Here is a 144,179-nt window from a genome sequence, read left to right as displayed (position 1 = left end):
CTCATCTCTTGCAAGTTTCAATTTATTAGATGTCATTTTGATAAAATGTGGAAAGTTTCCACATGGTTACACAATAGTGTCTCTGTCCAGAGAATGAAGTAAATAAAACCAGGGATCCCCTAGAGGAATGGCGGATCAATGGATCAATACCTGTTCCACCAGGTGGCAAATTCAGAGGGCCCTCTGTGGCCATGTGTAGACTAGGGGAGAGAGAAGTCGTACTCTATCATAATTCAAAAGAAATTTTGTTCAGTTTTGACATCCACAGGGTCTAGACCTCCTGCAGCGGGTTTTGATAAACTAGGCAAAGTGCTCAGCCTAACCTGTTCTGTCCTGAAAAGGTCAGCAACATTCGGTACATAGGCATGCATGAGTGCAGCTGCCTCCTCTGGAGATGGAACTGGGGTGCTGTTGATAAATCCGTCAGACTTACTAATGGCTAAATTCCTGTTTTTCACTTGTTTGGGTGATTCTCTTAATTTTGTCTGAGGGCACTGGATTGCTTGATGAAGTCCACTGGTTTCCTTGCACAGCACAACTTGTGACTCAGGAATTATTATTATTGTTTTGTCCTCTTTTTAGTGAAAAAGTTGCACTTCTCAATATTTTCCTCCTCGCCACTTTCAGAACGCTCATGGTATTCTGAACTGTGTTATGGTCCCAGAAAGGAGTACACTTACGATGGGTACTCCAATCTACTGCTCCCCCACCCAACCAGTCTTTCCTCTTTGAGGGTTGAGACCTATGCCTATTTGGCTTCCTTTTTCTTCCCCAAGAAGTGCTTTGAGCCAGCGGGACTGTAAGCTAGATGAAAAGCTATCAAAGCACTAAGGGAAGGAATCGATAGTAATATATGTAAGTGCATACATATATCACAAATGACAGGCTTATTTCTATGCAAGTTAAGATGTTCTCAGTGCCTCTAATTGGCACCCTGCCTCGCTGTGTGCATGCATGCTCTGAGGGGATATACATTGCTGGACTCACCCCATAAAGGCAGAATGGACAGCTACCCATGGGCTGTGATTTGATTTTCCTTCAGGGACCTCTCCATGGCTACTCCAGCTGTCCAGAGTCTGCTGGGGATTCCCACATCACTTACTTCTTTGCATTCAGGCACTAAAAGTTGTTTAAATGCAAATTATTTTCCAGGAGGTAGAGACATTATTATTCATTAATATCTGGGCTTTAATGAGTTTATCAGCTTAGAAGAGAATGTGCCAGGGTCTTTGGGTAATAGAAACCAGGGAGATATGTTTTAATAATGACAGGTGGAAGAGGGAAGGATAAGTTTTGAAATACTATAGAAACTATAGCTACAGACTCAAGGCGTGGCGTGAGCCACTGGTTACAAGGTAAGAAGTAAGACGATAAAAGGGAAGAGGAGAGATGGAAAATAAAATACCTTTACAAGTCCGCAGGTAGTGAGTTCCTTTTGACTCTCTGAGAGACCTGTTTGCAGGAACCGCTGTAAGACCTGGATGTGTTCCACCTGTGCTGTGGCACCACTGCTTCCTGAAACTTGTTCATTTAGGAAACATCTAGGAAATGCCCAGGCACTGCAAGTGTATCAGGAAAATAAACCTGGCAAAAACCTCTGCTTTTGTGGAGCTTGTACTTTAGTGGTGAGATGGAAAGATGCAAAAGACACAAAAAGATGGGAATGTGGTATGTTCAATGGTGATAGTTTCTATAGAGAAAAATAAAGCAACCAGAGGCTGCCATTTGAAATAAAGTGATCAGAATCTGGGTACAGTGGTGCAGGCCTATAATCCTAGCAACTTGGGAGGCAGAGGCAGAGGCAGGAGGCTCACAAATTGAGGCCAGCCTAGGTGATTTAGGGAGACTTTGTCTCAAAATAAAAAGTAAAAAAAGGGGCTGGGGATGTAGCTTAGTGGTAAAACACCCCTGGGTTCAATACCTAGTGCCAAATGAATAAATAAGTAAATCATGGTCAGCAAAGGCTCCCTAGAAGGTGGCAGTAATCAGTGAGTGAAGAGTGAGCAAGGCAGACAGATGTCAATGCAGAGGTCCTTTCAGGCACAGAGAACAGAAAACAAGCAAGGGCCTGCATCAGGGGCAGGCCTGGTTTACTTGAGAAGATCAGGGGTTGGGGTGTGGTCCATGTGACTGGATCAGAGTGAACAAGGGAGAGAAGAGCAGATGGTGAAATCAGAGCATCCATGGGGACTTTAGTTCATACAGGGACCTTGAAGACTTTAACTTTCACCCTGAGGGAGAGGGTTTTGAGCAGGGTGATGATGTCATCCAGCTTACAATAGGCTCTTTTACAGGTTGACAAATTGTTTTTTTCTGTAAAGAGCCGGAGTTGGTAAATGTTTTGTTCAGGCTCGGACTGCTCTGCTGCAACATCCTGACTATTCTCCTGTAGTACCAAAGCAGCCACAGGCAAGGTCAACCCATGAGCATGGCTGTGTTCCAATAAAATTTCATTTACCCAAACAGGTGGCCAGTCAGGCTTGGCCCACGTTGGCTCTCAAACCACTGCAATGATCCAGAGGAGAGACAAAGTTGGCTTGGATGAGATTTAACAATGAAGGTGACAAGAATGAAGGTGACTGGCTGTGTTTTGAAGGAAGTGTGGGTAAGATTTACTGTCAGACCAAATGTGGGGTATGAGAAACCACAGAGTCAAGTATAACTCCACTTTGACCCTGAGTGACTAGAGAAATGCACTAACTGCTATGAAATGAGGACAAGCAAGAAGGAAGATGGGCAGGGGGAAGGGGATCAGGCTGGAATGGGAGAATTTAAGATGCCTTTAGGATAAAGAAAATTGGATTAGAGGTCCCCTAACTTCCCTACCAGCTCTAATAATCTATGATCCCACAACTGAGAGCCAATAACATCTACCCCAGCAGCTTCTGCTGTGACCACATTCTTTAGGGAGACCTTCCACACCACATTACTCCATCTTTCCCAATGCAGTTGGTGACTCCTCTGGCTAGAGATCAGTTGCTAGAAGGAAGAAACACTGCGAGGGAAGAAGCAACTGCCAGCTGAAAGCAGCAGGGGCACTTGGAAGAGTGGCGTAAATGGTATATGTGCCCGAGGAGGCTTCGAGGGCTAGAGGCAAATTCCTGTGGATCTTAGTTTCCTGGAGGTTATTCATAATGGAGGGTTGTCAGTCGACCAGGCTAAGAATGTTCAACTCGTTTTTCAAAGAAAAGCAAAGCTACTTAAGCTTTACTTCTGCTCCTTGCTTCAGACATGTCACCCTCTTCAGAGATTCCCTGAGCCTGTGTGCATCCAGAGAGCTTCCATATACCTGTAGGAAACAGCCAGAGTCTTTGCCTACAGTCGCTTCTCCAGGCATTTTCCTCCCTCTTCTCTCTCATCTGTCCTCACTGGGAACTAAGTCTTCTCTCTGCCCAAACTCTTTCCATCCAAGCAGTGGCTCTGTGCCAGGGGGGTTGTTTGTTGGATAGGGCCGGCAAGTCACATTGGGAGTGTGCTTATCGTAATATATTTAAAATATGAGCATTTATCAGAAGCAGCAGATGGAGGCAGCAGAGTGGAGCTCCCAGAACTGAGGGCAGGGAGTGTTTCATTCAAGTGCAAAGCGTGCACCATCTATACTCAGCTGGCACTAGCTCATAAAACCAGTGAAGAGAAGGAAAAAAGAGAAATAGAAGAAAAGGCCACCTTTGTGCTAGGTTTGGGAGGTCACAGTGTTCCCTGACCTTGAGTCCTCGGTGTCTCAAAGACAGCATTCACTCTAGGATGGGAAGAGCAAACCTCTCTTTAATATTTTCTGCTTTCTTAACGCTTACTCGCTTTAATAAAAATCTGAAGCTCAAAACAAAGGGAAACAGATCATTTCATTTATGTATATGTGCATGAATTCCTTCAACAAATGTTCATGACATGACTCAGTCATGCCAGAAGCCATGGAATACTCTGGGACAGAGAAGGGAGAGACAGATATGTTGCCATTATTTTTAAAAAATATTTTTTAGATATTGATGGACCTTTAATTAATTAATTAATTATTAATTAATTTATGGTGCTGAGAATTGAACCCAGGGCCTCACATATTCTAGGCAAGTGCTCAACTACTGAGCCACAACTCCAGCCCATGTTGTCATTCTTAAGTATTGGACATGTCAAACGTATTTAGGTTCTGAGATTTTTACCACCATCTTCACAGCCCACCCTTAAAGAACAGATATATTTAAAATCTAGTTTATGTACTATTTGAATTGAGGTTTTACTGGTAAATTTTGTCAGGGCACAAGTGCCAAACAATGATATTAATTTCAAATCACCTATTTGAGAAGAGAACTAAGATAGTGCTATCTCATTTACAAGGTCAATTTTAGCAGTTGATCTCAGGTCTGCAGGAAATGTCCTGAGTCACTCCACTGTCTACAGAAATTACACCTGTAACGGTAAACATTTGAGGAAATGCTTGCCTTCGGTTATTTTGAAAGACTTATCACATATTTCTTTACTATTGCCTTTTTATGAGAGCCTGAAAACAGGAACCTCTGCATCATAATATGTGGAAGGTATGGATCCCATCTTCTGAAAATACCTTAGTCAGAATTAATTGCTCCTTCCCTTGGTACCACCAGGGAGGCATAATGTCACATTTAAATACACCAAGTTTTGTACTTTGCTGTTTCTCATGATACATTGTGAATTTGTCAAAGAAAAGTATAGCTTAGAGCCTGGCACACAATTGGTATTGAACAATTGAATAAAAGACTAGAGTCTGTGCAGAAACACATGAAGTTATAAAGAGGAAAAAGGAGATTACCCAAAGTCCATTTTCTCATATTATCTTCAGGGTGAAATAGATATTTCAGAAAAGATCCCATTTTTATGGATGAAAATATCTTCAATCTACATGCTCTCAGAGTTGTTCTTTTTATTTTATTTTATTTTTTAAAGTCATGGATTTCACAGCCTTGGTGAACATTTACTCAGTTTCCAATTGCATGATTCCTGAGGGGTACTAAGGTGATCCAGAGACATTCCTGCTCTGTAAACAGGCTCTTCTTTCCAAGGGCCTGGGCTGAACAAAATTCAGGTCCCTACTGGAGCACCAGGAGGGAAAGAGCCTGGGAAGCACCTGTGGAGGGAAAGGGGACTGTACAAATGGAGACGGGAAGGGAGGAGTAGAGTGGGTCAGGCAGACCAGTGGCTCTCAGCAGGAAAGGTACTGCACCCCTGGGGAAGTTTGGAAATGCTGGGGGCATTATGCTTGGTCACTGTTGGGAGGACAGCTCTGACATGGGGTGGATGAGACCAAAGATGCTAGATGTCCTGCTATTCCTGGTTGAACCCACTAACAAAGAATGATTCTGCCTCCAGCATGAGGTTTGAATGCACCGCCAGACTTTCATGTAGGTGCTAACCTGGTTATAATTGTCTGAGCCCAACACCTAACTCATGTCGCATAGGAACACAAAGCATGCATTGCACAGTTTTAATAAAAACTGCATTCTCCCAGAACTTAAGTCCCTGGTGAGTCAAAGGAGCACTGTGCTGTACTCTTTTTGGAACTTTGCCAAGTGTCATTCACCATGTTGAAAAGTCACATCACATGCTGTCTCGTTGCTCATGGTACTTTTTTTTTTTCCCCTAACATAATACATCTGAATCAGTCTTAATTTGTACCCGTCAATCCCCAATGATTCTGGGCAAACAATTTATTATGTTGTTATGTTTTTGAGTACAGTGAGATTTGAAATCAAGGTGCCTGTCGTATCAAAAACCAGGAAGATATTCAACTGGACTAGCATAAGGACTTTTATTAAGAGCATTTGTATTTCACTACAGCAGAAACCACTCATATAGGAAGGTTCATTTGCCAAACTACAGTGGATTTCCAAGGAGTGGAGGAAAAACACAAGCAGTTACAAATCTAGGTCTAGGTCTCTTTCTCTCTCCTACTCACTCACATAATGCACAACCGCTCTCAGACTTCTCTTTGCTGTGCTCCTAGTTTATAGACATTTCTATGGTAGTGGGTTTGAGGAGTCCTGTAAGATCACAGGCCTGTGATCCCCCTTCCTTACTTAACCGGGCCAAGCTCCACGAACACCTGGTCTATATTGAGTGCTGGGGGCCAGGTCCTTGCCCATAATCTTCAACTATTTTATCTCATTCCATTTTTATAATAACTTTAGAAAGAAACTTCATAGATGAGGAGATTCAAGACTTCTTGAGGTCAGATCATTCAGCTAAGGTCATGTGGAGAGAAGAGAAGATGAATTTAATCCTGATCCCATTTCTTTTCTTGCTCTACAATTCACTTCCCGCCACCTCTCCCAGTCATCCTGAAGTGATAGGTCTACCTCCAACATACCATGCTGCTTTTCTCCTCTGCACACACTGAGTGCTTCTGCCTGGAGTCCTCCTGGGTCACTGTGTCTGTGAGAATCTTCCAAGCCTCCTGACTCATGCCTTGTACACATTTCCCCCTTGGTGTATGGTGCTGCCTTCAGACGGGTGTTTCCAGTCCCTGACTCTCTTCCTGCTGTGGAATCCTGAAGGGCAGGGTGTGTCTTGGTCTTCTTTCATCATTGTGCCTGGGGCAGATGACTGGCCAGAAAAGGCTTTTGAATAAACTGATGTGCATAGTCATTAATGGTCCTCTATAACTTTCGCTTGTTGTAATGGCCTCCGGGAAGCACAAACCAGTTTCTAAGGAAAGTAGATGTTAGCCGTGGTCTAAAACGGTGACCTGGAAAATCATAGTCTTTTAAAATATTTATTATACATATGTACAGCTTTTTATAAAAAGTAGGTTTCACAGTGGACTTCTGCCTCTCCTGAAATTCCTAACCATTAATATTAGACTTAATTATTTAAATTTAATTTATTGGATGTCGATACTTAATTTAACATCGAATTCCTATTAGGGTTTTAATAAATAATTGCTTTTAATAACCAGCAATGATACTTCAGTATATAAAACACTTAATTCTTGTCATAATTAATTTTTAAATAAAACTGAATGGAAACAATTCCTCCACACAGAACTCTTGACCAAGTTTCAGTTCAATCCTCATCCTTGATTCTCTTTGTATTGCCCTTGTTCTTTGCTTTCTGTCTCTCTTTTTTTCCCTATTGTTTCTTTAGTGAGGTTTATGTGAAAGAAGTTCCGTCAGGCTTACAATAAACTATGGGGGGCATTTGGTACTAATGTAAGAAAATAAAAGTATAATTACTTTTAAAATGCAGGAAGATAGGAAATGTATGTATAAACATATTTGGATTTGAACATTAAATTCGATTGTTCTATAGCAAGTATTTAATTTTATCATGAACTAACAAATGCTTGACATATCTAGAATGATGTCTTCTGACTTTTAATTCAGATGATATATTGGAACCTGATATATTCTCTCTCTCTCCTGGAAAACCATTGCCATTGTTTAAATCTTCAGGGAACAGTCACTCAGATACATCTGATGAATACAAGCATATTGTAAGACCATGTCTCACTAACTATGGAGCCACATCTCAAGGCATTACCTGGCAGTTGGCCAGAAGTTATGAAAAGCAACTGAAACAAACGATGTCATTTATCCCCTTAAATTGTTCATTTTAATCAATAGATTAAGCATTATTTTTGCATAAAAACTAGTACAGATCTTTTAAGGAGGAGAATACAAATTTCTCACGAAATTTAAGGATCAAAACTACGTGAGATTGCAAAGAAATATTGAGCTTATAATAAGCTGCCTGGGCTATGTCCCAGACTGCTGGTAGTAAACATTCTTTTTGCTTCCTCAACTAAGTGGAAAAGTAGGATGAATATTGTATAGGATCCACATAGAAATAAGGACAATCTCGAGATCTGCACAGCAGGTAATGTGAGAGACTAAAATACTGTTCAAAGAACAGAGTTAGCTTAAACATCCAAGGTGGCTCTAGCAAGGAGTTATTTTGACATCCCCCTAGCAGCAGAGAACTTTATCTCTGCCCTCAGGCAACTCTGACAAGGGTCTGTACATCTGCTCCCACAGTTTTTATGCCCACCAGCCAAGTATCTTTTCCACCCTCTAAATTTCCTTTGGTTTTGCTTTCTTATAGCTTTTGCCCACTAATTTCAGTATATCTAATGCCCTCTCATAACTTCTATGGCCAACTGAGTATCTTTTGCTTCTCATCCAGCTTCTAAATGCCCAAACCAATTTGTGAATTAAATGTAAACCGCCCCAATAGAGGGGAACTGATTACTACAGTTAATCACCGTTATCCTTACTTCGATAAAGACTTTTTGCCAAGCTGTTCCAGAGAGCGCCCGCCAGCCTACATGCTGCTTACGCTTCAGTCCACTGTCCATTTCTGGTAAGGTAGGCTGTTCTGTAGATGGAATAGCAGACTTCAAAGATTAAGGCCATGTCAGCTTGTGGATTCACTGTGGCCAGTTTCCCCTGAACATTGGAAGTAGGCCTTGGGAATTCTGATTCTTGTCTTCTTTAAAACACACTGCGGTCTGATTCTTCCAGAAGGATGAGTAACTGATAAAACCAGATGAAGATCTGAAGGCTTTGCATTGAAATCAAAATTCTAAATAATGCTTTATAGAATTTTAAATGATGGAATCTCTATTTGAGGGCATATCCTATGTAATGCAGGTGTCCTTTCATTTGTTTTTTCCCCCCTTTAAAAAATGTTTTGTATTTCAGATACAAATGATTGAATTAAACAGACTCATTCCTAGCCTACCACCCCTATTGGCTCATAGAAAACCTCTCATCTTAGTCCTCTCATCTTAGTGTTACTATAATAAAATACCTGAGACTATGTTACTTATAAAGAACAGAAATTTATTTCTCACAGTTCTGGAGGCTGGAAGTTCAAGATAAAGGCACTGGTAGGTTTGGAATCTGCTAAGGATCTAATCTTTGCTTTTGAGATGGTACCTTGTTTCTGCATCCTCTCAAGTGAAGCAAGGCTCTGCCCTCAACAGACCTTGCCATGCTTCTTTTCCCAGTGTATTAGTAATCATGTCTATGGAATGAAGTTGCCTTGAAACCCCTAAAATACAGGGTTTGGAGAACTTATTGTTGGCTGAACATGTGGAGGTTGCTGGAGTGTGCTGTGTGTGGAGAGGACATGGAAGCCCAGCGTTATCTGCACATCTTTATCTGTTTCCTTGTAATATCCCTTATAATAAACCTGTGAAGGTAAGACAGTGCTTCCCTGGATTCTTTGGGCCCCCACAAGCAAATTAAATCTGAAGAGGGAGGGGTGGGCGACCTGAGTTTTAGCCACTTGGTCAGAAGTGCAGATAAAACAATCAAGGGCTTATGACTGGCATCCAAAAGGAGGGGATGGTGTTGGGGATTTAGCCCCCAATTTGTGAGATATGATGCTATTTCCAAGTAGATAATGACAGAATTAAATTGGATTAGAGGATGACCTGCTAGTGTCCACTGCTGCAGAACTGATTGCTTGCTTGCTGCTAGGGAGAAACTCCTACACCTTTTGAGGTCATAGAAATCCTCTGTGCTGATTGTGAAGTGAGAGTAGAGGGGAAAACAGTCCAGTGTTTTTCTTCACACACAGCCATTAAGTTTCAATGTGAAGTTTGGAAGGGATGAAAATATTCCAACCATAACATCTCTCTTGACTGGCTGATGAATTGATTGATTGGAATCCTCTCTGCAATTTCTCTAACCTACTGCTGGAACTCAGGGAAACAGTGTACTTCTACAGAGAGCTCTCCAATTTTTAGATAATTATTTTTTACATTAAACCCAAAATAGTGTTCCTATAGCTGCTCCAATGTTCTCAGGTATTTCCTGTGGGGCCATATAGAAAAAAAAAGTCAATTTCTTTCCTAATACAATAACCATAAAGTAGTTATCATTACTCATGAGTCTTCACTTTGCTAGGAAAGACAGTCTATATTCCTCATTAGGTGGCTATAAGATACTACACTACCTAGTCACTTTTTTTTTTAAGACACATTCTAGTTTGACAATGTCTTTAAAGAATAAATTATGTTTGTCATCTCTTTGTCATTATAGCAAAATACTTGGGGTAATTAATTTGTAAAAATAAGAGGTTTATTTTGCTGCATGGTTTTGAATTTTCTGGTCCAAGACTGTTGTCATTGATTTGGGTCTTTGGCAAGGGTGGCACATCACGGCAAGAGTGTATGGTGGAACAGAACTCTCACCTCATGAGCCAGGAAGTAAAAAGAGAAAGGCAGAAACTGGATTCCCACAATCCCCTTTGAGGTGATGCCTCCAATGACCTAGGGATATTCCACTAGGCCCCACCTCCCATTTCCCAGTAGCTCTTCCCTGGAGACCAAGCCATGACCACATGGACCACATCAGAGAATAGGTGTTTAAATATTTAAAAATAGAAGTGCTTTGCCAATGCAGAAAGTGGCGGGTACAACCTTGCCCCCCCTTCCCTAATTTCAATTTCTATTAATGCATCCTTAAATTTGAATATTTTTAAAAAAAAATAATATCCCATTTTTTTTACTCTCATTGAACTTTAAATCTTTTTCAAGTGAACTGCTGTCAATCTAGGACTTTATTACCTTGTATTTAAGTAGTTGATTCTTTGAACTTAGATGCGAAATTTAACATTTAACCTTATTAAGTTGTATATTGTTAATTTCATTCCATCATTCTCCTTTCCAAGGTCTTTTAATTCAAGTTTGATTTTTTAATATGGCTTATCAGTTTTATCTCCAACTTTCCTTCATTTATAAGTTTGATAGGCCAAGTTTATATTGGAATTTCCCTAATTCATGATTAAGATGTTTATAATTTTAGGAGAAGAGAGAATTACAGACATCTTAAAACTTGAGTGTGCCAAAGAATTACCTAGAACATTTGTTCAGATCCCAAGTCCCATTTCCTGAAATTTTGATTCAGTAAGTTTGGGATGTGATTCCAGAAATGTGCATTTTTAACAAGTACCATATGTGATTCTGCAGCTTTTGGTCCTAGGCCACACTTTAGAAATGTCTTTATAAATTTTCTATAGGTCTAAGTTGACATTACTGTTTTCCTTAATTTTAATGGGGTTTTGTAGTTTCCTAGCACAGTGCTAGATGTAGGATTGATACTCACTGAATGGATGAATGAACAAAGGAACAAAAGAAGGAGTAGAGCAGAAGAGGTTCTCAGTTAATAACAGCTATATTTTTTCATTCTAATCATAAAGCCAACAGAATCATATTTTCCAAACACTGTGTAATTAGATTGCATTATGTCTTTGATGTTCCCAACTAGGAGGAATAAAGAGGTGTATTTTGCATGACCTATTCTTAATGAACATATGTTGTCTCTTAGTGATCATTGCTTTTCTGTCCAAGGGCTCACAGTCATATTTTTAACTCTCTGTCTAGAATTCATTGGAAATGAATAATATATCAAACCCCAGAGATCTCCCTCTGCTGCTTTCTGCTTTACTTTTAAGAAATTGGAGCTCAGGTTTAGTGCCTGACTTATGGGCTCCCCTTCAGGTCCTGTTGGTTGTCTCTATGTTTTAATATGTTTGCAGATAGATAAGAATCAAAGACCTGGACACTTCATAAGGAACCATTTCTTACTTTCCCCTAAATCTATATTTTGAAAACTTTCGAAACTCACATAACAATTCAAAAAGTAATACAATAGTCTTGACCTAGATCAACAATTAATTGTTAGTGTTTTGCCATATTGGCTAGATTTACTTTTCTTCCTGAACCAGTGGGTTTCCAGGTTTCTTTAGTCTCCTTTCCTCTACAACAATATCTTTACCCTGTTTTTTTGCCTTCCTGGATGGGCACTTGAAATCTGAGTATCCTTATTTTTGTTTGTTTATTCTTTTTCAGTTTTGGTTTTGGAAGCACAGAAAGCTTAATCAAATAATAAAATTAAAGGGGATTAAACAAAAAAGCAAACTTTCACATTTGTTCCTAAATAGGAATGGGAGTGGCACATCATGGTGTTCATCACCAATATCCAGGAAACCAGAGAAGGCTTGTCATGAGTAAAGAAGAAAGGAAGAGAAGCCTGGGAGGAAACATTCTACACCACTGAGAAGTCTAAGGAAGGTTCAGCAAGGCCATCAGGATTTCTCCAGACAAAATCTGCTATCAGATTAGTCTAAGGAAGGTTCAGCAAGGCCATTAGGATTTCTCCAGACAAAATCTGCTATCAGATTAGTCTCCCATCTCCCAAGAAAGGATGTGTCTGTGTATCTGTTTCAGCTCTGCTGTGGACTGGGAGAAGTCTGTGGGAAGAGTAGCCTGGGCACAAATGCAAAGTTGGCTTTTAGATCCCAATCCTGGGTCTGCAGGAAGAGAACTCGTAGTGATTCTCATGGCTGCCTCACTGCAGGGTCCCTCTGAATTCTCCAGGTGACCCTCTTACACATTATTGCAGGAGTATGGAGGCCCACCTCTTAGCCTAACTCTGGACATTTTGGAGCATCCCAAAGAGGCTTTGTCAAGACTTGACCACAGCTCAGCCTCTTATTCTGCTCAGTTCTGCTTCCCTCTCTTCACTGCTCGTGTGACTGAACTTGGAAGCACTCCCTGATCAAACTCTTATGCACCCACTTACAAGTGCTGCTCCCAGCTCTCACTACCTCCTAAGAGATGGAATCCTCACAAGGCTATGAGGTAGGTGCTATCACACCCCCATTCTATCCATGAGGAAATGGAGGCACAGAGAGTGGCTCAGTGACTGTCCCAAGGTACTCAAACAGCTGGGAAGTGAAAAATGCTTGCCTCCCAGGTCGGCATTCTGACTCCCTGACACCCCCTCATCTGCCACTTACTGCGTTTCTCTGTGACACAGAGATTCCTGTTATCATACCCAGTATCCTAGTCCTAAAATAATTTCAGATTGCTTTCCTAAACAAAGATGTAGAGGAACTTCCTCGAGATTTAGCATTGGAGAGGATTTGTCATTATTGTGTAAGAAAGGTATTGTAGGTAAAGGCAGTTCTCACCTGAATCTTTATTCTTTCCTATAGCTTTAGCCCTAACCTACCCAGTTTTTCTCCAGGAACATGATACACCTGCCACTCCCAGTCTGCAAAAGGAAAGAATATATGTAGCACAAAGGACGAAATGAGAGATAAATAAGCTCCTCTTTCCTGAGACATGAGCGAGTTCTTATTCCCTGACCTATTTGAGTGCATGCAACATTCAAAGCTTGTATAATGTAGCTAAATCAGCCTATTTAGTATTTATGCAATCTGCTCTGTTTTCAACAAGCTCTTAAGATGTGACTTTTCCAGAAATCTTCCAAAATCTGCAAGGTTGCAGCAGACATCTCTCCAGGGAGACTGAAGGAATTATCAAGATCATGGCTGCAATTTAAAGAAAATCTTTGCACTCTGATGAGACTCTCATGTCAATCATAGGATGACCAACTGACCTGGTTTTCCCAGGGTGGAAAACTTTGACTGGATATGAGACTTTCTTTGTTGAAACTGGGAGAATTCTGGGCAAACTGGAACAGTTGGACACCGTAGAATGGACCCTTTATGACTCAGCCATGTTACATACAGGAAACATCTGCCTCTCTATTGTAGATACTTTCTATTATTTCAAAAAATATTCATATGTTTTGATTAATGATAAAATTGCCTATAGAAACTATGGAAAGGGATAAAGAAGAAACTAAAAGCTACATATGAGCTCATAATATAGTGGCTACTATTTAAACTTTTCAACAACTTCTGTGATATTTTTTCTGTGTGGGTATATACATATATTTTATAGATCAAAAACTGCATTACAAACATTTCCATATCCTGATTTTTATCTAGCATGCCCACATTTTCCCATGTCAATGAATAGCTTTTGAAAACATCACTGCTATGGTTGCATAATTTCCACTGAGGATGTACTTTATTTAACTATTCTCCTATTGTTTAGCATTTAATTTTTGCTATTAAAGATAATGCAGTTGTGAATATCTTTTGGTTTCTAATGATTATTTTTGAAGAAGTTTCCAGGACCTTATTGGCTAAGAAGTAGGGGCTTAGTTACAGCTACTGAATTCTCCCTCTAAAATGCTTCAGAAGGGCTGTCCTTAGCAATGTTGATGCCCACTCCACTAACTCCTGCTAGCATTGAGAATTCTTTCAATCTCTACCAATATTATAGCTAAAAAGGAAAGTTGTCCTAAATACTCTTTCTTTGTTTACTATTGAAGTTCAAGTCTCTTTCATATCTTTCTAAGTCGATTTTTCCTGAAATTATTTCATACATTTTTTTTCAGGATTTCTATTGAGTTGAAATGCCTTTCTTCTCATTTGTATAGACTCTTGACAAACTATGATAACTCTTTTTTGTGTCATACTTGTTTCAAATACTTTTCTTGACTTACAGTTTGAAAGTATTCTAAAAATAATGAGTCAAAAAATTTATATGTTTCTAGTGTTTAAGCAACACCTTAAACCCTATACACATGTGCACACACACTCCTGGTGAGTGTCTGTGCTTTCTTGTAAAGGCGTCTTATTTCTTCCATTCTGAGATCATCTGCACTGACTTTTTTGAAATTCTTGAAAAAATATGTGTCACATATGTATAATTCTAAAGAGGGATGGTATCACATGAATCCATCACCCAACACGTAGGAGCTAGAATATACCACTATTTTGAGTCCCTCCCCCTGTCAGAGAGCACCAACTTTCCCAAGATGGAACCACCATCCTGCTTTTGCTTTTATTATTTCTTTGCTTGTAAAAAAAACCCAAGTTTTATCACGTATATGTTTGTGCCTCTTAGCATATGTTTAGTTTTTATACTTTTGAACTGTACAGAAATAGCTTTGCAAAAATTCATCTTATCTCTTCTTCTGTCTTGCTTTTTTCATTAAGTACTATGTATACATTTTATTCATATTTTATGGGGAGATACAATTCATTCATTTTCACCACTGGCTATTCCATTTCATGAATGTATGCACATATTCTTGGTGCCTATGTGTGAGAATTTATCTCTAGAGTTTTCATGTGGGAGTGGAACTGCTGTGTTGGAATGTCTGTGCCTGATCAATTTTACAAGCCAGTGCTAAATTGTTTTCCCCAGTGGTTGTACTAATTGCATTCCCAACTGCAGAGTATGAGATTCCTGTTGCTGGGGTTCCTTGTCAATACTTTGATATTTTCAAGTACTGAAGTCTGGTAGCCATTTTTCACCCAGTAGATTTGCACCAGCTTTTTAGGCTTGTCTGTCCAATTTTTAAGGATAGAAAATGACTTCTCAGAAACAAATCAAACTTCTTTTTGGTTGCCTTTCAAGTTTCTCCTTGGGGTCAGTCACTTCACTAGGTATTCATAATATGTCATGTTGGGCCTAATGTTCATCCCTGAAAAGAGGCCACGTCACCTGGGACAAGTGACAAGCAGACTGAGTTAGGAATTAGGAAGCTCCTCTGTCCCAGAAGCTCTGCAGAGCCTGCGTCTGAGTCACGTCACCTCTCGGCATTCACCCTACAGATAGACTTGCTGGGGACAACAGAGCTGACCTTCCTCCTAGCCCTGCTGTAGGGCACTTTGAAATCTTTGGATAAAAAGCATGACAGAAGCACCAAGTACGATTGTTACTTGTGCCAGCAACACCAGAAGACGGCATAAAAATAGGAAGCAAAGAAAATTTCATTTTACAAAAGCTGCAGTGAGAAAATTGGCTGGTCAGAATGTCATTCCCTGATTTTGGGTCTCATGGATGTAGACTTTTATAAAATTAAAAGGAAAAAAATATAAATGTCCACATTTTGTCTTGGTTGCCCCACAGAAGCCCTTTGATCATCACTGTTCCTGTGACACCAGGTGAGACTTTGAAGTGGAGGAAGATTGATACCTGAGGAGACGGTGTCAAGTCAGTTCTCTGTAGTTGCCCTCACTATTTTGACTTTCATTGCCAGGCATTGAAGCCACACAGTCTGAGGGGATGTTACGCAGTGAAAACTGGGAAGGGTCTCAGCCACGGCACCACCATTACACATAGGAGCTAAGACTCCTCCAGCAGAAACAGAGCATCCTTCAAACCTGGCCCACCATCCTTCGAACCTGTCTCCACTCTGAAGTTCTCAGATCCCCCATTTTGTCCTTAATATTTAAGAACATGAGAGATGCAAAGAGGAGATCTTTTTAGCCACCTTGGACACATGAGGAACCCCCAGATAAGAAGAGTCATGCCCATTGATGTGGGGGCTCACTTTAAACAATGACTTAATCATGATCGTAGTGGCTTATGCTCATCCTGGTTTAATGCTCTCCGTGAGTTGTGCTGAGCTGTAATCACCTTTACTTATAAATTGGATGGGCTGTGGAGACAGATCCAACTCATAGAAAAGACATTTCGTGCTCTGAGCTTATTGCCTGGTATGACACTCAGATAATTTACGATAGGAGCTTTTGATTCTTATGCTCTGTCTTTACAGTCAATTTTTTTTTTTATCCTATTGGAGTTTTAAAAATTCAAAACTGCACAGGGTGATTTGGTTGCTGCACCCCACTGAGAAGTTGAGGAAGTAAAAGGTAAGAGGGTGTAGCCTTGGGCCTGTAAGGGGGATGTGAATGACGTGTGTCCACCCACAGCAACTGTTCCATGATGTTATGAATCATATTGTACTCGACTCCTAATTTCCACCCAGAAAGGGAAAGCTAAAGAGCACTATTGAAATGTTTTGTTCAGAAGTTTCTCCGAGAGAGAGGGTCCTCATAGTGCTTCGTGAAATAATTTGCATTCTAATTGGCATAGTTAAATTATTGCCATAGAATTTACATGGTGTGACTCCAGGAAGAATTCTTTCCATTAGGAAATACTCCTTAGGAAAAAAAAATGTCCACTCCAGTATCCAGCCTGATGAAAATCTCTATTTATTCTCTTCAGTGACCCCATGAGAAGGGTCATTCTCACTGGATTTTCAATTGCTTAACTGAAGAAATTAGTTGAAAAGTGGAAATCCAACCTGCTGATAGTTTCTTTATCTGCCCACACCTAATAATTGGTTTGACAGATCTTTTTTCCCTTTAAATCGACAGATTATTTACACCTCTGTGAATTACAATGTTGCTGGGCCTTTCTTTTTTAAAAAGTTCTTTTTGGAGATGAGAACTGTCCACAGTCAGGCTAAAATTTAGTTCCCAGTTACATAATTCTTGTTTGTATAATATGGATTCCTAACCATGGCGGGATATTGGAGTATCATGAAGCCTTGAAATGTCATGCTGATGAAGACAACGGAGCCCAGAGGAAAATGACAGAATGTTATGTACAAAAGAGAATGAAAAGGGTATGGAATCCCATTCCTATTATGTGCAACAGTTGGACTGTCTCCTCCAACACTCTTGGTGAAATTTGATTTCCATTGTAACAATTAAGAGGTGGGACCTTTAAGAGGTGATTGGGTCAGAGAACTCCACCCTCAAGAAAGGATTAATATTATTATCATCCAAATAGAATAGTTATCCTGGGAGTGGGCTCCTGGCCAAAGGAAGAGTCCGGCTCTTTTTGCCCTCTTGCTCAACTTTCGTGCTCTCTCTGTCTTGAACTTGCTCTCTTGCCCTGGGACATGTTGTGACATAGTATAAACACCCCTCCAATGCTGGTGCCCAGCCCTTGAACTTCCTAGCCTCCAGAACCACAATTCCCACCGTTCATAAAGTACCCAGCCTATGGTATTTAGCAGCAGAAAACAGACTAAGACACCATGTGAATAACAAATATGCAAAAAAGATACAGATGGCAGGATTTTGAGAGTTCCCATCCCATCGTTTTCTCCTAATACTCTTACAATATTGCTTGTGTAATAAACATGATTGTAAAAGTATTCAGTTAGGTGTAAGAGAAGACATGTCATGACATTAATAAGGTGTAAGTTACAGGTCCCTTCAGATGAGGGGCCTACAAGTGACTGGGTTGCTAAGAGTTACAGAGCTCCAGGTGGAGCGAGTGAGCCTGCATACAATCAGCAAACATTCCTATGTCAGCATTTCTGGTAAATCACTTGTAGAGATTGCAGAAGAAAGGGACCTAATTCTCTAGCACTCCTGCAATTTGTCATTATATCATTTCTCATTACAAGTAAATATTCACTTTCAGATCTAATTTTACATTTGTAATTTTACATTTTTTTTTCTTTAAGAGGACTCCCATGAGCATCATGTCTCATGAAATCTGAAGGTGCCTTTGATTGGGTGGGGCATCCGAACACCAGCTGAGCTTTATGAAGTGTAAGATCCAACACTGGTTTCCATCCTTGACTTTTCCTAAGAATCATTGTTAGAGCGTTGGACAACCTGCGGCTGTGCTTGGGGTTCCTCCGGCACCACAGTCCCTCATTCCATGGCTGTGTCCTCCCAGCTGTTCTCAGTTCTCAGAGAAAAGCAGCTTGAAATACCAGTTCAAGATCTCGGGGTAGGAAGGACAGTGAAGGTCATGTTGGGTCACCACTTGCCTGATGCTTGACTCTTGTTTTCAAGCGATCACTGGGCCTGAGCTAGACTCCCTGACCTGAGGCAACTGTTAGAAAGCTCTTCCTCGCCTGGAGTCAAAATCGGTCCATTGTTATTGACATTACTCTTTGCTTAAGAGCTCATTAGAGCAAGTTAACCTTTTAGATAAAAATGGCAGAGGAAAGTGAGAAGAAAGGAACTTTAGTTGTCTCTCTCCTTCCCTATTTCCCTGCTACGCATTCTGTTGTAGGTTTTAATGTGTTTTTGATATAATCTCCATCATCACCATCATCATATCATCATCTTCATCATCACCTCGGGTTGCCAGATTTAGCAAATAAAAATGGAAGATGCTTAGATTAAGTTTGAATTTCATAAAAATATATTTTTTAATATGAGTATGCCCCCTCCATGGGAAATTAGTTTATCCTTGGACAAGAGCTATTGGATCTTATTAATATTCCTATTTTGGAGCTGAGGAAACTAAATGCCGGAAAATAGCAAATAGCAGAGCTGGAATTCAGGCCCAGGTTTTTGACTGTAAAGCGCTATATTTTTTTTTCCTATCACCATATTGTGTAATTATATACTATCTACTTCCCACCTATCTCAAGAAAACCAGAAAATTAATTTTTTCTTAGAGAAGAGCAACGGAAGCTATAAAAAAACGAAACTAATGCATGTATTCTCAGCAAAGAGACGACAGTCCCCAGGAAACTACTGGTTCATTTAGTATTAAAGATAGAATAAATTCTTGTGAGAAACTACAAAGATTGTTAGTCTGGTGTGAACACAGGAAATGCAAAGCCTCCCTGAGAAAGTCAGAACAGGGGACCGAATGCCCCTTTCACCAAAGCATCTGTTTTCCAGGCCTCTGGAAAGCCTCCTCTCTCATCATAGCAGCAGAGGGGAAGGGAGGCTGGGCCTTTTCACCTGGTATCCCTGGAACCTGAGTCCTACTCAGATTTCCCTGTCACCTTTCAGTGCTGATTTACTTTCTCCTCCCATTCTACAGGCTACAGAACTAATTGCCAGCCTAATTGCCAAAACTAATTGCTGTGACATTCATTGCTCATCTGCTCCCTTGTCTGGCTTAAGTTTGGACAGGTGGCTCCTATGAAGGCAAAGATGGGGAAAAAATCCTGTTTTGGAGACAGGGTGCTTCAGAGTCATGGCCCATGGAGGTGGACCAAGGAACCAGCTTCCTCCTTGCATAGAAGACGATAATTCTTGGCAGGGGTTCACTTTTTCTGGCTTGAGATGAGGTTGCTTTGACTGTGAGTCCATTAAGTTGTACTTCTCAGGGATTTTCTCTCTTCCATTCAGAGTTTAGAATTTGTTTAGAGTTGCTGATGAAGAAATTGAAACCCAGAGAAGGGTAATCTCCCAGCTGTGTGGTACGGTTCTCCCATACCACACAGCTCCCTCATGGCAGAGCTATATGGGGGCTCAGATTTCCCAACTCACTGCTCTATCCAGCGATTGTTGAAATTACACTAATTACTCTTTTACATTTCCTTATAAATGTTTACAATCCACTGTTGAATAGGTTTTCCTTATCGGTAGTAAGAATAATAACCATTAATATTTATTGAGTTATTATGAACTCTTTTCATGCCTTATCTCATGTAATCCTCAAAAAAAAAAAAAGAGAAATAAAAAGAAAATCCTTATTTTAAATATGGAAAAACTGAGGGGCAAAAATGTTCATGCCAGAAATGTTCATTGCTTGTGCCAATGCCAGAGTCCCATCCTCTTAAGCCCACAAGGTCACATTGTGTGCAGGATCCTGCTCACAGCTTTTGGATTATGATACATGGAAGAATTTGTGAGGACTGTTTGAAGGCTGGAGCTGGAGCAACTTTAATCAACCAGATCATTCAAATGGTTATGTCGCACCAGGTCAGGACATTCCCTTTCCTCAATACTGCTGAGCTAATTACTAACGGATTACAGGCCATTTTGTGATGAACTTGGAGAGTTCAGGGAGAATTCCAGGGATTTGCTGGGCAGTGGAACAGACATTAGGTTGGAGGCAGAGACCTGAAGCTTAGTTCTGGATCTGACCCTAGCAAGCTGCATGGCCCTGGGAGAACCTATGTTCTTTAGACCCTTCAGCTCTGAAATGAGGAGCTTAGACTCCACAGTCTCTAAGACAGGCACCATACCACGCCTCTCCTGTGGCCTGTCCAAGATGGAAGCGCACAATGGCAAAGGCTTGTAAGAACCTTCAGGATGGCTCTCCAGTGGCTGCACATAAGAGTCTTATTGTTTGGTTCTTGTTCTATTCCCCTCTCTGTGACAGGAAGAATAATAAAAGCAATGGCACTATTGTGTGAAATAAATATTTTCTCATCCAGAAGAAAACTATGGCATACACAACAGCAAATCATTTGGAAGCTCAAAAAGTAATTAATTGTATAATTCATTGAACTTGATGGGAGAAGTGAATTATGATAAGGGAAAAAGGCTAAGGGTTAAAAGTAAAGATTTAAAAAGTTTTAAATTTCATTGGCAAAGGTAATTAGCTTAGAGAAAGAAAAACCTATTTTAAATGGATTTAAACAGGAAAGTCTAGGTGCAATAAAAAGGAGTTTTGTGCCCCCCAGCAGGGGGGCGGGAAAGGTGTCTTCATGAAAAACAAGGATTTTGAAATAAAAAGTTTTCTCATCAGTTGTCTTGTCAATTCTTTTGGGTAATTTCATGAGGCTTCTGTGAACTTTGAGCTTCCAAACCTTTACATGAGGGAAGAACGATGTAATGTAGATTAAAAAAGATTAATTTTTTAGTAGAAACCTCTTTTATAGGATGTACCATGGCAGCCTGGGAGTGCCGGAGACTTTTGAAAGAGAGGCCAGAAGAAGTGGATTTGATACCCTGTTCTACTACTTTCTTCTAAGTGACCTTGGGCAAGTCCTGTTCTCTCTCAGGGCCTCAGTATCCTCCTATCTGCCTGAAGCTCTGGAATTGGACATATCTGAAGTCTTACTCAACATTTGCATTTCTAACCGTAGAGCATAATAAAAAAAAAAATCTAATAGTCAGTGGTTTATTGGCAATGAGTCATTAGGGTAAAATCCAGGAAATCTATTTTAAAAATGATATGTGCTGGGTATAATTAAAATGCTCATAGTTTAGGTCAAATAATTCTGCTAACGGAATCAATTTTAGAGTAGCCTGATATGCTCTTACCACTAAGAGGAAGTAAATACATATCTCCTTCCTCTTCTCTTTCCTGCTTTGCTCATGGGAGTGTGCAAATTTTTTTGGCAACACAGAATGTTGAACACAAAAACCTGAGTCCCTTGAAGCAGTAGTCCTTTAGCATTTGGGGGTGTTCAACCCTTTCTCTGTCATTCAAAACTTCAGGTGGCTGGTGGCCACATGGAGGGGAAAAACATTCCGCTCCCCATTTCATTCTCGGAAGCAAATGACACAGGCACAGTTGTTGATTTTATTGTCTCACAATCTGGAGGCTAAATGTCTGAATCAACATGGCTGGTTTGTTCTAAGTCCTCTATCCTTGGTTTGTAGAGGATTGTCTTCTTCCTATCTCTCTTCCCCCATTGTCAATCCTCTATACCTGTCTCTTTGCCCAAGTCTCACATTTTTATAAGATAACAGTCTTATTGGATTAGACATCCTAGTAACCTCAATTTATAAGATAATTTGATTCCCTCTGTTAAAACCCTTTCTCAAAATCAAGTCACCTTCTTAGACACTGGGGATTCGGACTTCAACAAATCTTTTTTTTGGGGGGATGCAAGTCAAACTAAACCAATAATATAGCTCACAAAAGGGGGTTTCCTATCACTGTCTGTTGCCTGGAGTCAATTCAGACAGTCATCATCTTCCTACATGCAAAGGAGAAAAGAATTTGCTCTGGGCATTTTGCTATGGCAGCAGGAAATTGCAGTAGCAAAGCATCTGAGAAAGCACCTGCATAATTCAGTTGAGGCAGTAACTACATTTTCTCCCAGCACCCCTGGCTAAGCTGTTCCATGTTGGGGATACAGCATGATCAGCACAGCTACTGGGAGCCAAGTTAGAGCTCCAGCTGCAGACTGGGTGTGACACCTGAAGTGAGTAGCAGAAGCGCCTATCAAAAGGAAACACCTGCCACAGACAGTTTATTGAAGCTTGAGAAAATAAAGGTCGAGGGCTCTGGGCCGTGCCACCACCGTTCTCCACCATTATTCTGGGGCAAAATATACATATTGGTTCACAATGCCATGAAAGAGACAGAGAAATCCAGGATGGTGAGCACTGTCTTACAGAGATAATAAGCCTCTGAAACACTTTGATGGAACCAGGGGAGCTGGGATGGAGGGACAGTGAGTAAGCAGGACTAGGGACGTAGGAGGGGCTGGATCCAATGGTCTACTGCCTTGTCTCAGTCTAGATATGTGACCTAAGACCTGCACACGTATGCATGTGCACGTGTGAGCATTTTACATGTGTGCACTGGTAGGTTCGTGCCTATGTGTGTATGTGCACTGGTGACTGCATTGGAGAAGCACCAGGAAAGGGAGGGAAAAGAGAGTGTTAAAACCATGACAGGTTAATAAGCATCTGAAATATTTAATTACCACAGAATGTTCCAAGGCTTTGTCTACAGTCATCTTTTCCAAACTGCAGGTTATAGCTCAGGAATCAGTGGTGAAATCAATTTAGTCATGCAGGGGTTTCTCACTTAAGGACGCTGGATGCTGCTCCCCCAAGAAGCTCAGGGGCAGGACTGTTTTCAATATAATTGTCTTCCTTCGTAATCCTATGGGTTTTGTTTTATGCATTTTAAAAAGTACTCCAAGAAGATATCCATAGCCTTCACCACACTGGGTAGAAATGGCATAAACAAAAAGAGAATAAAAATTCCTAGGTCAAAACTAGCATTATAAAAAGTTATTAAGGAAGAATAGGATTAAAATGAAATAAAAAAATTTAGTCCTACATATAATGAGAGTAAATATTGTTTGTGAAACTTTTGTTTCAGGTACACAAATACTTATGTGTATATAAATAAACATATATATGTGTATAGAGAAAGTCTTCTGCACAAACATTTCTCTCTCTCTCTCTCTCTCTCTCTCTCTCTCTCTCTCTCTCTTTAACATACATTCATTTCTAATTGTAGAACATGTTCAAAAATATTTACTAGCCACTGATCTGCTACTAGATACTAGGGCAAAGACTAATCATTTTTAAAAATTATGAGTGAGGGACATGGTAAGCCATTCAAGTTGGGGAATGAAGGGTTCTGGGTTTATGCAGGCGTTTGCCTTTGTACACTCCGAATAGACTCGTTTTGCCAGCCTCCAGGTGGATGGTGACCAGCTGGCTCTAACCACAGCCCATAACGGATGGCTATATCTTACTCTGCCTGGTTGGGGCCTGAGTTAATTGGAGTGTCTCAGAGACACATGTTAATTTCTGTGGCAACCAGGCTCCAGGAAGTGTAAGAGGCAGTGATCTTGCTTCCTGGGTGGTGCGGTCTCCTTGTTATTGCGGGCAGGAAGTTTGTTCTTCCATGCAAAGACGATAATGCCAACTGAAGAAACAGAGAATGTCTCCCACTGAGGGTGATGGCAAAGAAAGAAAAGCAAAAGTGAAGAAAAAAGGAGAGGGCAGAGAGGCGCGATGGAGCAGGAAAAGACGAGTGGGGTCAGAAGGAGAGAAAAACAGCAAGTGCGTAAGGCAAGAAGCTGGGCCAGCTAACTGTGGGTGTGGGGAGAAGCCATGCACTAGTCTGTTAGACCCCTGCAGGAGTCACAGCATCAGGGATGGTGAAAACTAAAAGGACGGCGAGGTAGTTCAGCAGGAAAGAACAACAAAGATGAATCTTGGAAGGAGGCCATACTGCTATTAGAGTTGAATTGATCCAGGGAATGACTGCCCCTGTTAATGAACTGTTGCTAACTTACTAGTACATTTTAAATGAAACTCATATTTAATTTAGAAAATGTAAGCTTCACTTACAGCAGAAATTTTGCCCTCCTCATTTCCTAAATTAGCACTAATGCCATGGTAAGGGCATAGTAAGTATTTATAAAGGCATGTGAATTGATCAGTTGGTAACAGGTATTCTAAATTACTTAAAATAATAATAATAATAAGGACAATGATAACTACATTAAAAATATAATGCTTAATAACTTAGAAATCAATTTCATGGATACTATCTCACTTAATCCTTCCACTGTTCCATCCAGAGTTACTATTATTCTTATTTCAAAGATGAGGACATTAGCTCAGTGTCACTCAATAATAAGTATCTGGGATTTTAATCAATATTCTCTGATGCCAAAGCCAACATAGTACTTTTTCTCCTTAGGCATGTTGTACGTTTACTATAAATGATTTGTAAATTTAGGCGGGGTGTATCCATAGTAGGTATGTCAGTTAGCTTTCTGGTACTATAACAAAATACCTGAGATAACCACCTTATAAAAGGAGAAGGTTTATTTTGGCTCATAATTTTGAATGTTTTAGTTCATGATTGGTTGATCCTGTTGCTTTTGGGCCTGTGGCGAGGCAGCACCTCATGGTGGGGAATGTGGAGCAAAGCTGTTCACCTCAAGGTGCCTGAGAAGCAAAGGAGAAAGAGACAAGTTTCCCACAATTCCCTTCAAAGGCATGCCCCTAATGATCTAAAACCTTCCAATAGACCCCACCTCTAAAATTTTCCACTGCCTTCCAATTGTGCCATGGGCTGGAGATCAAGCCTCTCTTTAGCACATGGGCCTTTGGGGAATCCTCCAGGTCTAAACTATAGGCATGTGTAACGGTTTAGATTCTCCAGGAAGCAGACACTCTGATGGAGTTTGGGGTACTTGAGGAAGAGAGGATCACACCCATGAAAGATGAGGGGAGGGAAGACATGGGGCAGAGATGCTGATCTGGCACTTGTGTGAGGAGGTGGAAGGCAGCAGAATCAAGCTAAGAATGCCTCAGACAGAAATGCAGAACTAATGGAATCTTAGCCATTATAATGGGAGTCTCAGAGCAAAGACTGCCTATAGATAAGCCCTGCATTGGGTAGAAATGGCCAGGCCCTGGGGCCCCCAGCATGCTCAACGTTTGGGTCTGCCTGTGAAGTTGAGCTGGATACTGCAGGAGCCGCTGCTGGGGGCTGACTGCATTTCTTCGCTCTGAATGGCAAGGTCTTTCTTGAAGGGAGGGGCAGGTGGTGCCCACCATGGCTGACGCACCATCTATTAAATTTTCCTCAAGCCGTGACATTTTCTCTATAATTCCATCTTCAATACTCTAGTGGGATATTGTTTTACTTAGCATATTCTGATTTTCTAGTTAGTAAACGGAAGCCTGCATAGGGACTAAATGTCCCAGTGTAAAAATACAAAATTCCTACCTGCAGGGTTAAGAGAAGAGGAAGGATTACACTAGGCTGAGAAATTAAAATGTGATACGCTGGATCAGGTCAACTGCTGCAGAAACACAGGTGCTGCTCCTCCATTTTTCACAGCATAGTAGACTTGACCGATTGATCACAACACTTTTCCTTATGAGTCATGTTGTCTGCCTCAAAATTATTCTCAACATAGTGATCCAGACAGCTACTACCCATCTATCAATGTTGGCGCCCAAGATGAAACCAATTCATCATCCCAGCACGAGGTAATAGGGGCAGATATAGGCCTTCGAGTAAGTTTGTGAGTGTTTGTATGTGTGCTCTCACACATGTGTGTCTGAAGGATAGTAAGAGCATGAGTTTGGGGGAGATAAAATGGAAAAGAACACTTGAACTTTTTCTTTTTTTTTTAAATCAATTAAGGAGTTATGTTCCCATTAAAAAAAAAAAAAGCAAGAAGTCTGTTTGAACTCAGAACATCTTTTCCCTAGAAACAATATCATAAATGAGAATTGTGTACCAAAGTCAGCACCTAGATACTTCCTTATGCACACGTAAGTATCAGTGAAGATGCTTTAGGATCCTAACAAAAAAACTCAGTATTCATTGACTTAATAAATAAGAGTATATTTTTTCTTCCATAAAAAGGAATTTGTAAGTGGGCAACTGTCCACATAGATTCAGGATTTTAACAACACATCCCTGTGATTCTGTTGCTGCTTTCTTCACAGCTGCAGAGTGACTTGTTTTAGGCATTGACTTGGCTGCTAGAAGAATTAGGAGGTGGGGTGACCCAATTCAGGAGGAAACAAAAATCTAAGAAGCCTCCCCCAGAAGACTTCTATGTACACCTCATGGGCCAAAGTAGGATCCTATGACTGCCCAGTTCAAAAAGAATATTAGGAAATCACATACTTTATTTTAAAAATACAAATTCTCTATGGTGGGTGGCAACAACAAGAAAAGGGTTGGGCATGGCTTTTGGATAGATAACTGGTGGTAAATGGCATCAGACCAAAAATATAGAGCATTATATTTTAAAGGTTAAAATGATTCTCAGATGTTTTCAAGCATGGGTGGAAAATACCCTATGTTCACTCTTCAACTCATCCCAACTTCCCAATTTAAAAAGAACTTGATAAAAAATAATGAGTGTTTTATGCATATTTGTTGGATGAGGGGGGATTCTATGTATGTGTGTTTTAGCAACATAAATTTCTATTTTGAATTCAATGGACCTGTGACTTAAAATCTAATCATTGGTTAATTATAAGTCAAAATACTATAAATACATTATTATTCACCATAGGATTAACTTAACCACTCACCACAAACTAAATGAGAATTTTAAAATTAATGAATAATGAGTTATATTTAAAGGTAAGAATGGCATCAATTGCAATCTCCATCCCACTCATGATAGCAACACTCAAAATATATAGCATATTTACTAAAAATTATAGAAGTTCCAAGCTATTTCCTTTTCTCTGAGTGAGTCACATTACCCAAATTAATAGTCTTTTTGTGCTATGCAATCTTAGTAAAATACAGAATTAAGTCCTTGTTAAGCTCTAATAATGTGTTAATTTTAGATCATGATATAATATTTCAGTAATCTTTAGTAAATGCTGAGTAGGCTACTAGAAACTAGCTCTTCATCATATGCAAAAAAATAAAAATCTAGGACACTGCCTGCCCTTTGCTTCCAAGAACTGAAAAGAGGAAGTTTGGGGATCAGTTTCTGGTCCATCCAAATTGTGAAGAATCATTATGAATTAGAAGAGAGCAATGATCTGAAGTCAGTGACCATGACTGAATTTTCATTCCACCTCTGACTGCTTAGGGATAAATCTCCTAAGCTCCTCATAGCTCAGCTTCTTCACCAGAGGAGAGGAGGGACTAGAATAGAAACTCCCCAACTTACAATCAGGGTGTGAGTCTATGTGTGGGAAATTCCAAAGTCACTAAGCCGGTGCTGCTCTTGAACTCATTGAACCTGATGTGGTTAATAATTCTTGGGAAAACTCCTTCTCAAATGCATTTCCAGAAATGGGAGTATGAATCAGTTTCTCAAGACTTTTGCTTACAGGTGGCGTCCTTGTTAATACATGTTCTGTACAATGTGTATCTAAGTGGTAGAATAATGCTTGGCATATAACAAAGCACAGAAACTCTGTTTTGCAAGTAAGTGTATAACATTTCCTCCCCAAACATTCTCAGTTGTGTCTCCTGGAAGTTAGTGGAGGCAGGTAAGTGCCCTCCTTAAGGATATCCCAAGACACTTCTCTGGCACTTGGCCTTCCATGGAATTAACATGAAGCTCTTGCCCATGCATAGTTGTACACCCATAAAAGCCTCCCATTGTGTCCCTCTTTCAATATCCTTTCATTTTCTTGCTCATACTGTCCATCAGGGCAGGCACAGCACTTTTATGTTATGTGATTTACTCTTTGCTCTTCAGAATCATTTTCACTCTTAAATAATTCATTCTACATTCATAGGAAACATTCCTCCTTTTTTTTTCATCACTTTTAATTTGAAAAAAAAAGTATCTTTGATTCCCTTGGTAATTACTCAACAAAGACTTTTAACACTTGAACTTACTGAACCTGATGTGGTTAATAATTCTTGGAAAAACTCCTTCTTCAAATAAATCCTCACAGCCCCATTGAAATGCATCGATGTTGAACAGTGTAGTTTTTAGAGTCCAAAATGCAGACAACCCAATACCATCACTGGTAGTGCATTCTTATAGAGCGTTGGTCTATCTGTGACCATTCAGAGGTTGGAGATTGGTAAGCAGAGAGCATCTAACTTATTTTCTGCACAATTTGTTGTTGGGATAAAGTCAAGGTCCTCTCTAAATTGCAAAATGTTGTCAGGGTTTTGTTATTATTTCCATAAAACATGCTCCATTTCTACTATTCCAAGTTGGGGCACAAGGAAGAGATCTGTGTCTCACAGCAAAAGTGGCATCTCTAAGTTGAATCTCCCCTTCACTGCAAATATGAGCACGTGTCCATGCACACACATACGTGTGTGAGCACACACATACCTACTACAGGAGAGAGAGAGGGATCCTGGCTCACAGATTTGGCATCTCTCACAGTAGGAAGGGAAGTGGAGGCAGGATCCCTGGTTACTGGTAACTTCTGATCACTCATCATTTCTGCAGGAAGACACCTCCTGATATTTGCTTTATAGAGGGCACCTTTCTAGTCAATCACTTGACAAGAGCTCTGAATTGGATTCAAAAAGGGCACAGGTTGGAATTAGGGTTAGAGGTTTTATTACATCTGTGTAATTACACGGTGGTGAATTTTAGTTGAAAGCTTTCTAGATAATAAATGGGAAATTCATTTTCTGGTGTTGCTGAAATGCTAGAGGGAATGAAGGAGTGTAGGGGCTGGCACATGTTCATGTCCGACAATGGGGTGGCCAACTTTTAGGGCTGTTTCCTGAATGACACGCTTATAACCAATGTTCACACAAGGAGGGGGTCATAGATATGACCTACAGGATGGTAGAGAGTGAATGTTCCAGTCAAACTTGTCTTGACACGCAACTACCTTAGCCAGAGCATCAGATTTTATCAAGATATTTTCCTCCTATACTTCACTTTCACTATGGAGAAGCCACGTTGAGGCACTTTCCCTGATGAGTTTGAGTTGGAAGGACTAGCTCCAGAGTTGAGGATGCTTTAGGCTTTTAAACCATCATGTAGGTGAAGTCATTGCCTGGTTTCATTGTCTATCTTTACTCCCAGGAACCCCAAATCTCTGCAGACATAAAATCCCTCATAGATGTGGCTCCTCCTTCCTCTTAAAAAAAAAAAAAAGCCTTGGGTTTAATCTCTGTCTTGCTGACATCTAAAATTTAACAATTCTAATATGGATCTCAGCTTGTGGACATTAATCTATGCTAATACACCCAGAGTTCTTATGATCTAAAAGGGTTAGTCTTCTGGGTGAGTGGTAAGTGTTTTGCATTTTAACAATGATCAATAAATGCCTTGCTTCAAAAGAATGACCTGATAGGACTGTTAAAAATACCACTTCCTCCAGGAAGTTTCTCCTGCCTCCCTTCACCCTCACAAGACAGAGTTTTCTGGTAAGACTCCTCAGTGTTCTTTTCCTGTCATAGCATCTGGCACCCATCATTGTGATCCCTTGTTTAGTTGTCTGCTGTTCTGACTCAACTGTACTCTCTGCGTGGGTGGCAACCAGGTCTCTCACAGAACACTTGGAGGACCTCAATAAATATTGCTCATTGAAGGATTCAAGAACAATCCTGAAGATTTCAGGAACTAAGGGAAAAGCTATGGGGTGAGGGAAAAGAAGGCATTGCTGAAGGCCAGATGGCTTTTGCTGATACCTCCTACTTATTTTCTAAGCCTAGAATGTCCTGCTGAGAAAACTCCAAAAATACCCCTTGAAGATAACAGATGTCAATACCCCTTGAAGTGCTTCAGAAGCCCACTCAGCACTGGATGTTAATGGTTCAGGAGAATAGCCTTGGTCTGCTATAGTCACAGGTACCTTCATAGGCAGCAATTGTATAGGAAGTATCATGACGTCCGTGCTTTAATGAGTGGAGATTCATTGTTCAAGTTGAAGCCTATATAGAAATATCTACTTTCACCAAAAGGAGCAGAACATTAAATAAAACAAAATTACAATCTCCTCATTTCCACAGTGATGGCAAAATGTTCAGATAGAAAGAGAAAGGCTTCAGGGAAACTGAAATAAGAAAGACAAGTATTTCAATTGTATCCCAAGTAAATAGCGGCTAGATTTTTAGCTCAGTGTACTAGAGGGCATGAAAACTTCCTTAGCAACACAGTGATAAGGACTCTTAAAATAAAGTGAAATTGGAGGAAATGAATGAGAAAACACTGTGAACAGGAGTGGTGAAGAAGAACTTAGCCTCTCAGCGTTTGCAGGGACCCCTGAGCTGAATTAACATGAGAACGGAAGGAAGGTTTATCCTTGATCTTAGGTTGTTCTATTAACCTCCCCATGTGAGTCTCCTTGAGTTCTTGGTGAGTTTACAGCAGAGCTGCACTGTATATAGAATACTGCTCAGCAACAGGCCAAGGCAACTCTGTAGCTACTCTATGTGCTTCTCCATGATATGGTTCAGTTGATTTTAATTCCTATTTTCCCCTCTTTCTTTTCAGTTTTTTTTAAAATTTTTCTTCTCTCTCTCTTTATGATACTTCATAAAGAACCACTCTAGATGCTGCTTAGATAAACACAAAGGACAAGTTAGATATTAAGTGGCCACAGTCCAGTAAAAGCATTTAACTTCTGCAGCTCTATTTCAATCTCTATTCTGTGCATCTTACATAACACACACATACACATGATATCATTTGATTTCCTCAACAGCTCTACTCTATAATAATTTTATTCCTAGTTTTTGGATTAGTAAACAAATTCAGGTTAGCTAAGTCGTTTAACCAATGACAAATGAATAAAATATGGAAGACTACATTTGAATTTAAATAGTCTGGCTCCAAAGTCTGTATTCTTTTCCATGAATATCTTGGGTGAAAATAATTTAAAAATAGGTAAAAAAAATCAATGTGATTATTGTTTGGTTTAGATAATGATGTGACAATTTCATTCATTATGGAGTGCATTTTTTCACTTTGAATGAGAACATTGCTTTTAAAACTACAAGATACAATTGAGGACCCAGAAGCTAGCTATTCATGCACAGCTTTTATGATCCAACAGTTTTGTGGTTTTCTTTCATTCCATTGATCTGGATCAGTGGACACAAATACTGTGTTCCTGGCATAGAGATCTCAGCCATGGTAGATGCTCCGGAATTGAGGTCTAAGTCTTCAAGGCTGTGGTGGATTCCTCCAGCACCCTACACACTATTATGTCCTTTCATAGTCTACCTGTCTAGGTGAGTGGAATGCTCAGATGCCAATTGAGACTTTTTCCACTCCTACTTCTCCATCTTTGATTTACATTAGGACCCGAGGCAGAAGCAGAATGCTGATATATTTTAATTGGCTTCTATGCCAAATTGCAATGTTTCTATTTGCAACTCTGAGAATTGATGGGGACAATAAGTAGATGTGGAATTTATATATGTGAACACCATGTAGTACTTTAGGCTTCACTCAAAGGGAAGATATACAAGATATTACGTTTAGAAATTGTTTAGGAGCAGCAAATGGAGAGAAGCAACATTTTGCTTTAAAAAAAACCCATCTCAATCCCTTCATTACATGCAACACACAATTTAACAGGTGTGTGATTTATTCATTTATTCACAGCCTCGTGGACCAACCATTCCATCACAGTACTATTGTCTGTGAAGCAAAACACATTTACAACAAACTGTACCAGCTTCTTAGAGACTGAATTAGCCAATCTCCAGAAATCCCTTGCTTCCAGTGGAGAAAAAGGTTAATCATTGCCAAAATGGTGAACATAAAAAATTAAATGTTACCTCAGTGCAGTATTTTCCATCCTTGAATTTCCAGGGCAATGATAAGTCATCTATAAGTGCTTGATATCAAAGGAGAATAAATGAGTCTGTGTATTATTTCCATTGTCAAAATACAATAATGTCTTCATATGTGACTAGAATAAGTGGCCCTCTTGGGAAAAGTGCTGTGGCCCTTCCTTTTCCTGCTTAATCATCTCTGTTGTTGGGAGGAAGACAGTTTTTCTGACTAGTGAGAATGGGACACATCAGTTTATTAGACAAAGTTAAGCGTTGACAAGTCATTGATTTTTTTTTTCCTCTTGGTATCTCAGACCCAATTGCTCCAAGGAGCTAAACATGCCTGTCTGAAGTCTTCATGTGGTCAGCTTGTCACCGACAGATCCAACTGAGTCTCTTGTTCTCATTTCTCTATTTGTAGGTGGTCAACAAGTCATGGTCCAGTGGGTCCCAAGGTGTAGACAGAGCAGAGAGGAAGGAAATTCAGCTGTATTTCCTGTACGGTTTAGCAAAGAGCTCTAAGCTCTCTGGCCCATTACATAAAGCTGATATTGGGCTTGGAATGCGCAGTGTTATCCAATCCAGCTTGATCACTGGTAAAGCTGATACTGTGTTTTGATCCTCTGCTTTCTGGCTTTGCCAAGTTCTTAGCTGTGTGGAATTGTAAGGTGAGCATGGGATGAGTGATTTTTTTTTATCCTGCCCTCAAACTCCAACAGAAACCAAGGGATCCTGAAGAGAGGCAGGGCAGCAAGGAGATGGAACTGGGGGACAGAATACTGCAGATGCAGATATGTATCTATGGGTGTGTGTGGAAAGATACCTACTTTTCAGTTTCTGCCTCCTTTAATACATTACATTGTCCTAATTAAGGAAATAAAAAAGCTACATCTGAAAATGACCCTTAGGGCTCCAATGCTGTTGGCACTGTGGGAAAAAATGCAATCAATAAATAAACAGACAATGCCAGCCTGAAGACATTTCAGAACAACATTTCTACTCAAGGGAAGGGGAAAAAAAAAGCTACAGGCAGATTTAATCTTTTAAAAAAATATTTCTCAAGATCCTCGTTAAGTTTAAGGTAATATTATTTCTTCATTTAAACAAACATTGCACAATTGCCTTTGACTGACAATAGCCTAGGCTGGAGATCACTCGATATTCAACCTGTGACTGTTTTAGCACTGGGGCTGAACCAAAAAAAAAAAAAAAATCATGAGCAATGAAATGATTTTCACTTACCAAGACAAATTCACTTTTTTGCTTCCTTCAGCAATTCATCAATCTAATGGGGAAAATAAAAGCTATCATAATAATGAGAATAGACTTCTAGGAGCGTGAGCCAATATCAATACTTTATTTAATAATGTAAATTCTATTGCTATATATATTTGGTCTCAATCCGTGAGCCAATATCAATACTTTATTTAATAATGTAAATTCTATTGCTATATATATTTGGTCTCAATCCAAACTTGGTTTTAATTAAGTTTTCTTGCCATTGCACATTGCACACACACTCTCCTTTCCTCTATCTCCACATACACCCATACCCACACCCCCACACACCCACACACCCACACCCACACCCACACACTACTCATAACAAAGACAGCATATTTGACCAGCTCCTATTGTCACTGGACAACACTGAGGATGACAGCACTATTACCAGCATGATCATCTACATATCAATAAACATTTTTAGAACATTCTGAATGTGGCTTTCAGTTGGATTTTGAATCATCTAAATACTTGCCTGATTCATTTCATCCTAAAATAATAAAAGTAATTGAGAACAGCAGACACCATATGCTTTTAAAGATAACATAATAATACAATGTAAAATATCAAATTTTCATACTGCCACTTTTTAAAATGTATTTCTAAACGAATACATAAAAACATAAAAATTTTCATATTAATGAGGTGCCATGTAATGTTTACATGCATGTATATATTATATAATGTTTAAATTAGTTTAAACATATTTATCAGTTTAAATATTTACCATTTATGAAAAATTTCAAAATCCTTTCTTTTAGCTTTTTGAAATGTATAAATATGCTATTGTTACCTATACAGTCACCCTACGGTGCAAATAGCACATCAAAACTTCTTGTTCTTATGTAACCTAACTTAGTATCCATTGATCAAACATTTCCTCTCTCCTTGTTCCCACTCTCCCTGACCTCAAGTAACCACCATTCTAACCTCAATTTTTATGGATCAACTTTTTTAGATTCTAGATGTGAGTGAGCTTATATGAATCTTATCTTTCTGTGCCTGGTTTATTTCACTGAATATAATCATCTTCAATTCCATCCTTGTTGTCACAAATGACAGGATTTCATTCTTTTTTTTGGCTGAATAGTATTCCACTGTAAAAATAATAAAATTGAGAATGCTTTTTTTATTATGTAGCACATTTTCTTTGTTCATTCATCAGTTGATGGTTACTTAGGTTGTTTTCATTTCTTGGTTATTTTGTGAAAAGTATTGAAATGAATTTAGGAGTGCAGATATCCCCTTGACAAACTTATTCCATTTCCTTTGGATATATACTCAGTAGTGGGATTGCTAGATCATATAGTAGTTCTATTTTTATATTCATTTTTTGAGGTAGGCCACTTCTACACGTTTGAACTGGTAGAAGAGCAAAAAATTTTCATATATATGTACATATATATGAAATTATATATATTATATATATAAAATTTTTAGCTATTTCTAGGGTAGATAATTCTGAATAACAGGCATATGTAGATTTAAGAGTATTATAAAATCCTCTGTTTTCTCTAATCCTATCCACCTACCTTTAGTAGGAAGCTCTGGGCACTCAATCTGTTAGTGATAATTTTCCAGTCTCTATAATTTCTGATCTGCTAATAACCTATTTCCAATTTGTTCCTTTTCTGTTTTAGTCTCTATATCCTCTATATCTTGGACCAGGTCATTGACATGGGCTTCTTCAAGAACTCTTGGCATCTCTCTTTCTGGCTGCCTTAGGAGGGACAGCCAATCTCGCAGGCTCTGGATGTGCCTGCTGACCTAGTTTCTCTGGTGGGTAGATTTGGAAAGTACAGATTAAGGCATCACTTGATTGTTCTTCATCCTTTTTTATCTAGCCATGAAGTATTAGGTTTGCTCAGGCCTAAGCCCCTGAGTCCTAATTACTCTGTTATGTTCTAAAAGAAGGGACGTCCAAACTTATTGAGTAAGTAGGGTGGTGATTATTAGATATTGAGAACCATGCTGAAAGTTTTTAATGAATCATGCCAGTTAATCACCCTGCTAGCATTGTAAGGTAAGAAATATTATTGTTTCTGTTTTTTAGAGAGGAAAAATTTGGTCTAGAATATTTGAGCAATGTCTTCATGGTTGCACTGCTAGGAAGAGACAGAACTGGGCTTTCAACTTGGGTGGCTTCACTTGGGGACCCCTGCTCTGAACCAGTGCCCTGTACTGCCATTGATTCGTGTGGTGATCTCGAGGTAATCTCATGCACACTTACTAGTTCAGCTGCCACCAAAGCACTGATGTCATAAATTTCAGTTTTCTACCCAAAAGTCTGGATTTAAATGTCTCAGAAACACTTCAAACTAAACACATCCAAAAGTGTACTCAAGTATTCCTCCCTCCAAACATAGTTCTCTTAAGTGTTCCCTCCCTTAGTGAAGAAAACCATCTTCCATTTGATGATATGAGCCAGACCAATAGGCATCATTGCTGGATCATCCCTCTCCTTCAATTTTGTGTTCAGTCCATATTCAGTTGTGTCACTGATGCCTCTGAAACGTGTTTCAAGTAGTCCTTTTTTCTCTGTCTCCCCAGCCCATCCTTGTCCAAGTCACCATTATCTCTTATTCAGGTGAATGCCATAGATCCCTGGGATAGTCAGGGTTCTCTAGAAAAATAGAACTGATAGATTAGGTTAAGATTTAGGGAGTTATTCATAGGGATTATCTCATGAAATAATGGAGGCTAAGTCCCATGATCTGCTATCTGCAACTGGAGGCCCAGGATAGTCAGTGGCACAAAGACCCAAGAACTGGGGGAGCCGATGATATAAATCTCTGAAGGCATTAGAACCAAGATCACTGGGTTTGAGGGCAGGAAAAGATGGATCTCCCAGCTCAAGAGAATTTACTTTTCCTTTGCTTTTTTTTTTTTTTCTTTCTTCTTTTGGGCCCCTTCATGGATTGAACTGTATCATGTCCACTTTCATTGGTCAGGATGGTTTTCTTCACTCACTCTACCAATCCAAATGTTAATCTTCTGAAAACATCCTCACAGACACACTCAGAAATTATGTTTTATACCAGGAATCTGGTATAAATTTAAAAGTATTATGAAATTAACCATCAAACCCCACCGATCTCACCTCCAGCCTTAGTCCTTTCCATTTGCTTTTTATACTGCAATCTCAGAGATAATCTGAACATACAAAGTCCTGCTTCAGTCCTTTAAAGATTCTCATTGTTTTTTGAGAACAATGTACTTAGCATAAAGACCTGCAAAGTCTAGCCTCTGTCTGGAGCTCCAGACCCATGTCTTTTGTTTGAAGGTCTTTACCCCAGGGTAGGTCCTTTGTACACGTCATTTCTGCTGTTATCTGAAATGGCTCCAACCCTGGAGTTTGGTTAACTTTTACTCATTCTTCTGTTCTTAGATCACATTGCAATTTTACCTAGACACCTTCCCTGCCCCCCCCCCCGCCCCCCTCAGTCTAGGTCAAGTTCTTTTATCATATACCATTACAATACCAGGAGCCTTTCTGTTATACGACAGTGCAGTTTGCAATTAGGCTGCTGTGTATGTGATTATTCACTTAATTACTTTCTTTCCCAGTGAATTATGAACACCGGAAAGGCAGGGACCAGGTCTGTTTTTGCTGAACATGGTATTTCCTTCAGGACTTTGATAAAATTTCAAATAACAGATTAAATGGCAAAAACTAAATCTCTTTTGGGTGATAGGCCATGCTAAATTTTAAGGAGGTTAATTTTTTTCTGTTTTAAAGTCTCACTCTTCTACCGTGAACTTTTAAACCCGCCCTAAATAGCTCATCATAGAATAACACTGAATATCTCCTTGTAAAAATCCTTAATTTTCTCAGTGGGATATGACAAAAGGGTATGATCTGGCCTTTGTCATTTCTGAGTCTTGAATGCTGGTGCCAGGCAGTGTGTGGTGGGGAAAACCAGCCGCTCTGGGATGCTGGCTGCTGATACCTTTCCACCATGTTTTCTGTGCTGCCCTGCGTCTCTGTCTTCTCAGTTAACCTGCCTCCAAGGACTAACTTGGTCTGGGCAAACCTCAGACTGTCTTTTTTCTTCACGGTTGGATTTTGTATCTCTCCAGCTTTGGCTGAAGTGGGAAGTCAGAGGTCTGTGCAGACGAAAGGGTGGTGGTGGTGACACTGATGGTTGGCTAATTTCTGAACCCCGATGGAGAGGTATTTGCAAAGATCTGACCTGAAATCCAAACTGCCTAGAAAAAAGAACAGGAAGTAATAAATTGTGCATAGAAAGACAAGATGCTAGTAAAAACCACTATTTTCAGTGTGTATTGGGGAAATTATTAAATGCCAGACCTCCCAGTTTTCATTCTCTGATACTGGCCTAGAAGTCTGCATTTTAATGTAGTCCCACAACTTTGATGCTTGTGGTACCTGTATTATAGATTGGCATAGAGATTGCTTTAGGCAAAACAGTTTTAACCTTCATTCTCAAAACAAAGAGAAACAAAAAATAAAATCCAAAATGCCTTCCTCTATTCTCATCTCTACTGACTTACTTGACTCAACACACACACGTGCCATTGTATGTGTAGGTTGATTTCCCGATTCCTTCCATTAAGGTGTATTAATGGGTATCATTATGTTTTTTTTGTTAAGATGCATAGAGGAGCAGTTAACTCTTTTTCCTTGTGAATCTCAGGAACATCTGTTCACTAACACCTGGTGTTCTCTGTAACAGGTGTAGGCTAGATTTAGCAATGGCAAAAAAAATCATATGATGTCAGTCCAGATCACAATTTGCAGCCTGTCACTCCTGCCAAATGGGTCAGTGGAGATGGAAACCACAATTTGAGCAGATGCATGCTAATAATTTCGGGAAGTGTCACAATTTAAGAGTCAAAAATATGAAAGGGGTGAGGCAGTTGTGAATTGTCCAGGAACTTCAGTTTTTCCCCTTCTTTTATAAGTTCTTGTCCCTCCCTTACTCACCCCCAAAGAATTAGCTATTTCAAAAGATTTTATAAAGATGAAAATTAGAAAGTTGTTTAAACACAGTTGTTTAAATGGAGGAGACACCCAGAGTTGGAAGGACTTAGATTGCCTGGATCAAACTCTTCATTAAGTAGATGAGGAAATGGAGGTCCAGGGACATGCTGAGAGAGGAGATAGACTTCACTATCTTTTATTAAGTCTGAATCCCAGAGCAGAACTGGAGTCCAAGTCTCAGTAGTCATTACTCTTCTCACACTGCCACAACACAGTCGCTTAAAGAGTTCTTGGCAAGAGAAACGACCAATGATGCTGTCTCTATTGCAGTGGAAGTTTTTTGACATGGGACACCTTATCTGTATTGCTCTCCACTGTAACCTCAGCATGTAAAATAGTGCTAGGTATATGTTGAACACTTGATAAGTCTTAAGAAGACCTGGCTGCTGCTTCTTTGGTGCTTCTGAGAACCTTGAATTGTCTGTGAATTCTCTCTCTCTCTCTGATGGGATATCCTTGCCAAGAGTCCACAAGGAGAGATGCACTGGGTTGAACAGTGTGTCCCTCCAAGATTTCTGTCTACCCAGAATTTATGAATGTGATCTTATTTGGAATTAGCTTCTTTGATGGATAAAGTAATCAAGTTAAAATGAGGCCAGACTGGAATGGATGGACCCAGTATCCAATGATGGTATCTTTACAAGGAGGCTAGATGAAGGCACAGACATATGGAGGTGGCCCTCTGAGTCAGAGGCAGAGGTTGGATGAGTGCAGCTGCAAGCCAGGGAATGTGGAGGACTGCTGCAAACTACCAGAGCCTAAGTTGAGTCAAGAAAAGATTCTTCCCTAGAGCTTCCAAAGGAGCATGGTCCTCTTGATGAACTTGATTTTGAACTCTACCTTCTAGAACTATGAGGGAAGAAATGCATCTATTATTTTAAGAAACACAGATTCTGGTGCTTTGTTATAGGCAGCTGTAGGACACCAATGCAAGGGGGGAGGCCTTAAAACTTCATGGAGGGGAGATAGAGAGTTTTCGCATTCCTAGGTAGCCCTTAACTAACTAATGGGTAAGGGAGTTTATGTCTATTTCAGCCTATGGTTAGTCCTTTAGATGACTCTAGTCCCAACTGCTGTCTGACCACAACCACATGAGAGACCCCAAGTAAGACAAACAGAGCTTCAGATATGTGAGTGTCCTGGCATGAGATGTCTTAGACATTAGAGCCTAGTTGAGCCCCCGTGAGTGCAGTCCCAGCTATCATCATGTGGAATAGAAGAACCACCCAGCTGAGCCCACTCAGCCTCCTGAATTGGGAGAAATACTAAATGATTGTTTTAACCATTACATGTACCAGTTCTTTGCACTGTAATAGAGCACCAAAATATTTGGGTTCTCCAAAATCATACTCTGAGATGAGAAAAAGTGACATATTAGGACACATTCTCAGGAAAAACTAGAAGTAGCATAGTGAGGTGGGACAATGAAATGATGAAAACCAAATGAAGATGTGGTATCAAGCCCAAGGCCCACGAAGAGTGAGTTGGACTGAATCCTGCAGGGAGCTTTACGGACAGTACAAGTTGTGACTCAGCCTTGTCCCAAAAGGTCAAGGCATTGGAGTACGTCAAATCCCTTATCCATTAGTTATGATTCAGGGCTACCCTAGGAATGTTAAAACTCTTAGTCGCCTCTGATTCTTTGGGGAATAAGCACAGGGGGTTTGGGCAGCCAGAGGAAGTCCTATGACAAGGAGATGTAGGTGCCAGCCTGGGAGTGGAGGCACACCAGAGGCAGTGTGTGTGGAAATAGTAAGGTTGGGTGACCCATTTGTCTTTGAGATGGTCATATTTAAAACAGAAAGTTCTACATCACACTGTTCTGAGAAAAATGAACTGTTGGTCACTCTAGGAAGGAATCCCAGGGGACATGGGCAGAGCCTGATAGCGTCTGCTACAGTGAAGACTGAATATCTCCAAACAGAAGTGGATATGTAGGAGATCAGGGGTGCTGGAGGGCAACAAGTAGCCAAGCACCCTTTTAATAAGAGCCTGTGAGCTGTAGCAGGTATAAGTGATTTCACAGTGTTTCAAGTACTGCAGAAGGGCTGAGGATGATCAGATGGGGAAACGTCTTCAAGATTGTTAAATAGAGGTGAGGGTGAGCGAAGAGGGGCAGAGAGCACACTGATGTGACCAGATCTGGGCTGTAAGTACAAAACTGAACATGAGCACATAGACACAGCCCTGTCTCCAGGGGAGGACATCAAGGGAGCTAGATGGAAAACTGGGAGTTAGAGGAAGAATGGGGGTCAGCAAATGATGAGTTTATTGTTAGGATCTTTTAAAAAAAAGAATTTCTGGGTTTTAGAATGATCACTTTTAAATATTTTCTGAAAGAAAGGAGACCATGGATGAACATGGATGTAAAATGTAGTCCTGGAGGCTGGTGGTTTTAGGAGGAGGAAATCGAGTCCTAGCCACTCTAATTTTAAGTAGACAAGCTTTCACTTAAACTAAGGTTTATGTAACAGGATGGAAATAGGAGTTGTTATCAGGAGTCAGAACTCTTCAGTGAGAGTGGGTAAAGGCAAAGGGTGAGTTTCATTAAGGGATCTAGATTAATGTATGGTTTGAGGACGGCAAACATGAATTTATTCATTTAACCTCAGAATATTAGATGAAAGGGGGTTTTGAAATCAGGAAATAAATTCCTATAGGATAAACAAAATGAATGCTGCTTTATTTAAATTCCACATGTAAATATATGGAAAAGGCTCTGCTAACAGGTAATACTTAATCTAAATAGATAAAGAGGATCAAGACAAATTTGGATAAATTAGTGAAAATACATATTGGATTAATAAAGAAAGGTGTTTAATATTTACCCATTCCACCCCCTTCATTTGTATTTTATTTGGCTTAAACATTTTAAAATATAAAAGTTCATATAGTGCAAACCAACTATTATGGGTGCATCTTTCCAAATATCTTAAAAATGCATATACAATAAATTAGGAATAAGTTCCTGGAAGGCTGGGAACTTGGTCTGTTTCTTTTTCTTTGCTGTTATAATCCCCAGTAGGGTTATAGTTCCTGGGATGTAGAAGGGGTCCAATAAGAATATGGGAAATGACTAAAAATATTCACCCTCAGTTCTTAAATCCAATTGTAGCATTCTACATACACTCCAGTGTGCGCATATTGTTTTATTGACTTACCAATATATCTTTATTGATGTACAAATATCTTGCTTATCCTTTTTAAGAGCTAAATTATATTCCATTATAGGGTGTACATAATCTGTTTAACCAATTTCATATTAATGAACACTTAGTTTGTACCTAAGTTTTTGTGATTATAAAAATCATTACAATGAATAATCTTGTGTGGTTGTTGCATTTGTGAGATGATGTTTCCAGAAGCCCAGAGTCAGTGTTAAGAAGCCCTCTCACAAATATTTCAGGTAATGGTGACAGGACTCTGGATCAGATGAATCACTGATCTACTCAGCATGATGCTTCTCATGGTGGTTTCAGTGGTACTATTGTTGCTAAAGTCAGGTGTTTCTCGCCTGCCTTTTAAAATGCTCAGAGACATTTTGAAGAATAAGAAACAGCAAAGTGTTGGAAGCAGTGAAACCAATGCTCAAGATCCTGCTGAATGATCACAGCAGAATCAAAAGTGAAACCCCTGCTCTTGGGTGGCCACTGCTTGGATCCCGTGGGCTGGCTGTTTGCACGTGAAGCTTAGGCTTTGATGCCATTGTATAATAATACACTTCTGTGTTTTTAATATTTTTCAAAGGATTTTGAATATCCAGGCCAGGACATAAGAGCTTCTTTGCTAATCTTGCTTCATCATGGCCTTTCATTTTTGTCATAGTCCTAGGCCTTTGATCTTATGATTTTGGTCAGACTCTGACATTGGGGACATCAGCTGAAATGACAGCATCCCACTTGGTTTATCTCGGCATTACTTCTTACCAGCGAGGATAAAGCTGAATTGGATGTGGCTGATGGTGCTAAAAAGGAACAGTCTCAGAACCTTAACCCAGGCCCACATGTTCTGCGTCTTTTTATGCTGTATTTCCATCTGAAACATGAAGATAATGACATATGCCCTACACACTTGGAGGGTGTGGTGGTGAATATTAATGATATATGCTTCAAAATGCAGTTTGAGCTCTTCAAGCCTGAAGTCCTTGATAAAACTGGGTTATAGAGTTAGTGAGATAAAGGGGCACATTCAAACCGTGACCATTTTTCATTATAGCTACCTTGACAACTGCATCAAGCCACTCACTCCTACACCACTCCTAGGAACTTTCACTAGAGTGCATATGTATTTTTAATATTCTGCTTTATCTGCTTATGCTTGAACTGCCAGGAACTTTGGGGAGGTTGTTTATACAGTAGGTGTGTTTTGAATGTCCACTCAATTCTGAGGGAGCCATCAGACTCAGGGAGAGGCTTGGGCTTCCAGTGAGGAGGTCTGCTGTCCTCAGATCCAACCTCAACCACCTGCATGGTCTTGAGCAGGTCACTTCACCTGAGCCTCATATCCTTTTCATTAAGTCAGGACAATAACTTTGGTCCCAGGCATCTGTGTGGCTGAATGGGAAATATCAGTGAGAAAGGATGAACAAGAATGTTTAGTAGAATAAGGTCCAATAAAGATTTATATTATTGGTGTTTATGCAAGGTACTTCCTCAAATTGTAAGGAAAGCAAAGTGTTATGTTTTCTTTTTTTTTTATGAGAGAGAGAGAGAGAATTTTTTTTTAATATTTATTTTTTAGTTTTCGGCGGGCACAACATCTTTGTTGGTATGTGGTGCTGAGGATCGAACCAGGGCCGCACGCATGCCAGGCGAGCGCGTTACCGCTTGAGCCACATCCCCAGCCCTGTGTTGTTTTCAATATTCAGTGTTCCCCAAAAGCTCATGAGTGGGAGAATTCAAGAGGGTTCAGAAGTGAAATGATTGGGTTGTGAGTATCTTAACACAATCAATGAATTAAGCCCCTGATAGGGATTAACTGAGGAGTAACTGTAGGCTGGTGGGGTATGGGCTGAAGGAGGGATCATTGGGGGTTATGCATTTGGGGTATATATAGTTGATGATTTGAACTCTATTTGCTTCCTAGTGCAATGATGTGAGCCAGTTTCTCCCACCACACTCTTCCACCGCCCCCCCCCCCAGCTTCTTACCTGGAGTTCAGTCTGTACACCAGGGTGGAGATAGAAGGGGCATAATGTAAAAAATCTATCAACTTCCTAGAAACCAAAATTTGAGAAACAGTGCTTTAGAGCTGTTTTAGATGACCCATTTAATTTGTTAAATATCAAGGGTCCTCCTGGCCATAAGGGAGTTAATATGTATAATGGAACTGTACTTTGAAGGCCAGGTGAGTTTCTAAGATAAACTATATAAGCCATATGATAGGAAAGGTGGGTCTAAGAAGTGAAACAAATGGGTAATCATTAACACCAGCTACTTCTAATAAGGAAGGAAAGGTAACAGCCAACAGTGACCGTCTTTGTACTTGTAAAATAGCAAAGATGAAATGTAATAGGTGAGCAGCAGACCTTATAAGATGATCCTGTGGAACTGGTTTGCTCCAGAATTGGAAGGATAAGCAGTATCAAATGATTCATTGTCTTGTTTCTTTGACTCCCTGAAATTCCCCAAATGCTAAGCAACAGCAGAAAGTGCTGGCTAGGGCACAAAACAGGGCTATGAATTTGGAGAGGGCACTTCTCTTTGAATTACCACAATTTTCTCACCCATAAAAGGGCGTCACCAAATAACACCTTTTCAATATCCTGTAAAAGCTGTTTTCTTTCTCTGTATGTAGAAATCACTTGCACTCTGTTTAATTGAACCTGTTTCTGTTTTGATAAGATCAAAGGACTAATAAACCCAGGTGATAACCCTAGGAAAGGAAAAGGGTGGGCAGAAGCCCTGGATGGGGTGAGGGTGAATCCCAACATCCTGTAGGTTTGGCTACTTGCATCACCCCATTTAATCCTCCTGATCTCCCCATAAGGGAGAGGGCATCAAGACCTTCATTTTACAGTAAAGGGAGTTTTATTTTTGAAGGTTTGTTCCAATTGCAAATCAAAACTAAAAAAATAAATGTGACACACAAGAAACAGGGGAGTGGGGAGGTGAGGGGGAAGGGGATGTTGGAAAGCTGCATTCACTCGGCTTTACCTTATCTGAGGACTACTTGTTGGTTTCCTTCCTCTGACCCATCCATCCTTAAGAGTGTCTTTTTTTCAGTCTTTATTTCTGAAGGATCTTACTCACCCCAGGCTTGGGTCCAGCCTCCAGATAAACAATGCCTACGTTGCAGAACTGTGTCAGCCCTTCCTGCTCTCAGCTAGCCACCTGCACTCATGAGTGAGTAGAGCTCATTGCTCATGGCCAGCTGCTGCTGGTGAGGTCAGTCACTCCAGTCCCTTCCAGAATCCCAGTGAGATTAGGACTGAACAGCATCAGATCAAACCAAAAGATTGGGAATGCGATTCAAGGTGGCACATCTGGATTGACAGCATTGACTGTAAAATTCATGGGCTGCTAAATGTTTTCTGAGGACCATACAGAATTTTCTGGCATCAAGAACTTTTTGGATCCCTTCAAAATTGGGGAACATCCACCCAGTATTCCCCACTAGTTCTTATTTCCATACTGGTCTCAGGCTCTGGGAAGACCATATCTTAGTTTCATTCATCATTATCCAAAGTCTAACTGTTGATATTATATCAACTCTGCTCTGATACCTAGTTTGCTGCCCTTGGGCTCACACTCTAGGAGCATCTCTTCCTTATTCTGAACTGAATCAAGTTCCTTGAAAAATAGCCACTTAATAAAGAGTAATAATTTTTAAAAAGTTTTTATGTTAAAATCAAGAAGACTTAGTATTGCTCTTATATATTTTGTATCATACATGATGGGTTCACATCCTAGAAACACTATAGAATGCCTTCAGGTTTGTTATTTAGGTTCTCTAGACCTCAGTTCACATTGTAAATGAAAATACTATCTCCCTCAGTTACAAAAAAAAAAAAGTGTTACTATAGACAAAGGGCTTAGCACTATGCCTGGCACACATGGGTGACGACAATTTCCATCGTTATTACCATTATGTCTTTTCCCATGTTAGTTCCTTTTCTGCTGCTTCTCCTCTTTCCCATTTAAAAAATTCTAGAAGACCTGACTCCACATATTTCTTCCACTATGTTCCACTGCATGTAGCTCTGTTATCATATTTTATTATCCTATGCTCATTTTATTCACCTACTTTTCCTGCTTGGTTCCTTAGCCTGGCATTCAAAACTCTCCCTTTTAACCCTCCCTTTTATCTTCTTTTTCTTCTAGTGTTCCCCTAATACTCTACCACATGACCTTGTCATGTCTTTAACACATCCCAGGACTGGGTGTCATGCCCTCTGTCCAGAATGGAAATGGATTTTTTTTTTGTTTTTGCTACTGGAATCTTACTCATCTTTTAAGCACCAACTCTATGAATTCTTCTTTGTTTCCTTAAAGTTAGAATTATTTCCTCCTCCCAGCTTCAATAACACTGCTTATCTGTAATGAAGCTTATCATTACAACATTTTAATAATGTACATACATTCTTCCTGTTGGACTGTGAGTACCTAGAAGGAAAGTTATGCCTTATTTATAGTTCCCTCAGCACCTGGTACTGTGTTCAAAATAGAGTGATTATTCATCCAACATTTGTTGCATCTGTACTATGTAGTGTACTAAATAGCTTCTGCTGAGACCAAGAGGCCAGTGACATGACTGCTGCAGCACTTTGGGATCAGCGGCACCCTCTGTAACTCTTGTGGGCTGCTGGATGGCTCCCAAGGGCAGAGTGAATAGATGGTTTAAATTTATCACAATCTCTATCTGAACTAGAATTACCAGTCATGAGCATAAGTAGATGCTAACATTTAATGACTAATGAAGTCTGCAAAGTGTAAAAGAATCAGGTCATATGCAAGGCAAATAGGTCAGTAAAACCAAGAAAAATCTAATAAACTCAGCTATGATTTTTAGTTCCTTTATCATGTAGAATCCTTATTGAAATTTATGGTTGTGGAAAACTGGCCAGATTCAATTTCAGCATAGCCGGGTCAGGGATGTTTCCTGTTATCAATAGGAAGTTGCTATACAATTAAATGGATCAATGATGCAGTGTGCTAAATTAGGTTTTTTTATGGTCAAATAATTGGACTAGTTGTGCATTCTATATTATTTCAGTTATACAAGCATAATCTCTGAATCTATCATGAAGGAAGATTCATGGGTTGCTTTAGCCTATTGATTTGAGGAGCAGTAAAAGGAGCTGGTGATAGTTGGGAAGGTAGTGAAGTAATATCAATAAAATGGTGCAGGGGATGCACATTTGACACACTGAGTAGCTTTATGTAGGCTTAATGATTTTTTAGAACAATTTATAAATCTGAACTGATTCAATTAGTACTATAGTACTCTACCTTAAAATATGGTGGAACATTCTGTTATGTTTATTGTGTTTAGTTCTGGTCCATGGGACATTATAATACTTGTTATCAGTGGCATGCTGTTTTTGTTTTTCTCCTGTTTTGTTTTTGTTTTTTAAAGCTCTGATTTGTAGTGCTTTCCTACTTTGTTGGTGTAAACACTCTTGTGGGCTTTTTAAAGCCATCACAATTTAACCGGCTCTGAAAATTTCTGAATATCTGACAATCAGCTCTTCAGAGATGTTAAGAATTTGGTTCTAGCACAGCATTGTAAGTTATTGTAAACAGGGGAGAGAGCCTGCAAAAATTCAAAATCATGCATTTTGTATAAGACTAGAAGTATTTAGAATATTATAGTCCTGTCTTTAAATTTACAGAAACTTTTCTTTGCAAATGATTTTTCCTTTCACTAGCAGATTTGGTTTGGAATCAAGGTGTCTGGACTCTTCATGCACTATTATACACAGAAGTCTTTATTCAGGGCATGGGAAGAAAATACCATCCATTGAACATGAATGGAAACATGACCATATAAACTTGTAGAAGAAAAGATTAAACTTATGATGAGTGATGTCTTGAAAGTCATATGGAATGTTACTAGCTATTGTCATAAAAAGAAAGATATATATAACCTTTGTCCTTATTTCCTGGCATGGTGTTTCAAACCCCTTGCAATATCAAGAAATTTTGAGGCTATCATGCCTACACATTGGAAACTGTAAAAAATCTGAATGATGGGTTCAGAGAGCTTCCAAATTGAAGAACACAAGAGAGTGCTTCACCATGGTGTGCTCGATGAGGGCATAGAACTTCTGTACCACTTCTGATGCTTTATCCTAGGTACCTCCTTGTCTGTTTTTTGCTGCTAGAATGACACTACTGACTGGGAAATTTACAAAAAACTACAAGTTTATTTGGCTGCTGGTTCAAAGGGCTGAGAAGGTCAAGACTATAGTGCTGGCATCTGGTTAGCATCTTCATGCTGTGCCATAACATAATGAAAGGGCAGGTGAGTACACAGAAGACAAGAGAGGAAGTTGGGCTGAATTCATCCTTTAAGCAGGAACCCACTTCTGAGATCATAAACACACTGCTGTGGTAATGGCATTTCTTCATTTATAAGGACAGAGCCTGGGCTGGGGTTGTGGCTCAGAGGTAGAGCATTTGCCTAGCATGCTTGAGGCACTGGGTTTGATCCTCAGCACCACATAAAGTAAAAAAAGTATTGTGTCCACCTATAAGTAAGAAGTAAATATATTTTTTTTAAAAGGATAGAGCCCTCATAACCAAATAATTTCTTAAAGGTCCTACTTCTACAATACTGTTAAATGGCAACTAACTTTCCACATGAGTTTTTGAGGGGACATTAAAACCAGAGAGAATGGAGGAGACCAAGGTAAGCCTGAAATAAGGCACTGGTGAGGAGTCAGTGAATCAGGTTTGGACTTTGTATGATTCATATATATTATAAAAACACAATTATGGAAGTCTAATGCTTGAGATATTATTTAGACATGTTAACATGAGCATGACAGTTATTTTTTTCTCTCTTGTGTTTTAAATTCCAAAGAAAGAATTGTTGAAAAAAGGTGAATTCATCTGGGTACATTGGTACACTGTATAATACCAGTGGCTCAGGAGGCTGAAGCAGGAGGATTGCAAGTTCAAAGCCAGCCTCAGCAACTTAGTGAGGTCCTAAGCAATTTAATGAGACCGTGTCTCAAAATGAAAAATAAAGGCTGGGGATATGACTCAGTGGTTAAGCGCCCCTAAGTTTGATCTCTAGTACCAAAAAAAAAAAAAAAAAAAAAAAAAAAGGAGTGGGGTTGGGGATATAGCTTAGTGTAGAAAAAATATTGCTATAATTATATTGTCATAATAAAGACTACTGCTTTTAATTATATATATTTTTTGGTGTGCTGGGGTGTTAATCCAGGACCTCCTGCATGCTAGGTTTGCTCATACTCTACCACTGAGTTACATTCTCCACCCCCACCCAAAACATTTTTCATGTGTATAAAAAGTTTTAAGAAGAGCCTTTGGTCTTATAATTCTAGGTTCTCTACAGAATGTCCTAAATCTTCAAAGTCTATTGTTTTCCAAGAGCATGACACGCTTGTTAATCATCCTCATGGGAGAGTTATCCATCAGAGGGGCATGTGTCTCCTTGTTTTCTCTGTAAGGGTTAGAAAATGATTGCATATTTGCATATGATTTTCACAATCATTTACCTAAAGATGCATTCTTGATATGTTCTTGTGAGAAGAGGGTCTGAGATTAAATATTTGTAAAGAATAATGGAAGTACATTTACTGCTTGCAGATTCATGATATAAACAGGAAATCATGAAGGACATAAAGCTTAACATTTGTCAAATTTCCCTGATTAAAGAAACATTTGTTTTTGTGTAAAATTCAGGAAAATGCTGACCTAGATTAAACTGGAGGTCAATAGAAGAAGACTTCCTTAGTGTCATCAAAAAATTGCTCTACTTAGTGAATAACATAATTTTTTTTTAGTGGGTCACAGAATTTTAATGGAGAAATCATACTATTTCAACAAATTGATTAGCTTTTTGATTCAGGAAGAGGCTCACTTCTACACAGAACATCTCATCTTTAAGAACCATCATTTAAAAAAATATTTTGAAGTAGCTTCATATTTATAAAAACTTGAAAAAAGTAAGATAGACTTTTATATAAACTTCCCCCAGATTCCCAAATGTTAACAATTTACTACATTTCCTTCGCTTTTTTCTTTTTTAATTTCTTTCTAGTGGATGATTTTTAATAATTAATCAACAATATTATATCACACTAATTTTATATTCAGCACAATATAACTTTGCTGTTAAGATAACTGAGAAATAGCATAGAAAAATCATTCAGAAAAAAGATGTTTTTGTCATCTTTTTATGAACATGTATTAATTGTGCCTATTAATTGAATCATTGTGCTATCTCAACACACATTGTGCTATCTCAACATGCAGCATATAGCATGCTCTAATCAAATCAGGATAATTAGCATTTAACTCTTACACCACGTTATCATTATCCTTCTCTTTCTCTGTACATATTTGAACATACAAATGCACACATATATCTTGTTCCCTGAACCATTAAGTTGCTGTCAGGATGCCCCACGACATCCAAATACTTGCAGTATTGTTAAACACAAGAATACTCTAGTATATAACCATAGTAGAAATATCAAGAAGTTAAAACACTATTATTCAATCTATGTACCTTATTGGCATTTTCCCCATTGTGTCAAAATGTCTTTATAACAACAATATTTATGTATATATGTATATATATATTATGTAAATACCCTGTTTCTCATCAAACTTTTACATCTAGTTTTAGCATTCATTGATGATTCTCACCCAAGACAATTCACTATGTTTTTTGCCAGGTGGTGATTTTCTAAATCTGTCTATCTCCATCTCTCTCTCTCTCTCTCTCTCTCTCTCTCTCTCTCTCTCTCTCTCTGTGTGTGTGTGTGTATATATATATATATAAATAAAATACATAATGGCTCAGAATATGATTTGGAATCATTTGATGCATTTAGTGGTCATGTCTCTTTAGTCTCCTTTACTCTGGAATAGTTCCTTGGTCTTTATTTTTCTTAACCTTATATGTTTTTGAATATAGGCCATTTTGTATAGTCTTCCAATTTGGATTTGTTTGTTCCATGATTAGATTAAAGTTATCCATTTTTAGCAGGAACTAAATACATGTGTGCCCTTTTCAGAAGGCATCTGATGTCTATTTGCTCTCATTGTAATGTTAAGTTTGATCACTGATTTAAAGTGGTGTCTGCCAGGTTTCTCTATTGTAGAGTTATACAATATTTTTTTCTTTGGGGAGTATCTTACATACATTGAGACTATGTAAATACCCCATTTCTTATCAAATGTTCACTTACTAAGTGTTTTAGCATTAATTGATGAGTCCCACCCAAGACAATTCACTATGGTCATTGTCAGGTGGTGATTTTCTAAACAAAGAGTAGACATCAATGACATCTGACATAATGCCAAATGGTATTAGCTGTTATTTTTATGACATTTGACATAATGTCAAATGAATTAGCTTTTATTCATTCTCTTACTTATAATTGTATGGACTCATGATTATTCTATGGGTTATAATTCTTCATAATGATTCACTTTGGTGCTCAAGTTGTCCCAGAATCTGGCTGTGGGCTTTAGACATTTCCCCATCATTCTTTAAGTACTTCCTTACTTTCTGGCAGAGCAAGAAAGTTTTGGCTAATTTGTGCTTTCCCTATTCCAGCCCATTCCAGCCCATAAATCAGACCTTTTCCTTAAAAAGTCCTTATTATTATTATTTTTTAACTGGGAATTGAACACAGGGGCACTTAACAACTGAGCCACATCTCCAGCCCTTTTAAAATATTTTCTTTAGAGACAGGGTGTCACTATTTGCTTAAGACCTGGCTAAGCTGCTGAGGTTGGCTTTGAATTCACAATCCCCCTGCCTCAGCCTCTCAAGCTTCTGGGATTTTTAAATAGAGCATTTAGACTCCAAGATCTGAGTACTAGGTATTGCATATAAGTTATTGTTGGGCAGTAACTGTTTTTAGACCCTCTCAAAGAACAGAACTAGAAAATACATGATGAGTATATGTTTATTTATACATTTATAAATATTTCTGTTTATAAACTATGTAGGCTTATTGTATTTGCCTATTGTATAAAAAACAGTTCATAGGCATTCTTCCATTTTCAATATAATATCACAGGAAACAGTTTTAAATTACAGTCTTGAAACTACATAAGGCACATAGGCTTTAAAGTCATTTAATTCTTCAAGCTATAGAACAGGAGCTAGAAGTTTCTACCGGAATTGTATAATGCCAGTCACCTGCCTATCTGCTTACTAACTCAAGTTATTGGGCACTTTCTATATGTGGATACTTGTTTAGGAATATGAAATGAAAGTGATTTTGTCTCTCTTCTCAAGCAGCTTAATCTATTAGGGGGACAGAAGAACATATCAATCACAATGTAGTAAAGTTCAAGGTATGAACAGTTTTCTATGGGAAAAGACAACCTGAGTGAAATCGAATTCCAAAAAAGGAAATAAAAATAGGCTGCTCCTACACTGCAAGAGTTTGTAGTTTTTTTGCACAAAATAGTGTACTTTGCTTCTGAGCAAAAACATTTTATTTTATTTTAATTTTTATTTTTTAAAGAGAGAGTGAGAGAGAGAGGGGGACAGAGAGAGAGAGAGAGAATTTTAATATTTATTTTTTCTTAGTTCTCGGCGGACACATCTTCGTTTGTATGTGGTGCTGAGGATCGAACCTGGGCCGCACGCACGCTAGGCGAGCGCGCTACCGCTTGAGCCACATCCCCAGCCTGCAAAAACATTTTAATGAGAGCTCTGATTTATCTAGAAGGGTTGAGATCATCAAAACACTGCTCAGCCATGACAATATCTATGCAAGTAAGTTTCCAGGACAACAGGTTTATATATATATATATATATATATATATATATATATATATATATATATATATATATATATATATATATTACTATAACTGGCTTCTCTCAATGACCACAGAGGAAGAAGACAATTTCAGACTTTCATACTGCCTGTTATCCTACTATGGATCCTTCCCTTCTTTACAAATTAAATAAACTAACTTATTTGTCACTGTTATCGATTGTCATCCTCTCGGGTAATAGTTTATACACACCAATTTTCTCTTATCTAAACTTACAGTACAGAGAGTTTGATGAAAAGGAATAGTGTGTGTGTGTTTGTTTGTTGGGGTATATATGTGTTTAGAATGAAAATACTAAGAAAACAATAAGATTTAAGGAAGAAAACTATTAAGATTAAAAATAATGAGATTTAATTATTTCTGCTGTCCTGAACACAAAGCATTTTTATCAAAATTTACCACTGGTGCCTTTTATTTAAAGAAAATAATGGCCGCCTTTTATTTAAAGAAAATAATGTGGGCCATTTCCTGCTTTGTGATCCCCTAACTATTTTTTTTTCCAGTTCTAAGGCTGACACTATAATCTGCTTATTTCACCAATTTAGTTCAAAAAGTTCTCAGAAAGATACATAAGTAAAGATCACTAGTACCAGATGCTGATCTTCACGTGAGCTGCCAGGGCTCCTTCTATTGAATGGCTCCTGAGCACAGCTAGTCCCAGAGACAAGATGAGGCTGAGATCTGCACATACTTACCCTTTCCTCATTCTAGTTAGTTCATCAGCAGCCTTACTCATGAGAAGCAATAAACTTCAAATGCTAATAGGAATACTGAATTTTTTTCTATACTTAAAAAATAGTAATTTTAGGTAACTATAAACAAAGCAAGGGTAATTGAGGTTCACCACCTATTCTTAGCTGCCTCTGGGCACTTGTGGTCACTGCAGAGTTGGATCAAAGTAAAGGGGCCAGCCTTATGTCAATAGTCAAGGTAGTGACAGCAGCAGTGTTTACAGAAAGCTTGGGTCATACACATTGGCTTACACAAAGAATGCTCAGAAAAATGAGTTGCAGTTTTGACATAGGTAATGACTAGTGAAAGCTTCTCTGAATGTGAGAATTTTCAATTACTTTATTACACATTATATTTAATATAAAGGCTTTAATCATCATAATCACCATGATACAATATGTGTGTGTATATATATATGCAAAAAATATCCACTGAACATGCTTAAGAGGTATAATTGTGTTTTAGAAACCTATGCAGCATGAAATATAATTTGACATAAACTAATCAGAAGGATGAAAAATGGTATGTTTTAATAAGAGCCTATTGCTGCTTCTGGAATAACTGTTGCATGCATGTCCCTGGTCATGTTGGACTTCTCCTTCAGTTTTGATTGGAGTAATGTGTGCTCCACAACACCAATCCTAATGTCCATCTGAACAGTTTCTTGCTTTAGTTTTGTTAAGCTCTGTTTAATCTTCACCAAAGGAGCTGTAGAGTAAAAATAGCATGGAATAAAAACGTTCATTTAGAGTATCCGTTTATTATAGTTGCATGACATTTTCCTCACTTTGTTTCAAGCCAAAAATAGGGTTAAAAACACAGCTAATAACTCACTGACATTCACATGGTTTTGCTGTGGAATTTTAAACACCTGAGGTTTTCAGAATGGGGAGGAATGCAATATATAACATACGGTGGGTGAACTTTTTAACTTGGTTGGTGAAAAGGTGCTAAGCAGATATTTAAGAACTTGTTGAACATAATTTTATGGGTCAGAATGTTTGTCTGTAGGAAAGGGGATCTTCAGGTAAAAAGGGAAGAGAATTGCCTCTGAAGTATATATAATGAGCCCATTTAATAATTCTTTTTTTCTTTACACAAGGTATTACTATGTTAGCTCAGGTTGGACTTGAACTCCTACCTGAGCCTCCTGAGTAGCTAGATATGTGCCCCTATGCCCAGTTAATAAGCCTATTTAAACACTGCAACAAACTCCCTACATATCCCCTCATGAAAGATCACTGAGTATATATCATTAGAACTCTAGAAAGTCTTTCTAGGGCATAGAAAAGCTTTAAGTAATCATCATCAGCTCAGAATGAAGGATGATTTTTTGAAGATTATTAAAATTCTTCTCTATTTGACCCTGCCCAGTCAGGGGGAAGAAAAGAAAAAAAAAAAAAAAAAAGGTTACCACCCTCATTGCCTTAGAGTCATTTGGGCATATACAAGTACTTTTTTTTCTATGTCTCATGGAAAAATAAAACTCATTTGATGAAAATAGAATAAAACATTATTTTTTTAAATTGGCAGAAAAAGTACATACTTAAATATTTCCCACTCTATTTTTGAATCAATACAATTTTAATTAAAAAGGACCCCAAATCATAGTAAAAAAATTACCACTCTTCCCAGCTATTTTGTAAAAAACATAATATACTGATTATCAGACATCATTTTTGTACCATGTACTAGTTTTGAAACAAGTAAGACAGTTCATTTAAAAAAACAGAAACTTCTATTTATTATTACCACTTTATTAAACAGTCTTCGTGAAGAACTAGCTTTCTTTTGCTTCCTTTTCTCCCTAAAATGAACATGTACTTACCACCATCAGTCATGCTGCTGCCTTTTTCTTCCATCTCTTGTTTTACCTTTTCTAATTCTTCTGTAACCTTTCATTGAAAAAAAGAATTTTCATGAACACTGAATTTTAATTAACTTTCAAAATTTTAAGTGATATATTGAGAAAAATTAAATTTAGATATTAGACATAAAGAGATAACATTATTAGAAATATTTTGTTCATAATTCAAATAATAAGATCAAGTATGCAGATATATGAAGGTTTTCATTTTCCAATAATGACCATAATGTTAAACTTCACCAAATTACTTTCACCTTAACTTTGTCATGTTGTGACAATATAGAACAAAAACCAAGTTATTTTATACATTAAGCCCTCAAATCATGTAATTAATTCATAGCATCTACCATACTACTCTCTTATAATTATTACTTACAATGGCATAAGCATTCTAAATAGGTTTTAGATTCTGAAAGTTTTCTAGGCATCTTTCATGATATTGTAGTTCTATAAGAGATGGTGTCTTTTCTAGGACACTAAAAGAATGTTTATATCATATGTTTATATAAAAAATGTCTTCTATTACTCTAACTAAACCATGAACTCAAAACACCAAAAGACATGCTGTGCTGTCATATTGGTTCTTACATGCACTCTACATAAAGACTATACTATTATAGCCAATATTAGCAAAATTCCAAACTAGTATTATAATATAAGTAGACAATATAATCTTTAAAACATTTTCAATTTTTCATATAATCTAGACCTAAGTCATAAATATTGTCACTTAGTAGGCTTTATTTTTATCATCCTGGTGAGTAAGAACCTTTCCTGGGAATAAAGTGCTCATCCAAGTAAAGCAAATTAATTTCTTTCAGACACCTGAAACATTACAACTGGGGATAACTACCTATTCCAAAAGAACTAAATGGTTCCCTGGACTCCCTTCAAGTGTTAATTTACCTAACATAAGTGAGCACTTTACTTCTACGTAATGTTTTATTTGCCTAGAAGCATCACAGGATTACAGTCTAAATATTTCAATGCTATATTTTGAGTATTTTAAAATAACTATTCCTAAATAATATATACAAAGAAAGCTTAATTCTTTACTGTCAAAACAGTAAAGTTTATGAAATTATACTGAATTATAAATAAATATAGCCTTGGATTTTAGTCCTAAACTGGCTTCTGATCTTGTTAGTTCCCTCACCCCCCATAGGTTCTTCAGTGAAAAAAGAGAATATATACATTAATTAACTTGGAAGATCATGAAAATAAATGCAGTGATATTTGCAGATATTCTAGAAGTTCTCAAAATAAAGAGGTTGTAAACCACTTTCAATTGTAGACAGAGATATACCCAGGATCACACACGTTATTGACATCACTAAAAATAAAGCTTAAATCTTGCAGATTAACATTAAAATTTGCTATAGACTCCTCAGTCAGTACTTTACCTACTTTTCTATATATTATTTATAATTATTATATAAAAATGAAGATTAAGAAAAGTTATCAGTGTGCTAGTATGAGCAAATTTTATGTTGAATTTAACTTCAGGCATCTTATAAAAATGAGAGAAAGAATAAATAATTGATTCATTGATAAGAAAATTAGGGCTTTTCTCTGAAACAAGATAATTTGAAGAGGAAGAAACAATTAAAATAAGGGGAATTCAATCATCCAATGGCTTTGAGCCACTGGGGCTCAGCTGACAGGTGAGAAGCACAGTAAGAGCACTGTGTTTACCTCAGACAGGAGCCTGGTCCTTTCAGTTACTCCACCATTTCCTTGCTGGTACCGCTCCCTTGCCTGAGGGGGAAAGAATTTTGTTTAATGACAAATCCAAAACAGAAGCAGATTACTTAAACATGACCTCTTTGTGTTTGCAATTTCTGCATATCATTTTATGACAACCCCCTCTTTGTTTATGAATACATTTGTGAAAGTGACATTTAACTGTAGTTATTTTATGTCCTTAATAGGCACCATGTATTTAACTCAAGCACTATAAAATGATGAACTACCTTAACCTTCACATACTGACTGTGTAACTCGCATGGGCATGGTTCACAATAAAAACTATCCTTGGCCATCCCTAAACAGTTTAGGAGAGTGGTTCCTGGTCAATCAAATTTGCATGTTATGCAGAGAAATTTTGTTTTAGAAAAGAAAATCAAAGTAGAGCAAGCTCCGAAATTAATAAGGATTAACAAAGAGTAGGACAGTACAATCAATGGGAATACACTTTCAGAAATTAATCTAACAAATAATTATTTAATATTAAGGTTGGACAGATGCATGGTGGCTATAATCAAAGAATTTCACACCAGTTCAACAAAAATATTCAAAAATATAAGTGTATATGAGGGAATGACAAATTAAACAGATAATACCATAAAAAGTAAAAGCTATTTTCTATCTGGTCTTTGAGTATAGAAGTATATCAAGTTTACTTCCACTTTTTCTCCTCCTAATTTGTCTGCTAAAAGAAAAAAAAATATGCCTTCTACTGACATGAGCAAGTATTCTGACTAGTTTGCCTTCACATTAGGAAATAGGGTGTATAAATCCCTCAAAGAAAGTCATTATACCCCTACTTCTGGTATAAAGAACTACTGCTTTCAAAAGATAGTGTTTTTATTTTTTTTGGTTGAAATCTAATACTTTGAAAGAATGAAAAATTTGTCTCATTTCATTAATTAACCTGCTTGTCTCTGAACATGTCTTGCTTTCATAGTCTACACTATATTACTGCAAGCCATGATGGCAAGAATTGCCTTTTCCCACTGACACATGTAAATGAATATTATTCTTCCTCCTACTCCTATAGTAAATTAACAACAGAGTTAGAAACAAAACAAGGTGTCCTGACACTGTTCCTGTTTTAGCTTTTGTTCCCCAACAACATATGTCCTCATTAATTTAAATCAAATGAAAAAATATGTTTAAAGACTTCTAAGAGATAACAATTTCTAATACAGGTAAAATGGAGATAAGTTCTATTGCTTCTTTTGGTTTTCTAAAATGGGCAGAAAAATCAAATTGTTGCTATTTATGAAAAACATTTCATAATTTTCAAATGAAAACTATCATGTCAAGCTTAGAGATTAGGGTCATGAATTGGGATAAATCCTCGGAAATAATTTTTAAATTACCTCACTCAGCTGGGCTTGAGCTGCACGATATTCTTGAACCAGATGCTCAAGTTGATTGTTGATGTACTTTTCTCGGCTGCCAATTTTTTCCAGTGTCCTACTAATTTCATTATGGAGTTTGTCCAAAAATCCCTAAAATTCCAAGGGATTTTTAGTAGATTAAAGAACTCAGAAATATTTTTAAAAACTAGTTAAAAATGAGTTAAATATCTCTCAGTCCATATGAAAAAGAAGATAGTATGAAATTTTAATGGCAAAAAAAAAGTTTATGATGAGAAATATTTTTGCCACACTGCAGAATGCTACAATAAAAAAGAGCCTTCCAGGAGTGATTAAATTCATTTCTCCTTATATATGTCTACAATTTATATTATATTTGTAATTAGCTTTATATAAAGTTTAAAATCAAGGTCAGGGAAGAACATGACTTCTCTATCACACAATTCAAAGATAATTAGAATATTCTAGTTGTAAGAGTTCTCTAAACAGAGTGCTCTGGTCTAGAACCTATAACTTTTCACTTAAGCTTCACTTCTTTATGACCGTCTCCAAAAGATTATTTCTAGCATGGCAGCAAGCCCAGGAAAGCTGTAGGTTCTAGGCATTGTGGGTATGATGTTCTCTCATCCCTTGGTATTCAGAACAAAGTGATGCAATGTTTCTAAAATATCTATTACATAGATATGTGTAATATATAGAATATATGCAATATATATAGTGTATTTAAAATATAAAAGGTTTTCGTTGTTAGCTTTCTTTAGCTGGTTTAAGTATTAGAACTGCGGAAATGTAATATGATTTATTTAATTAATGAGCTCTGAAAGACAAGAATTGTGTTATTTTTCTTTCATGTTTTCCCATAACAGGTATCCCACAGCTGAGTAAATGGATATTCATTCAATTTAAGTAATCTACATACCTTGGTCTCCTTTAGAGCAGATTCAATTCCACTTTTGTGCTGGTGCATTTGGTCAACATGGATTCTCCAATCCTATTGACATAGAGCATATAGAAACAAAGTATAAAAAACTACTTTTCATTCTTTATTTATTATGATGTTGTGTCCTTTATCTTTATTACTTTGACTACTGCCCTATTTCAGGTGGGAAAGTCTTATATATAGATTGCAATTAGGCTATAAAGAAATATGTGTAGAGAGTACTTCAGGAATAAAGGTTCTAAATAAATGTAAATTGTTTTATGTGTTCACAGAGTGATGGCTGATAATTTGAATATAAATTATTTCTGCACTGCTGGTGGTTAATATTTATGACTACCCATTAAAATAAAAAAAATTCTAATTACTAGAAAAGAAATACTTGTTTAAGCAGTAACAATTATGTTTGCCAGAAGCAATTCTCAACTCTCAACTCAAATATCATATATCAAGGATTAGTTTGTCTCTTGGAAACTACAATGGGGCTCTTTTCTTCAGTCAGAGTTTTGAGTCTCTTTCTTAATAAAGTAAGTCCGTATGATTACTAGAGTTCATGAGTTCATATATTTTGAAATATTGTCTACTGCTACTACTCTGATTTGAAATCTATATCAACATTTTAATTCTCTACAAGGTATCTTCATGGTATTCAGTTTATATTACTACAGATAAAAATTTTAAGAGACTTGAGAAATATCCAAGATAAGAGAAAAACATTATGGTAAATTGACTTAAGTGATGGAAACAGGATATTTATTAATCCCACATATCTATTTGCATACTTTGATGTTCAACCTTATTATTTGCATTATTTTGTGAAGAGAAAAATATTTTGTAAATTAATTCCATTCTATTTCTGAATTTTGAAACAGGCTAGTGACTACAGGACAAAAAATTCTTGGGTATTTCAAACTGAATTATAAATTATTAATTTCGTACAACATATTAAAGTTGCAAAAAATCTCAAAAGACATCCTTGTCATAAAAGTAAACCACACCCTGGTGACAGGAGGGTGTATATATAAGTCCACATGGGTAGTAGTGTCCTAATTGTCACATAAAACATACTATCAGTTTAGTTAAGAAAAGGGAAAATGGTATTTGACACTAGTGAGGGAGTTATAGAAGAAATCAGCATTTTCTTTAACCTTAAGCCATTTTACTGTCTTGTAAGCAAAAAGTATCTCAGAACATGAGAGCTGAGAGGAACTTAGAGATTATAGGCTTGTCCATTTAGCATCATCTACAAATGCACTGGTTTCATGTTACAGCTGAAGGGACCATTCACCACCTGTGACAATGAGTAGACATAGCTGGTAAAGGAACAAGACCCTTCCAACTCAGTCAACACTGGAAAACAGAGAATAAGAAACTGGTTGCCCTTCTACGTATGAACAAAATATGGCTAAGTCTCAAAATGGAAACATATTTAAGCCCAAGTGAGCATCTTTATGAAAGAAAATGAAACTAAAACTATTAATAAAATTATTATTATCAATTTTTTGAAAAAAGTACTTCTCCTTCCTGGGTACCAGGAATTGAAATCAGGGACACTCAATTAGAGCCACATCCTCAGCCCTATTTTTGTATTTTATTTAGTGAAAGGGTCTCACTGAGTTGCTCAGTGCTTCACTTTTGCTGAGCCTGGCTTTGAACTCATTATCCTCCTATCAGGCTCCTGAGCTGCTGGAATTACAGGTGTGCGCTACTGTGTCTGGTTCAGTCTCTGTTTTTGCTCATTTCTCTCTGGAATTACAGGTGTGCGCTACTGTGCCTGGTTCAGTCTATGTTTTTGCTCATTTCTCTCTAAGTATATATATGTGAAACCTAACATATACATACACACATATATATCTATATGACACATGTGTATGTATCTCCCCATATGTGTGTGTGTGTGCGTGCATGTATCTATCTATCTATCTATCTATCTATCTATCTATCTATCTATCTATATATATATATATATCTTTATTTATTGTAATGGATATGTTTAAAATAGTTTGTGGTCTCCTTTTTCTACCTAGTATTACAAACAAATATATTTTTGTATTTATTGATATCTGACATTCAAAAGAAGCAAACATATCCAACTCTTCTATGTATAATTAGATAACTTACATTGATGTTAAACTCCATGGAGGAGCTGGGATTTCTGTGAGATCTTGAAGCATGAGTAGCATTTCAACGGGATAGAAAAGAGGAGGAGAGAAAAGGTATTTTAGGCTGAAGAAGTAATATGAACAAGGAAAATACATAGGGAATATGAAGCCTAGACTGGCTAGGGTATCAAATACCAAGTTCTTGGGGTGAGGTGGAAAGGATGGAGAATGAAGAATAAAGCTGAAGAGGTAGACTGAAATAGATCAAGGGCTTTGCCTATAGCAACTAAGGAATGTGGATCTTATCATGTGGCTAATGGAATATTATCAAATATTTTTGGTTTGAGTTTTAAAGTCAAATCTATGTTTTGAGGAATTAATAGTGTGAAGGACTTATTAGACTAAAGACATGTTGAAGACTAGTTAGGAGACTGTGCAATGGTCCCTGTCATAGCAGGGTTTGAATTGGAGTATTTATAAGAAGTATTTATAAGAAGGGAAGGAAAGAGAAAGGAGGCTTTCAAAGGATATTGTAGAGGGATAACAAGCAGGACTTGAAGACTAAGGGGAAGGGTGAGTGTGGGGTGGCTGAAGTAGAGTAGGGGAGCAGACAGAATAAGGTTTCCAGCCCAGTGAACTGAGGGGACAGTGATATCAGTGTGATAAGAACAGGGCAGGGTTTAAGGAAGTAAAATATACTGAGGACTTTAGTTCAGGACTTGTTAAATTTGATAAACCACGGGGATATTTGTATATTCTTAGAGCTCATCAAAGTGGAAAGCTAGTAGTAATTTATAATTATCTTCTAAGCCAATCTGAAGATTTGTTTTATTAAAATCTAGTTGACACATTTCCTGATGTACAGTTGCAGAAGAAATCTTAAAAATGTTCTTACTCTTTAATCCAGCAAATTTCACCTCTAGGAATTATTCCCCCCCAAATATGAAAACACAAATATTAATGTACAAGTTCCTTGTAAAAGAGCAGAAAGCAAGTATGTAATAGTAGAGGGCAGTTTAAGCTAATTTTGTAATATGCATCCCACTATTAAAAGCAATGCAGTATGAAACCAGTTTATAAAGCTCAAAACCAAGCAAAATTCAATGATACACTGGAGCCATACACATATGTAAAAACACTCAAAAGGAAAGAAACTAATGATAGCATACAAACTTAAGGGTGGTTACTGTTGATGAGAAGGCACAGCAGCAGAGGAGTATGCAAGTAACTTTGAAGGTGTTGAAGTTTAATTTTTAATTCAGATAGTGGGCCTGGTTCCTTACTGAGTTTTAAAACTATGTATTGTATATTATATATTAGTGTTACCTATTAAACTGCTAAACTCATGTCCTTAAAATACTTAAATGATCAGCAAAAATGTACATTTAATAGTGTACAGGAAAATTGTCTCTATTAGAGTATTCATTAGATGCTCAATTTAGTAAAAATTAATATTTGAATGTATATTTGAATGTGAAAATGTTATGGATGTGCATTTGTGTGTTTGTATATTAATGCAGGGATTTGAAAAAGGGGGTCTTTTTAAACTTTTTTATCCTGCCAAAATTTTCTAAATTTCTTACAAGGGAATTTTATTACTTTAATTGTTAAAAAAAATAAAGAAGAAAGGAAAGAAAGAAGGGAGGGAGGGAGGAAGGGAAGGAAGGAAGGAAGGAAAGAAGGAAGAAAGGAAAGAAAAAACTGGACCTTTTAGGGGGGTACTGGGGATTAAACCCAGGGATGATTTACTACTGAGTTACATCACCATCCCTTTTGCTTTTTATTTTAAGACAAGGTCTCATTAAGTTGCTTAGGACCTTGCTAAGTTGCTGAGGCTGGCCTTGAACTTGCAATCCTCCTGCCTCAGCTTCCTGAGCCAGTGCAATAAAAAATTCTTGAAATGGTTTTATACAGTTATAGTGGAAAATAAATATATTAAATTATAATTGTGGCATTTTTAAAACATGAATGCAAAAAAGGCAAAACACAGCTTTTGAAAAACCAAGATGGTTAAAAGCTTTTCAAATGTTTACGGTAAAAATAGAGAAGTGAGAAGTTTTAATGATATGTAAGGACTTGAAATCTACGTGGATCCCTGAAATAAATAACATTAAACTATAACAATAGCAATTCTAACATCAGTAGAAAATACATTGTTACAATGCACTTTTATATAACTTTTCTTACTTGAGACTCAAATGTTTGCAGAGATGAGTAGATATTATTATCATTTTCTATTCACTTCTCTCTTCCCTCTGAGTATATTATGGGATTTGCTCACTGGGTGTGGGAGGAATAAACTTCTGTACTCCACGGATGCTGGCCTTGGCTAGTATTCTCTTTAACTAGTGGAATGATGACATTGTGCAGAAGCTCTAAAAGGCAGCTCTCTTATACTTTCTTTCAGCCATAATAAGGAGCCAGCCCTACACAGGGGTCTTTTAGTCTGGGCCCCGGAGTGAGTAACATGGGACCTTGCTGGGATAATGTTGAAACACATCAGCAGACTTGTATCTTGAGTGAGGATAATGTGTTACTATTACTGTAACCACTGTGATGGGAGGGGAGTGTGTTATGTAGAAAAATGAACTATATATAAATATTTTATAGTGAGAAAAACTAGGAATCAGGCTATATAACCCTTCCAAAGTCTCATGTCTGAAAAATGGAAAGCACTTCCAAACTAGTGCATTTTTCACATATATAATTTTCCTGTGTACTGGGATTTCCCCCCCTAGGCTCAGGAAAAATATACACCAGGACATAGATGATCTTGCAGCTCACAGAGTCTATTGGTACCTTTTACTTCTCCCATGAAAGAGCAGGAACAGGTCCCCATGGCTCTGGTGTATCTCAAATCATATTCTATCAAAAAAAAAAAAAAACAAAAAAACAAAAAAACTTCTGTTCTGCAGTGTGGCCTACCTTTTCCCTCTATTCTCACTGCCTTTTCCCAAATCTGTTATAAATAATTATCAATGAAATCTTAATTAAATGTTCTGTTTTACAGTTTTACTTTAGTGAATATAAAAATATTTATATAAGGGTTTTTATAGTCACTATTCAAGAGAGTTAGCTCCAAATCATTAGGTCTTTGTTTCAACTCAAATTTCACTTTCTTCAGGAATTTTAAAGATCATTCTAATATATAGGGAAGGAATCCTGTATGCTCACTTCAAAAATTGGGTAACAAATGGAGATTATTTGATGTTTACACTGGTAATTATTAAGTGAATAGGAAACCAAATGTCCTTTCTCTCACAGATTTTCCATTATATCAAGCAGTCTCTTTCATTTTCTTATTATGTCATCCAATTATAATAAGAAGCACAAAAAATTCTGATAACTCCCACATTGCACATTAAATAAAATGTTTATTATCTTTATTGTTTTGCTAAAGTAAGGCATTACAGTTTGGATGTAAGGTGTCCCTCAAGCTCCTGTTAATGCAGGAAGTAAAATGGTTAGATTGGAAGAGAGGAACTTAACCAGTCCATCCTAGTTTGAATGAATAGGTGGTAAGTGAAATCAGGCGGGGCATGGCTGGAAGAGGTGGGTAACTAGTAGCATGTACTGGAAGGACACATCCACCTTGTGGCTGCTTCTCTTTCTGCTTCCTGATCTCTCCATGAACTAAGCAGCTTTTCTCTGCTGGGCCCTTTGCCTATGATATGCTTGCCTCACTTTGGGCCCAGAGTGATGGAGTTGACCATCTACAGATAGAGATCTCTGAAACTGTGAGCCCCAAATAAACTTTCCCTCCTCCAAGTTGTCCTTGTGAGATATTTTGGTCACAGTGACAACAAAACAAAACAAACAAATAAACAACAACAACAAAAAAAACTGACTAAAACTTGTAGATACTAGGAGAACTTACTGTTTCTAATCTGCTACAGATGAATAATCTAGATAACCTTGCTAGAACTCTCTCTAAAACAAGGATAAGTTCCAATGGATTAATGGCACTGTCCTACAAATAAAATGCCTGAGCTTTAGGCTTTAGTTTCTGTGAGAGATTTTTATTTTGGCTAGTCAGAGATTTTCTCTTTCTTTTGACATAGATTAGTACAACATAACATCCATCCTGAGATCTTTATAAATCTACTAATGATAATTCCTATGTTAACATTCATGGAATGTTTAGTATGTAGTAGGCACTATGCTCATTAATACAGATACATAATCACATAAAATTCTTTAAAAATCTTTTCTAAAATGAATAAGTTGAGATTTAGCTATTTTTTTTGTTTGATGAGTAATATTCATTGATGAAAGTAGAGTGCTGAAATTCCCATCTACTATTGTATTACAGCCTATCTCTTCCTTAAGTCAATGATGTTTGCTGTCTATAACTGGGTGGTCCATCATTAAGTGCATATATGTTTTTCTTTTTGTTGAACTAATCACTTTATTCTAGATAACTTTCTTTGTGTGTATGTATGTGGTGTGTGTGTGTGTATGGTTTTCCAGTTTTTTGTCTATTTATGTAAGTGTAGCTGCTCCTATACTTACTGTTCATCCATTCATTCACATGGAATAATTTTTTCTGTCCCTTCACTTTTAAAGTCTGTATGTATCTTTAACTATAAAGTGAATTTCTTATAGACAATTAAAAAAAAGAAAAAAGGAAAAGGAAACATTGAAGTTAACTTATATCATAAACCAAATAGGCCTCCTAGAGACTTAAAAAACATTTAATGCAACAGCTGCATACATATTTGTCTCATTAGCACATAGAACATTCTCCAGAATAGGACATATTTTAGTGGTCACAAAACAATTCTTAACAAATTCAAAAAAGGAAAAATTGTATCAGGTATCTTCTCTAACCACAATGGAATAAAACTGGAAACAATACAAAAAACTTTAGAAATTGTACAAATACATGAAAACAATGCTCTTGAATGACTAATGGGTCAACAAATAAATCAAAAGAAAAATTTTAAAAATTCTTGAGACCAATGAAAATGGAAACACAACATGCCAGCAAAAAAGCAGTACAAGAAGGAAGTTTATCGCATATGTTCACGTTTTAGAAAGATACAAAGATCTCAAATAACATAGTCTAACAATTCAGTACAAGGAACTAGGAAAACAGAACCAGCTAAGTCTAAAATTAACAGAAGAAAAGAAATAACAAAGATCAGAGGATAAATAAATGAAAGACAAACTAAAAAATTACAGAAGGGCTGGGGTTGTGGCTCAGTGATAGCATGCTCACCTAGCATGCATGGGGGCACTGGGTTCAATCCTCAGCACCACACAAATGTAAAATAAAGATATTGTGTCCACCTAAAAAATTAAAAACAATTACAGAAGACCAATAAAATAGAGTTGTTTTTTTGAAAATATAAACAAATTCAACAAATGTTTAGCTAGACTAACAAAGAGAAAAGACCCAAAGAGAAAAATGAGAAATTCCAATTGATACCTCAGAAATAAAAAGAATCAGTACAGATTATTATGAACAACTACACACCAACAAATTGGAAAACCCAGAAAAAAATGGACTAATTTTAGACACATATAACCTGTCAAAATTGAATCATGAAGACATAAAAAATCTGAATAGACACATAATAATAAACACAGGATTGAATCAGTTATTAAAAGGTTTGAAGTAAAGAAAAATCCAGTACTGTAAGGTTTAACTGTTAAATTTTACCAAACTTCTAAAGAAGAACTAACATATGTATTTTTCAAATTATTCATCCCCAAAAATGAGAAGGAGGGGACTCTTATGAACTCATCCTATGAGGTTCTGGGAGCAAGATGGCAGATTAGCATCAGGCAGCGTTTCTTTTAACTCAAAGCTGCCCAGAACTCAAAGAGCAGGATTACCATGTCTCCCTAAGGCTTAGAGTGAAAAATCCTGAGAATGGAGGAACAGCCTGCCCTAGCCAAACCAGAGACTGTTTGACTCATTAATCTGATATTAAAAAAAACCTCTCCACCCAAAGTCATCCTATGAGGCCAGCATTATCCTGATACCAAAACTAGTTAAGGACACACACACAAAAATGAGAACTATAGACCAACGTCCCTGATGAACACATGCAAAAATTCTTGACCAAATATTAGTAAATTGAACCCCGCAAAGCACATAAAAAGAAGTATACACCATGATCAAATAGAATATGACCTAGTGATGAAAAGGTGGGTGAACACATGCAAATCAATAAAAGTCATACATCACATTGACACAATAAAAGACAAAAACCATATTATCATGTCAATAGATGCAGAAAAAGCCATAAAATTCAACTTCCTTTCATGATAAAAAGGCTATCTTCAACAAACCCAAAGCCCACATCATACTAAATGGAAAAAATTACAAGCATTTCCTCTAAGAGGAAGTCTACTTTCATGACTCTTATTCGGCACAGTACTAGAAGTATTAGGTAAGAGAAAGAAATAAAGGATATCCAATAAAAATGGAAGAACTCAATATATCCCTGATGAAGCTGATACAATTTTATGTACAGAAAAGTCTTTTGATTTCACTAAAAAAAAACTATTAGAATTGATCAATGAATTCGTATTTTCAGTCTGCAAAATCAACATACAAAAATAATTAACTTGTTGAATAAGAAATCAAGCAACCCCATTTTCAATATGTACAAAAAATCTAATAAGAAATTTAACCAAGGAAATGAATGATCTTTATAATTAAAATCACAAAACACTATTAAAAGAAATTGATGAGGATACACACACACACTCACACACGAAAATGGAAAGATATCCTATGTTCATGGACTGCAGAAATTGATATTATTTAACAGTGTGCACTACCCACAGTGGTACCAACTCGATGTAATCCCCATTAAAATACCAAAGGTATTCTTCATAGAAATACAAAAAGCATTTTGAAATTCACATGGAAGCCTAGAAGACATCAAAAAATCAAAGCAATTTTGAACCAAAAGAACAAATCTGGAGGCATCATAATACTTAATATACTAGAAAGCTATAATAACCGAAACAATATGGTACTGGCATAAAAACCAGTACATAGACCAATGGGATAGAACATAGAATCCAGAAATAAACCCACAGATCTACAGTCAAATGATCTGACAAAAGTGCCAAAAACCTAAATTAGGAGAAAAGGAAATCTCTTCAATAAATGGTGCTTAGAGATAACTGGATATCCATATGCAGAATGATGAAAGTGGACCTCAATCTCTCACCCTATACAAAAATAAACTAGAAATGGACCAAAGACCTACATGTAAGACCTTAAACTATAAAATTTTAAGCAATCATAGGGAAAAGACTTTGTGGCATTAGTATAGGCAATGATCTTTTGAATAAGATCCAAGAAGCACAGGCAACAAAAGTCAAAATAGATAAATGGAATTGTATTAAAATGAGATGTTTCTGCAAACAAAATAAGAGTAAAGAGATAACAGAATGGGAGAAAATATTTACAAAGTATTCATCTCACAAGGGATTAATATTCACATTACATGAGGTACTAAAAAACCTCAAATATTAACTACCAAATAATTTGATTAAAGATTGGCAAATGATCTGAACACATATTTTTCAAAAAAAAAAGATATATACATGGCCAAAAATGCTCAATGTTACTAATCACCAGGGAAATTAAAATCAAAATCACAGTAATACACTGTGGTAGTTAGCTTTCTGATACTAAAGATAACTTGAGTTAAATCAAACTATAAGGAAGAAAGGTTTATTTTAGCTCATAATTTCAGAGATTTCAGTCCATGGTCAATTGGTCCTGTTGCTTTTGGCCTGTGGCAACACATTCACCATGTTAGGAGTACATGTGGCAGAGGAGATTTTCACCTCATGGCATTCAGAAACAAAGACAGGAAGTTGCTAAGATTCCAATATTCCCTTCAATGGCATGCCCACAGTGATCTAACTTCCTCCCGCTAGGCATCACCATTTAAAAGTTTCTTCATTTCCCAATAGCATCACAGGCTTGTGGCCATGCCTTTACTACATGGGCTTTTGGGGGAGGTTTAACATTCAAACAACAGCAGATATCACTTCACCCCAGTTAGAATGGCTATTATATATATTAAAAAGTTCTTTATGCAGAGAAATAATAAAAAAATTTTCCTTATGCAGAAAAAGAGAAATTCTTACACACTATTGGTATGAATGTAAATTAGTACAGCATTATGGTAAATAGTATGAGAAGTATTCTCAAAAAGCTAGAAATAGAAGTACCTTATGATCCAGCAATCTCACTACTGGGTATATATCAAAAGGAAATCAGTGTGTTAAAAAGACATCTGCTCTTGCATGTTTATTACAGGAATGTTCACAATCACTAAGATATGGAATGAACCTAGGTATTCACAGATGAATGAATATTCAGAAAATTTGGTACACACACACATACACACACTCTCACACACACACACACACACAAATGCTGTTGAGCTTTTAAAAAGAATGAAATTTGGCATTTGCAGTAACATTGATGGAGTGAAGGGCATTATGTTAAGTGAAATAAGCCAGGTGAGAAAAACAAATATCACATGTTCTCATTCATATGTGGAATATAAAAAAGTTTATTTCACAGAGGTAGACAGTAGAGTCATGGCCACTTGATGTAGGAACAGTAGAGGGTAAGTGGATTAGTGGGAAGTCAGAAACTGAGTACCAAAAAATAGTTATACAGGAGGAAGAAGTTCTAGTGTCCTATGTGGGAGTAGGGTGACTATAATTCACAGATATTTATTATATATTTCATATAAAATTAGAAGAATAATATGAAGGTTCCTAAAAGAAATGATATATGTTAAAGTAGATGAAAATGCTAATTGCCTTAATTTGACATTACAAATAATATACATGTATTGAATTTTCATGCTATTGCCCACAAATATGTATAATTATTATATATAAATTAAAAATAAAATATCAATCAATATAATTCACAAGGGAAAAATATTTACTGTATGATCATTTCAACAAATGAAAAACACTCATTTGATAAAACATCAACATCCTTTCATGATAAAAATTCAGCAAACTTGAAACAAAAGATATTTATAAGTCTACTAAAAGATAGTTACAAAAGTCATAAAGCTGATATACCTAATGGTGACATCAAAATATTGAAGGCTTTCTCCCAGATAATATCGCATACAGCCAATATAAGCATAGAGTTCTTAGGTAGTACAGCAGGCAAGATAAAATCAAAAGGCATAAGGATTGTAAAGAAGAGTTAAGATTGATATTATCTGCAGATGACAAAATTCTAAATGTAGGCCTACCATCTATCCAAGTTTGCTGGATAGATGTAAAGATAAAAAAGAATTGTATTTGTATATACTACCAACAGATAAACAGAAAATAAAATCTAAAGGATACCATTTTCATTATTATCAAATAACAACAAGTAGAATGATAAAATAGAGTCTAGATACAGACCCACAGATGCATGCTTACTTGACTTATAACAGCGATACACTGGTGAAAGAATCACCTTTTCAATAAGTGGTTGGGTCATTTGCATATACATATAAAAACAAATCTTAAGTTCTATCTCACACCATAAATAAGAATTAAAACTTAGATAATGTTATAGTTTATATTTGAAATGTCCCCCTAAAGCTCACATGTTGAAGGCTTGGACTACAATGGAACAATATTAAGAGGTATGGCTTTTGGGAAGTGACTGGATCATGAGGCCTCTAATATCACCATTGGATTAATTTATAGATGGATTCATAGCTGAATAAAGTATAGTGAGGTGCTGGAAACAAGGAGGTGGGATCTAGTTGAAGGCAATGGGGGTCCTTGGGGACTATATCTTGTGCCTGACACTGTCCCCCACTTCCTTTCTGGCTGCCATGAGCTGAGCAGCTTTCCTCTGCCACACCCTTCTGACATGTTGTTCTTCCTCACCTCAGGCCCAAAGCAATGAAGGAGGCTGTCAACCATGGGCTAATACCTCTGAATCTATAAGCCAAAATACATTTTTGCTTCTTTAAGTTGTTTTTCTCAGGTATTTTGTCATAGCCACAAAAGCTAACTAACACAAATGAATTGCAGATCTCAACGTGAAAGGCAAAAACAATAAAGCAAGAACAAAACAGGGTAATATCTTCATAATATTGGGATAAGTGAAGATTTCTTAAACAAGTTATTAACTGTATTCACCCTTGCAATAGACCACTTTGAGCATATTAAAACTAAGCCAATGTTTTTCATGATACACAAATAAGGGAATTTAATAAGAAGCTAAATAGTTGATATTTGGAATATATATATATATATGTACATATATACATGTATATGTATGTATACATGTATATATATTGATATTTGGAATATATATATATATGTATATATATTGCAAATATCTATCTATCTATCAAAGAATTTAGATCCAGAATATTTAAAGAACTTCTATGAATCAAAAGAAAGACTGCAAAAATTAGAATTGGCTATCCAAATGTCAAATAAACATATGAAAAGTATTTCAACCTCATTATTCAACAGAGAAATGCAAACTAAAATGACAATGAGAGGACTAGGGTTGTGGCTCAGTGGTAGAGTGCTTGCCTTCCATGTGTGAGGCCCTGGGTTTGATTCTCAATACCACATATAAACAAACAAATAAAATAAAGGTATTGTGTCCATCTATAATTTAAAAATATTTTTTAAAATGACAATGAGATATCACCAAACACCTACCTTGATGACTGAAATAAAGACTACTGAATATTGATAAAGATCTGAAGCAATTGGAATTTTCATGCACTATTGAGTATAAATTTTTATAATCACTCTCAAAAACTATTTGACAAGGTCTATTTGAGCTGAACATATATGTATATACATCATAAATAATTCTACTCCTAATAAAACTTTCAGTAGAAACGTGTACATGTTTACTAAAAGACAAAAAAAATTCATAGCTGTGTTCTTTATAATAGTCTCAAATTGGTAACAGTTCACATATGCCCAGATGCAACCTGTCCTAGGAAGGAGGAGACCTTGAGTTAGGTAGCTCTCTGCCAATGGAAGGAGAAGATAGCTGGAGGCTGACCACACTTTCTGCAGCTGGGCAGTATGGCCTTGCTTGTAAAGGGATTTGAACAACATATCTCTGTTTCAACTGCAGTGAAAGAGATTTAGTTATTAAAATTATAATTATCTGCAGTGGGAGAGAGGTAGGGGAAATGTGAGCTGCAGTCCAAGAGTAATCAGTCTCAATATTTTAATGTGGAATATCAATGTTCCTGTGGCATGTTTAAAAAACCATTCATGGTCAATAATAGAATTTTTAAAAAATCTGATGGCAGGAAATTGGATTAAGTGAAATGATGAAGATGGTTTGATAGAAGGATCTGCATATGTCTAAGTTCACCATAGCAAATATTTCTGGAACAAGTCTATCATACTCTCTGTAAGGACATGGGCAGAGTAAGTCTTTCTCTCTCCTCCACAAAGAACAATCCCTTTGCCAATGAAAAAACAAAAACCAAAAACCAACCAAACAAACAAACAAAAAACATTATCTGTATTCTATTTTCACCACTTTGCACAAGAAGGTTTAGAATCTCTTCAATGTATTGTCAGAATTTCTAGTGTAAACAACTGTCTATTATGTATATAATTGTGTGTGAGCATGTGTATGAGAGAAGAAAAATAAAGAGCATGAGATTGTTCACTAACACTTTTACGATATTGACTTACTTTCTTAATGAAAAATTCCCATCATATTGAAGAATAATTACAGAATGTAGCCTTTCTAAATTTTTAAATGTGACATTTTTCTTCCATAGCCAACAGCTTAGTCTTTTGTGGTACACCCTTGTGTTTGAAAACATGATTGTGGTATGAAAACATGATTTTTCTTTTTACGTGTTCAAAGAAATAAACACATACTTAGGAAGAGTTAAGAACATCAGCCCCCAACTCCATCTGCAGTTTTACTTTCTGCAGTTTTAATTACCTATGACCAAATAAGATCTGAAAATATTAAATGGAAAATTCCAGAAATAAACAATTTATAAGTTGTAAATTATGCGCCATTCTGAATAGCAAGATGAAATTTCATGTTGTTTGGCTCCATCTCACCTGGTTATGAGTCATCCTTTTGTTCAGTGTAATCACACTGCATATGGTACCCACCCACTGGTCACTGAGTAGCCTGCTAGTAGTTACTTGGTATCCCTTTTGGTTATCAGATCAACTAAGTATAGCAGTGCTTGTGTTCAAGTAACCTTAGTAGCCTAATGGTACATCATAATGCCTACATAATTCACCTCACTTAATCACATATTGTATCATCTCACATCATCACAAGTGTGAGAACAGTACAGTACAACAAGATATTTTAAGAGAACACATTCATCTTTTATTACCGTGTATGGTTATAATTTATTATAGTTATTTTTATTAACTTTATCATACATATTCATATATAGGTAAAACATAGGATTCAGTACAATCTGCAGTTTCAGGCACCTACTAGGGGTCTGGGGTACATATACTCTGTGGATAAGGGGTGACCACTGTATATACGTGTGGTGTAATGTTGTAGTGTCTTTATTGTAGAGGGTATGGGAATAATGGTTGTTAGAAATATGTGTTTTCTCAGGGAAGTTCCTGCTTTCTAGATATTTCTCTCATTGCAGAGAAAAATTAAACAGTGGCACAGTGGATAAGCAAGGCTATCATAACATTCACTGGGATTCTCACACCTGCCTATAACTGAACCGAAACTGGAGAGCCACAATTTCTAAATGTAATTCTTTGTTAGTTAAATAATTACATTTCTAATGTGTGCTGAGAGTATCTTTACCATCTGTTTCTAAAGAGTTTTCATATGTTGACTCAGACTTATAACTGATACTTACTCCACTTACACTAGTTTTATTTGGCCATACAGATATTCCCAGTAAGGGTTTCCAGGCTTTATAAGGAGTTATAGGCCTAGAGGAGAGATTTGGCAAGGCAGATGCTCATACGTCAAATCAGAAATCAAAATTTAATTATTTCGTGAGATGCTGAGTAACCATTGTGGTGATCTGGATCGATGACTTTGACAGTCCCTTCCAACATCAGGTATCTACTAATCACAACTTGGATCTCACACTGATACTCAATATCCCTCCACCAAGAAAAATGCACAAACAAAAACAATTAACAATCATCTCCTGCATATTTAAAAAAAAATAAATTATTATTTTGGTAAAAGTAAACAGAATCAAATCTAATGGCATAAAAACCATGGGTACAAAATTTGTTCAAATCTTAAGGAATTTTAAATAAACTCAGTGATAGAACTACTCTAATATGATTGATTGGAAAAATGAGTCAAGCCAATAAAAAGGACATTTTTGTAGAAAGGCCCATATGACAAATGGTTTCTGCTTCAATTCACATTCTATATTAAGTAATTTAAAGGAAACATTAAATCATACTTTGCAATAATGAAATATTTAGGTAGTCTAGACATTTTAATTATAATCAATAAGTATTAATTCACTGCTCTCAATCACAATGTCTATTTGCAGTGTATCAGCAGTGAGGCATTAGTCACTTCCCTCTGCAGTAGTTACAAAACATGCAGTCTTTATTGGTTATTTCCTTAAAATATGCCACCACTGTTGATGCTCTTTAGTTACAGCTGATGAGAATCTCTAAAGCAAAAATACTTGTTCTCCTTTTTTAACTTGTGATAAATGGAACCTTTTCCCCATCTAGTTGAAACATTTATCACACTCAGGGTAAATAGAAAGGAAGGCATCATCAACCATCTTTAAACAAAGAATATCCTGAATGTTCAATAAGACTCTTGACAGAAGCGACTAAAAATCTTTCCCAGTTACTTAAGGACAGCTGGATTTTTCTCCAGCCCTTTGTTGCATTTTTACAGTATAATTTTAACCACAGTATTCCTTCCCCAAAGCCTGCTATCCTGACCCACATGCAACAAAGTGAAAACAGTTGACCTTGCAAATACTATGTAAGTTCATCAAAGAACACACCTTGTTTACAATAATTCAAAAGAATATTGTTTTCTGTAGACGCTTTTAAAGAAAGGTTGCTGAAAAGTCCATCAGTGAGTACTTTCCCTCATTCTGAGATGACGTGGAAATTGAGTAATCATGCAGGCTGCTCTAAAAATGTATGTGTCTAGTTAATTTAAGCAGTTTATTTTGATAGCAATTCACCTCTCTTTGATTATAGCAGGTGTTTCAAGGATAAATTTGCTGAAAATTGCATTCTGTTTAAACAACAGCAGCATGTACATTTATGGCCTTGCTATATTAAAAAGCATTTATTGTCTGGCAGCAATAGATACAATTACAAACATTTGTGACAGTAATTGGAGCTATTACTCCTGCATGGAGCCTCATGGAGACCAACTTATTGCCACCTGTATTTACATTTGTTACTGGTAATTGCAAAAGCTGTTTTTTTTTTAATTTGGTGCCTTTTTTTTCTTTAATAATTTAAAGACTATTTCTTAACAGAAGGTCTGACTACCAGAAAATCTGTAAGAATTATAGAGGTAGTTTCTTCATTATTCAAATAAGAGGCAGAATTCCATTTTTAATAACTATTATATACATAAAATGTATTCCTGTATCCCAGCCCACAGAATATATTATACCTTTTGAATCATAGATACAATGATCCCATTGATGCATCCTATCTAACAACCAGAGTATAGTCTTAAGACATGCTCTTTAGTCCCAAACAATAACAATTTATACATCCCTGCAGGTCAGAAATATTTAGAGAAACTAAATTTTATTAACACCTTCTTATACTGCATCCAAATACAGTGATGCTATAGATCAAAACAAGCTACTCTCTCTACTGCTTTGGAATGAGAAAAATACCCTATCTTGCTTCCAGATATAGATTTGTCTACAATAATGAAAGGAAAAAAAGGCCCACTATTATAACTTTCTTCAGGATTTGACTTCCAATTCAAAGAGACTGAGATCTAATATAGCAATTTTGTAGTCCCTCCAGGTTCATTTAAATGGAATTCTACCTGCTGATTAACGGAAGGCCTCTCTCCTCCCTCTTAGATTTTAGCTTTCACAGTGACTACAGAGCCCAAGGGCTCAAGACTATTGCAAAGATTTCATCCTTAACACAATGACTCTTCCCAAAAGGTTTCCTGCTGTGAATTACCCAAGGCAACACCTATATAGTTTACTTTGGTTAAAATAAAACTCAATTGCTTGAAGTTGAAATTTAAAGTTTAAGGTTCTTTTTACAACACAACTCTGAGAAAATCAGATTATCAAGAATAGGAAAGGATGTAAAAAAGCAGTCCAGTGAATCAAAGGTTTGAAATAGTTAGAAATACATGCTTTAATATTTCTAAAGCCTTAAAAATAATCTCTTTATCTAAATTCCTTGTAATGAATCTGAAGATTTACATAATTACTACAGATATTTTGGTGGAATGGAGGGAGAACCTACCCAACTATCTTTTAAAACAACAAAGCAGGAAACATTTAATTATAATTTGGAAAAAGTCTACTTAATTCATTAATCAAAATTTTAATTACAATATCTACTGGGCATTAAAGCATGTTAGAACATTTTTACATTGCATTAAATACCTAATATTAAATCATTACAATGTACAATCTTTTAGAAATAAGTATTGCATAATTTTAAAAAGGGTCTATGTTAAGGGTTAGTTGAAAACTGATTTCACACTTTATAATTTTCCTTACTTCTGAGGAATAGAAATAAATATTATTCATGTTTACTTGGCTTCTATTGTGGTAAGAAACCTGGATTTGAAAAAAATCATTCTATATTAAAGACTAATATGATTGATGATTTTAAGAAGCCATTTCCTTGGTCAAAAAATGAAGTTCAGAGACTAAATATACAAATGGACAACAGACAATAGTAGCCATTATTAAACAAACAAACAAACAAACAGAATTCAGATCCACAATCTCTAGTAACCAGTCCAGGAAGCCAAACTACAACTTCTGTAGCAATTAGCCCCAAACTTATTCAGTGATGGCCAGCTTCCCCATTTTTGCCCAGCACCCTCTCTAAATTTAGGACCAACGTTTAGATGAATCCACGCATCTTCCCCTAACCAATCAATCACATAAAAAGGTCTATGTTGGCTTAACCCACCTCTAGATTTCTGGACATGTCTGAACATATATGAAGGCTTCCCCTCTTTGTTTTGCTAAAAAGTCTTTTAAGTTCCCTTGTACTTGACTATGACTCTTTGCCAAATACAAGTGATGGTTGGCTGATGCCCTTGCTATAGCAAGTTCTAAATAAATAGCCTCTGCATGTTCTCATTTGAAAAGTCTCCATTTATTTCAATAAAGTCAAATAAAGGTTTACTTTTCATAGTTAAAACTCAAGACAAAAGATACATTTCCTCAAGAAACAGTATTATTTAGAGACTCAACATTAGTTAATAATATAAAAAGTAAAAATCTATATGGGTATTCATCCACATCTATTTCCCAAGAAATATGGGACATGTAGCATTCTTTGGTATCTCAGCTTCAACTACTGTTACATTCAAATCAATGACTGTCAACTGATTCACTTAAAAACTTAAAAAATACATGTTATCATTATGGAATTCAACATTTTTCAGTTTTGTAGGAAATTTTATCCTTCCAGAATTCTCATAAAGTACCCTTCAAGAGCCTCTCACACAAACTGAAAAAAGGTTAGCAGCTTCAACCTACAGGTTGGTCTGATTATACACTCTTGCAGCAATGAGTAAGCATAGAAAATTTCTAAATTTAGCTTTTTAATTACTCTTCATTTCTGTTTCCTACCTTCCATGCTTTGTCTTTGAATGGGCCTTTCACCTTTAATAACCACTTGTTTCTCTAACATGACTCATTGGCATGATCCATTTCATACTATTGATCTATATTGTCAGATCTTATGGTCCCTATGCTAACCTACACTCTAACCTCTAGTTCTTGTATTACTCTGCTCTGTCATTTTTCCTCCCAGATTCTAGTCCTCCTGGTTTGACTCTAATCTGCTAAGCGTGGAAAGCCTGACACTCAGCTGGGTATTAACAGTAACCTTCAAGAACTACAGACAGCCATTAAAGTTATTGTTTTTAATTTTTAACAATGTGTAAAAATGCTCATGATACATCATATTTTTAAAAAGAGATATAATTGTAATTATATAAATAAAAGCACACTGAAATGGTCACCAACATATAATAAGTTATTCTTTTGACACCATTCTAAGTGCTTTAGAATGTTCATTCATTTTATCTTTTAATAACTCATTGAGGGAGATGTTGTAATAAATTCAATTTTACAGATGAAGACACTGAGGTACAAAGTGATTGAGTAACTTGCCTGCAGGGTCCAACAGTGTTGAACTAGAATATTTACTCAAGCAACCTGGGTTCAGAACTTATGCTTTTAACCATATACTATATTGTCACTAACTGAATAGGCAAAAGCTCAAATACCATATCACTTACAAAGGCCAGGCAATCAGAGCTTGGCACATAGACCACACTTAATAAATGACAGTTATTACTATCTGTTATCATATTCCATGTACATTTACTAGGGCAAAAATGAGAAAGATTCACCAAAGTGATATTTACATGAATCTGATTATGACCCATTATAAAGATATAAGCTGAGGCTTATAAAAAATATTCCTTAAGTGATGAAAGCATTACTATAGAAATTTTGTAAATTCTTCCTGAATATAGGCACCAAATACAAAAGGGCTATAATAGAACACAATAATAATATAATGATAATTTATTAGATATTAACTATGAGTCAGACTGTCCTCAATGCTTTATGTCTTTGTGAGGTAATATGATTAGTTCTATTTTACAAATGAGGAAAAGGATGAACAGAGAGGTAAAATAGCTTGCATTAGGTCACATGGTAAATAAGTAGCACAAATATGATCTCCAGGGGCCAAGGGAAGGTATATGAGATAAGTTAATCTGTGGGTCTTCATAGCTACCACTATTCCACTAAGGTTTTGAAACTTTGTCTCAATAAATCAGGAACTGAGACTAGACTACATGGGTGATCTTTAGATCTCAATTCATAGCACACTACCTGCCCTCTTCCTCTTTGAAACAGTGCTTCCATTATTATTTTCATAATTAAAAACAAAATTATATTTAAAAAGGCTCAGAAATTAAAATAATTCTTAACTAGTTAAAGATCTAAGTCTAGTCTGATTATTAATACTCTAATTTAGTTTTAAGTCCAGCAGGGCAGTTGTGCAACATATATGGGTACCACTGTCAGGTCTCATAAAGATTAACAAAAAAGAGAAAGATAAAAATTCATTAGAAAAGAAAAGGGTGAGAAAAATAATGAGGAAAAAAGTAAGAGGGAGATGGGACAAAAAAATTACAAAATGTAGGCATAGGATACCAAAAATACTCTTAAATAATTTTAGGTGGCACCAATGTCTACTCTGGTTTCGATAACCTCAGACTGAAGAATAAACTCCTGAGCCTTACCCATTTGGTCATAAATGAAGCATTACCACAATGGCATATCCTAGAATTTGGCTAAAATTACTGACCTTCTTGAAGAACATCTAACTATGTCTTTAAACACATGATTCCTACATGGAGCAGACCTGAGTTGGTATCTGGGTATGCAACTATCCTAGAGTAATCATTAGGAGCTATAAGCAATGCTAATAAGAGAACTATGAACACAACCCATTACAACTGATATAGTTATAAAAATTAATTATCTTCAGTTGTGCAGCATATTTGTTTTTTTGAGCAACATATTCATTTTCCTAATTCTATTTTGTTTAAGCTAATATTAAAATTACTTTGCTATCTTTGAAAACTGGCAATAGTAACATGTAGTATCAGACAACAGGGATAAGTTACTTTGCAAAAAGTCAACTGATTGCAATATTATGGAGAGTACACAAAATAAAATATTGCTGTATGATACAATTTCATCCAAGTATATATATTATAATGTGTAAAAACAAAAGAGAAAATTTTCTTCTCTTTTCTTTTGTAATTCCCAACCACAAAGCAGAGAGATAAACAGCCTGTGGGAATAAAAAAGAAAAATAAATATTTGACTCAGTGTCAAATAAATTTGGGACTCATTTACCATGAATGCAAGGCTATTTTCAAGAAGTTTCTAATGGATTTAAATAATAAGTTCTTTATTACTTATCTCCTATATCTTTAAGTTATTTAAAAATTAATCCAATGATTACCAGTAAAACACATTGATCCCAAAATAATTAATTTCTTTTTTTCTAATCAAATACAAAGCAGATATATATAAATGTCTTAAATAGCCTGGCGTTGAGTGAATGGTTATTAGTATGTTGGCCAAAATTAAAGGAGAGGAGGTGGTTTTGATAGAAGTTGAGGAAGGATGGGATCTTTTATGATTAGAGTCAACTTCTTCTGATGAAGGAAGATAATGAGTCTCTGTGAAGAAACCTCATATGTGACCAGATTATTTTATTTTTATTTATTAGAAATGAGAAACATTTCTCTATTAATTAGCCTCTTATTTTCTCAAACCAATGTATAATTTTATTTTTCTTAAGTCAGTTGAATAAAGAATTGACCATAAATCTGCATTTCCCCTTGAGTACCTCTGAAAGGCTTGGAGAAAAAGAGTTTATGAAATACTAGACATAAAGACCAAATGATCTAGAGAAGAATTCTGAAATAAAGCAAATTAGGTATGACTTTAGGTAAGTATGCTTTATGATAAAAATTGAAATTCAAAATAATATTCACATATTCTAAAACAAACTTAAATAAGTTCATCTGATAATTTGGAATGTTGTCTATAAACCTGATGCATAAATAATTTGACATAGTATATTGTTGTAAGAGTAAGGCTGATAATATGACATGAGAATAGGTTCCAATTATTAAGTAGCCAATTCTTCCCTAAATTAGAACATGATTCTCCACAAACCCATAATTTTTGTTATTGCATTACCATCTATTATAGAATTTGAGCCACACTTAGTTTTGTAAAACAGTATGTTGTTAGCAATTACATTTATATTCTTTCTTTCTTTATTATTTCCATTATGTGAAATTCAATGAATTTGCTAAAAAAACAAACCCTATAAGTTCTAAATGAGATGTTTGCCTTCAAGAGTTTATTTAGCTTGAAAGCAAACAAATTAGACTTACTTCCTTCTGGGATTAAACTGTACTTGAGAGTTCCCAACTACACAATTATTGTAACATGTTACTCTAACTAGAATCACAATAATAGTGATTTTTAATTTTATGAAGTGAATTTGTTCTGACAAAGCCAAAGAATTAGAAATTACATTTTGCAAAAAAGAATCACATTTAGTTTTTACAAACTAATATTTCTAGCAGAGATCTAATCAGTGAAGAAATTCTTATTAATATGTATTTACATATGAGAGATAGGCAAATAAAGAATTCACCTCTAATATAGTGTTACTCAGCTTTTCATCTCTGTGACAAATACTTGAGAAAAACAACCTAGGGGAGGAAAGATTTATTTTGGCTCTTGGTTTCAGAGGTTTCAGTCCACAGTTGGCTGGCTCCAAGGTGAAACATCATAGTGGAAAGGCATGTCAGAAGAAAGCTGCTCAACTCATGACAACTGGGAAGCAGAGAGAGAAGGAGAGCACAGCAGAAGGGACCAGGGACAAAATATAGTCCCCAAGGGCACAACCCCAGTTAATCACTTGCTATAGTTACCTACCTGCTTATAGTTTCTACTACCCCCCAGTAGTCCAGTCAGGGTATTAAGCCATCAAGTAGATTAATCCACTGATGATGATGTTAGAGTCCTCATGATGCAATCATTTCCTAAAAGCCCTATCTCTGAACATTGCTGCACTGTGGACCAAGCATTCAGTACACAAGCTTTTGGGGGATACTCCAGATTCAAAACATAATAGAGTCAAATAATAGCCGTCCTCTATAAGTTTGGGTAAATATATGGCAAATATATGGCAATGTAAGGGTGCAGAATTTGTCTGCTTATCTTGGATAGTTTATCCCACAGCTTTCACAGTAAGAACTCTCATCTTCATCTTATTCTTAGTCTGTCATAGGAGCCTAGGCTACTTTTTGTCTGATATATTCTAAGAATGAAGTAGCTTCTAAGACACTCCGAAAACAGCAATCTTTGTAGGCTTCTACTTTGGGGCAGATATAGGACCACAAAGTGATAAGTAATAAGCTTCCTTAGAACCTTGTTCCATAGTCCTAAAGGTTTATATCCAGTCTTCAAGGATGAAAATCTCCTTAGTTTCTTTACCTAGATGTCTCTTTAGCTCCATCTGTAGAGATTATTATACTGCTAATGAGAATAGCATTTTCTAGTTTCTTATTTGCTGGTTCTGAAGACATTATTTACAAAAGTGTAGATAAAAAAAGAAACTTTTACAATATCTAGCTCATTTGGTCTAATCCCTAAGTCTTATTATCTATGATTTCTTGATTATTTAAATATTTAACTTTTAAACATATGAACCAAATAGATTTACTAAAGCAACACCCAAGGTTGCCTTTAGCTTTGCCATTCAGTAAAATCCAAAACCATCTTCTAACCCCAATTAGTTGGTATAATCATATAATTCCTATTCACCTCAATATAATTTCCAAGAAAATGCATTGAAATATATTTTAAAACTACTCGCTCACTACTCCAGTGAAATATGATGTGTTCCAAATCATTCTTTCAAAGATCTATTTTTTGCTCTTTGGATCATAACATATTATTTATTCATTCAACAATTTGTTAAATAACCTATATGACAAAATGTTGGAACTGAATCCTACTACCTTTCTCCATCTTGTATAATTTGGAGTACTCCCACCCTGAAATTGAATTACAGAATTTTTTTTTTAACAAAATGTGTTCTCTCTTTGATACCTTATTGTCAGTCCTAATTGTGACTTTCAGTTGTGGTAGTACACGTTCAACTTCTAGACCCCATTCTGCAGCATCTGTTGTGGATTCCAAAATATCTTCTTGTTTGGCAGACTCGTTCATGTCCTAAGAAAGGAAAGATATCACAAGATTGAGAGTTTATAAAAAGAAATGGTAAAAATCTCACATTTTAGCAGCATTGCACAATTTAAATTGAGGCTGGTAGTGTTAAAATTATAGTGGCAATAGAAATTCCTTTCTGTGTTCCTACCCAAGTTGAAAAAAAATAATGCAATAACCTGGTAGAATAGCAAAATAAGCATTAAAAAGAGAAAATACATGATATATCTGTTTTATAAAGGACAATGTCTTTGAGATATCAGACTGAACTCAATGAGAATATTATCAAATGGACAAGCCATTTATGTATGTTAACTGGCAACAGTAGAAAAATACAAATACTCATGTTTGGTAAGAAAATATTATTTAGTTTAATTTTACTATGTATAAACAGAAATTCAAAAGCTGAAAAACAAAACAAAAAAGATCAAAATGCCAAAAGCAAAGAGCTTATTATTTATAAATTTTACACTAACAATTAAACTAATATTTTGGTTAGGTCAAAGTATGATATAGATTTAAAATGTGATTTAATATAGACATATTTGAACTCAAACAGGATAGGAACCAAATATCTACATTTGATTTCTGCACCTGAGTAATAAAATCAATTCATGACTGTTTTTGAAACACAAAAGGAAAACATTCTCCCCAGCTTTTCACATTTCAGCACTAAATATGTATGGACTTAAAAATGCAGAGAATATACAAATTAATGATTTAAAGGTAAAGCCTAAGGCAATACTTTTGGTAGCAATTTTTCCCTTTAAATTCCCTTGATAAATTATAAGCAAATCTACAGAAAAATATATAAATATTTATATAGAGATCCAAGTGACATAAATAGCCAAATACAATGCATGAACCTTACATGAATTGTAATTTAAATGAATAATCTGTAAAAAATATATTTTTGAGGCCAGTATGGAAATTTGAATACAGAAGAATATTGGATGATATTAAAAAACTATTGTTTTGTAAGTATAATACAGAATGGTGGTCATGTTAAAAGAATCCTTATATGCTAGAAATAAATGCTGAGTTTATAGATGAACTGACATGATATCTGAAATTTAAAATTCTATGGAGCAAAGAAAACATAATTGACAAAATATTAATAATTGTTGAAACCAGGCAATGGTACATAGGATTCTTGTGTTATGTTTGAAATGTTCCCTAATACAAAATTCAAAAATAAGACTATGTTGCCGGGCACCGTGGCGCATGCCTGTAACCCCAGTGGCTCAGGAGGCTGAGACAGGAGGATGGCGAGTTCAAAGCCAGTCTCAGCAATGTTGAGGTGCTAAGCAATTCAGTGAGACCCTGTCTCTAAACAAAATACAAAATAGGGCTGGGGATGTGGCTCAGTGGCCGAGTGCCCCGTATCCAAAAATAAATACATAAATAAATGAATGAATAAATAAGATTATGTCAACATAAAAGACTATGCAAGCATTATAGTGAAATCACATTCTCAATGTGAATTCATATCTCTAAAAGACAATTGTTAAATGAGCTAGATTAGATTAGTCTTTCAATTCAATCTAAAACTAAGTAGATTACTTTATTGGGGGATTTTTTTTTTTTTTTGTGTGTGTGTGTGTAAGCCTGAGGTTTTTAGTGACTCTAAACTCACTTCTAGGTCTCTGTGGCATTGCTGACATAAGACAGACTCTCCTACCTCCCAGTTCATATCAGCAAGCCCTGAATAGACCCACAGCCTTAAATTTTGTTTAGAAATTCAAGGGACTGTAGTTTTTAACCTTACTATTTGAGAATGGATAACTAATATGATATGCTTTTATACTTTATAATTTGTGGTCTGAATTTAGAAAATCCTGAAGAATTAAAAAAGTAGGCATTAATCTTAGGAAAGTATGGAAAATCTCAGTGAAAAAGCTCAAAAGATTCTATTTAGACATTAAAGTGCTCATTTAAATACAGAAACACTGAATTATTTTTGAGTACTTAATAGAATTCTGTATATATCTACATAAATTGAATCCAGGGTAGCACAAAAGCACCCCAGTTTGGGGGACAGTAGTGGGGGCTGCAGCATTCACAAAGTAGAATGTTTAGTTCTATAAGAGTATTGTGAAGGCAGAAAGGGAGAGAGAGATTGGGTTTTCCTGTTGAAATCTAAAACAATGGGAAAGGTTCTCTGTCATGTACATACACATTGGCACATGAATATGGTTGAAAAAGCCAGGAATACACACTCACTTGCACATCTGGGTACCTGTCCTGGGCTACAGGAGACCCAAATCTGACTAGTCCAGTTTCTATACCAAATAGGGTATGCTAATTGGGATGGTGGTAGTGAGGATGTGTGCACTGCCAGTAAAGTGTGAATATGTGAGCCCTGACATTTGGGCCATGTATGTACAAAGGTTTGATACTGCCAGGATTATGGGCCCCCAAATCCCAGTGCTGCAGGGCCAGGCTGAATGAAGCAAGAGTGCATTTTCTCTGAGCAGAAGTTTCACAGGATTCTTAGTAGAATGTAGACACTCACTCTGTTCACTGATTTAAAAATAAGTTTGAATTATACAGCTACCATTTATGTGAATTGAAACTAGATGTCTGTGATGAAATCCCAGAGCTAGAGCTGTCCAACACCATCCCCTCATTTCCATTCCTCCTTATTCCCCTTCTTACAAGAGGTTAAAGTCCAGAATCACCAACAAGGCCAGAAGGGACACCTATCCACAGACCTGTTTTATTCAGGCCTAGATGTAGGACTGTTCCAGTTGTGAATAATATACTAAAAATATTTTGCTCGAGAAAGGGCATGTTTCTATAATTTTCATGAAGGCAAATGTTTTTATAGTGACCCTGTTTGAATAAGACTTAGAATTTGAGTTAGTAGAGCACCTGACGATTAAATACTGCATTAGGATATCCCAGTGCTGGGCTATTTAGTAAGTTTCATTTACCCTTATTATTTGGTTCTCTTTAGCAATGTTTTACTGATAACTACTCCCAATGTCCTAAAATGATTTAAGCTCAAAAGGTTTCACTCAGTTGTGAGCAATATTTACTATACTGAGGGAAATGTCCTAGTTGCTAAATGAAAGGCAAAAAGATAACATTTAGTTTGGTGTAGAACACCATTAATCCATTCAAATATCACAGTCTCTTTCCTCAGAGTTTCTTTTCTTTTCTTTTTTTTTTCTTGGCAGTATTGGGGATTGAACCCAGGGCCTATGCATATGCTAGACAAGTGTCCGAATCTCTGAGCTACATCTACAGCCCCTTACTCAAAATTAACTGGATGAATCAACTAAGCAAGTTCTACATATGAAGTATAAATAATTTTAAAACTCCATCGTGCCTTGGTTATAGTACTTTGAGAAAAATCTTTTCATTTGTTTCTCAGTTTAACAAATGGTATTTTATATGGAGCTATTAGTAAGAGAAACAAACTGCTGTTTTCATTTAATCAAAATTTTATATCATCCTGACAAAATCCCTTTCTGAGACAACATTAACTAAGATCAAGCACAGCTCTTGGGAAACTGCATTTTCCAGATTCTGTGGCTGAAGAGACAATTAAAAGCTCAATAAGACACAAGGTATCTAGTAGTCTCATTTACAATTAATTAATTGAACCAATAAGACATTTGTTTACCTCCTACAACATTCAAGTTAAGAATCCAGGTACTATGCTTGGTTTGGAGAGATAAAAGGATTTAATCCCTGCCTGCAAAGAGTTTATGGCCTATTAGGAAGACTTTGAGGTCAGTTAATGGAATAAAATATGGTCTTAGGTAAAAGAAGAAACTGGTGAGATCAAACTGATTTTAAACTGTCAAAGGAAGAATTGAAGATAATAGTCTAAACCATCTCATAAAGTAACCTTGGGCTCAAATAGTAGGGCACAGCATCAAAGTTCAAAGATCAAACACTCAATGTTAACAGCCAGCTCAGAATCTTGTTCCCATAGGTAATCTCTTCTTCTCCCAAGTAACATTAGTAGGATGCTGAAGGATCTGAAGAAAGACTATATTCTCTCTCTTTGTGGGTGTGTGTGGACATGTATATTCTGTAAGTAGATTATGCATTCACTAGGGCATTGAAAGCCTGACCAAAATTTTGTTTTGTAATTTGTGTAAATGACAGAGAAAAGCTTTAAAAATTATCAAATTCAGAAAGACCTGATAAAAGCCACATTTTGACAAGTTAGGTATAACAGTAGGGTAAAAATACCTCGGTAAAGGGTGGGAATGGGGAGGATGAGGATAAAAGACGATTTTAGGACATTGCTGTTATATAGTCCAGAAAGGCGATGATGAGGACCTTGCCGTGATAGATAGAAGAAGGGATAAATATGAGAGATATTTCAAAGGCAGCATCCACAGGTATTTTGACCACCTAGATGTCCTGGATGAAAATCAGTCAGTCAGGTATTCAAAGCACTAACACTGCCAGGGCTGGGTCATGGGTGGTGATGAGGTGTAGGGGTGGGTAGATTTAAATGATAGAAGTCTAAAAACATGTACATATTCTGGGTACCATCTAATACACAGAATTATGCAATGAATATCTGCTACTAATGTTGATTCAGGAAATGTAACCTATCCATTTATAGAATGACAGTTCTTAAGTGATACCTGAAAAAAAAAAACTTTGTTATTTTTCCTCAGATTCCCTTAGTCATTTCTGTAGGAGAGAATTTTTATGACAGAAAATTTGGTCTAGTGGGCCTTCAGTGATAATCCATGTGACAGATTATGAAAATAAAATCATGACATCACCAGGGCTTCATAACTTACATTGAAATCCAAGTTCTCTTGATAACTTGTATCCTATGTAAGCTTCTTAGTCAAAAATACTCATGGCAATCTAAGGGCTTATTTGTATTGAAGATTAAGGCTTTTTCTATTCTCCTACTGCACATAAGAATGTTGGTAACTAATTCTGTCTCTAGGAAAGGTGAAAAAATATCCAAAATAAGAAATGTACCAGGTGCAAACTCTATGCCAGCATCATGCCAGGTGCTACCCACAAGTTAGGTGATATTAATCACAAAGCAAGCCTGGAAAGAACTGTATCATGTTATGGATAAAAAAGAAGTCACAGAGAGATTAATTAACTTGCTATGGTCATGTGGCTAGTGCCATAATCAGGATTTTATCTAAGATTATTTTGACCATAGCTTCTACCTTGAAGGCCTGAATTTGTAACTGGAAGAGATTTTGAGGAATCTTTGCTTCCTACTCCTTGCTAAACCCACAATGAAATCTCTCTTGAAATTCAAGTATGAGTTCAAAAGCTGCACTAAAGATCAAGCAGAACCCTGTCTTTTACATCCAGCAAGATCTGTTGTTTGAGCCTCTTCTGAGCAGTGAGAAACAGAGTTTTCTTCTGTAACTCACATTTCCTACACACCTCCAGAGGTAAAAACAAGGGGTGGTGCAGGTTAGTTACCAGAGAAATAAAAGCATTTACTCAGTCATAATGTGTTCTACCACTCAAAATGATAACCCATGTGACAGATTATGAAATCTTGACAGAATCATTTCTCCTGTGAAAAACCAACTATAGACTTATCTCACAACACAGATAGGAGGCCTACGACTCAAATGTTTTAGGAAAGAAGAAGAAAAAATATTTTTCTCAATCAGAATCCGTGGTAATTAATGGGGCAAGCTATGTTGTAAAACAGCAACCCCCCAAATAATTGAGAAAGGACATTTTGTCCAGAAGGAGGTCATATTTAAAATGTAGAAAATTTTAATAATTTAAGATATTAACCCCAGCAGATCAATCTTCTTCCCTTCTTTTATTACAAAATTGCAGACTTGCATAGATGATACTCTAAAACTGAATTGACGTTTTTATTCTAAGACCATACTTTTATTTCCTTTCAGCTTTTGCTTTTTAAGCTAAAAAGTCTCTCATTCTTGGTACAATGAGTTTTTGCTAAATAATTAAAAACCAATTGTGTTTAAACCTTTTGAGATACATAGTTTTGTGCTGTATAACTCAGGATTTGGTTTCTCAAACCTCAAATTTAGCATCTCAAGAAAGAATAGTATCTACGGCATGTTTGAAAAAAATGTTTTGAAATGAAGTGTTGGGCATTTAAAAATAGAATTCAGGGAATACACAGCCCCCTCTCATCTTTTCTTCCAGGGGGAGGAGAATGACACCTCTGCATTATACTGCCAGAACACTGTTGCTGTGATTCTGTTGAATTTCACAATGGACAGCGGGGCTACCAAGACAACTCACAATGCAGCACAGGCACCAGGAATGTGCAGTTTTCCCAGCTGACATACTTAGAAATGACCAACATACTTTGCTAACATTCTGCCACCAGAGCCTCCCTTCCCTGCTCCCACCTCCCACAGCTCTGAACATTTTACTATCCTTATAATCATCACTGGTCCTGCCCAATTGTTAAAACTGTAATTCATCACCTGGGTCTTCCCTCTAGTCACTCTGAGTGACTTGGGCTAAATTTCAAATTTCAATACCAGGAATTAGAGGGTTTTAGAGAATATGGAACTTTGTGGGCTATCCTTGAAGCCCAATAATCATTCATCAGGTTATCCTATAAAAGATTATCTCAAAATTCAATTAACCTACAGATATTATTTTGGAAAATGACACAAATTCTCATTCCTTGCAGTTGTTTCCTGAAAAGTATTATATTTGGCAAAATTATAATTGGGATAAGAAAATTATAGGGGAATATTATACAACAACAATGGCTTTAAATACATGAATGAATTAATATTAAATACATAAATATTAAATGTTAAATATGTATTTGAAATCTCAAAGTAGATGAATATTCTAGAAAGCATCTACCTCCAAAACAAACCAATTTCATCACTGTAAGCTTTCATCATTAATAGGAGGAAACTTTTCTTTTCTCAGAGCTCATAAAACACTACTTCTGTGTCATGATGTTAGGCAATCCATTAAAAGTTCAGTCAATGGGCAGACAGTATCTCTTTTCAAGTTCTTCAAATTATTAGTTACAGGCTTTATGTTGTGGTATTAAATAATATAGGTCACCAAGTCCTCTTTGGAGGAAGAACTTGCTGCACAACTGTGGGGAATGTGGCTCTATCTCACCTTCAGGGCGATCTAAACTGGGAGTAGGTGCTTCCCCTGGTAGCCTGCCCTCAGGGACTAAGTCAAACAGGCAAAATCTGCTCCACAGTTCCTGGCCAGATTGGCTAAATCTTTGTCAGATCTGCATCATAGCTAGACTTCTTCCTCTGCCCACTCCTACTTTCTGTCCTATTCCTTTCACAGATTATATTTCTAATAAACATTTGGCACCCTGTCAAATGTTTATTAAACTGTGTCTGCTTCCAGAGAACAAAACCTGCAATGTGTCTTTTTCATTTGCATTTTTCTCTTGTTTCAGTTTACCACATCTTGCCTACTCCCAACTCCTACTTGTGGGTATACTTTTCAGGGGCTAGACTTCACTTTATATATCAAAAGGAAGAAGTATATTTACATTTCTCTCTGCATATCCTACAAGGTTCATAGAAGAGGAAATAATTATTGTTGAAATTTTCTTTACTCTATGAAGATTAAATGATTCATTGCCTATAAAATTACAATATAAAATAGCATACAAGCATGCATTAATTCAATGTTATTGGCCACTGAGTAACTGCTGCACACCACACACAGGTGGAAAAAGCAGTGAAAAAGCTTCTGCTTTAGAAGAATTTGCATTCTAGCAATTGAGACACAATAAACAGATCAGGAATTGATATATTGCAATGCAATGCCAAGGTCTGTTAAGTAAAGCAGGTGAGAGGATAGTGAATGACTGTAGAGTCAACTATTATTTTAAAGGCACAAATGTGGAAGAACTGCTGCAATCCACACACTGCTTGGTTTGCACGATCACACATTTAATAGATTTAGTTTCCTTAATAGTATCATTCTTGAACTAGTGAAGAATTCTTCATGTTGGATTTTACAAAAATGATATTTCTTCTGCATTGTGAGTCTACCTGCTGCATGAAATTCAAAATCTTAAAATTTATGTTACTAACCTATATAGCAATTCTGTCTTGAGGAAAGAGCAGCCTGAGCCATCATAAGATGGAGTCAGACACAGCTGTCTCAGGCAGATGGCTTTAGTGGGAAATATTATAAGCCTGACAGATTTTTTTAAAATATGAAAGGGTTTTCTGTCTCATTAGTACTTCATGGTTGACCATCCACAAACACCTGGTTTTCGGACTTCTTCTTGTGAAAATGTAACTATACATAGTTTTAACTCTTAAGAATATGTATTAAGTAATGTTTGTCCAAAGGATCGAATACTTACTATAAAGGCACATATAGAAGGAAAACTCATTCCCAAATAGCTTAAATAAGATGACAAATTGAAATCGGAACCAACAGGGACTTGGAATAGAGATAGAGGCAAATTAAATTACTTTGGTCTTTTCCAATACCCAAACTACTCTGCCCAAAGGGAATTCCAGGCCTTCAGAGGCATCTATTCTATCATCGTCAATAAACAAGTTAATACAAATGACAGGTTTTTTTCCCAAAAAATAACAGATAGCACATTTCTACTTTTTTCTCCTCATACTTTAGGAACATGTTACCATCATCTTCAACACATATATACATGAACACCAATACTATAATGTACTTGCTCGAGAAAGGAATCACCATATCTGCCCTGTCAAACTCTTGGAGTGTGGACCGTTTAAATCCAGGTACTATAATTTATTAGTTTTTTAATAGATTAAACTTGTCCAAAGGTCACAAATTTTAGTGTTTATACTGTAAGGAGATAACACCTATCTAATACCTTCCAAGATCAGTTAAGTTTAGTGTTTAAAGTAATTTTAAAACTACAAAATGATCTGTAAAAGTAGGTATTGCAAAGACTGGAGTTTATTTGTATTTAAATGTTAACAGTATTCTAACTTTTCAATTAATCAGTAAAGAAAACCTTCATTCTTTAAGAAGTATTTTTCAGTACCTTGTGTTTTACTTTATGATAAAAAGGTGGTTATCAGTGTTAGGAAGGAGTTTACAAATCTGATTTGCAAGAGGAAACATGGAGCAAAGATGTGATATTGGTTTTTGCCACATATACAGAAACTTTCTATGTGATAGATATTATTATACTTCTTTAAATAGAATAACTCTCTCAATCTTTAAAAACCTTAGAAATGGGTAATATTTTTATTTCATTTTATGGATGAAGAAGATGTGGCACAAGAAGCTTGGAAACTTGCCCAAGACTGGAATCCTCTTAGTTAAGTACTATCTCAAGACACATACTCAGCAAGTTAGCACAATGTTCTATTATGTCTCATGGTGGGCCACTAATACATACACATGCACAAATTCACATCATTAATATCTAATGGAATTAACAATACTAAGTAAACAATAAATAAACAGTTCATCTTGAGGTAGTGTGATCAAGGAAGTTTTCATGATATGAAACCAAAATTAGATCCAAACTTGTTTTAAAAATTTAAACAAATAATTAAAGGACAAATAGGAATATATAGTACATATGTTCATTGAGTGTGCACAGGTTTATACTTTATTGGAATATAAAATACATATAGAAAAATGCAAAAATCCCACATATACATTTGTAAGAGCTCAGACTCTTTTATAGACTGGATTTATTTCATGATTTTAAAAAGGAGCAAAAGCAATCTGTCTTAAAGCAATGTCTGACTACTCAGTCTAAATATCAGTATAAATACAATCTATTTTATTTCAAAATTACAACTTAAACATTTTACTATAATCAAGATTATTCAATTCTTGTCTATTTCTAACATTAAATAATTTGAAATAGAACAATTTATGTCTTTCCATAATACAACTTGCCCTCGGACAAATTAATTACTTTCAGTTTGCCTGAGAAGCACTGTGTTGATTTTCCATGGTATAGATGGAAGGCTCCCTCTCTCACCCCTCTGGATTTTTATATTTGCTAAAATTTTTAACATTTTATATGAAGGAAAACATTTCCAGAGCTACTTTTCAAAGGACACACAAAACAGTCTCTGAAAATGTTTCTTACTCATTTAAATTTCCAGCAAAATTCACATACTGATTGCTTGTTGGTCCTGTGTGCATCCAATGAAACTTACCAAGCGATAGGTCTGGGCCTTTAAAACATTGAGATCAATAAAGTTTTCTTCATTATCTGTCTCCTCTTCCTTAAGAAAACAAAAACATTTTTAAATTATAAAGAAATTATAATTAAAAAATTTATTTCCAACATTCATATACATAATATACTAAGCTATAACAAACTTAATATAAGGACTAAAAGTAAAGCGTATTTAAAAGTCTAATAAACATATGTATAAAATAGGGCACAATATTTTAACAGCTCAGATGTTCTTTGTCATTTTGATGGTGCCATTTAAATAGGATCTTTTCTGCAGTCACTGAAGAAAGAAAGAGAGGGAAAAAAAGGGGAAGGAAGGAACCTTTGCTGCAGAACTATGTTTTAAAGGCCCATAAACATAAAATCAGAGGAAAATAGTCCCAGTGGCAGATCAGAAACAGAGAGTGGAGGGAATTTATGGAAATTTTGAGCAACATAATTGAAATGAACAGAAATGAAAGGATGACAAGACACAGTTTCACTTGCTCCAGGGACCAATCACACTGATGCAAATATTTTACATTTCTTGAATGTGCAAGTTTAATAACATAACGGGTACCAGTAGTGTTTGGTTCATGGCCTTAATTCTATTTAAAAGAATGGTTCAGATGCATCCTAAGTTGAGGGTGGGTGTTTATGCACAGGAAGTGATCCTTTGAGAGGCAATTCTCTCTCTAATAAACAGTAAATATGGAGTCTGGGCAGGTCCTCCAAGCATACAGAACATGAGCTTCCCTTTTCTATCAAGGTCTTTGTGGTGACAACTGACATAATACATGAAACAAATATAATAAGATTATCCTAATCTTAGGGACATGTAATAAAGCCAACATAGCTGGGTCCTCACATCATATGATCTCATAAAAAAAAAACAGACTAACAAGTAAGTGTCAGTTGGTAAAATTCCACATGTAGAATTGTTCAAGTTTCAGTGGTAGATTTCAAAGACAATCCTTACCAAGACTTTGGAAACATGTAAGGCAGTGGTTCTCAAAATGTGGTTCCAAGACCAGCAACATCAGCACCACCTGGGAACTTGTGAGAATGCAAATTCTAAGGTTCTATTCAGATCTACTCAGAAACTTTGGGAGTGGGGCCATTAAAGTAAGTAAGATATGACAACATGAGAAACTTTGGAAAACTGGAATTACTTTAGTAAAATATGAAATAATGTAAATGTGGATCCAATATATTCAAGAAATATTTACTTTTCTTAGGGTGGGGAATAATGGGGTACTGAGGTGCAGACAAAAGTGATCTGTTTACAACTAAAGTCTGAAGCATATATGCACACTTTTGAAAAACACTTTAGTCTGTTCTGTGTTCGCACTACTCAATAACCAGAGTAAATTATTAAAATGACAATGACTCAATGCACATGTGAGAAGAAACAAATTTATGATGCTTTTATAATAACATAATCAGACTGTTGACATAAGTGATCAATAAATTACTCATTGAACTATACTGGATTAAACACTAACAAACAAAAAGCTTCAGTAGTAGGTACTAGAATGAGTCAGCATCCAACCTATGGAGCTGTTTCTCTCATAACCAGGATTCCTGGGACCAGGAATCAGAGGGTAGAAATGAGTCTGGCACCATTTGTATTACACCTAGTAGCCCACTAGCAAAATTTTTTGCTTCCTGTTCCCGTAATCTTGTTTTCTGCTGGCCTAGACATCTTAGTTCCAAATGGAAGAATGTTTTCACTAGGAGATATAACGATGATTCCATTGAATTAAAAGTTAAGACTGCTATCTAACTACTTGGGCTCCTCACATTTCCAAATCAACAAGCAAAGAGGGGAATTACTGTGCTGCTGGCATGATTGATCCTGACTACCAAGAAGAAATTGGATTTTTACTCCACAATGGAAATAAGAAAGATTATGGTTAAAATACATCCAAATATCCTTTAGATTGTCTCTGATTATTATTATGCCTGTGATTAAAGTCAATTGGAAACTATAACCCAATCCAGGAAGGATTAATTGCCCAGACTCTTCAGGATTGAAAGTTTGGGTCACCCTGAGCTACTGGGATTATGGGTGGGTACCACCATGCCCAGAAAATATTGTTATTTTTACATGATAATATTAAAGTTAAAAGATATCAAGAAGAGAAAAATATCACTAGAGAACTTTACCTCCTTTTGGAGAAAGAGTTAGGTGCAATATCTGTTGAATGCAGAATCATTTTGTTAGGTGGAATTATGACCTTGCTATTTTCCCTATTTGGAGTGTAAATGATTTAATGAGACATGTATGGGTGCCAAGCTGAAAGAGGTGGACTTGTAATGGTTAAGTTCATGTGTGAATTTGATTAAGCACAGAATGCCCAGATATTTGATTTAACATATTGAGGGTATGTCTGTGAGGATATTCCTAGATGAATAACTATGTGAGTCAGAAGAAGGAGCAGTTAGATTGTTCTTCCCAATGTTGGTGGGCCTCAGTCAATCCATGAAGATCTGAACAGAATAAAAAGGGCAGAATTTACTTTTTTCTGCCTGTTTTCGAACCAAGACATCACTCTTCCTTGTCCGAACCAAGACATCATTCTTCCTTGTCCCCAGACTCAGAATGAAACTTATATTCTCAGCATGGCTCTCCTGATTCTTCATATTCACACTAGAACTACACCACCAACTCTCCTGGGTCAACAGCTTATCAAATGCAGTCCTTGGGACTTCTCAACCTCCATAACTACATATGCTAATTCCTTATAGTAACTTTATCCATATATAAAGGTGTGCATGTGTGTGTATATATTTATGTATCCCAATTTGGGGCTTATGTTTCTCTAAAGAACTCAGACTAAGCTACTGATTATGTAAGATTATTCAAGCTACTAAATATTACTAAGAGAATATTTAAAAGAAATTCAAATATAAATAGGCTTAGAAAATGTGTTAAAAAACAAATTAGAATTCCAATTTCAAAAATTCAGAAGTCACAACTATTTCCTATCATTTATTTGCCTAATTTGCACCTTCTTAATTCTCTTACTGCCAATTATACTAAGGATATGATAGAACAAGTGAGAATATTCTGTCATGACCAATACTTTTTTTCCCTCACAATTACCAATGTGTCCTATCTTGATTTGGTCAGTTTAAAACTGAAAGTTTCTAGTTTCTACAGAACTTTGCCAGAAATGTTCTTCACATCCTTAAGCCACACTACAAATTCAAGCAACAGGATCAATATGCCACCAACATAAGGCTTTCTGGGACTAAACCAGCTTTCCTTAGCAAGGAAGGCAGGGAAAGTAAGAGAGCTTCTTAGAATAATATGATGACAATAAGGAAGAAAGGAAAGAAAGAGATATGACACAGGGAACAAATAGCATTAGGGGAAATCTCTCTGAGGGAGGCCTTCAGTTTCATCTTATGATAGTAAAAGTCTACCTCTAATTGGGAAGAAATGTATTAAAAAGCTGCTTTCTAGTTTGTTTCTCTAAATGTACAGACTCTATAATGCTGCTTTGAACTTTATAGGATTCCTAATAAAAAATTAGATACAATTTTAAAAATTTACACAACAATATGGTGTCAGATTTTATTTAGTAAAAATCTACTATATGCCAGGCCCTGCTCAATAAGCTAGAGAAACAACTAGCAAAATTAGACATGGTTTCTGCCTGCAGAGATTTTTCTTTCCCTTGATGAGTAGGAAATTTTTTTCTGCCCTTGAGTTACATGTCTTTGAAGTTAATGCTGGGGTACTAGGCCTAGGTATTTTTTAATAAACTTATTAATAACCATTAAGTATTTATTAAGAAGATAAGATGATGGGGGGGGTGGCCGGGGTTGTGGTTCAGTGGTAGAGCTCTTGCCTAGCATGTGTGAGGCACTAGGTTCAATTCTCCAGCACTGCATATAAATAAATAAAATAAAGGTCCATCAACAACTAAAAAATATATATTAAAAATCTGCTTTTAAAAAAGACAAGAGAGGGCTGGGGATGTGGCTCAAGCGGTAACGCGCTCGCCTGGCATGTGCGGGGCACTGGGTTCGATCCTCAGCACCACATACAAATAAAATAAAGATGTTGTGTCCACCAAAAACTGAAAAATAAATATTAAAAAATTCTCTCTCTCTCTCTCTCTCTCTCTCTCTTAAAAAAAAAAAAGACAAGAGAAATACCTGAGTAGAATAAATGAGGTGAAAAATTGGGAATATGTGAGGAATTAATTTCTGAGCCCTGAATGAAAAGATCTATTACACAGGGAATAAAGTCTAAACCTAAATGACCCAAACAATCTGGACTTGATCTCTGCCTAGTTAATCTTAAATCACCAGCCCTCTCACTCAGAAATTCTGGCCCAGTGGTTTCTCTTGGCTCCTTGATCACACAAAGCTCCTAGCTGCTTAGAGCTTTCGCACATTTCCTACCACCTGGTCCTCACCCACTACATAACTTGTGCTCAATGAATACATGCAGAGTGAGCAAATATATGCTTTGCTTTGACTTTTTATTACGTTAAAAAATATTTTTCAAGCTGACTAGTTTTACAATGATCTTTTTTCCTTCTATAAGTAGCAGTCATCTACTTTATATATGATTAAAAATATTTATTTGCACTTCTGATAAAATGCATGCTAAATGTTTTGAAAGCACAAAGAATTGTCAAAAATAATCACCTATAACCCTTCTATCCATTTACAACAAATGTTAACATATTGATATTATTTATTTTCTTTAGTTATTTTACATAGCTGAAGTCATGATAACATAGAATTTAGAATTTTTTCCTCAGTTAATTTTATAACAGTGTAAATTAGTATCCTCATGTCACTCATGTTTCTTCAAAACTAACTTTTAATAGATACATAGTATTATAATTGGATATTAAGTACTAAGGATATGATTACAAAAAGCTGGTAAGAATATTCTAATTTAGTGGTTATTTTTTAGCATTTAATATTAAAATAATTCCATGACTAACAACTTTGTAGCAGATAATAACCTATTTAAACTGAAATACAGAATACATTATCTACTAATTTAAAAAAATACCTAAAAACTTTAATTGGTTTATAACAGCAACATATTACATAAATTTTGTTTTTCACATTTCAGCATAATTTCTAAAACATTAGGATTAAGTTCATTTCTAGTTCTGAGCATTACCTTACAAAAAAGCTCTTTTATATCTATCATCTTACTATTGTAGAGAATTCATCATTTAACCTCACACCAGGAATCGGATGTTAAGCATGGAAAAAGGTAAAGATGCTGCCAAATAATTTAAATAATGTTGGTTATATTAAGTATTAAAAAAAAAATTCCTGGGGGCTGGGATTGTAGCTCTTTGGTAGAGCGTTTGCCTTGCATGTGTGAGGCACTGGTGATATTATTTCCAACTACAACTAAAAAATATTAAAAAAAATTAAAACGTTCCTTCCTGGGCTAGGCACATTGGCACACACCTATAATCCTAGCAATTCAGGAGGCTGGGGCAAAAGGATCAAGGACAGTCTCAGCAACTCAACTTCGTGAGTCACTGTCTCAAAATAAAAATTTAAAAAGGCTCTGGCTGTCACTCAGCAGTGGAGCAACTAGGGTTTTAGTACCAACAACAAAAAGATAACTCTGTAGGGTAGAATTCATTTGAATTTTAAAAAAATATTTTTTTTGGAAATGAATGTTGTTCCTATGAAGTAGAATAATTTATTTATTACCCTCAGTTCTATTCTTCTATTGTAAATCCTTTGATAGTCATGGTCTATTCAATATCATGAATGATTGTTCACAAAATATTTACTCATATAACTAGTGGTATGTACTTTTTAAAGTTTAAGAAACTCTGCTAAAATTCACTAGAGAATATGAACACTAAATTAAAGGTCCAAACAACTGATATTTGGTACTGTATTTAGAAGATTTTTTTTTCTCTGGAAACAAAATACATTCCAGAAAATGGAAGTCTGGAGGAATTAAGGAAAGGAACCCAAAGGTGAAAAGTAAACACAAAGTTCAGCAACACACATACCACAAATTCTTCATCCACTTTATTCAATGTTAATTCTGCATCATCTTCTGGAACAGTTTCTTCTTCTAATTCTTCCACAGGGTATGATGGCCTAAAATAATAAGGCTTAATATGAGAATTAAAAAATTTTTTTTTAGTAAGACAAAAAATATAAGACAAATATTAAGGATTCCCTCCACCTCAGATCTTGTCCTCTGTGACTGCTTCCATAATTACTGTTAAATGTTTCCTGTATTCCTCCTAAAACTTTCTGTGTGAAAAATAAAAATGTGTACTCCAACTTTAAGGAAAACATTTACAAAAATTATGATATTAGACATAGTGTTATCCAATCTACATTCCTTACTTATCAACATACACATTTAGTTACACACATATCTCTTATTTTTATACACTTGCACTATATTCCACTGAATAGCAATACTACAAATTGGCAGTCAATGTCTTAATAATGAGGTTGTTTCTAGTTTCTAACTAAACACTATTGTAAAAATCATCTTTATATGTTTATCATAATGTATGCTATTTTATAATAAATTTGTATAAGTGGAATTGCTATATTAACAATTTTATACATGTTATTATTTTGCTGGATTTAGCCAAACTTGACTTCCAAAATGTTACCCTAATTTATACTTTGAACAACAGTGAAGGATACTATCTCTCTTTCCATATTCACCATTATAATATAAATATCTAATTTTTAATCTTTAAATCTTCAAAAGAATCCTTATTATCAACCAAGTGAAAAAAATCTCATTTTTTTAAAAAAAAATTGCATTTCTTTGGCATGAAAGTGGTAGAACATCTTTTCTTATTTTAATTGGTTATTCATATTTCTTTCTTAGTGAAGTGCTTACTTGTGCTCTTTGTCGTTTGGCCTTTGAAAATTAAGAACACCAATGTTTTTCCTAACTTGTGTTAGAAATATCTTCTTAGTTTATTACTTGTCATCTTGGCTACTCAAGACTGTTACAGTTCTGACTAGAAAGATCTGGCAATCTTTCCTTGCATAAATTCTAGATTTAACATCATTCATACAAGACTTTCCCTAACATGATATCTACTATGTCCCTCTGGTCTTTTAGTATTTCTGTAGTTTTATTTTTCACTTTTATATCTTTGATCAATTGGCAGTTTGTTTTATGTGGGTGATGAGCTTTATTCTTATATCCAATGTCTAATTAATGGCCCTAACACTAAACACTGAACAATCATTTCAATATTAAAAACAACCAAAAATGTTTTTGGGTTTATTTATGGCAACTTATCATGATGTCAACTTATTAACATGTCTATATCTTGGACATGCTAACAGAATTAAAAAATATAAGGAAAGAAAGTACTGTGAACCAAATCAGTCTTCTTAAAGGATGAATATTTCATTATTAGAATTAGGTAATATCTCAAAAGCAATGAATGCTCTAGAATTTGTTTTGACATATTTAGACATAAAATAAACATCTATAAATATGTGACTTCTATGTAATATTCGTAGTACATAGCTGATATATTCTCTAATGTTTATTACTTTTCACAATTTCTCCCCTTTATATTCCCCTTGTATATACTTGTATGAAGTCCCTACAAATTAGTTGAGGCACAATGCCCAGGCCAAGAATAAGATGTACCTAGAAATAAAGTAAGTGCAAAATCAAATAGTTAAATAGTGGTTGAGATACTAAAGCTTCTGGTGAAGTTCAAATACATTGGACTATATATTGGCAACTTTAAAAACATGCCTAACAAAGCAGCACATCACATAACTTACCTTTTCTACAAATCTAATAAAATAGTATTATGAATATATTGCACTATGTAGAAATGTTCACGTTGAAGTAAATGAAATTTCCATATTTCAGTTTAAAGATTGGTTATTTCGTAGGATTAAACCTGATGATAACCTAAATCAAAGGATTTTTTTAAAAATACTTACTAAGAAGTAGATTATATACATGAAAGACTATAATATAGATTAAAATGTTAACAGGAAATAACATATACCTCTTTCTACAGAAGTTAATTTTAATTCAGAAACCACTTCTTGCTCATGTTTTGCTTACTTAAGAGACAACCACATTCTAAATTATCAAAAATCCTAATTTTGAAAAGATGAAATGTATATATTTTTGAATTATACATTGACAGTTTCTAGTTTTATTTCTTTTGAAAAGATGAAATGTATATATTTTCGAATTATACATTGACAGTTTCTAGTTTTATTTCTTCTTCATTAATTGGGCATCTTTGGTATACCAACGACTAGGCTAACTGCCACAGAGTACATATGAAGATTGCAGGATTTCTAGGAAAGCCAGACCTATAAATAAATGATTTTTTTATTTGTTTGTTTACTTTTGTAGTGCTTACCAACTGCTCTACTAGTGAGCTACATCCCAGTTTCCCCAATCTATTATTTTAATACCACAGGATAAATCCAAAATCATCATAGAAATATTAAAAAGAAATGCACTTTCAGGTTATAGAAAAAACTATGAATGATGTCTAGGAGAGTATCTTGTGGCTTCTTCATTTCTTTAGTATACTGGCCCAGCCATTAAGCAAAGGTGGAAAATCCCAGTTAAGGAATTAATTCCCATTTTTTCCTTAAATCTGTAGCTATTAGTTACCTCTATGTATGTACTATGCATGTGTATACAAATAAAACATGCATTTAAAATTCCTAAATTAACAAATATATACAATTAAACCTTTAATAATTACATATTTGTAGGGAGGTGCACAATAATATTAATGTTACTTTAGAAATGGTTTGAAGATAGGCATTCCAATTTTTCTATACTGACTTTCCTTAATCACTTGTGGCATTTTCAGTTTAAAACAGTCAATTCTTATCAGTTCAATTAAACAGCTGTGTACCTTCAGAGGAAATGCTAAGCACATAAAATTACTACTGTCAGGATGAGTAATAGTTACCTTTTCCAGGTGAAACCAATATACTTTAATGCCTCTTCAGCTAAACAATCAAGAACATAGCACACATGTTCTCCATAACCTGACTTTAATTTTGAAGGAGGAAAATCTGCAGTTCTTCCCTGAAAAACAAAAGATAACAGGCTAGTATTTGTTAGTTTTTTTCTAAATGTTGCAATATTTTAAGCACAAAACTGCTGAATACATTTATCACTTTTTTATTTCTCTGATTTAAAATAACTTATTACATTGCTTCTTAGAAATCTATCCAACAACAACAACAAAACTAAAATAAAAACTTTATTGTTAAAAGTATCAAATTAAAAGGCAATTATATTGCAATAGCATAACAAATCATTGATCTTGTTGGGTTAAAAAAAAATCAGCAAAACTACTAGCCTGGTAACAGTTTAAACAACTATGTGAAGGACAGAATGACTCAATTGTCAAAAATTGGTAATATGTATGCCAAAAATGTCTTACTAGTTGTCTCTAGGAAAAGTCATAAATTAAGAGTATAACTGATATTGTAGGCTATTAAATCAAAGTTCCCTCTCAAAATACATAGTGTTTCAACTATGTAGTTCTTTTTTTTTAATCATTCTTTTAAAGGAAGAACTAACCACTCATAAATTTACCAAGAAAAATTTTACTTTGTACTATAAAGATTATATGCTAAATATTTTCAGAAGTGGCATTAATATTCTAATATCATTCTGAGAAGGTTTTACACAAAAAGAAATGTAGAGATAATTACTATACACTATATGTATGTATAGTATATATAGTTATTATATATATTATATATACATATATTTTTTTCCTCCCATAAAGGAGACATTCAAAAGGCTAGCATTTATTATTGAATAACCAATATTAAAATTAATAACTTGAGTCTATTCAGACAGAACAGGGTGTTTATACTTACAAAGGACCGAAGCTCAGATAATATGTTAGATATTGTTGCATTAGGGTCATCGTATTCCTGAGGCTGCTCAAAGGGGCGTCCTGCTTTGTTAATTAGCCAAGCAGCAAGAGTGCAAAACATGTAGAACTGTTCACCAGGGTTGGTAGGCAGAGCAAAATAGTGTCTGTTTCAAAATAAGGGAGGAGGGGAAAATTCGAAATAATGCAAGTAAGTCTATAATAACTAATGGGGATAAGTCCCAAATTGCCAAAGAAAGCCCCGATAGCCTTCAAATTGAGACACTGTTAATTCATTCTTACATTTCCAGTAATGCACAGCACTCACATTAAAGTCCCGAACCAGCAGAATTAGGTCATTTGCTACTCTGCATAAAATACTAGATGAAAGACTTTATATGCAGGGTATGTAGTGCATGTCAGAAAACAAAGTATGTAAAACTTTTGCCAAAAGTTTAATAATAAGTGAGTACCCTCTGAAAATGATAATTTGAAATCATAAGAATATGTTTTTAAAAGACCTTAAACATTATTCACTGTGCATTTTTACTGTTTCTAACCTATCAGGTATGTTAAATAGTTGTTTTTATTTTAACTGTATATTCAAATCAACTGAGGCGCCAATAAAAATACTGCTACTTGACCAATCATTGCTAATTTCCTCATCAAATTATCGAATCATAATTTATGAGAGTGGAGTACCAGCATGGGTATATTTCAAAAGCTTCCTAGAGGTTCTAGGATGCAGACAGGATTAAGAAGCCTTTATCACATCACCAGTCTAGCAAACAATTGTTCACTTTGACTTTTGCTAAATCCTCTACTCTAGTAGAAAAAGTTTTATGGGGATTAGAATGATCTATATGAAAAAAATGAGAGAAATAAAACGTGTTAGCAACAATACTCATATCAGTTTGGTCAAAAATCTTATTTTGTTTTTTTTTTCATATAGCTATCATAATTATAGTCAATGTATTTACAGTTATTATAAACTTTGTCTTAAGAATCAGTGGTCAACAATCTTTCATGTTTCCCATACTTTCTCCTTCAGAATAAGTGTAAGTTATTTGGGAGATAACAGAAATATGGAAAGAAAAAATAAACCATGGAAGTCCTTCAGATATATACTCAAAACCCTTTCAAAGCATCTACCCACCACCAACTCATCTTTTCTTTATCAACTAGTATTCTTCAGGTCTGAGGAATGGATATTGATAGATATTGCAGACCAAAGACAGTAGTTTCTCAAACATTACTATGCATCAAAATCATATAGAAGGCTTACTAAAACACAGACTGCTTGCCCCACCCCTAGAATTTCTGAAAAAAACAGACATAGTAAAAGGCCAGAGGAATTTCATTTCTAAATTTCCAGGGGATGCTGAAACTGCTGGTCTGGGTGATCATACTTTTGAGAACTCCTGGACTAGTATATCTCCACATAAATCCAAGGTACAAAGTATCCTGCTGAACTCATAAGGAAATATTAGAGAGATGATATCAACAGAATCTTAGTTCGACATTTGAAAAAATAATATATTTTTATTAACCTAGAAAATGTTGGTTGTCTATATTTTCAGGACAAATCATTTTAAGTAATAATCCCTAACCTACTTCTTCTATCATGGATCAAGCTGAACTACTTTTTCCTCTTACCCTTTTCCTATTACGGACTAATTTAGCAACATGGACAGTTTACATAAAGCCTACATATCTTTCAAGTTAATGGAAGAGAAGAATGAAATCAGAATTGTCAAGAAAAATTATTTTAGCCCATCTGCACATGAAGTACTAGATTCTTAATTGTCTCTTACAGAATAAAATAAATGTAAGTATTAAAGTGAAGGAAAAGCAATAAAACTTAATTATCTGGCTATCATTTGGCTAATGACTAGAGGAGAAAATGCTAGCTGTCCATTACCCTCAGCAACTAATGACATTGCCTTCAGAATATTATGAACTTTTTGCACAGCAAGCACAGAACTTTAAGTTCCATGATGAGAGAACAATTGCTATAGTTGTCATTTCTTTTCCATTTCTCAATTTCTAAGAGAACTGTTATTGCAAAAGCAGAAGTCTTTTAAACCATAGCAATTGTCAACAAGTTTACTACAAAGTGCTCCCCAGCAAGGTCCTTAGATCCCAGGGTTGCCAATTGTACATATAAGGTCTAGTAATGGGAAACAAAAAGTAGAAATTATGTAACTGATAACAGAATTCATCTCCAGAAATGAGATTGTGGGTTGTGTATTTTTCTACACATTTTCATTGTGTTCTTCTGTGCTTTCTACAGTAAGTATTTTTCATAACTTTATAACAGTTTGTGTTTTGTAGAGATGCGTCTGTGTTTAAAGGAATGGGCAGGTTGTCTCCCAGTCCTCTGCCGTTCCACAACTTGTTTACTTTCTCTACTAAATTACGAAGTCTGAGCTCGGTGACGCTGAGAGCTCCAGGGCTCCCTGGCTGAGTTTCGGGTGAAGGGCCCTTCCCTGGCTAGGAAGATGGAGGCATGATCTGCTAATCCGTGGGCGGCATTCCCAGCAAGCCCGAGGAAGGCATCTCCCCAGGGCACAGCCAACTCAGGACGAGGGCACCCACCTGGACGGGGGCTTTAGGTTGCTCTTCCGGAGGAGTTCCTCCTCGTAGCGGAGCAGCTTCAGCTTCTCCACCAAGTCCTCCATCACCACGAACATGTGGTAGGCCGCTCCGGGCCCGCGCTCTACCGCCACCTCCCCAGCCCCGTCGCCGCGAGACCTAGACACCCCATCGTCCAAACCCGATGGCGTGACCACTGCTGCAGCGGCAGCCATTGCAGAGCGGACAGAAAATGCCCAGCGAGGGCTCTGGCCCACAGATCTCTGCGGCCTATGCCGCCTGCGCTGCAGCAGTCGGGACCGCCGCGAACCGTTACCAGGCGACAGCCGGGTAACCGGTCACCCGGGCAACTAGACCCCGCCTCCTTTCCGCCCTCCGGGTTCCTTATAAGTGTTCTCCAATCAGGGCGCGCTTCCTGAGTGACGTTATCTTGCACCCACCCCCTGATGGGAGGAGGTCCCGCCCTTGTGGAGGCGTGGCGTCCTGCTCCCCCTACCTCCGTGAACAGTGGCGACTGGAGGTTCTGTGTCAGCTTTGTTGTACTGGGGATGGCGTGAGGCTTACTGGACCTGGTGGTTGTGGGCAGCCGAACAGGAATCTGGGTCACCTGAGAGCAGTTAAAAAGATTAAGCGGAGCTGTAGGCGCACAGTATTGCTACGCTAGCCCACTGATTCCTTTTTTTTTTTTTTAAATTTTCTCAAAATTGGAAGTTTTAGTACTTGTTTGATAGTCGATATCCTAGTTTCACTTTACATCAGGAACTTTACAACGAGTGTTCGGTGGTTGTTTTTCTTAAACGTTCGTCAGGTAGTGCTGTATTTAACAATATAGTATAAAGCTTGAAGTATTACAGTGCCCCGCTATTACTTCAGTGCTAGGAAAGTGTTCGGTAGGAAGAAGACAGGATGAGGCATGGGGAAAAGGTTTGTTCTGCTTCAGAAACGTTAATGCTAAACGTGCATCTTGATGCTTAATTTGTTTCAAGCTCATGGCAGGCCGTATACATATTTTGGTACTTTCTTAAATCCAACAAAATAGAGACTATTTTGAAAGATATTTCTTTGTGTTATAACTCAAAGTGTGGCTAAAGACAGGATTTTACTACTGTATTCTGCAGCTGTTGACCTAGAAAATGCAAGAAAGGGACATAATAGATCACAGATGGAACCAGCTTTACTGTTATCTAAAAACTTTGGTTTCAAGAAATTTTCCTAACAGCTACATAAAAAGTACGGTAAGTGGTAGATGCTGTTTTCTGGAAGAAAATAACTTAAGACAAGAGGTTGCACGTGTATTTGTGTTTATAATGTGATTTTTAAGAGTTCTCTAATCTCTTATATTTGCTACTAAAGGATATAGAAGCACCACACTTTTGGACGTGACTGAAATTTGAAATATAGCTAATATATTTGTGTTTTTGTTAGAAAATGAAAAGAGCACTCTTAATCAGTCTGGAACTGATGTATTTCTGATACAAATAAAGATATCAAAGTGAGAAAAGGCAAATACTAGTTTCTATCCATCAAATAAAGGACATAGAATTACTAATTTATGTAGAAAATAACCTAAAATGGGAAACTCACTGAGAATTGCTGCTAAAATAAATAACATTGTTTGCCACCACAAGTCATTGACCAGTTGCTTTTAGCAAAGATTCGTGGGAAAATTTTGACTCTACCTCTCTGCTAAGCTCTTTCCTATTCTAAGCCTTAGAATAGTGATTCTTCCACGTACATCTGTATACCCCAACCACCACTGTGGAGATTAAGGGTATTGTGATACAGCTGCCTATGTACAAAATACATGTACAGCTTTTTAGGATTAAAAAAAAAAGTTTCCATTTATGTTTTGGGGTACTTGATTAACCAACAAGCAACCTGGGACTTTTAAAATGACTCTTAAAAGGCTCTCAGACTTTAGAGATGAATTGTTATACATAGAGAGGTAGATGTGACATTTTCAGAAAGTTACATAACAGTAGTGAAAGAAAAAAAAAAACATTGCTTTTTGGCTGACAAGAAACCCTCCAACAATGTGAATATTTTGATTGGGAGGAAATAAAACCTCTCCTAGAACCTAGCCATTTATTTCCCATGTACACAACTGACTCATGCTAGCTTGGAAGCATGTAAAGAATTATTTTTCCCCTTTAAGTGTGAAGAATAAAAGATTACAAAGCAACCCTAGTAACTTTGGCACAAAGAGAATGAAAGAAAAGAAAAGCCAACTGTTCAACACTGCATGTTTTCCCACAGGGGGAAAAAATGGGAAAGAACACTGAAATGTCATTCATTTTTGTAAGGTGTAGGCATAGTTTTTGCTGATTCCTTATTTAACCATAATAGTTGTTAACACATCAAAAGGTTTTTTCCTTAGTGGAAGTAGTTTCCTTCATGTGTGAGAATGCACACAAATTCTCTTCTCAGTCACTTGTAAGCTTTGGAGTACTCTTGCCACAGTGTTTTTTGCCCAGCTAGCTCATTGGTTGACTAAGAAGTTAGAGCTTGAAGAGAATGGAATTTAAGTTTATCCCTGGAAATACTGTATTGCCACTATTTATAGCTGAGCTTCAGACTTTACCTAACATGCACTATTGTCTGGGTTTGATCCCCAGGACCACAGAAACAAAACATCATCTAAGAATGGTATATTTGTAGGGAAGTGACAGGACAAAGGAAAAGGAGTAAAAGTTGCTAAGGATGATAAATTGTGGGAAAATAAATTGGAAAAGTAATTTGAATAGGTTTGTTTGCACAAACCCAATTCAGCATCAACTCCCAGTGTCTAGTGGAAAAAAAAAATGTTATTCTGTTCCTGGTACAGGAAGGCATCTTTCTCCTGGGAAATTTTATGACCAGCTTTTAGGGAGGTCTCAGAGTCCTTTCTACATCTGCTATTTCTTAAGTGCCATCAGCTCAAAACAATCAATATGCCACAGCAGTATATTCTGTGACATGTTCTAAATTCCTCAATCTAATAAATTTCTACCAAAATTCTAGAAAGAAAAGAAAATCATTTAATGTGAGACATTAAAGGGATGCCTTTTGAAGCAAGCTGATGCGAAAGCTCATGTGAAAACATCAGCTTTTCACAACTATACCAGAAATCAGAACCATGTACTGAGACACATAACAGGAAGAAGTATTGCAGAAAAAGAAACGATTGCAGGTAGAACAATTTAGTAAAAAATCCAAGGGAATCAGAGAAGCTGTTAAGACATCTCAGCAGGTTTACCATATATCATAATTAAGCTAAAGTTAGTGGAGACAGAAAAAGAATTATAAACTCAGTAAAAAATAATATATAGTCCCCAGAAATAAATCTGTCATCTATGTGGAGAAATTGTAACTTTACTGAAAGTTATGGAAAAATCCAAATAGAAATATAATTTTTGAATGAGAAAATCATTATCTTTTCTCAATTGATAAATAGTGTAGTTTTGGCAAAATTCCAAGAGGGCTGATCATAAAATTCATAAATAACGTAAATTTTAAAGAAATATGAGAAAGGAATCATGAATTCCTGAGAAAGTAATGATATCACAGGAAATAGCCTGGAAACAGATGAGAATTTATATGGAGACTCAATATATAATTAGGTATTACAAATTAGTGGAGAAAGATGAACAATTCATAAAATGTTAATTGAAGCTATGGGGTATCCATATGGAAATAAAATTACATTTCTGATTCCTATCACATAAATTCCAGATGGATTAAAGACATAACTGTGAAATATTTATAATATATTTGGAAGAAAACAAAATAGAATCTTTAACCTCAGTGCAGAGAAGGATTTCTTAAGGAAAATAAATTTGAAAAGAGAAACTCATCAAAATTTAGGAACCAAGGTAATGGAACTAGTCATCCCACTCCTTGGTATTTATCCAAAGGAACTAAATTCAGAACACTATAGCAATACAACCACTTCAATGTTTATAGCAATGCAATTCACAATAACCAAACTATGGAATCGGCCCAGATGCCTGTCAATAGATGAATGGATTAATAAAATGTGGTATATATACACAATGGAATTTTACTCAGCCATAAAGAAGAATGATATTATGGCATATGCAAGTAAATGTATGGAACTTGAAAATATCATGCTAACTTTCAGTCTTGTGTATACATAGAAAGCACCAATAAAAAATGAGTCAATGGAAGAGCAAGAGGTAGAGGAGGAAGAATAGAGGGAGAACAGAGTGGGGGAACTGATGGGGGTGGGGATAATAGGGACTGAAATGGAGTAAATCAAATTCCATGCTTGTATGATTTTGTCCAAATGAACCCAATTACTGTGTATAACTATAATGCTCTAATAAAAACATTTAAAAGATTTTAGGAGTCTAGGTACAAAATAGGACTATATAATAAATAAGCAATGAGAAAAAGATATTTGTGACCCATATAATATCAATAGATGAATCTGTAAGATATACAGATAGGTCATGGCCAAAATCTCTCTGCCATGCTAAAGATTTTATGTATGTTCTTTTCTAACACAAAGATTCTTGGGCTCAACACCACTGACATTTTTAGGTTGGATAGTTCCATATTTTGTGTGTGTGGAGAAGCTGTTCTGTGCATTATAGATGTTTAACCACTTTCCTTCCCTCTATTCATTAAATGCTAGTAGTATCCACCCCCTAGTTGTGACAACCAAAAATGTCTCTAGACATTGCCAAATAGATCCAGGCAGCAAAATCACCTATGTTTGAGAGCCACTGCTCTAAATGCATGGATTGAAATTTCACATGACTTTAAAAGGGCCAAGCATGTACAGGGAAGTGAGTGTGCTGTGTGTGAGGAGACTACAGGAAACTAGAAAACTATCCCAAGGAAAAAGCATTTTTGCCATGTAGGAATGCCGCCCAATGTTGCCATGTGTTCTGATCTTTTAAGAATGTGAATCTAGAGTTGTATGTCAATATGAGGTACTAATCCCCTCAAGAATGATCTTTCTGCATGGAAAATATGTCAGGGGCTACTATCATTTGTTAGAGATACTTGATTTGTTAGTGCATTAAAGTTTAAAATTGAAAGGTCTTATTCTTAACTTTTTAGTTTGATGTTCAAACCTTATATAGTTTATAAATGTGAATTTATAAATTGTAGTAGTAGAGTTTAAGGGGGAGGATCTACAACTAAAATTCCTACAGAGGTTTTTAAATTGTTCAAATTTACTTGCTATACTTGTTTTAATGTATGGAATGGCAACCCATTCCAAATACAGATAAATCTCCTAAATCTAAAAGTAAAGAGAAGGTGGGAGGTAAATAAGTTTTATTAAATATCAAATACACAAACATAGATTTCAATGTGAATCCAAATTCTTAATAAGTTTCTCAATTACTGCCACAGTTAGAATGTGTCCCCCCAAAAGCAAGTGTTGGAAACTCAGCCACCAATGCAGTAGTGTTGTGAGGTGGGGCCAAATGAGAGGTGTTTAGATCATGAGGGAACCTTTCTCATGAATGGATGAATGCTAATTATAAAAGGTCTTGAAGCTGCAAGTTCCATCTCTTGATCTCAAATACTATCTTGCCTTTCTGCCTTCCATCATGGGATTATGCAAATAAAGTGCCATCCAGATGTGAGTCCCTTGATCTTGGACTTCTCAATATCCATAAATGTAATAAATAAATCTATTTTTTAAAATACATTACTCAGTCTCTGTTATTTTCTTTATTCTCTTAGCACAAAACAGAAAAATAATTTTATACACCATAAATTAGAATCACAAATCAGTTTCTCTAATAGGCAAAAATTTTAAACATTATATACTTAAATATGCACAAGTTTTTCTTGATTTTTTTACAGCTATGGGTTTGACTTTTATTACTAAGTATCACAACTTTCAAGGATTCCAGTAAAAAACCTGGGAAACAATCATCCTAACCCAAGCCTATGACATTTTCCAAGAGATTCTTCCTTCAAACACCAGTAGGACACACTAAGTCCTAATTTGCCAATACTAACTTCCTAACTTAGAAAAGGAAGTGGTTTTGTAACCTGTTCTCTCAGGCTTACTTCATTCTGCCACTTACCACTAATGGAAGTCTTCTAACTCCACTAGGGATTATATTTAACTATCAACTTTGGCTCTCAAGGTTCACACACACAATCCTGTCATACTGAACCTATTTCAAGGCTTTGACTGGATCCATGGTCCCATTTTGTTGGGGGAGAAATGAGGTATATATGTGAGCTGACTTGAGTTTACAGACACTTTTTAGGGAATAGGAATGAATCCTGAAGAAATTAAGTAGGTATGTGTATTGCAGAGAAAGGGATAAGATAAATGTTTACATTTGTATCTTAGTGTCTAAGCAATGGTTTACAAAAGGAGCTTTAGGAAGGCGCAAATTGCTTCAGGGAGACAATTTGGTTAGGTGAAAGATGCTCCTAAACTTGGATGGGTGGCAATTAAAATGGTGAAAAAGCGATAGATAACAAGCTTTTGGTGGGAGGCCGGGCGGGTGTGAGTACTGGCAACTGAACTCAGGGGCACTCAACTACTGAGCCACATCCCCAGCCCTATTTTGTATTTTATTTAGAGACAGGATCTCACTGAGTTACTTAGTGCCTTGCTTTTGCTGAGGCTGACTTTGAACTTGCAATCCTCCTGCCTCAGCCTACCAAACTGCTGAGATTATAAACATGTGCCACCATGCCCAGTTTATGGTTAACAAACTTTAGGAAGTAGATTCAATAGAATCTAGTAATTGGCATCATGGGTTTTTCTAGAACATGAATGGCGCTACAAATTTGGGCACAAGAAGGCTGGTTTTCATGCCATTGTCTCATGGGGAGCTGGGAGCTTCCTCAGACATCTATGAGCGAGGTGACCCTCATTGGCCAAAGACAATTTTCTGGAGAAGAATGCAGCTGTGAAAGTACAATACTCATTACAGCTGGGGAATACATTTAGCCTGGTAAAAGTTGGATCTGAACAGGTATCAGCAATTTTTACTACAGTAGCTGACAATAAAATGCAACTCTTCTGAATTTCCTGCTAAGGGTTCTATTTCATCAGTAGGACTTTAATTTGATACATATTAGGTTCTAACAAGAAGGATTGATCTAATCAGTCAGAGTTTTGAAGGTTAAATAGAAATTGGTTTATTTTTTAAGAGTTAGATTTAAAAAGATTCGATTTGTTTTACAGTCTAGGGCAGCATTTTTTTCCCCTAAGGAAAACTTCAATTTAAGTCAGAGTAAACAATAAATGTCATAGGAGAAAGCTCTCTTGGTGGGGTTCCCCTGAGCCTAATAAAAGCAAAATCTGCTCAATGCAACCTCAGGTGGAATTATCACACCTTCATGGTACAGTTCTGCATCTCATGCACACTACGTGAGGCTTTCTGATTGCCTGTTTCACAAATGGTTATTGGCACCTTGTTTTGAAGTTTTGAAATCTCTTTTCCAAATTGTTAGATGGTGATAAAATGTTCAATGCAAATGCCTTATTTTTTATTCCTAGCTCTTTAGTGGAGAAGAAGTCTTACCCCATACCTATACATTTTGTTTCATGAATAGAAAATAAATACATTCTGATTTTTTATGTAGTGAAACTTTGACAATGAGAGGACATTTTTTTTTCATTCTGAAGAATGTGGGTGTGAGAAATCTCAAATTAATAGACCCAAGCCTCACACGTGGCAGGCAAGGGGGCTGCCGCTGAGCCCCAGCCCCAGCTCACTTTGCTTTTTGATAACAAAAGAGAATAATTTTCTAAGGAGGTTTCCTCTCTCTCTCTCTCTCTCTCTCTCTCTCAAACATTTGAGTACAACATATATAATGTGTTAGGCACTGGGCTTGGGCAGTACAAAAGACTTATGAGCCTGTTCTCTGCGCCCAAATAGCTTGTGATCTAATGCAGAGACACATTGGCCATTTCAGCTACACTAAAAAAGTAGAGTTTCCAAAAAAAAAAAACCTCTCCAGACTTTCTATTTTCCCACCCTTCACAAAGCAATTTGTTGTTCTTCCTTTGTACTCCCCTATCCTATGATACTATCTGCCTCAATAATTCCATTTTCCTTGTAAGATCCAAAGGGTCAGGAATAATTAGGCAGGGAAATTAGTCAGAGAAGCAATATTTGAGGCAGATCTCTCACCTGGAGAGCCAGATTTGAGATAGCTCTCTTGCCTGGAGAGTCAGATTTCAGAGCAGCCATCTTTTGTGTCTAATGTGGAAATTGGGCCCTTTAACCTTTGGCTTTTCTGCATAGGAACAAGAGTTGATTTCTTTTTCCTAGAAACTTTGGTAAGGGGTCTGCAAGAATCTTATCAAGTATTTCTAGAATCTAGAAACAATATGCACCTGAGACCCAGTCACTAAGAATTCAAATTGAAATGTGTTTAAGTGCATTCTAAAGAACTCACCCCAAAATGACCCTAAATCAAGAGCATAAACTAAAAACTCCTTTTATACCTTTCTAACAACTTGTCATTTTCACCAGTTGTTTGTTTTTCTTTGATCTACATGCCAGTATATGTATGTGTGTGTTTATATATGTATGTTTATTTATATGTATGTTTGTTTATATATATGTGTGTGTGTATGTATATATATGTGTGTATATATATATATTAGTGGTAAAGGGATTTAGAGGAATACTCATAAGCTCTGCATAACACTTTTCCTTCTACTCAGTACTTCACAGAACAGTAACTTTCCAAGGAAAACTAGATAATTAATTGTACATAAGCCCTGTGGTTGTCTCAACCCTCAGGAGGAAAGGAGATTTTCCTGGCACTTTACCCATAGAGCAGAGATTGCAGTTTCCTTTACCCCATAGTTGTGAAAAAATAGTTAGCCATATACAAGTCTATTCTTTTTCTATTAATGTGAAATGTTTTACTTATTTATTATTGAGAAAAAAAATAACAAATGGATCTAGAAGATCCATTTCAAGACTTCCAACTTCAAAATAACTTAAGTGAATCTCTTGGTTTATTCTCATGCCTGTAAAACTCTTGTATGGTTTTGAAATAAGATTAAATCTGGTAAAAAAAAAAAACAAACAAACAAAAAAAAAACACCTCTTCAATTCTCTCAGCCTTCTTGATTATCATACATTTGTCCAACCAGATGAACTCTTATGTTTATTGAATGTTAAAATATACAGTAAGCATACTTTTTAAAAAAACAGTATTGAATTTACTACCTAGTGACACATCATACACCACCTGAATCTCGTTGGATGAAAAATGTCACTGATACCTCCTATTTTCTATTTTTAAAATGAAAGGTCAATTTAAAACAGAAATATTTGCTATTTTCCTTATGATAGTAAGTTAGCACTGTTGAGTATGAAAACTTCATATTTCACTTACATAAGGCAAGGACTGACTATTATACTGTGAAAAAAATTAATATGCTCAGCTTCTTGGAGGAAGAATAATACTTCTGAAATGGGGTGGGGGAGGAGAGCTTTTATAAGTAAAATTAGAAATGCCTCAGAGGATCTTGCTTTTTCAAAGGAAACACCAACTCCTTTTGTAAAGTGAAGAGCAAAAGGTCTTTATTCTTGCTTAGAGTACAATGATGGCTTCCTTATAGCTTTACCTCCAGATCTGATCCTCTTTCAGTCTTTTGTCTACATTGTTCCCAAAGTAATCTTTCTAAAAATGCAAATGGGGACATGCTGCTATCCCACTTGACATCCTTACCTAGATGCCTATTCAGGACAACATCCAAGTTTCTTAGTTTGTTCTATGACCCTCAAGGGACAGATTTGGGTTCTGTGGGGCCAGAAGCTTATGCAGTTGGAGGAGAGGAGTCATTTTGCATGAGAAGTACAAAATTTTCAATTCCAGTTAAGCAACAGGGCGCTAGAGCGGTTCATGCAAATGAGCCTCCCTGAGGCATAAATTTCACTAATGTCCTGGTATATCTGCCTCTATTAAGGGAATTATTTAATCATTGCAAGTGAGTTCAAGTTACCAGATCAATAAATAATGGCTAAGATAAAGTAACTATGCAACAAGCTGAAGTTGCTGATAGCCCAGAGATCTCTGATTAGAATCAAGATTTAAGGTGGCTGCTTAAATGGTTCTTCCTATCAAGGGACAGATGTTCTGAGCCTTTGTTATAGTCACCATAATAAAGAGAATATTAAGTCCATAGTTTTCCCTGTAGAGTAAGTGCTTCTATTGTTTGAAAGTAGATGGATTTCAAATAGGTTCAAGTTTGACCCTCAGATTACTTCAATAAATTTGGTTAAATTACCTCCCTGTAATTTAAGATTGCAACACTCAACTTGGGTAGCCACTAACTTCTTTCACTAACCTTTCATTATCTTGGTAAAACATTTATTCAACAGGGTTTCTGAACTGGAGCCACAATTCTTAGTGCTATTTCACTAGTGGCTGATTAGATTCTATATCTATTATTCCATTGTCTAACTTTATGATCAACACAATAGATCAGGTAACTGGTCCCATGATTACCTTCCTCATTCCGGTCAAGGAATCTGGGTTTTACTCAGTTGAGAATGGAGAAGATTTAACTACGGAACCTGCTTCTCATACTGAGTCATTACTTTTCCTTCCCTATATAATCATTCTTCATTTGGTAAATTTTGGTCTTTCCTTTTGTTTCCATTATAACCTCCTTTTGAAAAAATGAGCAGTGATTAATTCTTTTGTGATTTTTCTCTAAGGTATTTAAGTTAGTCTGGTTCCTCCATGAATCAGAGCCCAAAATGTGAATAAACATGCAAGAATTTTATTAAACTATGCTTGGGGGATAGAAAATGTAGAAAGAATTGACCAAGACTTGGAATGCAGTCAGATCCTGGTACAAGACTGATGTCAAGTGAAAGAGAAGGAATGTCAGATGGAAGCACTTACTCTACAGTGCCATGTAGTCTAAGGGTCCCACATAAGGCTGGCAGCCTCCATCATCCATATATGCCATTCAAAGTACCTAGGTGGAATACTTTGTGCTTCCCCCCCACCCTGCCCCCATTGTGCGCAGGGGTTGTAAGATACAGAAATTTGTCTTTTACTTTGAAAGGATTGTCCCAGCATGTCCCCTAATCACTGGATCCCCAAAACTTCTCCAAAGTGCCTGGCACCTGAATTTTTGTAGGGTTGACCTCTCACCCTCTAGAGTACATGAATCTTAATAGGGGCCCCAGCATACTAAACCCCTCTTGCTTCCACTCCATCATCATTACGTCATGGATGTAATGGATCAATGTAATGTTCTGTGGGATGTTGAGAGCCACAGCCAAAGGGGCCCCAGCAAACTTCCAGCTGCCAGCAAGCTTCAGACTGCCCCAGCAACATCTAGCTGATTGGCTCCTCTGCGGTGATGTTCATTGGGCTGTTTCCCTGCCCTTCAGACTGCCAGCTGATGATTGGCTCACAGCTGCCCCAGCAACATCTAGCTGATTGGCTCCTCCACGGAGCTGCTCATTGGGTGACTTCTTTGGCTCTGCCCACGCAACCCAGCCAATCGGCCTCAAGAGGAGGAGGATTGTGGGAGGAAAAGGCTGGTGTTGGGGAGAGAGGCTTGTGGAAGCCGGTGGTGGCAGTTGGGCTCTGAGGGTTTTTCCCTGGAGCTGTTTTGTTTGGCGTTTGTAGTTCTAAAAATAAATTTAGTTTCTTTTTGACAAGTGGCTCCTGATTTGTGCCAAGCCAGACTTCGGCAGTGGGATGTCCTGGAAGTCTGAATCTCTTGAACTTTGTTGTGACAAAGTACAGAAACAGTTAATATAATCCCAAGGAAACATTTTAAATGACTATGATTGTGCATTCTGTGACCTCAAACTCTTTCTGACCCTCTTTTCTGATTAAAATTGAGTAGAATACATTCACTCGATCATTGGTTACATAGTGTATATCTGAGGCCTTGTTACTTTATTCTGTCAACCATACTGTGTCTGGCTTAGCAGCTACAATCTAGGATATTCTTACCTGACTTTGTGATGGTCTACAGTCATTATTCCTGGATCCATACAGTTTTTGAAGGGGCTGGAGCAGCACATTAATTGAAATGTGATAGGAAACACCATTCCTACATCCTTCAGATATTTAGTGGGGACACACGTTTTTTTACCACATCCCTTTATGGGTAATGCTACATTAGAATAATGCTACATTTAAAATAATGTCACATTATTTAAAAAAATTACAATCTTTAGGGAAGAGTTTCAGAGGTCTCTGGCTGTTTCCACTATGAGATTCTTAACTCCATAGCCTGGGGAGATAGTGGAGTGATCACTCTGCCTGTCAAATGTTTCCATTGGAATCAGAGACCATACTGTCATGGTACATGGTTGCCAAGGTGTGACAGAGTCCTTTCCCCTAGTCCCAGCTCCTTCTGCTCTCAGTGTGTTGAAGATGAGAAAAATTGCTGTGGTCTAAGAATTGAGCAGGTGATTATGACTTTGTTGAGCCACCTCTCCCAGCATTCTGCCCCTCCATTCTTGTCTTCATTTGGTTGTAGTGTTAAGCAGCACCCTTGTTAGCCACACATCTCCTTTTGTCCCTAGAGACTATGTCATGTCTACAACCCTCTGTAGGTCAAGCAGCCTTGGCTGCTCACCCCGGCCCTAACTTGCCAGTCATTATGGTAATTATAGCCTCCTAGATCATGAAAGGTAAGTGCTGCCATCTGGCTTCTGTTACTTCAAGACCTAATTATCTTCATGGATCTTGATCAGCCCAGCTAGTGACTGCTTCTTGTAGCCTTGTCCCTGGCCTGTGGAGGAAGCCGTCACAGAATTTCTAAGGGGTACGGGTGCTTCTTTCACCAGAGCATTCTTGATATCCTTGATCAACAGTGTGCTCTCTGGGCCTTTTTGAGGACCATAATCTGTCGGGTTTTGGGACCTTATGTCATATATTCATTCCACATGCCCACCTTCCTCAGCCTCTTAACTTCTTCATATAACTTTTGTTAGGATACTTTGGATATTCTTCCTATTACTGAGAATTGCCCAGGCTTCTAGGAACTACCCTAGCTGTGAGCTGAATTTACCCATTCCATGGGGTCCTTGCTAAGACATTAAATCCTGAGTCTTGGGAAAGTGCTTCCAAGTCCATGAGTTCTTATTTATTCAGCTGTGTATCCTGATATCCTGACTCCCTTGACCAAGAACTTTGCCAATCTACTCCGGGAGTGATTCCCTGCTTATATACTAGATTGTGCATGTAATTCTTTAGTAGTACGGTCTCTTTTTTACTTCTTAGTTCTGCTGCCACTAGCTACCTGGATTTATTCTCATCATTACACTATTCAACTGATATTTTAATTGCCTGTTTATTTCTATTTCAGTCTTCTTTATTCCACTACACCTGGCACATATGCACTTAACAGACATTCAATTAACTGCTCTTACCTTAAGCCTACTTTGAGCACATAACTTATATATAATAGTAAACATAAAAGTTCACATGATTCAAATAGTATCATAAGAGCTAAGTTTCATTTATCTCTCCTCTGAATCAAATACAGGTTGATGAAAAGTAGGAGTAATCCAAATAAATTACAGGGAGTCGTTTCAGGATTCTTTCTATTTCTGAGGTGGTTGATTAGCATTTCAACTACCATCTGACATAGAATTCCAAAAATAATAAAACCCAAACTTGTCTCCTAAAATGGCCTTTCTGAAATGGGAATTGGGGCATTGAGTTCTTATTCAAAAGCAATTAACTGGCCTTCAATAGGTAGCTAATGGTTTCATAAGGGCTTCCTGTTGTATTCAAGAGCAGTGTGCTCATCACTGTAAAATGAAGAAAGATAGCATTTTGTCCTGCAGGACAGTCAGAACAGTTTTTTTATAGCCTTTTGCTAGTTAGATCTTCCTTTTAAAATTTTTAACACATGAATGGACATTATGGACATTGGATAATGCAATGGATTAAAGTATTTAATTTCTATCTTCCTAGTGGTTAAAATGCAAAGTAACAGAAGAAAAAAAAGGGAAATAAATGAGACCAACCCAAAATGTATCTTGTGACTGTGTGTCAAATCACTGTAGAGTTTTTTAATCTCTATGCGATTTATATTTGAAGAGCTAGCTAATTTGTGATATTGTTTGGAGAACTCAGAGGTATCAGAGTGAAGCCAGTTTTTCCAAAGTAAAATTAGTTGGGAAGATAAGAAAATCCACCATTTAAAATAAATTGGCTCAGGGACTAGATAAAACTCAGTACAAAGCTATATCACAAATGAAATCCTTATTGGAAACTTAGCCTTGACTTATCAGTGAGGATAAAATCCTCATGTTAGTCTTGGGAAGGAATAGATATCAGTAATTTACAATTTTGATTTTGCTGGTGACAATTTGCATCACTTGATAATTTCAGAATTTACAGAATTTTAAAAAGAAAGCAAAGATACATACAAATGTGAAGAACAACACTGTTACCAATCCATGCTTTGTATCATTGATTTTATAAAGCAACAGGTTTACCTTGAACTGTACAGGATATAATTATTGAACTTGGGGTTTCTTTCTCGAAGATTGATAGGATTATATCTTTATCTTTCTTAAATTCCCCTTGTATTTGTAGTTGGACTAGAGTAGAACAAAGTGGCCCACTTTCTCAGGACCTCCCTAACTCCCATCTAGCAGGCCTGCTCAAAGAGAACATATATGTGGAGCTGGGACATAGTTCTTTATAGCTTTAGCATAAACTCTACTGGATTGAAAGCTTAAAATACTAGTGGAAAGTGCTACAAATCTAGAAATATCAAATTGAGCAGACCCATTCTTATTAGAGACCATGTCTAAGGGTTAAGGAGAGAGGGAAACCAGGACAGCTATATCTGACTGCAATTAAATCTTAAAAAAAGAGAGAAAATTCTTTTTGTTTGAGAAATTCTTGAGCTTATCTGAATCTTAAGAGAACATAAGCATTCAGTGTATATTCAAAAATGCATGTATTTGCTGATATCTCTATGTCATCAGTAGTTCTGGCTATAAACAGTGTAATTAGCTGAGAAGTAAGATTTTAGGTACCAAAGCATTTGATGGTCTATTTATTAGTTACTTTCAATCACCTTAAACACGTGGAGTTAGGGAGGTCCTGAAAAAGTGGGCCCCTTTGTTCTACTCTAGTCCAACTATAAATACAAGGGGAATTTAAGAAAGATAAACATATAATCCTACCAATCTGGAACTCCAGGCCTACCACATGCTAGGCAAGTGATCCTAGTCTATTGTAACCTGCTTCACCCCATAACAATTGTACTGTGACTCTGTAGATGCCCAACCCCAGAGAAGTACACTCTGATTTACTGTGTTTGGATGGAGTCTATAAATGTATATGTTTAAAATCTCTACAGTTGAATTTGAAATGCAGCTAGGAGTTATATCATCCTCCAGGAAAAGTTACTGCTTCTATCCTACATCTTGTTGCTATGGATAAGAAATCAGAACTGCCTTCTTGTTCACAAATACTGCTTGTCAGATTAACTACACTGCCCTGTGACATTTTACAATGTGAATTTTCCTCCACGAATTACCCCTTCATCCCATCCATCTTCATCCCATCCATTTCAACTTCCTATTAATTCTTTCTTTACATTAAAGATTTTTCTCCTTTATGAAGAAGAATTGAAACCAAAATTAGGCAGTTCTGCATTCTTTTACTGGATGACTTTTAAAAAGTCTTTTTCTTCAATCAATGAGTCTATGCTGTCTTTACTGTTGCCTTCTTCTGCAAACCTAGTTTGAACTTCCTGATGCAGTTCTTTGCTTTTTATTATAGCTGATTACCTAAACCGTAGTCTGAATTGTTTGATTTATCTGCATGTTGGGGGTGTATCTCTGTGATGGAGCACTTGCCTAGCATGTGGTAGGCCTGGAGTTCCAGATTGGTAGGATTATATCTTTATCTTTCTTAAATTCCTCTTGTATTTGTAGTTTGACTAGAGTAAACAAAGTGGCCCACTTTCTCAGGACTTCCCTAACTCCCATCTAGCAGGCCTGCTCAAAGAGAACATATATGTGGAGTGGGACATAGCTCTTTATAGCTTTAGCATAAACTCTACTGGATTGAAAGCTTAAAATACTAGTGAAAAGTGCTATAAATCCAGAAAGATCAAATTGATCAGACTCATACTTATTGACCCATACTTATCATAAACGCAAAACAAAACCTAAAATATTTTTATTTTGTCTTTCCACTGTTGCCTCTTGAGTGATTCAGGTGCTAGAGTTTAGCTGGAGCTTCTCATAAGGCCCAAACTGTCTTTCACAATAATAGACTATCCTGCATTTGAATGCTCTGAATATTTTGAAATAAACTTTGTTAATATCTGGGACATTTTTCACAATGTGCTTGATGTTCTTTTCCTGAGTTATAATAGATTTTGAGGTGTTTTCACATTCTCCCAAAGTTTCTGTTACTTTGACTTCAAAAAGCACTAATTTATGGTCAGAGTGAAATTAATTCAAGGGGAACATATGCATTCTTCCAAAAGAGTAGCTTCTTAAGAAAATCCTGCTTCATCCTTTACAGAATGATTTGTCAGGCAAATCAAGAATTTTAAAGCTTATTCTTTTCTCAATATTCCCTCTATACAAAACATTCCTATATCCTAGTCAATTCAGGCAAAGTTTTATGTAAATAGAATTTTTCTATTAGTTTCTACAATGGAAAAATAATTGGAATCAACTAGCATGTCCAGTGGTACATAGTTAATATTCCACTGTATATATGGGTGCTTATTTAAGCAACATTGAAAGAGATGTTTTAAGATATTTAATGACATGGAAAAATACTCATGCAATCAAAAAATATGTCTGAAAATTGTGTAAACATCATAATATCAGTGTTCTAAAAATATATGCATAACAAAAAATCAGATTGATCATTATGTTAACAATAGTTACTCTGATTATTGCCTTGTTTGTGTTTCTTTTTAAATTTTCCAAATGTCCGATAACTATATACTACCTTAAAATAAGGACAATTTGTTAGAGCATTTTTATTGTCCATATGCTTATGTCTGTGGATATCTACTTAGTTGGATTTCTCTTTCAATTTTACACCTTGTTTTAGAATCTATTTGATCATCATTTTATCAAGTATAATGCAGAAGACAAAGGAAACATTTCTTGCTAAGTAATTGTTCTGATTCTCCTTCATGACAGCTACCTACCATTTGAATACTTACTATGTCCTAGACACAGTTCCAAGGGTTTGGAGTACACAGTATTTTATGTATCAAACTTAGGTATTACCTCCCTTGAACCTTAAAAGAAATATGGTGTTTTGTAGATGAGGACACTGAGACTCAGATTGTCATAGGTCACACAGCTGAAATGTGGTGGGCTGTATTTGAACCAAGGTTTCTAATGACAAATCCATAATATTTTCACTATAAAGCAAACATTCTCATACTTCTTCCATATTACTTAAGTAATGTAGCAGCCCCTAACAAAATTATTTGTATATACAGTAAAACCTCTCCATTTCCTGGCCCTTCAAGGAGAGTATATTCTCTATGAAATTTCACTTTTTATTTTGAGATAATTGTAAATTCACATGCAGTTGTAAGGAATAGTTCAGAGAGATTCAGTGTACTCCTTTATTCCTATAGTAAAATAGCATCACTAGGATATTGACATTAACATAGTCAAGATATAAAACATTTCCATCACCACAAAGTTCCTTCCATGTTGACCTTTTGTAGCCACATCCACTTTCCTCAACACCCCTTTTAACCCCTGGCATAGTAAGCTGTTCTGATTTGTATAACTTGTCATTTTAAAGAGTATTATATAAATAGAATCATACAGTATGTAGCCTTTTTGTGATTGGCCTTTAAAACTCAATAAAATTCTCTGGAGATTTATCCAAATTGCCCTACATGGGAAGGGTCAGTTTCTTTTATTGCTGAGATGTATTCTGTGGTATGGGAGCACCACAGTTATATTTAACCATTCACATATTGAAGGATATCTGGGTTTCCAGTTTTTCTCTATCATTAATGTAGCTGCTGTGAACATTATTGAATAGGTTTCTGAGGTTATATAATTTCTCTGGGCTAATACATGTTTTTGTATTAGTTTTTAACAACAAAAAAATTCTTTTAAAGTTTTGACTAAAGGTTATAAATGCTCAAGGATGTGATTGTTGAGTCATATGGTTGTTACATATTCTGTTTTGAATAAAACCACCAACTGTTTTTGGGAGTGGTTGGATCACTTTATGTTCCCATCTACAATGTACAAGTGATTCGGTTTTTTCACATTCTCACCTGAGTTGGATGTTTCCATTATTTTTTAGTGTAGTCATTTTGATTGGTGTGTACTAATTTCTCATAGTGGTTTTAATTTCCATGTCCCTTATATCCAGGATTGTTGAACTTCTTTAGATGCATGTGTCTTCATACCTTTTGCCTATTACCTTATTGTATTCTTTGCTTTTTAACTTTTGGAGATTTGATATTCAAGATTCTAGTCCTTTGCCAGTGTTATGGTTTAGGTATTAGGTGTCCCCAAAAGCTCATGCATGAGACAATGAAAGAGGGCTTAGAGGTGAAATGATTGGGTTATTAGATCCTTAACCCAATCAGTGTGTTAATCTCCTGATAGGGATTACCTGCAGGCTGGTAAGGTGTGGCTAGAGGAGGTGGGTCATTGTGGGTGCACCTCTGGGGTATATATCCTGTGAGTCGAGGAAGTGATGTCTTGAACTGTTTCCCTCCACCACACTCTTCCACCCTCTCTTCTGCTTTACCTTGAGCCCAAAGGAAGGGAGTATAGTAGGTCATCTATGGACCAAGACTCAAACTGTGAGCCCCCAAATAAACTTTTCCTCTAAATGATAAGTCTTTTCGTCACAGCAATGAAAAAAGAACTGACTAAAACAGGCAGATATTTCGTTTACAAATATTTTCTTTCGTCTGTAGATTGTTTTAAATTTTGATGAGGCCCAGCTTATAATTTTTTATTTTGTAGATCACACTTTTCATATTAAATTCTAATAACTTTTTGCTTAACCCTAGTTTCTGAAGATTTCCTAATTTTTGTTTAAATTTTGTTTACATTTTATACAGTTATGCATCCATTTAATAAGGATAGATTATGAAAAATGTGTCATTAGGCAATTTTATCATTGTGCAATGATCATAATGCCTCCTTACACAAACCTAAATGGTATAGCTCACCCTGTACAGTTATGCTACAGGGTATAGCCAATTGCTTCTAGGCTATAAATCTGTACACCATGTTACTGCACTGAATACCATAGCCCGTAGTAACACAATAATAAGTATTTGGTATCTAAACATGGAAAAGTCCCAGAAAAAATATTGTATAAGATTTAAAATGGTACAATTGCACAGGGTATTTATTAGGAGAGTGGTGAGTAAATGTGAAGGCCCATGACATCACTACACACTACTGCAGATTTCCTAAACCATTGTACGCTGAAGCTACATTGAATTCATAAACAAAAAAATTCTTCAGTAATAAATTAACCATACTGTAATTATTTTATTTAATAAAATTTTAGCTTTTAACTTTTTGGCTCTTGTAATAATAGCATAAGACATACTTTGTACAGTTACATAGAATATTCTAATTTTCTTATTCTATAAGCTTTTTCTACTTTTAATTTTTTTCTTTTTAAACTTTTTTGTTGTTGTTGTTTAAAACTAATACAAAAGCATGTATTAACCTAGGCCTTCATAGGGTTGGGATCATCAGTATCACTGTTTTCCACCTCCACCTCTTGCCCACTGTAAGGTCTTCATGGCAATAACATGCATGCAGCTGTCGTCTTCTATAACAGCACCTTCTTCTGGAATCCCTCTTGAAAGACCTGCTAAGTCTGTTTTATGTTAACTCTTAAATGAAGATAGAAAGTACAGTAAAGTCATAAACCAGAAAGATAGCTCTTTATTATCAAGTATTATGTACTGTATATTTTATATTTGCTATACTTTTACACAACTGACAACAGAGTAGGTTTGTTTATACCAGTGTCACTGCACACACATGAGTAATTCATTGAGCTATGACAACATTATAATGGTTATGCTGTCTCTTAGGCAATAGGAATCTTTCAGATCCATTATAATATTATAGACAAACCATTATATATGCAGTCTATCATTGACCAGAACATTAACCGTATTTAAGTTCAGGCTCATCTTGAATATTTCCTGCCTAGTGCTAGATTCATCAATTTTTCTAATGGTTGCATTTATTTGGAATGATATTGGGATTCAAGACCTGGGTGCTAGGTGTGCTTGTTGTTACTAACTTATCATTGCTTTAAGTTTCTCTCAGAAAAGAGAATAAGGAGATATGTATTATACTAAGCCGTATACTAGAGTTTGCATTTGCATATCTATAAATAGTTTCAAATTCAAACATCTACATCTATATTAGTAAATGAGTTCATATTGATGTCTCCAACTATATTACCATATAGAGCACTATAGTCTCTTTTCTTTGATTACTTGCAAATTCTCAGCAACAAGAAAACTGGCTCCTGTTATTCACCATCTGTATTCAATTATATAATTCCAATGGTAAAGTGAGTGATATCAGAATTATTAACTTGTACCATGGTCACAAACAACTCTATCAACTAAAGTACAGTTTTTTATGTCCAGTTTTTTTTTAAATTTAGTGTCAGAGATTCCACTCATTTCTAAAGTTACTTAGGTCATTGCCTGCTCCCCACTTTCTTCTGAGAGATTGTTTCATATACAATTAGATTGTTTTTATTACAGTCTGCATTCCATCTTTGGATTTCAGATCATCTAAATATTTTTTTAAATTTGAAAACATTTGACTCTTTGTGCCACAAAAGTCTGTGTGTTTTGACAAATGCAGTGCCATGTATCCACATTTGCAGTTATCATAAAGAATCTCTGCCTTTAAAAAATTCTCAATGCTTCATTATTCAACCCTCTATGTTCCCCCCAGTAACCACTAATCTTTTTATGGTTTTCATAGTTCTGTCTTTTCCACAATATCTCATAACTGGCATCATAGAGCACATAGCCTTTTAAAATTCACTTCTTCCATTTTTTAGTATACATTTAAGATACAACTATATCTTTGTTGTGGTTTGATAGTTCATTTCTTTTTTATCATTGATGATATTTCATTGTGTCTTTATGCTACAGTTTGTTTATCCAATAACTCATTGAGGAAAATCTTCGTTGCTTATGAGTCAAGCTGACATAGACATTCACATGTGGATCTTTGTGTAAACATAAATTTGTAAATCAGTTGGGTAAATATCTACAAGCATGATTGTTGGAATTATGAAAAGACTATGTTTAACTTTGGTAGAAGCTGCCAAACTATTTTTCAAAATGACTGTACATTTTGCAGTCCCACCAGCAATGAATGAGTATTTCATTTGCTCCATATCTTCACCAGCAGTTGGCCTTCCTTCTTTCCTTCCTTCCTTCCTTCCTTCCTTCCTTCCTTCCTTCCTTCCTTCCTTCCTTCTTTCTTTTTCTTTCTCATTGTAACTAATGTGTAGTAATTAGCTATGCTTTTATTCTTACAAATCTACTGGAAGACAGTGTTTTTTGTTTGTTTGTCTATTTGACAATGCAGGAGAATTAAAGGCAAAGATACTGTTTAGCTATTTGTGACCATTCACTTGGCCTCCTCCTCACAGAATGAGGATTGGCCTTACAGCTACAATTTGCTTAAAGACTCACAAGAGCCTATGTTTATAAGTATTCCCTTAAATTCATGATCCTTGGCCCCATTGGGCTCAATGCTCCTTACAACAAATGTTTGTAATCCCCTTTTTTTTCTATGCCAAAATAAAATTTATCAATAATGTAACCTAATTATACCATTTAAAAAATCAATATAATGTCCTATTACATAAAGAAGAATTTTTTAAAATTTGAAATAAATTTTATATTCCAATATGTAAATGTTCAGACTTAACTAAATTAAAGATAATGAAGTGTTTAGATACCAGAAACTTTTTTATGAACAAATAGATTTGAATATCTAAAGTCATTCTATATAACACAGAGAAACTGAAGCAATGGTATCTTAGTGTATATGGGCTGTTGCTATGACAAAACTATCATAGACGGGGTGGCTTAAACAAACATTTATTTCTTACAGTTAAGGAGGCTGGAAGTTACAGACCAGATTTCTAGCATGGTTGGGTTCTGGTGAGGGAACCTTTTCAGGTATTTGATATTACAGAATACAAACTTATCATTGTATCCTCATATGAATGGAAGAGGGCCAGAGAGGTTCTTGGGATCTCTTACTAACCCCATTCATGAGGGTTCCACCTTCATGACCTAAATTATTTCTCAAAGGCATTACCTCCTCATACCAACACATGGAAAGTTAAGATTTCAACATATGATTTGGGGAGTGGGGGAGAGACACAAACATTCAGTCCATTGCAAGTGGTATAGATAGACACTAGAATACAATTTAGTATTTCTCTTTTTGGATGGGGTGGGTACTGGGGACTGAACTCAGGGGCACTTCACCACTGAGCCACATCCCCAGCTCTATTTTGTATTTTATTTAGAGACAGAATCTCACTAAATTGCTTAGCATCTCACTTTTGCTGAGGCGGACTTTTGAACTTGTAAGCCTCCTGCCTCAGCCTCCAGAGGCACTGGGATCACTAGGCATATGCCAGTGTCCCTGGCTAGTGTTACTCTTATGTTTAAGAAAAAAGGTTTATTTGTAAGCAGCGAGAGGGAATAATCCCAGCTGAAGTCAGGAATAATATGCTAAGACATATAGATTGTTGAAGTGGAAATAATGAATATGTATGATTCTTGCAATGAGCTCAGCATTGTCAGTATGGTGTTAAATTTTCTTACATTATAAGTTTAAGAGTGGCAAAGTATCTTATCTCCTATTTTGAAATCATATCACATGTTGGGGCATATGTTCAGTCTCAGCTAAAACAGCAAAGAAAGCTACATTCTTTAATGGGTAACAGGAACTATAAAATGGATTGGAAAGATTGTAAAAATAAATGGCTTTAGAAAAATTGTATGATAGTATTGGAGTTAGAGTTGAAAACAGGCAACTCCAAAAAATTATTTTTAATTCTATTTCACAACCTAAGTGTTTATCCTTGTACAAAAAAAATTATAATGGTAAGAATATGAAAATTTAAACACATTTTTATAGTGAAATGTAATGAAATATGGGGGTATGTTCTGTTAATTTAATATTTGGCATTAAGTCACCTAAAAGGATCCCCAAATTTATTATATATTTATAATCTGTGGTGTAATTGCATACCTAGGGCTGGGTGGGGATGTAGCTCAGTGGTACAGAGTTTGCTTAGCATATTTGAGGCCCTGGGTTCAATTCCCAGTACCCACCACACACACACACACACAACAACAACAACAACAACAACAACAATCTATAATTGTACACTGGCACCAAAACTGTTTCTAACAATATGTACTTGGAAATGCTTTAATACACTGATTAGGCAGGAAGCAGAAAGTAAGTAAATTTTTCAATAATTTCAGAAAGAGTGTCTTCATCCCATTTAAGCCTCTCTCTATATATAATATTCTTTTCTTATATTACATTGACTTCTTGCATAAATATGTGCATTTTCAGTATTTTATCTACTAAAGTATTATTGATTTCTTCTTGTAGTGGGTTTGATACTATGGGACATTAAAAAAATTGTACAAGAGGAGATTTCCTGTGTTTTTGGCTATCTAGCATCCTTGGCTCCTTCTTACTGAGTGCCTGAGTTCCATGTCTCTAATCATCAGTGAAAAATGCTCCCAGTTTCCAAGATGTCCCCTAATTTATAGCACCTGACTTGATGAGAACAACCCAAACTAAATCTATGGTTTTTACTCTTTGTGAGGAATATCATAAGTTTCAGTTCTTTGTGTCTGTAGAAAAAAGAAGTGTGCTCAAATAGCTTCTGTAACGATTTTCTGGTTGCAGGAGAGGACACATTTTTAAAAGATGGGTGTGAAAAAAAATGTTCTTTTAGAGGAAACCAGCTGTTAGTAAAGAAGATAGCAGGAAAGCTAGGTTAGAAACCAATTGTGCTCTTGTTGTTTTAGTCCAGAAAGCTGTATTACAATAAGCAATCCAAGAAGAAGAAGAAACTAATATGTAAGCATAAATTATGTACAAGGACTCTATTGATGCTTCCAACTGTAGTCTTCATAAAAGGTCTTTGAGGATGTTGCACTGTTGTCATTTAATTCTCACTTAATATGAGAGAAAACTGGTATTCTGAGAATTATGTAACTTTTGCTACCTTGTTTGGAAAACAAAATTTCAAAAAAGGAGAAAATTGAATGTTCAAAGTAGAGTAAAATTGGAATTACCCATAATATTGGATGGTCAAGCAAGTTGAGGAATATCAATATGTTTGGATGAAAACTGAAAACATTTATGCAAAGGTTGGTTCAGGCATTCTGTATTACTAAATGAATATAAGGTCTTTTGCCCAAGTTGTACAAATATTCAACAATTCAACTGTGCTCTCTGTGGGTAGGAAAAAAAATATATCAGCTAAGAGTCAGTTCTAGACAACCTCCATTAAAAAATGAGACCCATGTTTTTGCAATAATTAAATATTTTGATTTGAAGATAGAAAAATTTCTCTTAGCTCAGATTAAAGATTCAATGCAAGACAAATGAGTTACTTTCTGAGAGATTATGGAAATAAAACTTCTAAGTATTTATTTTGTGTACTACACCTGGGAAGATCTGTATTTTAATCAATAGTCCAGTGTTTTAATTCTGTAATCTCCAAGTCAGTGGAACATGCTGGAACATGCTCCTCTCAGGCCCATAGCTAAGCTTTAGAAGTTTTGCCATCTGTTAGTTAAATAATTGATAGTTTAAAATCAACCACAAGGAGAGTATTTACATCACAGAAACTGGCAAATCTTACCCCAAAAAAAGAGTCCTTATTCCTCCCATACAGAACAATTGTTGAACATTTATCAGCATAGTACAGCTTATAGGTTGTAAAATCATTCCATTTTGGTCCCTGACATTTACTTGTGCTCAAGGGATCCTGGGGATTTTCCTCAGGGTTTCTTTCAATGGTTTAAAATATTTGGCCATATGACATTACTAAAAAAAATTATTTGCTTCCTAGTCATAACTCATTTTTGGTTGTGATGAGGAAAAAAATAAAGTTACTTATTTGGGGGGAGATCTCTAGTACAGATGGTGCTGTTAATCAGTTTGTGGCTCATTATCATTACGGCTTTTATTATTTTCATTTATCCTCCTTCTTTACTCCCTTTGCTCTATGCTGACATTGGCAAACATCCTAATTGATTTAATGTTAATCCTCTTGTATATACTTGTGAAATGTGTACTGTTCTGCATATATCTGTTAATTTGCACAAATGGTTTATCTCATTCTATTTTATTCTATTTCAGACCTTTTTACACCATAACTAGTTTCAAGGATTCTTAAATTGACTATGTTGTGACCAACTGCCCTCTGCAAAGACTGTTAGTCAATTTTCCCATCAGCCATTCTAGAGGATTCACACATTTGCACATTCCTCCCAACCACCAACAATTATCCAATTTTCTATTTAAGTGATAATAGGTGTAAAGTGATATCTTTTCTTAATTTACTTTTTTTCTGATTACTAATGTGTTTGGGCATCATTTTATATTCCTGCTAGCCTTTTGAGTTTTCTCTTCTATAAAATAACCTTTACAAATGTACCAAGTATATATACCTGTGGATATATACTTGGTACATCCCCCCCCAGGAGTTTCTCTTTATTGTATATTTTAGTTATTAATTTATTGTCAATTTCCAGTCCTGCAAAATATTAGAGAAACAAATTTAAGCACCTTTAATATCTTGCCCCTAAAATTATGAACCCACAATTATATAATTTTGGTGATTCTGTAACCAAAAGAAAACTGCCCCTCGCCTTCTGTTCACCTTCCCCATTGATTCTTTTATAAGTCAAAATCAATTAGATTTTGTGGCAGTACCAAGCATCTCCCAGATCATTGTTGCTTAAAATAGGCTGTATGTCTGAATGAGAAATGAACATGTCAACTGTGGGTCAACAGAGAAGTTGTGCTTGTCATAGTCACTTAGGGACTGATGGATCAGCTCTCACCTTAATCATTTAAAGTGGTTGCTGAGACAACGGAAGAGAGAACATTGTGGGTGCTAGCACCAACAATTACACGGTTGGTCTGGAAGTGAAATTGTTTTACCTGCTACTTTTTGGCCAGGAGTGGTCATGAGACCTCATCCTTTCCTAAGGCAGACAGGAAGCACAAGTTCTTGCCATTTACTAAGAAAACAGATATAAATAGTCAAGAAAAAGCACTAATATCTGCCTTTTAGGGTACCAGATATTCAGATCACTGCTTGCCTTCCTGGGAAATATAACCCCAGCGTCACTTCTAGTCAATGCATCCAACTCAGAGCTCCAGTGTCTCTGAGTGATGAATAGAATTCGTTACATTAAAAACAGGTAGGGTTGGTTCTTCATTATCTAGAAAACTATGAACAAAGATGACAAATTATTAACTTCTCTCACTCCCACTATACATGGATGGAATAAGAAAAGGATAATTGTAATAATCCATCTTGTTCAGATGGGAAAGTTGGGACACAGAGTCATTGAGATGAAGCAATTCTGAAATCAATCTGGGAACATGTTATGAGGGGTCCTTAATGCTGAGGTCAGGGATGTTTCTAATTAGGATTCAGTGCTACTTCCCTTGAGGGGCTTCTGCCCTCATGTTTCCTAATGTCTTCTGCTTCACCCCTGGGGTGTTACTTCCTTTTTCAGAATCTTCCTAGGATATATCTGAGGGAAGAACTAGTGATTGTCTTCCCCTCCTCCTCCTCCTCCTCCTCCTCCTCCTCCTCCTCCTCCTCTTCCTCTTCTTCTTCAATATTGTTTTAGTTGCAGATGGACACAATACCTACATTTATTTATTTGCTTTTATGTGGTGCTGAGGATAGATCCCAGTGCCTTCCACATGCGAGTCGAGCACTGTATCACTGAGCTACAACCCGATTAAGTTCTTCTTAGGGGTTGAGAAGTTTTCTTGTGCTCTAGGGACCAAGGGTTATTTTAAGTTTAAAATAGTCACCAAATTTTGATCTAAACTGTAGTTTTTTAGACTATAACTCCATGTGATTTGGTTCTCATCTATTTGAATCTTAGCAACAGCATTTGCCAATGGATATGGACACAAAAGTTTCAAGACTGGGCTACTTGTAATTAAGTACAGTTTAGGCTTATAGTGTTTTGCTGGGAGAATCATAATCTTTTAAAAATTTTCTCTGAGCCATATTGTCTTCTTGAAAGGACATAATGGGTTCCGTAACCTTTGGTAGATCTATGCTTTAAGCTAACTGACAATTCAGAAGTTTTAATCTTGGGTTATGCTTTTGATTTGGTTCTTGCTGCACAGCTAAGTTCTAACAAGGCTTGTTGCTCAAAAACCTCCTCATTTTTACATTTTACCAGTTGGAATAAGAAACAATGCCTCTCCTAACCTAACAAGTCTCAGACTTTCTGGACTCTCTCTTCTTCCTTTACTTGACAACTTTTTCTTGAGGTAATTGATTTCTTTTTACTGACATATGTAGCCAGTAGTAACTGATATTCTCTTTTTCAAACTCTTTCCTCATAAATGCAAGTTTATCAAACATATATATTATCTGTCTCCATTCCAAGTTATCACAAGTGACAATTTTATCACGTTTCACTTTTATATAACATGATTTGTTGTTTTTCTAACCTCCTAAATTTATTTTCTTGACACCCAGCCCCCAGGTCAATGTCAATCCATTTGGAGTTTTAATTATGGTAATACCATCAATTCTGAATACTTATTTGTGGCATGATCCAGGCATTTGCCTCTTCAAGATAGGTGACTAGGAGAGAGGGTAACTGTGAGGTCTTCCTGGTTACTGGACTCTCTTACTCTGTGTCACTGAGTTAGAAGGAAAAGATCATTAGTTGATTTATTTTCTCTTAAAGCCAAATATTTTTAAGTTCATTTACTCAAACATAAAATATCAAAATAACATTGAATGAATATTAAAATCAAAATCATTACTGACTAAATCTAACAGTGGTATCTCTTCTCCCTCTTGGTAAAATTATGGCAATCTTGAGAAAATCCCTCACATGACTTTCTTCCTTACCAGACTTTTTCATACTTGTATAAAGAATAAATGGGCTGAAATTATGGAGATCTGGCCTTACTTTTTCTTCTAGTAGGTGCAGGGTCTCTAGTCTAATGTCAAGGTCCTTGATCCACTTTGAGTTGAGTTTTGTATAGGGAGAGACACAGGGTTTCAATTTCAATCTATTACATATGGATGTCCAGTTTTCCCAGAACCATTTGTTGAAGAGGCTATCTTTTCTCCAGTGTATGTTTACAATGCCTTTTTTTCTAGAATGAGATAACAGTATTTATGTGGGTTTGTCTCTGTGTCTTCTATTCTGTTCCATTATATCTGTTTTTGTGCCAATACCATGTCATTTTTGTTATAGTTGCTCTGTAGTATAATTTAAGATCTGGTATTGTGATGCCTCCTGCATCATTTTCTTGCTAAGGCTTGCTTTGGCTATTCTGGGTCTCTTATTTTTCCAAATGAATTTCATGACTGCTTTTTCTATTTCTATAAAGAATGTCATTGAAAATTTAATGGGAATTGCATTAAATTTGTATAGCACTTTTGGTAGTATGGCCATTTTGAAATATTAATTCTGCCTTTGTAAGAACATGGGAGATATTTTCATTTTCTTAGGTCTTCTTCAATTTCTTTCTTTAGTATTCTGTAGTTTTTATTGTAGAGGTCTTTTACCTCTTTTATTAGATTGCTTCCCAAGTATTTTTTTTATTTTTTGAGGCTATTGTGCATGAGATAGTTTTCCTGATTTCTCTTTCAGCTGATTTGTCATTGGTGTATAGGAATTAAATTGATTTATGGGTGTTAATTTTATACCCTGCTAATTTGCTTAATTCGTTTATGAGTTCAAGAAGCTTTTTGACGGAGTTTTTTTGGATCTTCTATATACAGAATCATATTGTTGGCAAATAGGGATTGTTTGTGCTCTTCCTTTCCTATTTGTATCTGTTTAATTTCTTTCTGCTGTCTAATAGCTCTGGCTAAAGTTTCAAGGACTATGTTGAATAGGAGTAGTTTTGTTCCAGTTTTAGAGGGAATGCTTTCAAATTTTCTCCATTTAGAATGATGTTGGACTTGGGTTTAGTGTATATAGCTTTTACAATGTTGAAGTATATTCCTACTATCCCTAGCTTTTCTAGTGTTTTGATTGTGAATGTTTTGATCCTGAATTTTGTCAAATGTTTTTTTCTGCATCTATTGAGATAATCATGTGATTATTCTCTTTAAGTCTATTAATGTGATGAATTACATTTATTGAGTTCTGTATGTTCAATCAAATTTTCATCTTTGGAATGAACCTCATGGTGCACTATCTTTTAAATAAGTTTTTGTGTGCAATTTAGCAGGATTTTATTAAGAATATTTGAATTTATGTTTTGAGGGATAGTGGTCTGAAGTTTTCTTTCCTTGATGTGTCTCTGTCTGGTTCTGGTATCAGGATTTCATAGAATGGTATCATAGAATGAGTTTGGAAGGAATCCCTCAAGAATTAATAAATAAGATGGCATTAAAACTAAAAAGCTTCTTCACAGCAAAGGAAATAATTAAGAACATGAACAAAGAGCCTACAGAATTGGAGAATTATCATCTGTAACTCTGATAGAGCATTAATATCCAGGACATACAAAGAACTAAAAAACAAAATAAAACAAACAACAACAACAACAAAAAGACAAAAACAAACAAACAAAATCTCCCAAGAAAACAAAACAAAACCAACCAAGCAAAAAAAAAAAAAAGAAAAGAAAAGAAAAGAACAAACCCTAATCAATAAATGGGCAAAAGAACTACTGAACAAGGACTTCACAGAAGAAGAAATACGTCTGGTCAAAAAATATTTGAAAAAATGTTCAATATCTCTAGCAATTAGAGAAATTAAAAATTAAAACCACCCTGAGTATCTATCTCACTCTAGTCAAAATGGCAATTATCAAGAGTTCAAGTAATAATAGATGTTGGTGGGGATATGGGGAAAGAGGTTCACTCTTAGACTGCTGGTGGGACTAAAAATTGGTACAACCACTATGGAAAGCAGCATGAAGATTCCTCAGAAAACTTGGAATGGAACCACCATTTGATTCAGTTATCCCACTTCTTGGCTTATACCCAGAGAACTTAAAATCAACATACTACACCAACGCAGCCACATCAATGACTATAGCAGCTTAATTCACAATAGCCAAGTTATGCAACCAAACTCGGTGCCTTTCAACAAAGGAATGGATGAAGAAAAATGTGGAATATAGGGCTGCGGATGTGGCTCAAGCGGTAACGCGCTTGGCTGGCATGCATGTGGCCCAGGTTCGATCCTCAGCACCACATACAGACAAAGATGTTGTGTCGGCCTAAAAACTAAAAAATAAATATTAAAAAATTCTTTCCAAAAAAAAAAAAAAAGAAAATGTGGAATATATACACGATGAAATATTACTCAGCCATAAATAAGAATGAAGTTGTGGCATTTGCCTGTAAATGGATGAAACTGGAAAATATCATGCAAAGTGAAATAAGCCAATCCCCCCCCCCAAGCCAAAGCCGAATGTTCTCTCTGATATGTGGATGCTAACTAATAACAAGGGAGGGTAGGAGGAGAAGTATTAAAGTTCACTGGGTTAGACAAAGTTATGAAGGGAAAAGAGGTAGGATGGATATTGGAAAGACGGTAAAATGAATTGGGCATAACTTTCCTATGCTCGTATATGGATACATAACCAGTGTACTCCACGTTATGTTCAACCACAAGAATGGGACCAAAATTGCAGTGGGTTGCACTCCCCGAATGTATGTCAAAATACACCTTACTGGCATGTATATCTAAAAAAGGAGAAAAGAATAGCTGGGTGACCTGGTAATATGTGTCCTCTGTCAAAAAATGCTTGCATAACCAGAAATTTCAAGAATGACATTGAGGCTTCTAAATGTCCACCTTCATGAATTTGTCCTTCCAGGGAATTCGTGTGCATTTCTTAACATTATTACAGATTTTTGAGAATAAAATAAATGAATGATTCTCGTACTCTAGAGTTTATTGCAGGGGGCAGTAGACTCTTCAGTAAAGCTCGAGAGGCCTGGGACCCATTCAATGTTTAGTCTATTAAGCAACAGGACTCAAGCAGCCCTGCCTGGGCACAGGAGGAGGGTGGAGAGGATGAAGAAGTCTGGATTGGCTACAGGAGGCTGAGATGGTCCTTAGTTAAGTACAGCAATGGGGTTGGCCTCCGAAAGTCTTAAGCACTTCATGAACCCAAGTGGTTAACTCCTAAGCATTGGGTACAGGAGTACCAACTCCAACTCCACAGAACTAGCATGTAGAGAAAAGTGACATTATCATAGGGAAATGTGAGCCAGGTTGGGGGCTCTTATGTAGAGAAGGGATTGGAGAACTTCTCTTCTAAAGGCCAAATACTTTAGGTTTTGCAGATGCTATATAGTCTTTATCTTCTGTTTTTCTTTGAAAATATTCAATCTTTCTTAGTTCCTAAATCACAATAAAACCAGGATCAAGGTAATATTTGGCCACAGGTCATAGTTTCTTCTTCCTTAAATGTTAGCATTTTATTACTATACACACCATTCACAAGATGATCAACTTATAAAGATAAAAGGTTCATTTTGACTCACAGTTTTGGAGGTTCTAGCCAGTGATCAAGTGGTCGCACTGCTTTTGCCTGTGGTGAGGCAGCCGTATTATGGCAAGAACAGGTGACCCAGAAAACTGCTCACGTCCTGACCAGGAAGCAAAAGAGAATGAGGATGAGATTCATGAAGGAGTGTCCCCTTCAAGTACGTACTCTCGGTGATCTAAAGACCTCCTGCTATGCACCACCTTATAAAAGTTCCACGACCTCTCACTAGCCCCACGCTGGGGACCAATCATTTAAGAGATGGATGGGCCTTTAGAGAATGTTCAAGATTCCAACTGTATCACCTAGTATAGTGGAATTCAGCCAAATCTCAATAAGACAATAGTCACTTGGATGCTATAAGGGAAGCAAGGGATATCAGAAAGAAAAAAACTCATGCTATGTGATAGAGGGCTTGCTGGCCAATTTCTGTGCTGAGACAAAATACTAAAGTATCAACAGCTACAAAGTACCTAGAAAAAAATGTGGATGTGCCCTTTTCTATCCACAGTTGTTCGGACATATGTTTTGAGCAACTCAAAAGAAAGGATGAAGAGAAATCCTGTAAAAGGATCTTTAAAGAGAAATGCAACAAAATGATTTTGAACTTGACTGGAAGTAATTGCTGCATTGAACTACTTTTTCTTTTTGAGCAGAAGTGGATCTCCAGAGTTAAGATGAAATTAGTTTTGGAGATAGCGTTTCCATCATGTTCTTTCAAATTTGACTTCTAAATGTCTACCTAGCTTATACAATGTTTAAACAACCAACCGTGTATATGAGATGCAGGAAACATACATCTCTCAGCCATTGTCACTCCGAGCTGTCAAGTTTGTGTGGTGCCCATTCAATACCGCTTTTAGTCTGTGTATACAGCTTTTGTACTCCTTTCTTCTTGTGTACATCCAAACCTCTGATATGTGAGAAAGTTATTTCAGAACCCCCAATTATTCTTAACTACTTCTTACAAGAGAGATAAGATGTATTTTTTTTTTTAAAAAAGTTATTTCTTTGAGAAACTGCCTTAGCCAGTTTTGTTGTTGTTGTTGTTGCTGTTGCTGTGACAAATACTTGAGAAAAACAGCTTAAAGGGGGACAGATTTATTCTGACTCATGATTCCAGGGGTTTCAGTACACTATTGGCTGGTTTCATTGCTAAGGGCTTGTAGTAAGGCAGACCATCATGGCACAGTTGGCAGAGTGGAGCCTATCTGCTCACCTCATGGCAGCAGAAAAGCAGAGAGCACAAGAGCAAAGAAGGAACTCGGGACAGGAAATACTGTATGCATGCCCCCAGTGACCCTCTTTCACCGACAGGCCACACAGCCTACAATTTCAGCCACCTCCCAATAATGGCATTAATATGAATCCTCCAGTGGGTTAACCCATTGATGAGGTCAGAACTCTCCTGATCCAATCACTTTTCTAAATCCCCAACTCTGAACATGGGTGCATTGGGGACCTGGCCTTTCAAACATGAGCCTTTGGGGGACATTCCAGATCCAAACCATGAGTGTAACTTTTGTAGACTTTGAAAATTGGTCATGTTTCAAAGCAACCCAACAAGGCCAAACTCACATAAAGGTGTGCTATCAATATTTACTTGTCAGGAAAAAAGGAACACTATGCAGGCTACATGAAAATGAATTGTGATTATTGAAAAAAAGTTTTAATATTTGAAAAATATCAAAAGTACATTTAAAAGAATAAATTTCAAAATGTTCCCTATATTTGCTCTTTATGATTCTTAATCCAAGGACCCATATGACAAAAAATGTTTTCAATTTGTGAGCTAGTATATATAAAGTGTTATTTGGCTCTTTTAAATGCCCCCCGCCAAAGGAGTAGTAACAATCATGGTCGCCTTTGGGGCAGTGAAATTCCTTTGATTCTATCTTGTGCCTAATAATGCTGGGAAAGGGCTCAGGGTTTTGAGAAGTTCATACACATTGTTCTTCCTATCTCTTCTTCTTTTTTTTTTCCTGTCATAGAAAATGATGAATTATGCAGAATTTATTCCCAAGATCTTCAAAGAGTATTACAAACACAAAATATACTTCTAAAAGTATTCCAAATTAAATCACAGGCACACCATCAAAGTCAAACCACTTGTGACATGAAGAATTCTTTTAGGTCATAATATTTTCACATTACTTTGTTTTTAAGCATTTGCAGTGTTCTGTATGTAGATCCTACTTTAAACATTTTAAAACATTTTTTAAAGGCATGAAATAATGTAGTATCTTTTAAAAAAGTGCAACCTAAACTATAAAGTAAAGGAATTTAAAAAGAGATCAAATCTGCTTTATGTTTAAGATGGGGCAACCCAATATATTGTAACACGAATCTTTCTAAACAAGTTAACTAAGAAACACCTCTCATGTTTGGTCTTAAAAATAAAATGATCTTCTCATTTAAAAAAAAATCAAGGCATCATTTGATTAGTAAAGTCTGTTCTTCCTCCCAATTTTATACTTTCTTGTCTTCACTTAGTAATTGTAAATTTATGGTAGAAGAACAAATTTTATTATAGACTAAAAATCGTAGGAACAACAAATTACAAATATTCCAATTTCTTAATAAACAAGTATTTTCCTTCCTAAAATGTAAACATCCAGTTAATAAAACTACATGATATTCTAGGTATAGCAACACTAGCAACTCACTTCTTAAAGAGGTATACTTTGATATATTTGGTGGTAAGGTTTTTGTTTATCTTAATACAAAGCACTTCATCAGGAGAACCAGGCCATTATTACTTAAAACAATTCTATTTCTTCACTCAGTTTCCTTATTTGAGTAGAAAATCATTAATTTCTGTAGAATTTTGTGCTGTGCCCCTCCCCTGACTCAGGCAATGGCAAGGCCCTACTGAGGTGGATGGCGCAAGGCGTCCATCCTCTGGAGGAGCGCAGTATGTTTCTGGGAATGGGCTAGTTTGTTTTTGTATTCCTTTAATAAGTATAGTTGCGACTTCTCATATGACCATTAAGTATGAAGGTAAAAACATGACTTTCCCAATTAATGCAACTACTTCTAAAGAATAGATCTGTTTGCTGTAAATGCAATGATTCAGCTGTGGAGCATAAATTGTTAATGTCTAATGAAAAACTCCCTGTATTCCTGTCAAGGAAGTTTATGAGAAATTAAATTAAAATCTAGAGAAGAAAAATTAATGTTAAGAAGACAGATTAGTGCTTAGTACTGGGCAACTTGTTCTTGTTCCTGTGCACAATGGTTTGTGCTCTTACTCTTGTTTGATTAAAATTAATAACAAGTCAACCACTTGCCATAACCATGGCACCGGTTCCAGTCAGTAAGTCAAGAAAGAATAGTCAAGCTATAGGCCAATAGTTTGGGACATTTGTAACTATTATTAAAAGTTAACTAAGCAGAAACAGCTCAAAGCAAAACTTGAACTGAAAGTACAAATGCTTGCTTATGCATAAGCCAAGATACATTCTTCTATTCTAATTGTAGCTACGTAATATTTTGTTTCTTTGACTAAGGATTCCTGTTTTGTAACTACAAAGTACTGTGAGCCTGCCAAAATGAAAAGTATATATGATCAACTTCACAAGTACAGATTGGGATCAACACCTTCACTTTGGTGTCTGTGTTGTTTCTCCACCCCTCTTTCACCAACTCCTCACCATCCGTTGGTCTCCTGAGACCCCCCTGCTGGAGCTGGTCTCCAACAATTTTGGTTTAAGACCAGGACACAGGAAAGATGTGAAATATTTCAGTCATTTGGCTCAAGAAACGGTGTTTTCTTGAGACTTGGAGTCAGTCAAGAGCAGAGTCAAGCATAGGATCTGGGCTCTCAGAAGGGGTTGCTTGTGGCTGGAACCCGACCAGCAGAGCATCCCTACAGGCATTCTGCACGCAGTACTGCTGAACCTTGATCCTCTCCACACAAGCCTCCAGCTTGAACGGCACCACCAGGTGCTTCAGGACGCTCACGCTGGCCCAGGAAGACAAGGTGGCGGCAGCGTTGGCTCCAAGGGTAGCTGAGCTGGCCTTCCCATCTCTTCTTTAGGAGATCTGACCCATACATTCAGAATCTACTACAGACACATGTCAGAACAGAGCTGTGCATAGTTTGAGTCAGGTGCATATGGTATAAATCAAGTGGGATCTCAAAGAATCTGAATCTGCCAGGTCAAGAAACAGAGAAATACTGCTGGGTGCGGTGGCCTATGCCTGTAATCTCAGGGACTCCGGAGGCTGAGACAGGAGGATCAAGAGTTCAAAGCCAGCCTCAGCAATGGCGAGGCATTTAGCAACTCAATGAGACCTTGTTTCTAAATAAAATACAAAATAGGGCTAAAGATGTGGCTCAATGGTTGAGTGCCTCTAAATTCAATCCCCAGTACCCAAACAAACAAACAAAAACCAACTAAACAACAACAACAACAACAACAATAACAACAACAAATAAAACCAGAAATCCCAAGGCTAGACATGACTGTGAAGAGAGTGAATGTAATCTAACTTCATTATGGTTTTTGCTTTTTTATTCCAAGGCAGTCCTGTCTCCTGGTCCACTTCTATTTGGACTTCATAGCACTGTAAAAACTGAATGAAGAGTGCTTGCATTTTATCTTTTAGTCTAATGTCTAGCAAGACTATATTCTTGGAATGATTTAGGGATCTTCAGAAAGACTTATACCAACCATTTTTTTTTTCCAGAGGCAAATTACTGTCTGAGCACAATCTCCTTCTATGGTTACAACAGGAATTCTCTCAAGAGTTCTATAGTAGCTGCATTAAATATTCTGCCCTTCTACAGCCTGTCTATCCAACTATACCTTGTTTGTCCAATCTCTGGGCTGGGCAGGAGAGGGTGGCATGTAAGGGTTCAGGACATCCTGTTCAGATTTTGAGAAGAAGTGAACTTGCTGCATTGGAGACCAATCTTTCCAAACAGGAGCCTCAGGACTTGAAGCCTGTAGTGGTCTTGACCAGAAAGTTATCTGGATGATGACATTTTAAACTCTCTAATGATTATAATTTTTCAATTTTGTAAAGAATCCTCTACTTTCCCAGAGGATTTGGGGTTAATCAGTGAAATTGAATGAAAGACAAAAGCTTTGTAAATCATGACTAATTGCCCCAGTTAAATGTCGTCCCATAGTAATAAATAGGATAAATATGATAGGATGGCCTAAGCAGAAATCATGAAATCTTATGTCTTAAAGGCTCAATCCCATTTCTAAACTATGTCACTGTGATTACTATGTGTCAGTACATCCAGAAAATTAACATCATATTACTGTCACATATTCACCTATTGGTAGCAGTTAGTTTTGTAAAATTTATTTTGAGGTGCTGAATTAATTCCTTTGATCATGGTCTAAGTCTGTTTCATCTTTTATTTTTAAAACAGGCGAGGCAATGAAAGGGTATATCTTTCGTGTTCTAGAAAAGTTCCATTTTTATATTTAATATCAGAACCAATTTGTCAGTATTATAAATAACTGTATCATTAATTGCTGGTAGAACTGAAAATTGGTGCAATCACTCTGGAAAGCAGTATGGAGATTCCTTAGAAAACTTGGAATGGAACCACCATTTGACCCAGCTATCCCACTCCTCAGTATATACCTGAAAGACTTAAAGCCACCATACCACAGGGACACAGCCACATTAATGTTTATAGAAGCTCAATTCACAATAGCTAAGCTATGGAACCAACCTAGATGCCCTTCAACATATGAATAAATAAAGAAATGTGGTATATATATACAAACTGGAATATTACTCAGCCATAAAGAAGAATGACTTTATGACATTTGCCTATTATGCCTATTATGGTAAGCAAAATAGGCCAATCTCAAAAAACCAAAAATTGACTTTTCTCTCTGATATGTGGATACTAACCTACAACAAGGGGAGTCGATAGAAATTTAGTACATTAGATAAATAGACAAAGGGGACTGAGGGGAAGGAAGGAGGACAGTGATAGGAAAGACAGTAGAATGAATCTGACTTAACTTTCCTATGTACATATATAAATACACCACAGTGAATCTCTACAACATGTACAACCACAAGATTCTAATTAGAAGAAGATGTACTCCATGTTTGTATAAATTTGTCAAAATATACACTACTGTCATGTATAACTTAAAAGAAAAAATAAAAAACTTTAAAAAGAACTGTATCATGGATGGAGGTGAAAGACCTTTATACTTAAAATCACAAAATGCTGAAGAAAGAAATTAAGGATGACCATAGAAAATAGAAAGATCTTCCATGTTGGCAGAATTAATATTGTCAAATGGTCATAATACCAAAAGTGATCTACAGATTCAATGTGTATCCCATCAAAATGCCAATGATATTCCTCACAGAACTATAAAAAGAAACAGTCCTAAAATTCATATGGAAGAATTGAAAACTCAGAATAGTCAAAACAATACTGACAAAGAAGAGTCATGCTGGAGGTATCACAATACCTGACTTCAAATTATATTACGAAGCTATAGTAACAAAAACTGCATGATATTAGCATAAAAC

General features: G+C 36.2%; 1 protein-coding gene and 1 long non-coding RNA gene across 2 annotated transcripts; one reads left to right on the top strand and one right to left on the bottom strand.

The window, feature by feature from the left end:
• The first annotated feature begins 2,377 nt into the window (after positions 1-2,377).
• On the top strand, positions 2,378-13,927 carry LOC120884481 (uncharacterized). Its single transcript, XR_005726927.2, has 2 exons — positions 2,378-2,605; positions 11,920-13,927. It is a non-coding gene; the product is annotated as an uncharacterized LOC120884481 (long non-coding RNA).
• A 39,672-nt stretch (positions 13,928-53,599) lies between these two features.
• On the bottom strand, positions 53,600-106,233 carry Ift57 (intraflagellar transport 57). Its single transcript, XM_005335577.4, has 11 exons — positions 105,898-106,233; positions 103,304-103,466; positions 102,379-102,497; positions 99,442-99,532; positions 93,420-93,488; positions 83,185-83,307; positions 59,169-59,240; positions 58,250-58,381; positions 56,841-56,903; positions 55,107-55,173; positions 53,600-53,986 (listed from the first exon to the last, which is right to left on the bottom strand). The coding sequence occupies exons 1-11, from the start codon at positions 106,107-106,109 to the stop codon at positions 53,808-53,810; spliced, it is 1,290 nt and encodes a 429-aa protein (XP_005335634.1). The 5' UTR covers positions 106,110-106,233; the 3' UTR covers positions 53,600-53,807.
• Positions 106,234-144,179: the final 37,946 nt, after the last annotated feature.

Source organism: Ictidomys tridecemlineatus, chromosome 3 (genome assembly GCF_052094955.1).
Source record: "Ictidomys tridecemlineatus isolate mIctTri1 chromosome 3, mIctTri1.hap1, whole genome shotgun sequence".
Classification (NCBI taxonomy): Eukaryota; Metazoa; Chordata; class Mammalia; order Rodentia; family Sciuridae; genus Ictidomys; species Ictidomys tridecemlineatus.
Note: the sequence above shows the minus strand (reverse complement) of the source record. Positions and strands in the feature narration are given on the sequence as shown.

Excerpts from the sequence above, each read along its gene's own strand:
- Ift57 (XM_005335577.4), bottom strand. The coding sequence starts at position 106,109 with ATGGCTGCCGCTGCAGCAGTGGTCACGCCATCGGGTTTGGACGATGGG. Across the intron at positions 99,533-102,378 it reads ATTGGTTTCACCTGGAAAAG|GCCATCATACCCTGTGGAAG; the intron begins GTAACTATTACT and ends TTATTATTTTAG. Across the intron at positions 56,904-58,249 it reads CTCAAGCCCAGCTGAGTGAG|GCAAGGGAGCGGTACCAGCA; the intron begins GTAATTTAAAAA and ends TTTCCCCCTCAG.